Source organism: Mustela nigripes, chromosome 9 (genome assembly GCF_022355385.1).
Source record: "Mustela nigripes isolate SB6536 chromosome 9, MUSNIG.SB6536, whole genome shotgun sequence".
Classification (NCBI taxonomy): Eukaryota; Metazoa; Chordata; class Mammalia; order Carnivora; family Mustelidae; genus Mustela; species Mustela nigripes.
The window spans coordinates 88,699,608-88,842,680 of record NC_081565.1 but is presented as its reverse complement, the minus strand read 5'-3'; the positions used below and the strand labels follow the sequence as shown (position 1 = coordinate 88,842,680).

The window sequence follows — 143,073 nt, the reverse complement described above, 5'->3', positions numbered from 1 at the left end:
TCATTTTAAGTCAGTTTTCGTATACGGCGTTAGGTAAACATCCAACTTCATTTCGTTGCACGGGGCGTGCTGGTCATCATAGCACCATCTATTAAAATAATTGTTCTTTCCCCACTGGAGGCTCCTGGAATCCATCTGAGCAACGTGAGGGTCTGTTTCCAGTCTGAGCTCCTTCAGTCTGCGGGAGCCGGGCCTTTCCATCCAGCCCACACAGACCTGTAGCTCCGAGGCTGAGGCCCATTCTGATCCCCCTGGGTCTGCGGACCCCTCCCTCCCTAAGGCTGAACCTGTGTGCGCTGGTATCTCTGACCTCAGCTCAGACCTGCTCTAGGAGCCGGCCTCTGCAGCGAAGGCCCCAGCATGCCGTCTCCTGTCTGCCTTCTCCACCGCGACAGCTTCGAGGCCCTGCTGGGGTGTGGGCCTGGCAGAGGGTATGTTCCCCTAGTGTGGCTCGTGCTTCACCTCCCACCGGCTGTGCTTGGAGCCCCCGACACCGTTCACCGTCAGGCTGCTTGGACCCCAGGTACACAGGGTCACTCGACCGTTTCACTGGATGACAAACTACCCAGAGATGTGGTGACTTAAGATATCAATCATTTTATTTGCGCACAATTCTTTAGGTCAGCAGCTGGGGCTCTGTTCAGCTGGGTACTTCTGGTCCTTGTGACCTCAGGTGGGAAGTCGACTGGGGTCTGAAACCCTTGGGGCGGCACTCATCAACCTGGCCCCACCTGGGGCGCTGAAACCTGGGAGCTGCCTGGACCTTTCTCCCCACGTGGCTCTTTATAAGGAGCTCAGAGCTGCAGCGGGAGGAGGGGAGCCCAGCTGTTCCTCGGCCCCTTGGGTCCTGGCAGCCACCCTCCCCCTGCACTCTTGTGGTCAGAGCCTGTCCTCCGCCAGCCCAGATGCCAAGGGAGGGAAGGAGGAGCACAGCGACTCGGACGCTGCAGGGCCTTCTTTGGAGACCCCGCCAAACCCCTGGCCCCACGTGGCCTTCCCCTGGGGTCCCGGGACTGGACGGCTTGCTGACTCCCGCTGGTGAGTCTGGGGGTAAGGCACAAGGCTGCGCCTTACCCAGATGGAGACAGAGCAGACGTGCCTTTGGAGTCACAGATAAATGTCTGCACAAGGTTGTCCTGACCTAGCCTTTCCTTCATTTCATGGAGAAAAACGATCCTTGCTGAGGTTTTGTGCTGGTAAGCGTATGTATAGAGGCGCGTGCTCCCAAATTCACTATCAGTTCTGCTGCTGTTTACTTCTCCGTGGTGGGAGCTCGGTAGCATCCCCGTGGAGCACCTTCAAGCATTACGTGGGATGGAAAGTGTGCAGCGGGACATCTCCCCTGCACACTGGAGGCTTCTAGGGACTTGCAGGCAGAAGTACGAGGCGCTACAACATAGATGTGCCCCACGACCGCAGATTGCTCAAAGTCACACAGAAATGGGTCCTCTTGTTCTCTGTGTAAAGGGACGGAAGGCAAGTGTGACAGCTGGGCGAGCCACCCGGGTGGATCAGGGAGGGGTCTGTCCCTCGGGATGGGACGCTGGACAGACAGACACACCCACATCCCAGCCCACTGCCCCGGCTGTGGGTACAGGACAGGTTTCTGTACCAAGGAGGGAAGACAACAGGCGGAAAACCCTCCAGTGAATGCTTCGGACGGTTCCCACAAAGGAAGGGGATTCCCTTGGGATGTCTGTCCAAGTTAACGATCTAAGAGTGGTCAGCATTGGGGAACATTTTGGCCCTTTAGGGAAGGCATGCAGCCAACAACTCACTTGCAACAGGATGTATTTCTTCTTGTGTCAGTGAATTAGCTACAATAACGATGGAGTGAACGCACCTAGAGGAGCCCTATGCAGGGTGGAAGGGCCTCCATATCTTGGGTTCTGTGGTGCTCTGGGTGGGGGGGGTCTCTGGTGAGCTGGGCTTGCACCCTCGGATCGCCCAGGACATGGGTGTGCGCCTGACCCCCTGGGGTTTAGGGAGAGTGAGGCGCCAGCCAGGACACATCAGGTCTGCTGGAGGAGGCTGGTCCCTAGCCTGCCTGTTGCTCTCCCTGGACAAGGAGGCGGTACTCAGGGCTCCGAGTATTGGCTTTGGTGGGGTCCGCAGGTCAGTGTTAGGTCCGTTATTAAATGAAACGAGACTGAGACAAAATGAAAGTTATTTAAAGCTTTATTTTATGATAAGTATTAGAAGTCAGACTGATTGGCCAGGGGAACGAGACTGAGACAAGGTGAAAGCTATGCAAAGCTTTATTCTGTGCTAAGCATTAGAAGTCAGACTGACCAGCCAGGGCCGTCTCTGAAGAGAGCGACCACCCCCAGCTTATAGTATCACGAATTGACTGACTGACCGGTCAGGGCCGCCTCCGAAGAGGGCGACCCCTCCCCATCTTACAGGCTACCTTTTGTAGAGTAAAAGTCTGGCCACACATGGTGGCCAATGAGATTGTAGTCATGTTAGGTCACACTAGGTGGCCAATTGAATTACAATTTGCCCTATAGTAGCTGTTTGACCCAATCTATTACTCTGGTCAGAATGGGTGCTCAAGGTTGGCGCCCAAACGGCGGGGTTTACATTCTTTGGTGGTTAGGGGAAAAGTATGTGTGTTTCTTACTGATCGGATGTCTCCACCTGGCCTGACGCGTCCTTGTATTCTGGGCTCTGTTACCAAGAACTGGCCGACCTGGCCTTGTATTCTGGGCTCTGTTATTAGGAGCTAGCTGACCATATTTTACTGGTTTCCCAGACTTGCTTCTAAGTAAGTTTCTCTGGGGGGAGGGGGCCAGGGTCAGTTTAAGTTTTATTGCACGAACAACAAAATGGCTTTTAACCAAGATGGAGTCGCTCTGGCTAAATAGGTCCTTACAGAGCCTCCTCCAGCAAACACGGGCCTCTGAGTGACGAACACCCCAAGGCATTCTCATGGAACACCAGCCATCATAAAAAATCCCTGCATAGAAATGGAACAAAAAATTAAAACTTAGGTAGAGTTTCCATCTCTGTCAGAGTTCTACCTTCTAGTGAAGAAATAACTTTTTCTGCATAAGGATTTGCCGTCTGATTGCAACACGGCCATTTTCAGGTCTTTCCTCCGGACCCTACTCTCTGTGTTGACTTTGTTCCCTGAAAATGGGCCACTGAGGTGCGTTGATGGTGTGGCAGAGGTGGAAGGAAAGCCGAAGGGGAAGCATCTTCCTGAGGGTCCCACCTCAGGGCCCTGGCTCCCTCCGTGGGGCAGCCTCCGGGCTCCACAGGCATCAGGGAGGCCAGCCACAGGTGCCGGGGAAGCCCAGGGTCCACTGCACAGTCAGGAATCAAGGCTCAGACCTGCCCACTGACTGCGGGTCTGGCTCTAGTCTTACGGGCTCGTCCTCTCTCCCTCTTCCGCATTGTCCAGTGCATGACTGACTCACCTGAAGCTGGAGAAGTCCCTCCTGGACACAGATGGACAGACAGAGTGCCTATCCCTCTAAGAACACTTGGGGAAAAGAAGAATCTTAGGGAAAACTCTGAGAAAGCTCACTCATCCCCGTGCCCCTGGTACCTCATGCTTTGGGCGCATTCTGTGGTGTAGAAATGCCTCCTTTCTCCAAAATGAGGAAAGTCGTTGGCCTCATGTATAGGGTCCAGCTTCCCTGGCTGGACACAGAATGGACACTCAGAGTTAACTCTTTTCAGCAACAGATACGGGGAGGGACAGAGTCCCAGCAGGAGACCCAAAGTGCATCAAGACCCTAGAACAATCCCTGTGGGGGGACTGCCAAGACACCTTCCAGCAGCCTCGCAAATCCCAGGGTACCCAGAATAGCCAGCCGAGACCCAAGCTGCCAGTCTGTGCACAGGAGGACATAACCCACACCTGGAGAAAAGAAAACCTCAAAGCTTCTCTCAAAACCTCCATGTGGGGTTTTGAAAAATTGACATGGAAAACAAAAGCAAAACTAAAAAAAAAAATAAATAAAGGCCATAAAATTCTGTGGTTTTTAATTTTCAACCTCTTTCTCTCTTTCCCCCCAAATAAAATTTCTTACAGGTCATTTTAGTTTCTTAGGGCTGCTTTAACAAAGACTACTGCGGGGCGCCTGTTTGACTCAGTGGGTTAAAGCCTCTGCTTTCGGCTCAGGTCATGATCCCAGGGTCCTGGGATCCAGCCCCGCACCGGGCTCTCCGCTCAGCGGGAAGCCTGCTTCCTCCTCTCTCTGCCTGCTTGAGATCTCTTTCTGTAAAATAAATAAATAAAATCTATTAAAAAAATTTGCAATTTTGGCCTGATCAAATACAATGTGAATTTGGGAAACTTAAAATATAGATGTGTGTGTGTGTGTGTGTGTGTGTAGGCGTACTAAAGATTTTATGTGTAAGTGATCTCTGTACCCCACCTGGGGCTCGAACTCACCATCCCGCGATCAAGGGCCACGCGCTCCACTGACTGAGCCAACCCGGTGCCCCCAGAGAAATCTATTTTAAGAGTGATTTCCAAATAGCTACTACTTGGCTATTTTGAGTGTAAACTTTTCTGGTCTGTTTGGTTTAAACGAAGGCTGAGGCCTGCAGTCCCACTTCGGCTCAGGGCGCGGCGTGCAGGGCAGCCGGGGCGAGCGTCCGAGTCAGAACCGTATCCGTCCCTGTTGCCCTTGTCAGCAGGCCCCCTGAAAGCCTGCAAAACCTGCTGGGCCACCCCCGTCTTGCAAGCAATTCCCTCCTCGCCAGCCTCCAGAAATGGCAAGTCGCGGCTGGCCTCCTCCACCGGGCCAACCACCGGACCCTGTTGTGTTAAAGGTCACGCACACCGAGCTCTCCAGGACTCCACCACCAGCACGCCCCGTGCCGTCCGGCACCGACGCTCTGAGGCGCACCCCGACAGGAGCTAATTTGGGGAGTGTGACCCCTTTAGCAATCAAAGGCCCTGTTCCCCTGGAGATGATGCTTCTCTTCCTGAGTAATTGCACCGTAAAATGCTCGGTTCACTGTTCTCCCGATCGCTGTCCTCAGAGTGCTTCTTGCTGTGGCCTGTTAAGGTCGTATTTCTTGACTTAGCCAACCCATTTTCTCATGCTTTACTTCTGTCCTGAGCGGTGACCTACATCTCCAGTGCAGCTCTGGACTCGGGGGGTGCCAGGCGCAAGCCGGGGCTCGTCACCGAAAGGGTGAGGATGCCTGGCGGGCCGTTTTCCCTTTCAAAATCTAAGCCTTTCAACAGAAATAAACCTCACTGCCCGCAGGCCTGCTGTTTGGAGGAGGAAAAATTGGTTTAGCTCTGCCTTTTAAAATCAGATCCTGTGAATGGCTTCCTTACCTCCACCGCTCACTGAAGACCAACTTGGTGCCCCGCGTTGTGCCCCACATACGAGGCCGCGTGTGACTGCGGAGGTAATGAGAGCTGCCCCGGGGGCACGCGGGAGGCACAGCAGGGAGCCGTGACAGCGCTGGGCGCTGGGCGGTCTGCAGCGGGCCCCAAGCTCAGCGGCCTGGGCTGCAGGGGGTGGTGAGGGAGCAGGCCCAGAGAGAGTGTGGACACCGGGCGGAGTGGACAGTGGCCACATGGACACTTCTGTCATTTTACTTTCTCTAAGTGCAGGAACCTCATGGGCTCAATCAATCAACCGACGTTTATTGGCCACCAGAGCCAGGACAAAGGGACATCTGCCTTAATGAGCTAAGAGTGTTGCTGGCTGACAGTGCGCCTGGGAGCTGGAGGACCCTCGGGAAGGATTTAGCGAAGGCTGAGGTCGTGGAGGCCCTTCCGAGCAGCTGTGGGTCCGGGGAGGGGTCGTGGAGCCCAGAGAAAGAGGAGGCGGGAGGGAGCTGGAGGTCATGGGGCTGAGAATCCCGGGATGCTCCTTGAATCCCGGGATCGCCATCCTGAGAGACGCCCTGAGCAATGGAAAGAGAAAGAAAAGATCTGGAGTCTAATGCGTACGCGTGCAGAGTCACGCAAGTTCCAACGTCTAGGTCTGGGGTCAACGAGACGCGGGGAATCCAAAGACTCCGTAACAGCAAGTCACAAGGGAAAGCTAGAATCGTTCGCTGCTGCAGCTCAGATGCGGACTCTGCAGACGGCTGCGGCTCGGAACGGGGAGGGAGGACAGAAGGCTCCACGGCGTCTGGGCCCGGCCACACAGGTGCGGAGGCCCACGACCGTGAACCATGACCCAGCGCTCCCAGCGCCGAGAGTCGGTCGAGGAGGGGAGCCTGGTGTTTGCTCCCCATGGCTGCCTGACCACCACCCAGGGTGGCCTACGGCATCTGAGTAGCAGATGTGTTACAAGAGCCCTGTGCTCCGCCGAGCTCGGGCTGAGGCTCGGGGCAGTGGGCAAGAGGCGGTCATGGCTCGCAGGCCTGTTGTCCATCTGTGCTTGCAGAACGTGCATCGGGCAGGAACCTCCTCTCTGCATCTTGACTGCCGAATACGACGGTAGCCTCACTGCTGTCCCCCAGGGCGACCCAGGCTCACGCCCCAGAGGTCAGGTTGTACCGGGGCCGGTGAGCAACAGGGTTTGAACGGCTCTAGTCCACTGACATGCAGAGTTTTTCCCGATAAACACAGTGCAGAACTGTAAATGTAATCTCTCTTCCTGATGGTTTTCTTTTTTTAAATTTTTTTTATTTTTTAAAGATTTTATTTATTTATTTGACAGACAGATCACAAGTAGGCAGAAAGGCAGGCAGAGAGAGAGGGGGAAGCCGGCTCCCTGCTGAGCAGAGAGCCCGATGCGAGGCTCGATCCCAGGACTCTGAGATCATGACCTGAGCCGAAGGCAGAGGCTTTAACCCACTGAGCCAGCCAGGCGCCCAAGGCCATTTCATATATTCCCCTAGAAATGGAAATTTGGAACCCCTAAATATGGGTTTGCCTTTTCAGGCTGGCAGGGGGTTGGTTCTGAGCCCGGGGCGGCCTGGACCCTTGCCATTTGGTGTGGTCACCGAGTCTCACAGGAGGCAGAACCACAGGGCCTATGGGTGGGGGGGACAGCAGCATCTCACCCGGGAGCCCCTCTGCTCTACTGCCAAAGGCCTCAGACGTGGAAGCCGCAGTCCTTAGAGTGTGCAGCAGAGGCCTGCAGCCAACCAGCACGCAGCAGAAAGAGGTAGCTGCGCGGGCACGGCCGAAGTGTGCAGGTGCGCCCGGAGAAGCGTCAGACAGACAGGCAGACAGCCCGCGGCGCCTGCCGATGGAAAGGCATTTCCCACCCAGACTCAGGACAGGAACGTCCCTCTCCCTGAGTCAGTCAACAAACTTCAGGGACCCCAGTGAGGGCAGGGTAGAGGCAGGCCCTGTCTCTAGCTCCTGGCCTAAAACCCTGGGGGTCCATGGTGACAAGAGTGTCTCTTGTTTGCTAATCAGTGACACACTGGTGGAGAGCATGGGGCGGGCGCGGGGTGGACAGTAGAGGTGATGCTCTGGGACCTGTGGCTGGTGCAGAGAGCCACACAAGAACCCACGCAGCTCGGCCTCTGGGCCCTCCCCTCCTCCGTGGGCCCCCACTTGCCCTTGACACTACCGGGTCCTCAAGCTGTAGCCTCCCCTCGGGCTGCTGGGGTCTCCATACCGCAGACGTTTGGACCCAGCAGCTCAGGGGTGGGGCTTGCAACTCTGCGTGTGCGGCAGGTGGGGGACCCCACGTCCAGCTCCACATCTGCAGCAGGCGCCCGGGGGACCCCACATTAATCCCCGCGTCTCCAGGACTCCGCGTGGAGGGCTAAGGCTCCCCGCCCTCACGTGTTCGTGACGTCCACTCTCAGCTGCGGGTCTCTCCTGCCTCCTTCCCGGCCTCCAGTTTATGTAGGACACTTTTAGGGACTCGGCCATGCTACGTGTGACAACCACACGCTGGCGTTTGTTCCGTCAGGGAGAACACGCTTGGGTATGTGTACAGACGAGGGTGGGTAGGGTGTGGCTCTTGCTGATGGCAGGGCCGCGGGTGGGCACCATTTCCACGGCTTCGGGCCACGTAGATGGGCCACCTGCAGAAGCAGGACGGGAAGGAGTCTGGTGACGTCACCTGTGTCCCCCAGACTCTGTCAGGAGCAGCTGCCTTGGGCTGGTCGGCCATCAGAAGCTTTGCAGAGGAAATGTGCCCCGGGCCGGTGGGGAGGCCACAGGAGCAGAGCCAGGAGCCCAGGCGGGTCTGGGCACGTGCGCTCTCACACAGGCTGCAGGCTGGAAGGATTTACCTGCTGCCTCCTCAGGCCTCAGCTTCTGTCCCTTGAGGACTGGGAAGGTCATCCGAGTAGAGGGACTTTTCCACTGAGGAGGCTGGAAACATCAGTGTTGAGGGTGAGTCGAAAGGGAGGTGGAGGCCCTGGAGGCGGCAGAAGGGACATGGTGAGAGGCGGCATCAGTCACAACGCGGGATTCCCAGGAGGAGTTGACAGCATCCTAGCAGAGGTGACAGTGGACAGAGGGACATGGCCACACGGAAGGGGGAATGTCTCAGGGAGATGGCTTCAAGGTTTGGGACACTGTCAGGGACAATCCAGCTTCATCATGGGAGTCTGGGGGACGGGAACATGTCACCCACGTGTGCCGTTTGTCAGAGGATTGTTCTGAGCTGGAGCCACCTGAGAACGGACAGGTGCGGAAGGACGGCTGCCCTGAGCTCCTGTCTTCTGCCCGGCGCACCCGCTTCTGAGGAATGACTGCCGGGGATGCCCCTGGCGGGAAAGCCTGCAGGCGGTGACCGCGGTGAGCCGGCCCCAGGACGGGGAACATGCACGCCGGGTCCACCAGTGCCCTGTGCACACACCCCTGCGGTTGCTGCTCCTCTGCCCTGGTCCTGGTGTTCCTCTGCAGCCCCCGTTCTGCTGACCCGCAGAAGGTGGCAGGCGCCCCTCTGAGTGCGGCCGTCGCCGTCGTGAGCTGTTCGCTTCCCTTTGTTCAGCCTGACCTACAGGACCGCAGTTCAGGAACCTAAGGAGGAGCGGAAACAAGGCTTTCCTTCCCGCGCAGACAGTGGGGATGTGTTCATTCCTCACTGGACTGGGGGGCAGAAGGAAGCGGGCGCGGGAGGGAGCAGGGTGCACCAGCCCAGTCGTCCGGGGGAGGGATGCCCTACTCGTTCGCCAAGAGTCAAGGGACCTGGGGGGCGCCTGGGTGGCTCAGTCAGTTAAACGTCTGCCTTTCCCTCAGGTCGTGATCCCGGGGTCCTGGGATGGAGCCCCGGGTCCGCTTCCTGCCCAGAGGGGAGCTTGCTTCTCCCTCTCCCACTCGCCCTGCTTCTGCCCCTCTCTGGCTGTCTCTCTCTCTCTCTCTCTCTCATCTTAAAAAAAGAAAAGAAAAAGAGTCAAGGGGCCTGGAATCACGGAGGGAGGGTGGCCGCTCCGTAGCGGGTCTGGGTCCTGCCCCCCGTGGAGGCACTGCTGGGTCCCCTCCGTGGTTTGCCCAGCATGGCTGCAGACAGGAACTCGGCACAAAAGCGAAGGTTGTCTCGGTGTTACTGTGGACCTAGTTTGCCCTTGAGGTGGTCTCAGCGCTCCCCGGTGCTCAGGGGCTGTTCCGAGCACAGCCACGCACACCTTGCACACACACGTGCATACTTACACAAGTCGTGACATTTGTACACCCTCTGCTGTACTTTGTCCCCTGCCCCCCCCCCCCCCGCCCCCCCCCCCCCCCCCCCCCCCCCCCCCCGCCGACCCCTCTCTCTCACGACTGGCTTCTTTCCTTCACCACAGTGTTTTCCAGTTGGCTCGGGCTGTCGAATTTATCACGGCTCGTTCCTTTCTATCGCCAAATAATTTTCCTCGACGCATTCGGTGTTTTACCCATCCCTGCTCAGCTGACGGGTATATGCGGTTTATTCGGGGCTGGTGAGTGATGCCTGCCCGCTGAGCCCGCGGGTGCGGGTGCTCGTGTGCACCCGAGCCTTCCGCTCTCCACGTCCACAGCCGGCAGCCGCGTGGCCGGGTCGCGTGAGCGGCGCGTTTCGTCTTGGTGGGTCGAAGCCACTGCTCCGTCTTCCCCTCCCCTTCCTCTGGCGAGGCCCGAGCGTTTCTCCGCTTATTGGCCATTTTTATATCTTCTTTGGGGAAATGTCTACTAGGTTCTTTTTAATTATTGATTTCTGGGAATTCTTTTCCGACTCTGCATACAAGACCTTCCCCAGAGGTGTAACGCGCACACTTTCGCTCTTCCCTGACTTGTGCTGCGCTTCCTGGATGGCGCCCTTGGAAGCTCAAGCATTTTTCATGTTGGTAACGTCCACTTGTCTATTTTCTTTCTTTCTTTCTCTCTTTCTTCTTCTTCTTTTTTTTTTTTTTTAAGATTTTATTTATTTATTTGACAGAGAGAGAGACAGAGATCACAAGTAGGCAGAGAGGCAGGCATAGAGAGAGGAGGAAGCAGGCTCCCTGCTGAGTAGAGAACCCGATGCGGGACTCGATCCCAGCACCCTGGGATCATGACCTGAGCTGAAGGCAGAGGCTTAACCCACTGAGCCACCCAGGCGCCCTCTTTGATCTGTTTTGAGTTGATTTTTGTATAGCGTGTTGGATGAGGGTCCGAATTCATCCTTTGCACGTGGCTGTCCGGTTTCCCAGCACCATTTGTTAAGAAGACGGTTCTTTCCCCACTGAATTATCTTGGTACCTGTATGGAAATTCTACTGACTGTAATCACAAGGATTTATTTCTGGTTTCCCAATTCTGTTCTATCAATAGAATATTGATCTCTGTGTTTCCTTGTTCAAGCTTGACACTGTGCTGATCACTCTGGGTCTGTAGTAAGTTTGAGATGGTGAAGCACAAGTTCTCAATGCTGCCCTGCTTTTCCAAGATGGTTTTGGTTATTTTGGGCCCCTTGAGTTTCCTTGCAACTTTTTTTTTTTTTTTTTAGAGTTTTATTTATTTATTTGAGAGAGGGAGAGAGCCGGTTCATGGAGCAGAGGGAGAATCTCAAGCAGACTCCGAACCCAGAGCAGAGAGCAGTGCAGTGATTGAGCTCATGACCTTGAGATCGTGACCTGAGCCAAAACTAAGACTCAGAAGCTTATTTGACTTCACCACACAGGTGCCTCTCCATGCAAATTTTAGCATCAGTTTGTTAGTTTCTATGAAGAAGTCAGCAGTGATTCTGATAGGAATCGTCTTGAATCTGCAGATGAGTGCGCCAGGGAGCGGGACCCCATAGGATGGAGGAGCAGCTGGAAGGCAAGGAGGCTTTCCTGCTGGTTTAGGGGCCTCTCTAGGGAGAGCAGGGGAGCTCCCGCTTAGACCTGTGAGGCTCAAAGATGTCAAGGCCATCACCTGAAATTTTAGGCCCCACAATCAGGACGTGACCCCAGCCTAAGGCAAGGCCCTGGGGGTTTCATGTGGCAGAAAGACGGGGACGCCTCTTCCAGAAATCGGGGAGGATATGCGGTGGGAATGCGTCCTCTTCACGTTCACCGGTCAAAACTAGCAGCCGATGTGCCACCAAGCGCTCCTGGAGTCTGCCCCTGCTCACCCTGGTTTCTTTGATGTGTTATCCAACAGAGGAAGTCCCTCCGAGGGAGAGAACACCCTGCATCTTAGATGTTTTAAATAATTCCCGGGATTCTTAGTGTAGGTGAAAACCTTTTTATGTGTACGTCTACAGGCCATTTTTTCAACCGTCCGTAAACCTGGTCTAATCACATTGGGTGGTTTGTCTGTTGTTTAAAATCGACTTCAAGGAGTTGAAGTAAATACACAGTCTGATTGTAAACCCTCTGCGGACACAGGCACGTGGCCTCTCGTCCTGTTTCTCGGTTTACCGTCTTTTGTTGGCCGGAGTCTCACATCTTGATGCAGCCGCAGGGACACGGTCCTGTCCTGTTCATGCTTCGTGCCCCTCTTCAGAAGGTCTTCTGTACCCAGTTTTGTAAATTCTGCTTCTATGCACAATTCAAAGTATTTTTTCTTGTTTCTTGCACAGTGTGAGATAAGATCTGACTTTCCACTGTAGCTGTTCCAGGAATCTCTATTTTGTTCCATGGCTTCATGCGTCAGCTCGGTGCCAACATTTCAGTTGCTAGGATGTGTGTAATGTATCATGTCAAATATATATACGTACGGTTATTCATGCTTTTATATCTGGCAGGAACGTGTTCTTCTTTGTTTCTTCTTGGGAAACTTTCTTGGCTACTTCCTTATATTTTCTTTTCCTAATTAAATTTGGAATTATCTTGTCCAGTTTCATAAAATATTCTCACGAGGGTGTATTAAATTTATAAATTAAGTTACAGAGATTTGAAATTATTCATGAACCACAAATCACCAGGAAGAAAGATCTAGATGTACTTTCCCTAATTCTCCATATAATTTACAGTGTTTGTATGTTGGTCGAGTTGTAAGTCAGTAGGGAGGTCATGATAACGTAGGGGAACAAATTCAATATTTTACAACAAATGTTCTTTCTAGATTTCAGCGTATAAATATAATTTATATTTGTATGTAACAAACATCCTAACATTCCAGTAAATATAGTTTATAGATCATCCTTGAGTTTATAGGTTAGCAACCTATTTAGTCATAAATTGAGTATTACAGGGGCATTCTACTCTTACTTATTAAACATTTAAGAAGAAATGTGATTGTGTGTAAGTTTAAAATGAAGAATCTTATTTCTTTGCTCTACAATTATTTGTCAATTTTTCAGGGCCACAGGATGAAGACGCTCCTACTCTTCTTTATCTTAGTTACTAGCGAAGTATCTTAAACATCGGCCTTTAAGTCAAATCCCGGATGAGCTGATTCGTTCTCTCAAGGTTTCTCACTCAACAACCTCACCCACAGGTGACCACACATAACTTATCGTTTTAATTATCATTTTAAACAAGATGAATTTACATTTGTGGGGTTTTCTGTTTCTATGACCCTGAGTCTTACTGTTTGGGCCGTTTACTCATTTATATAGGCTGTAGGAGCCAAGGGCAGGCAGCCCCCAAATACAGCAATTTGGCTTATTGATTATTTTCAATAAAAGTTATTAAGAGACAGTCTGTGTGAGAAGACACAGACCCTTCCCTGAAATTAGGAGATGAATGTCCCATGTGAAAGGTGCCTCCCTGTACCAGGAGGGAAGGAGACATCCTGGTCACCAGATGGGGGACATCTGGAGCCCAGAAGCTTATGTAAATAATCCTGTTATTTTTACTAATTTACTATCCCAGCCCAAATGCTGTTTAGAATCCCTACTACTTGAAGCTCCTAAAGTTAAGTGCTCTTTGTTCTGTCGATTCCTCACAGAGTTATTATCTCTTTGTGTAAAAAAGTATAAAAACGTCCTGTCATGGTCATTTCTGCAAACTTCAGTTTCATTGCTGGGCCTCCGTGTGCACATAACAAAACTGGGCTATTTCTCCTGCTAATCTCCCTCATGTCAATTTGATTCTTAGTCTAGCTGGAGGACTATGAGAAGTAGGGGAAGGTTTTTTCTTCCCTTCAAGGCCTTTTGTATTTTGAGTAAACTGTAATTTATCGTGTGAATCTTGCATATTTTTTATGAGGCTCCTAGGATTTTGTAACTTGTGTCATTGTGGATGGATCCCTTTTACTCCCAAGACATTAAAAAGTGTATATAAAGATACTAATTTTTATACGTACATGTTATTATTATTATTATTTTAAAGATTTTATTTATTTATTTGTCAGAGAGAGAGAGAGAGATTACTCAGAGAGGGAGAGAGAGAGATCACAAGCAGGCAGAGAGGCAGGCAGAGAGAGAGGAGGAAGCAGGCTCCCTGCCGAGCAGAGAGCCGGACATGGGGCTCAATCCCAGGACCCCGAGACCACGACCCTAGCTGAAGGCAGAGGCCCAACCCACTAAGCCACCCAGGCACCCCCGTACATGTTATTTTGATCGTCCTGCTGAGTCGTGTTACTGCCTGTAAAGGTTTTTTGTGGGGTCCCTGTGATTTTCTAGCTGGATGATCACAGGCGGTAAACAGGTGGCTCCCTTCCTCTTTGTTGACGGCATGGATGTCATTTCTCTTCTTCTCCTGGGAGGACCTCGAATATCCTGTGGAGCAGTGACAATGACAGCGACCATCCTCGTGTCCCAGAATTTAATGAGAATTCTGGTATTTCTGTTTAAGCGATCAGAGGTGTCTGCCAGATACTTTTGTATCAAGTTTAAGGTTTTTCTAATCTAAGTTTATTAAGAGTCTTCCCCCGTCCCAAATTTCAGATGTGTTGAATTTCGTTTTTTCATTCTCAGTTAAGGTGTTCATTTCCTCTCTTTTCATCTGCTGGTTTATTACCTTCACAGATAACATCCCCTGCAGTCTTGGGATATGGTCTGCTTGGCCTCCGTATATTATTTCAGTACGCGCAGGTTTGGTCTGATAGCACAGTGAGGCCGTGGAGGAGGGTCGCTTCTCACATGCACTGACTACAACTGGGCTACGGCCACACCCACCTTCAGGAGAGCCGGGGGGCTGGGGCTGGGTATGGATGACCATTAGGAATGTCTGTCCTTCAGGTGACCTTACCATTTTTCAGCCAGAGGGGGAGCTACTCATAATTATGCCCAGATGACAGGTGTGTTGGGCTTTTAATGTACATCTTTATTAATTTTAGCCAAGGATGAATAATCACTGCCAAAATCAGGTCCACCTGGAAACTGCAGATGTCTCGTTCTCTGGAGACTGGGTCTTTGCAGACGTATCAGGCCAGAATGAGGTGGCTTGCATTAGTGGCTGGTGTCCTGATGAGCAAAGGGGTGTTTGCACATGGTCACATTCAGCAGGGAGACTGCCCGCGACGAAGCAGCAGCTCGTGCCGTCACTCTGCCTGAGCTAAGGGGCACCAACTGGGCCAGAAGCTCCCCTGGAGCTCCTGGGGGCTGCGTGGCTGCCAGACCCCAACGACGCCCTGATCTCACATTCTTGGCCTCCAGAAACACAAAACAAAACATTTCTGTCACCTTAAGCCTCCTGTTATGAGGAATGGAAGCCTGACACACTGCATACAAGATTCTCTAGACCAAAGACAGGCCCCTCACGGGGAGCTCATGGGCGTATCAGCATATATGAGGCAAGCTGGTGGGAGATTTTCTAACATCAGCAGCAGGACACTCTGCGCAGGAGGGACAAGGAACAATGATTTGCTTTATATTCTTAGAAAAGGATCAAGGCACCTATTCCCGCCCCCTCTGAGAGGGTCTCCTTGGAAACACAACAGGCCTGAGTCTTTCATTCAACACTTTGGTGTGTAAATAAGATCTTCAGGAGTCAGAGAGCCATGGGGGGGTGTGTATGTCTGTGCGTGTGTGGGTGTGTGTGTGCTGTGCTGTGTGCACGTTTGTGATGTGAGTTCATATGCATATGTGTGATGTGTGCATGTGTGTGTGATGTGTCTGTGTGGAGTATGTGTGTGTGGTATGTGCATGGGCGTGTGTGTATGTATGTGCATGCAGGGGGTGTTTGTGGTGTGTGCACACATGTGTGAGATGTGCGTGCATGTGTGTGCATGCGTGTGATGGTGATATATGTGGGGGTTGTATGTGTGGTGTTATGTGTGTATGCATATGGAACATGTGTGTGCATGTTCATGTGTGTGTATAATGTGTGTGTCTCAGTTTTAAGACTTGGAGTTCCCTCAATGCTTAGGCTCACTCTTCCTAGAAATGTCCCTACATGGGGAGGTGGCCACTCCTCTTTTTGCCCTTTGGGGGGTTTCATGTAGGGACCTAGGTTGAGCTGTAATATTTGGTTTTTGGGGGGAGACAAGGGAAGTAGTATTATGCTTCCGGATCAAGGAAATCACCAGACGGGAGGCCAGAGCTGTGATCTTCACGGTGTGTGAGCAGTCCAGGAAGCGGGGCTCTGCAGCAGTGCCCAGAAGTCCAGGCGAGTTTTACTTCCCCATGAAGTGTAACAGGGACCCTGGGAAAATGGGCCACGGTCGCCGTCCATCACAGTGCACATAAAGCTGGAAATGAACTACACACACACAGAGACGCATACACACAGGCGTGCGTGCTCGCCGAAGATTCAGGAATTTATGAAACACTCGGTAGAAGCAGGTGTCGAAGAGGAAGTAAGCTGATGTAGAAACCCTAACCTGAGAAACAATAGTAACTGCCTCCGAGTACTTTATTACGAGCAATAATAATAACCAAGAAGGATCCGGCAAACTACTTTAAAACATGCTGTCGACAAGCAAGGCACCCTTGTGAACACAAGAAAACCAGGTAGTAATGAGGAGAGAAGATTTTGGCCCCCAACACAAAACAGCGTGTCTGCAGCTCGCAACCGATGAAGAGAACTGGAGCCATTACATTAGAAACGCGAATGGTGCTCTAGAACCAGATTAAGAACAGAACCAGATGTGTACATCCATGCTGATAAATTTGAAAGCTCTTAATAAAATGAATAATTTACCAGAAAAAACAACTGACTCAGGAAGAAATGTCTGAATATACCAAAAACAATCTAAAATTGAAAGAGTTCTTTTAAAAACAAAAGCTTCCATTTCTGAATGATTTTGCAAGTGCAAATTTGAAAGTTTGAAGGAATAAATCATTTCAACATAGAAAAATATTTTAAAAACCTCCCTAGGGGCACCTGGGTGGCTCAGTGGGTTAAAGCCTCTGCCTTTGTGGGATCGCGCCTCACATCGGGCTCTCTGCTCGGCAGGGAGCCTGCTTCCTCCTCTCTCTCTCTCTCTGCCTGTCTCTCTGCCTACTTGTGATCTGTCTGTCAAATAAATTAAAAAAAAAAAAAAAAGAAAAAAAAAGAAAAGCCTCTGCCTTTGGTTCAGGTCATGATCCCAGCGTCCTCGGATCGGGCCCCACATTGGGCTCTTCGCTCAGTGGGGAGTCTGCTTCCTCCCTCTCTCTCAGCCTGCTTCTCTGCCTACTTGTGATCTCTGTCAAATAAATAAACAAAGTCTTAAAAAAAAAAAATAAATACATACATAAAAACCTCCCTAACTCATTAATGATGAATTCTGTATGTACCCAAAGTTAAATCCTCTAGTTCCCCCAACTCCAAAACTATAGATCAATTTTAGTTAAGGCCATGATCACGTTTATTGCTCTATAACAAACTAACCCCAAGTTTGTTATCCGAGGGTCTCCGCAGCTTGGGAGTCCGGGGTGGCCGGTGGGGTCCTAGGCGAGACCACCGTCAGGGTGCTGGCGGGGCTGGGGTCCTCTCAGGGCTCGAGGCTCCAGGAAGGGTGTGCCTCCCTCTGCCTCGTGCGGCATCAGCCTCGGTTCCGGCTGGCGGACAGCTCGGGGCTGGCCTCTCTGAAGGGCACGTCTCTCAGCCACGGCGTGGGCTTCCTGCAGAGGAGGGAGAGCGGACTGAGGGTGCCCACGAGGGAAGCCCAAGCCTCTTTGGAGCCTGGGGCGGGTGACACCATCACCCCGGCCTGTCTGTTCCCCAGGAGCGCGAGTCCGGCTCTGGCCCCGCGCGGCGGAGGGAGTTACACCGAGGGTGGCAGTCCCTGGGGTGTCCCAGAGGCGCCTTCCACAGACCCGCTGACTTCTGCCTCCGAGGCGCGTAAATCAAACCCACGCGACAGTACAAGAATAAGCCACCATAGCAGACAGGACTGGTGTCAGAAGTGACACAAAATGAAGACCCTCCTCACGTGGCACATACTTCATCAGGTCGACTCAAACCTGCGTGCCCACACTCAGCCCTCACCCGAGCTGCTGCAAACCGCCGCTGAGAGGTGGCCGCGTCAGGCCCACGCCTGGCTGGTGAGGGGCTGGCGACGTGTTCCTCTACCCATCGTTCCGATTTTATTCTCGGGGTTTTTAAGCGAGGCATGCCCATGGTACAGTGCCTCTCTGGTCAGGACAGTTGTGGCACAGGGGCCACGGCAGGTGAGCCCACGCAGCCCCAGGGAGGCAGTCCAGCCTCTGTGGTCCCCCCAAGGCCTCCACCACCCTTGACCCCAACAGTTCCTGATTTCAAAGGGCACCTCCTGGTCTCCCGTGTTCTCCTTAGAGCTGCCAACCCCTAATATCTGGTGTCCTTCCCCACAGAAGCCATCTTCCGGTCATGGGAGAGTTTATTCTATTTCATAAAGCGGCGACGTCTCCCAGGGCTTAGATACTGCTTTAGAGAACAAATGTTTTTAAATACTTCCTTTCATGGTGACAGAAGGAATAAACGGGGGAAAAAATGGACAAAAATAGAACAAAAATTAGTAACATTTCCCAGAAAATATGGGAAAAATCTCAACTTCCCTTGAAAATAAAATAATATAAATGTAAAAGAATGTAAAGAAAAATAAATAAAATTTAAAAGTACATAAAGATACTATTCCACATTGTTTCAATTAGTTTATTGTTTGCAAAGAAAAATAGGCCCTGTTGAATGTGAATGTGGCTGACTTCATAAAAACATGTGTTGCTTTTGGATGACCACTTTGCAAAGCAATCTGATATGTACCATGTACCGTTTGTAACGTAACACCTGGGAGTAAAAATAGCACGTAAATAATCACAGTGCTTTTCTGAGGTCGGCATTTTTACGTATCGTTTCACTGAGTTTTCACAGGGATGCTAGGAGGTGAGTACCTTTGTCCGCGTCACTTCACAGGGGAAGCTCAGAGGAGTTGTCTGGGAGCCCAAGGCCATCCACTGGGAGAGGGGAGCCAGGATTGAGCCCAGGTGGAGGACTGTGGCTCTGCTAACCACAGGTCGCTCTACCGAACTACTAAATAGTAAAACAGATAAAGAGAAGAATTGAAGTGGTTTGACCGTCCAGCCTGTTTTTTTTTTTTTTTTAAGTTTTTGTTGATTTATTTGACAGAGAGAGAGAGAGCAAAAATAGAGGAACAGCAGGGGGAGAGAGAAGCGAGAAGCAGGCTCCCTGTTGAGCAGGGAGCCTGACTGGGGCTTGATCCCAGGATGTGGGATCATGACCTGAGCCACAGACAGACGCGTAACCCACTGCCACCCAGACACCTCCAACCATTGAGCCCATTTATGGACATATGAGAGGGATGGAGAAAAGAGAGAAAGTTTAAATCACTTAATTCCACTTGGAAATATAAATGGGACAGGAAGACAACGCAGAATAAAGGACACATTTCACCAGGACTTCAGGATGGGACCGTGTTCGGAGAAGGGTCGTTACTCAGGTGGTTCCGTTAAAATGAGGCTGTCAGCGTTAGGCCTGATCCAGCAGGACTGGGGCCCTATAGGCAGAGGGCGTCCGGACACAGACAAGGACAGAGGGTCAGGTGAGGACACACAGGGAAGCCAGCCGTCCACAGGCCTAGGAAAGAGGCCTCAGGGAAACCCAGCCCTTCCCACGCCAGACCTCGGACCTCGGACTTCCCGCCTGCAGGCCTGGGAGGTGATGAGTTTCCCGATGCTGAAGCCGCGCGTGCCCCGGAGCTGCCTGACGCACCCGGCCACCATGTATCCTGGTGACAGGCAGGGCCAGCCGAGGACGGTCGGTCTCGTGTCCTCGTCCTCTCTGCGGCCCTCACCCGCCCCAGGGACCCGCCAGTGCCGGCCAGCGCTGCGGAGGTGGGGCCTCGGTGCCCTGCGGCCCGGACTCTGAAGGCACAGTATTCTGAGCAAGGGAGTGAGAGCGTGAGGCTCGGCGCTTGGTTGCGCAGTGATGTGGGCATCGGGTAAACAGGCTGTCTCCGAGGGGGCGACAGATATCTGGCCGGGGCACCTGCCTCGCCCCAGCCCTCCCTCTCCCATCTTCTGGAACCCTGCCATCGCACGGGCGGGAAACCGGCGACCAGCCCCCCCCACCCCCACTCATCTGCACTGTCTCTAAATCGATATCCTGCTGCCGGGAAACACAGGAAAGCTGCTCAGTCATCAGTCGGTAATGCAGGATGTTGTCCTCAAATGGGGTGCCCGTCTCGTTTCTACCAGGAAGAGCCATCCGCTGTCGGTTAATGGGCATCGAGGGGCCTCTGCCGCAGAGCCCAGCCCTGCCACGCGGACGGCATCCAGACGAGCCCGTTGTGGATGGCAGAGTCACTGGATGGGCGGGGAAGGGAAGCAGCCAGCCCTGGCTCGGGCCCTCCCGTCCTCCGAGCTGCGGCTGGAGAAAGCATCTGATGCCAGACCCTGTGGAAACACTAGGCAAGCAATAGTAAGGTCTTCTGTTGACATGCTCCAGCTTCGGGATCCGAATAAACACCAACGATCCACTCACTCACTCATTGAGAACACGCTTTATACCCCGGCCCTGGATCTATGCCCCAGGGCTAATGCCACGGGCCGAGGCCTACAGGCTTCCCCAGGCCCCCCGCTCACTGAGTGTCCTGCTGTGGCCGTACTGAAATTCTTTTTTTTTTTTTTTTAAAGATTTTATTTATTTATTTGACAGAGAGAAATCACAAGTAGGTAGAGAGGCAGGCAGAGAGAGAGGAGGAAGCAGGCTCCCTGCTGAGCAGAGAGCCTGATGCGGGGCTCGATCCCGGGACCCTGAGATCATGACCTGAGCCGAAGGCAGCGGCTTAACCCACTGAGCCACCCAGGCGCCCCCGTACTGAAATTCTTAATAATTTTGAATAAGGGGCCCTGCTTGTTAACCAGGTGATGGAAAAGCTCCGAAAAGCAGTGCCTCTATTCCTAAGTGAAAGAAGCCGGCGTGAGAAGCCTTCGTCCTCCGTGTTCCAGCCGCGTGGCTTTCCGGAAGACGCTGACATCGCAAAGGGGTGGGTGGGAGCTGTGCGGAGCGTGGTTGGGGCAGTGCAGCTACCTGGAGGGGGCTGTCACGGTGGGTGCGTGTTTTACTATTATTATTTTCCTAAGTAGTCTCCACACCCAAGGCGGGGCTGGAACTCTCGACTTTGAGATCCAGAGTCAGACGCTCCCCCGACGAGGCCAGCCCCATGGATGCTTGTCTCTGTGTACTTGTCAAAGAGCACCGAACGTAGAGAGAAGAGGGACCCTAACCCAGACCGTGGGTTCCGGCGGACGGCGTGTCAGTGCGGGATCGTCTGCCGCAGCAGCTGCGCCGTCGGGTGGGATGCTGATGGGGGGGCTCTGCGGAAGCCGGGGGCGTCTACGGGAAATCTCCGTACTTCCCCTCCATGTGCTGGGAACCTAACGCTGCTCTAAGGAATGGAATCCGTTAAAACACAGAGCAATGCACCAGGGAGGGTCTGCATTTGGGCATCCTAAAGTCTCAGGGACCACAGTGTAGAGGCTCCAGCTCCACACCGACTGATAAGGGGGGACCCCAGGTTCCCGGACACTCACTCCAGCTCTGCAGCCCTGGGACGATGGCAAAGTCCCCTCTGACACGGGGACCGGCAGTCCCCAGGCCGCTCGAGCGCCGTCCAGCCTCCTGGGGTCGGGGGGTGGGGCAGTGGCACCAGGCCTGAGCCCGTCCTGGGGTCCGACAGGGCGTCGTGGAGGTGTTTCTCTTTTTAATACAATTTTGACAGAGATAGACGTCGAGGGTTTCATTTGCTTCTCTACTTCTTGTGGTCACCGTCACAGACACTGGATTTGCAGGTGTTTTCGGGTATTGTCGTTTCTGGAGCAAAACTTTTATTTTCAGTTTTAAAACAAATCCAGATAGGCTGCCGTTGGAACGTACCAGTCCTTAAAAAATAAGTGATTTTTTTGATTCATCTAATGTTATTGATTAAAACTGGCCTCCAGGGCTGCCTGGGTGGCTCAGTGGTTTAAGCCTCTGCCTTCAGCTCAGGTCATGATCTCAGGGTCCTGGGATCGAGTCCTGCATCAGGCTCTCTGCTAGGCAGGGAGCCTGCTTCCTCCTCTCTCTCTCTCTCCCTCTCTGCCTCCTTGTGATCTCTCTTTCTGTCAAATAAATAAAATCTTAAAAACAAAAACAAAAACCGGCCTCCAGAATGTTTTCTTGTGAGGCACGTGTCTGGTCTCCGTTTCTGGAAGGCAGCGCTACTGTGCCGCCAGGCCGTGTGCGATGGCCTCAGCCGGTCATCTTCCCCGGGAGAGGATGCAGACTCCGGCCAAGGGCTCAGTGCGGCCGGCTTAGCTTTCAGCGAGACAGACAGCTCAAAGTGGAGAGCTCAGTTTTGGCTGGAAATGCAGAATCAGCACTAAGAAAGCAAATGTTTCCCCGAATCCCCACCAAAGAGTGAGTTTCAAATGGGTGGAGTAATGCAGTAGCCTCTGGGAAGGTAGCAAGCAAGCTTGCTTCGGGACGTAGCCGAAAGCTTATTTTCCCATCTGGGCCGTCTGTGTGGTCCATGAAGAGAGGATAAAAGGTGATTCTGGTAAATTAGGGGCACACTTTGGTGACCTGAGACGTGCAGAGGCCCCCTTGAGTGCCTCAATTGTGTGATATGGACACTTGAGGCAAACACAATCTAACCCTGACTTCTCATTACGAGGCTCTGTAACGGGTACACAGTGACGAATTACACACACATGGAAACAAGGGTCCTGGGGCATGGAAGCTCGTACAAGAGTCACTGTCTGGGGGCACCTGGGTGGCTCAGTCCTTAAGTGTCTGCCTTTGGCTCAGGTCATGATCCCAGGGTCCTGAGGTCGAGCCCCGCATCGGGCTCCCTGCTCAGCGGGAAGCCTGCTTCTCCCTCTCCCACTCCCCCTGCTTGTGTTCCCTCTCTCACAGTCTCTCTCTCCCTCTCTCTGTCAAATAAATAGATAAAATCTAAAAAAAAAAAGAGTCACTGTTTGGTGCTGGGGATGTGGGGCTGCCGCTCCCTGTTACAGTCCTCCCTGCGGGGGAGACCTGGCTGCAGGTCAGGAGGCTGCCCCTCCACCTCACTCCCACGTCTCTCTGGTCCCTGTCACCCCCTCCTGGTAGACAGTGTTTCTGGTGGGATGTGCTGGAAGGCCCGTGACAGAGGAGAAAGCCCCAGTGCTGGGCTCACATTGCGCCTTCCCTCGGAGAGGAGTGGTGCCTGCAGGCGCCTTCCGGATTCTCTAGGACGTTAGAGGCTTTGGAGCCTTCAGATCAGCACCTTGATGGCTCCTGGAGAAGCCACAGGCACTCCAGGGGCCCCGCGGGGAGTTCTCGCTGGGCTGAGGCCTCCACATCCCCTTGGACATGGTCTCCCTGCTCACTGTGTTTCTTCCAGTCCCCAGCCCACACTGCTCCAAGCTTATATGGCCTGGGTGTGTGTCTGGTGTGGGAAATCTCGAGCCTTTCCAGATCGAGCGTGGCATCAAGTGACAATCATCTGAGATGGGCAAGCTGGCAGGATCTCACGAGATGCAGGAGGGGCTGGGAGGCACAGCGGACGGAATTCAGATCTGGAGTCCAGGGAAATTCAACTCGAATGCAAATAGTCTTCTTGACCTCCCACAGGTACGGTTTCTTTGTCTGTCATTTCCCTTTCCTGCAACGTAGGAACCCTGCAAAGGTGCGGTTTGATGGGCATGGGCTCCCTTACACCACAGTGGGGGGCAGAGGTCCCCCTCCCCCACTGTGCGCTAATGGCGATCATGGCCTTGTCATCACCGAAGGGATCAGCCCGTCATTTTTTAAGATTGCATAACCTCCATACAGCAAAGAGCACAGATCTCGAGCACAAAATTCAGTGAATGTCTGTATGTGTATCTGTCCACTTAACCAGCGTCCGGACCAGGATGTAGATACATTACCGTCACCACCGCCTTCTTTCCAGCCTCTTAGGTTCTGGTACCAAGGCTTGCAAATTAAAGTAGCAAAAGACAGATGAACTGGAAAGAGAAAAAAAACAGAACTCACTTACAAGTGTGTTCTTCACTCTGCAAAGCTGGGGGTCCATCATGGACTTGGGGTCCTCTCTCACTTGGGGTGCACAACTGACATTGCTGCTATTTCCTTTCTGTGCCACCTTCCCTGGGTACCCTCTGTGATGGGCTGAGTTGTGTCCCCCCCAAGATTCATATGTTGGAGCCTTGAGGACCTTGAGACTTTACTGTGTTTGGAGGCAGGTTTCATGAAGTGATTCAGGTGAACCAGGGTCACTAGAGTAGGGTCTGATCCAGTCTGCCTGGTGTCCTATAATCCGAGGAGACCAGGACACAGACATGCCCAGAGGGATGACCCCTTGAGGACATGGTGGGGAGATGGCCAGGCTCACCAAAGACCAAGGCCTCAGAGGAAACCAGTCCTGGCTACGCCTGGATCCAGGGCTTCAAGACTCTGGAACTGTGAGGGAGTAATTTCAGTTGGTGAAGCCCCAGCCTGTGTGGTTTTGTTATGTAGCACGAGCTGACCGATACACCTTCCTAGGTTTTCCCAAGGACTTAGGGGGTCTCTGTCTTCCCTTTCCTGGCTGCTGCTGTGTTCCCCAACACTGTCAGCCTATCTCTGTGGTTGAAATGATCACACACTGTCCTGACCACTCATCGACTATGCAATTCCTCCAGAGTTGTGCCTACCTGCTTGAGGAGAATAGTTTTTCAAGAGACGCTTTGTTCACTGAGCCCCAAATATAACACCCAAGAACACATATCGACCCTTCAAGACCGTCTCACACATTTTGTTGTAAAATCTTTTCTCCCTTTTCTGGAAGCAGACCAGCCTTCATTCCTCAAGCCTGCCTCATCCCGGACTCCTGTCCGCCCGCCCCATTCAGCTCAGCAGGTGCCTACGGGAGCCAATGGCCCAGCACATTTCATAGCATAAAACCAGGACCTTACCAACAAATTTGGCATGAGGGATCTAAGGCGACCCTGAGGCCAACTGTCCATACGGAAGTTTCCGGGCTGTTCTAGGCACAGTGCAGGCAACAGGACAGTGCCTACATGTCGGGTCATTTCTCTGCATCCGCAGGACGAACATCACGCTTCACGCTCGCGGTACCCGGGGCATCTGCGCGCCCCCCGCCTCCTCATCTGCACCTGCGGCCCGAGCCTCTGGTCGTCCAGCCAGGGCTGTCTCCTTGCTGTGGGCCCCCAGGGCTTCTCCACCACCGCGCCGGCCAGAGTGCTGGGATTCCCGAATTCTCCGCACCCCACCCCCGCCCAGGCTCAGATGGGATGCAGCCCGCGGTCCCTCCTGTTGGTCTCCTGGGACCCGGGGCCCTCATGGCCCCTCCCTCCTGAGATCCGCCCACGGCATCTCTCCCCGCCAGAGGCTCTCCTCAACCCCTTCTCCTTGTTTCCAAAGGGCCACAAAACAATTCGCTGTGCCGTTCTCCCCCGAACTCACTCTGCCAGGCTCCGCCCCTGTACCCATGCAGATGGGCTCCTCGGAGCTGCCCGGGCCACCGGCCCCTCTTGACCGTCTCACACTGGACAGGTGTCTCCTCCTCTGCCTCCGGCGCTGTCCCCCTCACAGCCCCAGAAACCCTCCTGCTTGGCTCCCTTGGCTTGTCACCCGCCCGTCCGTCCATCCTGGGCCCTTTGGGACTCAGGGTCCCCTTCCTGGGGGTCCCTTCTGCTCCAGTGAGCTTGTGCCAAACCACCTCCTGGCGACCATCCACACTGTCCAGCTGGGCGCCTCTCCGCAGCCTGGTGGCATGGTGGGGGTCCCCGAGACCTCCGTCAGATGTCCAACACACGCCCAGACTTAACTGGCCGAGAAACTGGCTCACGTGTCTGCACGCCAGGGGCCTCACCGCCACCCCCGCCTGCTCCAGCAAACTCAGCAGGTGTTGGCTCCGTCTTTGCAGGGCTGCGGCCGCAGACACTGGGGTCATCTCCTTCCTGTCTCTTCTCCAGAGCCCCACCCGCCTCATTGGAGGCCCCCCGACGGCTGCGAGCTGCGCTCTGCGCACCTTGCCCCCACACTCCCCGGGACTGGCGGTGGCTGTGCGCAGCGGTCCTTATCTCCAGTCTCCGAAATGAAGTGGCTCCTTATCCTGCTTCCTCAGACCCTCCCTGGTCTGACCCCTGACCCCCCTTGACCTGGCTCTTGTCTGTCTTTCCCGTAGAGGGCGGTCCCCCAGAGCTGCGGTCCTCGCCTGTTTGTGGGCTCCCCATGCTCAGACCCATGCTCCGCACATGACTTCTTTCTTTTATTATTTTTAAAAAGATTTTATTTATTTATTTGTCAGAGAGAGCACAAGCAGGCAGAGTGTCAGGCAGAGGCAGAGAGAGAAGCAGGCTCCCTGCTGGACAAGGAGCCCGATGTGGGACGCGATCCCAGGATCCTGGGATCATGACCCGAGCCGAAGGCAGCCACTTAACTGACTGAGCCATTCAGGTGTCCCTGACTTATTCCTTTAAACGAAGAACCACATCCCGCCTCCCTCCTTCTACCTCGGGACCCCGGGACTGTGTGGTGGCAGGCGTGGTCACAAACCACGTATTCAGCACCGGACCTTTACGGACGGACGCCACCCCCTGGATACCCTGCCTCTGCATGACCTCTGGCCTCTAAGCCCGGGATGGTCCCTTCGTGCTCTTGTTGACAGCTGGCGAGCCGGCTTGCTGGCGTTTGTTGTCTGCCTCGCTCCTGCCTTCGTTCCTTCTTCTGATTAGTTTTCCTCCCCCTCTTCCTCTTATGTGCTGGGTTTGTGTCCAGAGCTCTCCACGCCCATCTTAATGCCTGGCTTCTGGTTTTGGCGGTGCATTTAGTCATGTGTGAAATGTCATCAGACGAGGCAAACCCCGTGACAGCCTTGAACAAGCCGTGGCGTTTTCTGTAACTGTGGAGGGGTGTGGTTTCCGTCAACGGTTCCCGCTCAGTCTCTTGTAACACAGCTGCTTTCTGCTCCATCCACACTTGGACGCGTGAGAGGATCCGCGGAAGCCTTTTCGGGAACTGGTCAGCTCCGGTCCTCAGCTCGGTTGTGCTGCAGCAGATCCAGGCCTTGGGAACGTGGCAGGAATCCCATCGGCTGCCTCCAGGCCCCGCTGTCACATCCAGGCCGTGCCAGGATCGCCTTCAAGAGTTTCCACGCTGACTCCAGCTGTGTTTACTGCCATACTCAGTACAGTGGCTCTTCGACCACGCCTTCCACGTTCTGTGACACTCGTCCTACCCAGCGGCGGGATCCGCGCCCCTCCCCTGAGCCCAGCAGGCTTGTAGAGTGTGAGGGACATGGGCCACCCACTATGACACAGGCCACAGTGTCCCAGGGCTCGGGATAGCCGGATCTCACGGAGCCCGCTGTGAGTAGGCAACCAGGGCCGTTCCCATCAGCCGTCGGCCCTGTGAATGCTCTGCTACCCACCAGGGCTCAAGCCCCCATGTGGCAGCTGCACCCTGGGGGCCTTCCCTGACCCCCTGCCCACAGAATCAGGAAAAAAAAGAGGACAGTGGTTCTGAGTCCCTGTGTCAAGTACTTCTTCAGCAGGGACAGCAACTGGAACAAATACAAACCAGTCTTGGGGACACATGTGCTCACAGTTCTTAGGAAGCCCTGCAAAATGTGTGAATGGGATAGAAACAAAACAAAAAGAGGAAACTTCAAATTAACAGCATTAGCTTTGTCCCCAGGGTGGCATGTTTGCCCCACGTGGGCAGGGACACGTGGGCCGGGACTCCAGAGGGGCTGGGCCACCTGGGCAGGTGCCTTCCCTTGCACACCTGAGCCCGGTGGCCGCGCGCTCCCTACACTGTGTATTCATTATCACTCATTTCCGTGAATGACCCCAAACCCACTGCCATGCGCCTGGCCTTCTCTCAGCCCGTGCGCGACCTGCACGCCCTCCCTGTCTCTGTTCTTGGGGTGTTTCCGGCGCTGGGTCACGTGGCAGCTCCCTGTAAAGACGTGCAAATGTGGCACCCACTGTCCTGACAGAACTTGGTTCCCTGGGGTCGTGAGTAATTCAACACTTGTGGGGATGCATCTTTTCCAGACATTATCCCTGACACGGTGACAGAAATCGTCAATGTTCTTCTGGAGAGCCTGGACACTCCGAGCTGATGTCCTCCCTCCTCCGGCCAGAGAAACGGAGATTTTAGGCTATGACCAGGAAGGAGGGACTTCTGGCTTGGGGACCCTTGGCACCTCTGCGGCATCCACACTAAGTCTGCGTTTGCTCAGAATTGACCTTGGGGACAAGAACTCGAGGACAGGTGGCTTGTTTGGGAGGGGCCCCGAGCACTCCTGAGGTGGGGGAGTGAGACGCGGCAAGGGAGCTGTGAAGCGCGCTCCTGCAGGGGAGACCGGGGAGAATCCTGGGGAAAGCCACCCTTCTCTCAATAGTGTCTACAACAAAGCACTTAGGGTTACAAAGAAAATCCTATGATTGAAAATCAGGGTCGGAGGATGAAGAATGAATGTGCGATGCAGTAACACAGACGATACCGCGGCCACGAGCCCCAGCCGCCGCCTAATGGGTGCGGTCACGTTAGATCGAGACGAGCTGGGACAGTGTTTCGGGCTGAGTTTGCTGTCGTGGACGAAGCATGCAGGGGCCCGACAATGTGGGGCGTGTCACCTACACTCACGGCGCAAGGATGTCTGAATGGCAGTGACAAGTCAGTGAAGACACACACGTAACCTTGCCTGTGCTCTGCCCTGGGCCGCAGAATTCCACCCACGGAGCTCAGGGCAGAGCCTCCGGCCCATGCAGAAGAGGCCGCGTTCCTGCCGGTGCCACAATCGGCCTTGCCTCCCCCTACACGGGAGCACCCCGCCGTCCCCCTGCACACAGGTGCCTCCTGGGTCCTGCTGGCCTCTCCCCACCTAGCAGGTCCGGACCCCACTTGTCTGCTTTCCTCTGGAGCCCCCAGTCTCGTGAACATACGCGGCAGGAGACAGCTGGCGGGAACCGTGTGACAAGCACCAGGGCACCGCGCGGGGCCTGACGCGCACAGACGTGTGTGTAATCCAGAATTCCGGAGCGGTGGGAATCACGGTCTTCCCAGGGAGTGGCAGAGGCCCTGGGGCCGGGGCGGGGGCTGGCGAGGGCTGCATAGACCCGGAGGACTGTGCGGCAGGAGGCGCCCCACGATCCAGCCTGAGGATGGGCCGGACACCCTGAGTGCTGGCTCAAGGCGGGACTCCCATTTCCAGCAAAGTCTGCAACAGCAGTGCCATGGAGTAATGGAGAACAGATGGAAAATCCGGGGAGACGCTGGGAGCACCAGGGGTCGGAGTTGAGGAGCATTTCTGGAAAGAGAATAAAGGGTGAGTTTCTTGTGTCTGATTTTCACATGCCTGAGCTATGTAACCAGACAAATATTTGTGGATCTCCTCCAGCGCGGCACAGCCGCCATGGGAGCCCGCAGAGGAATGTTCCCGCATACCAGTCTCCCTGCTGGCCCCAGACTGCCCTGCAGTTGACCCTAGCCATCGGGAACTCCACATTTCCCCCGAGAACCCGCGGTGTCACCCCACTGGCTGTTCACCCCCCACCACTCCGCGTCCCGGTCTGTGCTCCCGGGCTTCCTGGGGAGGGGGCGTGGGGTGTAGACACTGGCTAGGCGCCCCGTGGACCCGTGGGAGGGCATGGTGGGCGTGCTGCCCTGCCTGCGGTGCGCGCGGCATCCCAGGGGGCCTGGGAGGGGTCCCAGCCTCACACTCGCGCGCTCCCTACGGTGCCTGCAGCTGTGTAAACCTGGAAACTCGGGAGCTTGCCGCCCTGACTTGGGCCCCGCGGGTGGAGCCTGAAGTGATGGATTCCTGAAGGCTTCGGTCAGCGGGTCCCTGCGGCCTGCGTCTGGCTGGTTGCTGGCGAGGTGCCCCACCGCGCGTTCGGAGAGACACGGTTATTTCTGACCGGAAACCAGCCAGCAGGGGAAATGCAATGTCACCGCACCAGCAAAAGCTCTGTCATTGCATTGGCGGTGACACCAGTGGGCGACGAAGCCCCATTTGGGTGTCTCTGATTTTACTGGAGTCGTATCTCGGTGTAACATCGAAAGAAGGCATTTTGGGCACTTCCGCCTGCCTGGGTCTATGCGGCCCTCAGGGTGGTGCAGTTGAAGGCAGAGGGCAGAGGCACACCCCTTCTGCCTCACCCGGGTGTCACCCAACTCGGAGATGCCCTGTGCGGGGACCTGTAGGTGACCACCAGCAGCAGCAGCTCTGACAGAGATAACAAGGCTTTGGACTCTAGGAAACAGGAACTTCGGGGAAGCTGCTTTATTCTTGCAGCTTCAAAATACGCTGTCAGGTCTCGTGGTAGAAAGAGGTCCAGGGCCTGCACCTGGATGGATTCGGGGTCACATGACCCCAGCCAGGCTGCCAATGTGGACAGCAGCCAGGCCCTTGCCAGGGAGGTCACCCTGAAGACGGGTGAGTCGGACTGCCAGGACCGCGAGGCCTGGAGAGGGCCCAGCACATAGCAGGTGCTCTGCTGGCCTCCGTGAGCACCTGGAGGCCTGATAATGAGAAAGAGAATTGAAGTGTCTGAGTTTTGTGCGTTTGGTGCCAGTCTGTTGTTTTTGACCAGGATCATCCTTCCCTGTTTTAAAATTTTTTTATCTTTTCTGCCTCAGCGCTGCCTCAGTGCTGCCCCTTGCTTCGGGGCTCTGCTCTGGCTCCGTGAGGTTTGGGTGGGCCGCCCCCCACACAGCTGGGGATTCCACATAAGTAGGCCCCCCCAGTGCTCTCTCCTGAGGACGAGCGACTCCAGCCATGGGTACAATGACTCTGCACCCCGAGGACCCCGGGCCCCTGCCCGTCCCACGCCTGGACTTCAGGCCTTCCCATTCATTCTATGGGATGTCCCGGTTCCTAGGATGGGAACCCGTTTTCATCCTGTTCAGAGGATGAACAGGCCTCCGCACGTGTGAGTACGTGGTTCCTGCTCCGCTCGCTCCCAGAGACCCGCCCTCCCTTCCGCCGGGAGCGTGGTGCGAGCGAGCCCGAAGCCCTGGCTCCAGCGTGCGTTCCAGCCGTGGGTCTGTGCGGCTCCCAGTCGCGGGCCCCGTCCTCGCTCCTGGGGCCCCGGACCCTCTGGAACTGTAGGCACAACTGTGTTTGTGAGTACCGCATTGAGTAAGGTGGCCATGGTTTTGTTCAGATCCTCAGAGGCCCCCTGGCCCCCAAATGAGGCCCACTGTCGACAGAAAAGCCTCCATAGTCCTTCACACTTGCATGAGCCCTACGGTAACTTCTGCTGCCTTGGGTTTATGGAATACCTTATATTCCATAAATCCAACAACTGTGAAGCACTCACAAGTCTTAGAACACGCTGTCTACGGCCATACCACCCTGAACGCGCCGGATCTCGTCTGATCTCGGAAGCTAAGCAGGGTCGGGCCTGGTTAGTACTTGGATGGGAGAACACGCTAGGGTGTTTGATGGTTTCCTATTACTGTACCTGCAGCACCTTCTGGAATGTTCTCCCCGTATAGCTTGCTTGCCCCTTGCCAGCTGGCATCCTCTCCCTCATCCTTCAGTGCTGCCTCCAGGGATGCCTCCCTCTGCAGAGCTAATGCTCGGAGAGGACCGCCTCTCCCGGACACAGCTTCACTACTGTCCACATGGGTCTGATGCTGCCCACGTCCCGGCACTGCGGCCCCTGATTCCTCTGCATTTGGATCTCCCCGCCACACCCTGTGTTTTCTCTGTGCCCCAGCACACTGCTGGCCACATGGCGGGTGTCGACAAACACACAAGAAATACAAAAGTATTAGTACTTTTACTTTATCTTGGCTTCACCAGTCTTGTGTGATAGTTAATGGTGTGTGGTCTTTGCCGGCCTCTGCAGAGTGGAGGTCATCTAATGGGGGTGCACTGCGACTGATGTCTGATTTACAAACGGGAGAGAATTCTCGTTTCCTTTATCAGCAGCTCGTGTCCTGTACCGACCCCTGCTTAGCTGAGCATCTCCATGGTGCTGTGGTCACTGGCTTCTACAATGACCCCAATAAACCCCTCCACGCCTCTGTGGAGTCCCCTCCAACATGTGGTCAGATGGGTCCATGGGACCATTGATATAGGGTATGAGCAATGGCACATCCCTTAAGTGATTAGGTCAGAGGAGAAACTGACTTCTGACAGGTGCTGCCTGCTCCCCCCCCGCCATTGCTTGTGCTGGGGAAGCCAGCGATCACTTCATGTGCAGCTCGGCAGGGTGGCCTCCATGGGGAGGAACAGAGGCCTCAAGCCAAGGGTCGGTGGGGGGCTGATGTCTGGTGACAGTGGTGTAGACTAGAATCCTCTGGCCCTACGCAGGCCTTTGGATGAGACCGTGGCCCTGGCTGACACCTGAGCTGGGAACACCCAGGCCATTCACACCTGGGTTCTCACCCCAGAGACTGTGGGTCTTGGAGTCATGTGTCACGTAGCCGAGACCAACTAACACAGTCTGTATGAAAAGTTACAGGGCTTTGCATTATGACTGACACTTACAAGGTATCCAAACTTCCATGAAATGATTATCATGACCCTTTCCAGAGAGTGAAAATTAGGTGATTCAGGAGACTGACCTACAACTAGAAATCAGAGCTTCAAGGTTTCACACCTGGTGAATTTCTGGTCTTTTTTTGGTTTGACATGAACGAGAGGAAAAACACTTCCTTCCAATCTCCGGGCAGTCCAGGTGTGTGTGGCAGCTGCTAGTGCTCATGGAACTCTATTCCAGCACATCCTTAGAAGCCAGAACTCGGATGAGTGGGAAGCAGGCACGGAGCAGGGAGTATCTGGGACAAGGGGGTGGAGGAGTGCGGGTCCCTGGGATTGGGGCTGACCGCCAGAGCCTGGGCGCCGATGCTGACTGCGGCATCCCGCATCCACCCGAAGCATACCTCATCCAGGGCTGTGGTTTGCTGACCTTGGCCAAGCGCAGCCGTAGTTCTCCTGTAGCGAGAAGACTTGCAGCCAGAGGCGTCCAGAGCATGTCTGTTGCAACGTTCATGCTCACGGATTCGTCCGTGATGCGAAAACTCACTCCAGCTGAAACTCATAAAACTTAGCCTGGGAATGAAATTTAAAACAGAACAAAAGAGCTGCAGCCCTCCCCCCTCCCTTTACCCAGTAGGACTATATATTTTCAGAGAGACTTGATCTCTGGCTTGAATTCCAGGAAAGGACATACGGGAGATTTTGAGTATACAGGAAATGCGGATGCTGTCCCAAAGGGGTGTTTCCCCTTGATATGTTTCCCACAGTTCTGAAGGTGGAATCGTCCTAAAAGGCGATGGCTGGGGATAGAAAGCAGTGGCTCTGCCATTTGATGCTAAAAAGACAGTATAACTGAGTGTTTACCTCGGACACGCTGTATTTTCTACATGTGAACTTACTCCCAACAGTCTTATGTAGAACGAACAGGGGGCGGACTGCAAAATCCTAGTGAGGAAAGTCACAAATAACAGACATCAGCATCCATTAAGAGTGTACCAGGCATTATTCTAACCACAGACAACCCTTTATCCACTCAATTTGCATAACCATCCTGCGAAATGGCTACTCGTCCTACTACGCATGTTCACGTATACAAAAGCTGAGGCCCAGAGAGGTCTAACAACCCACCCAAGTTCACACAAGAAGCTCCTTCCTGAGCTGGGATTTGAACCCGGGGCAAGTAGCTGGAAAGTTTGTGTTCGTAGCCACTGTATTTTCACTGAAATGGAAATTCATGCCCTCTTCTTGGATGGGAAGCCTAATTATTGATTTGTACATTTGGAAATTAAAAAAAAAAATTTCAGATCAAAGTATATTTCAGGTAAGTTGACAAAAAGTTCTAAAGCTCATTCAGAAAGAATATAGAACAAGAGCTTGAAAATCCTAAAAAAGAAAAATAATAAGGATAATGTTTCTGAGCAAATTTTTCACATATACGGTGAAAATGCTAATAAATTAGTTTGATGCTACTGTTTGGGCCAGAAAGTCAGTGGAACGAATAGGGAAGTCCAGAATCCCACAGAAATACATAAATGACTCTATTAGCTTTTCCTAAACAGCCACAGTGACTTCCCCGTTAATGGTAAAGGAGTCACCCAACTGCGACTGTCACAATCAGCCAAACACCAGCCGGCCAAGACACAGAAGGCAACGGTGACAAGAAAAAAGTTAGATCCCTCTCTTGCGTCCTGCATCTAAACAAACCTGAGGTGGTCTACATACTGAAGGAGCGGCAACACACGTAAAGCTCTGAGCTCAGCGGGAAGCCAGCGCCCACAGGCTCCGCGTGCGGGAGACCCCAGGGGCCTGACGGTGCAGGCGAGAACCACAGACGGAAGGACCCCCAGGTACACCCTCGCAGAGATGCGTACCGAACGGTGTTGTAGGGAGCAGAGGGTCAAGACAGAGATGCATTTGCAACGTAAGTGACAGGTAAAGGATTAAACACCTGAATATACGTTAGCTCCCTGTCCGAGGGAGAGGCGGTACCAGCCGGGAACACTGAAGCCAGGAAGGAAGACCAAGAAGCCAACGACTGTCTGCAGAAACTGCCAGCCTCAACGGGCATCAAAGACACGGATTCTCTCTCTGTCTCTCTCTCCTGCTCTGTTCCTGCCTCTCTGTCTCTGTTGGTCTCTTTCTGTCTCCCCTCTCCGTTTGCCTCTCTCTCGCTCTGTGTGTCTCTCTCTCTCTGCCTTTCTTTGTCTCTCTCTCTGTTTCTCTCTGTGTTTCCATGTTTCTCTGTGTGTGTGTGTGTCTCTGTCTCTCTCTCTCTGTGTCTCTCCTCTCTCTGTGTGTCTCTCCCTCTCTGTGTGTCTCATTCTTGGTTGACAAAGCTTAAAGAGAATGGTAACACTCAGTTTTTGGAGGTCAGGTAGGAAAAGATCCTTAGTGTCTTTTCTGAAGATAAAAGTGATATTCACTTACTATGAAGCTCAAGGAAACATTGAAAACTGTACGGAACAGAATGGATGTTCCACGATATCTCCCATCCAAAGCTGATCTTGTCACCGTTGCCTTCTGTGTCTTGGCCGGCTGTCGCAGGCGGTGTCCTCACCGAGCCCATCTTGCCCACAACCCAGAGTGTGCTGGTCCTGGGAGGAGGGTCTTGCACACAGGTGGTGGCCCTCGGCAGCAGGAGGCACACTATCGTTGCCGCACTGTTCCTGGCCCCCTGGCCCACAGTCAGGCATCCTGTGGATGTTTGTGGAGGAGGCATGAGGCCCATACCTATGTCGATCTTTGTAAATCTTTTGATTTGTTATGCAGCAACTGGAGACTCCTATGCTAACTGGGCCAAAGCACAAGGAGATTGGAGATGACCCCTAACGCGTGGAGAAAGACAGAGAAATATCTAGTACAGTTCCCCAGGCGATATCACCATGCCCACCCAAGACAGCGCTGCCTACCTCCTTCCCAAAGATGAACAACTGGGGAAGTCTGACAGATTCCATGGGAGTTTGGTCCTGGCCAAGTCCTGTGGGCAGTGGAATGAAGCCTCTGAGTCTCAGCCCCTACCTGCAAAGGCCTTCAGGCCCAATGCCCACCCCTGTGGATGGTATTCCAGGGTGTTCTGCCCAGCCCTGTGGATGAAGCCTGAGCAACTGTGCAGTCCAATCCCGCAGCACTGAAGGCTCTGGGCAACTGGGCCCCAGGGAGGGCTGCTGACTTCCCAGCTCCCCTGCCTTCTCTTCCCCGGGGTTAGGGGTGGTCACAAGCCCCAGCCCACTGCAGAGACCCAGCCCTGCGTGAGTCATAAGCCATGCTAGTGGGTAAACCCCAGCTCTGAGCAGCTGGAACAAGCAAAGGCATTTACTTGCTCACACAGCTGGTACGTCCAGGAAGAATGGGGCTCAGGGCAGCAGGCCCAGAGCAGAGGAGTTCTCTCCCGTCTCTGCTGGGCTCTTCCTGGTCTCGCTTCTGGCTGTGACAGTGGTGGGGATGGGCTACAAGTACGTCCCGGGTCCTCTCCTCCTAACTCTGATTGCTGAGGCAAAGACCTTTCTCTCTGTTGCCACACTGAAAAAGTTCGGGCCACAAACTCCCCCAAACCAGCCGCTGCGGCCAGGGCCGTGGGTATATCTTCTACCAATGTGGCCAGAGGCTGAGTACACGAGACGATGGTTCTCCAAAGCCCCATGAGCACATCCGGGGCAGAGCTGCTCCCATACGCCAACAGCTGGCAGGAGCTCATTTCTGGTGGGTGTATCTTTCAATCCACCGCCCTCAGCTTAGCAGCGTGGGAACCAGAGGGGAGCATCTCTTGATAGAGCATGTGTTGGCTCGGGCACTGTGCACAGAACCCCAGCTTCACTGCCTTTCATGGGGCTATGCTCTGGCCCCCGGAACTTGCACCAAGCTGAGGCGGCTCCCTGCTCCCTCTTCCTGCCGCAGGAGTCCTGCCGCCTCCGACGGCCCGGCCCGAGCCCCACCCGGAGGGCCCACAGGGCCGGGTGCTTGCGCCCTCAGGGGCCCCACCTCAGGGCCACCTCCCTCCCTCCCTGTGTCTGTCACAGTCCCTGGGGTTCCCGTTCTTCCCGCAGCTTGTCCTGCTGGCTCCCTGGCACTGATGATGTGCCACGAGGCCAGGGGTGACGTAGACGCATTTAAAGTGTTTCAGTTCCAAGTAGAGTGACTTAAAAATAAAACGCCAGCAGAGTCCGACATCCTCTTGTGGGCCTCAATAGCTGGGTGAATGGGAATCTGAGAAACACTTTCCAGCAAAATCCCCTGGAGAGAAGACACCCAGCAAAGCTGCTGATGCAGAACACGGTTTAAATAACGAACCGCATCCATCTACAGACGCTGTGCTGGGCTCTGTCAGCAACAAGTGTTTTCGAGTCCCATTGAGGTCAAATGAGTCAGCCTACACTTTAGGGTCCAGGCAGTAGAAAAACCCGACATATACGTAAACATCAGAGTATTTACTGCAGCATTGTTCTACAAACACCGCGTGGTAAAACCCCTGAAGACAAATTGCCCATCAGTTGGGCAGTGCTTGCAGAAATTGTGGGAACCACATTCCGTGGAACACTACTCAGTCTTCGGAAGGAGTGTGTGAGGTCTACACCATGCGTGTTGAGGTATTTCAGAACTCCCAGTGAGAAAAGCAAGATACAGGAAAGTGTGCCAAAATGTTAATCCTTTCTGGAAAAATTTTTAAAAATAGGAACCCTTAACAATGTCTACATAAAAACGTTTTAATATTTTAGCACGCAATTCCACGTATATGTAGAGAGAACTGGGTCACGTGTGAGGAGTGGAGTGAGCATGGGAAGCTCAAGGAAGGGCAGTTAAAGGAGACGTGAGGGTGACCGTCGGCGACGAGGATGGGATCCCGTTTTTGCTCGAGTCGTACAGAGATCTACTTGCAAGTCTGGAAATCAACATGCTTATGTGGTGACTTCAGTTGGGTGGGATTTGGGTGTTTTTCTTATGCTTTATAAAACTGAAAATGCTGGATGGGCCCCCATGAGCTGTGTAATCAGAGAAAGCCCTGAGCTGACCTGTGGAGGCTGCCCCGTGCCGCTGGGGAGGCCGTATGGAGCCTGGGACGAGGATCCTGCTGCTGCCTGCCTTTCCGTGGGTGTGTGAAGGGGACTATCCACTCCCTCTCGGCCAGCCTGTCCCGCAGCTGGACCCCACCGCGTGGCCCGTCCAGCTGGAGGGAGGATTGTGCCGCTGAGTCCTGCCCCCGAGCCGGACCCCCAAAGCCATGCTGAGATGAACCCACAGCTCTTCCAGATCAGTTGGTTGCCCAGAGCCCTGCGTGAGGTGGGCGCGGTGGCTGCGGGCCCTTCCCCAGGCTGCACACGGCGCTCTCTGCGCCCCACGGACTCACCATGTCACCATCCCAGCCCCACGCTCTTCTCACCCCTCTCTCAAGGCCCTCTGGTGCCCCTGACACTATGCAGTCGTCACCAAACGGGTTTGGCGTCTGTGGCGCTTGTGGTGGTTTTAAGGCTTCCAAACGTGTGTGCAGATGCTTTGACATGCCTCCCAAAAGTTTTAGATACGTTATATCTTGAAATAAGTATAGATTCACAGGATATTGCAAAAATCACACAGAGAGGCTTGGGCACACTTTACACTGGTTTCCCCCGGTGGTGACATTTGGTAAATCTGTGGTACACCATGAAAATGAGGAAGCTGGCGATGGTGGAATGCACGCGTGTGGTTCTGGGTCACCTCAGCACATGCAGGATCCTGTGGCTCCACCAGCAAGACACCAGCTGCATCATCCCCACAGAGACACCCCCCACGTGGCCCCTTGTGCTGCCCCAACCCTCTGTCCCGGCCAGCCCTCGCCTCCTCGCCTGTACCACGAATGTGTTCAGCAGCTCTAAGATAATGCTGTTTGGGAATGTTCTGTAGCGGGATCATATGTATGTGACATTTTGAGATTGGCTTTTCCCAGTCAGCATAGGATCCCTGGGATCCCTCCAAGCAGCGGGGCGCACGATAGCGGATTCCCCGTGTGGCCGAGCCGCGTTGCTGGGTCTGCATGAGCCGAAGCGGGCTGAACGGCTCACCTACCGAGGGACATTCCTATTTTGTCGTTCAGGCTATCGCAAGGGAAGTTAGCGTGACAGTCATATGCAGGTTTTTGCAGACCTAAATTTTCATTTTTCTGTGTTAAGTGCTCAGGAACGCAGCTGCTGGGTGGCCCGGTGGCTGAGCGCTGAGTCTTTCAGAGAGTGCCACGGTGTGTCCGCGATGGGCAGGATCAGCGAGCCTTCCACCAGCTGCGTGCGAGGGTCTGTGCTCATCCGCTCCAGCCTGAGGTCCTGGCAGTATTTTTTACGTTAGCTGCTCTGGCAGGTGTCTGTCGCTATCTAGTGATAGCTGTCTGTGGTTTTAATTTCCCTGGTGGTTAGTGATGCTGAACATCTTTTCATGTGCCTCATTTGTCACCCACACATCCTCTCCAGTGAGATTTCTCTTCACATCTTTTGCCCATTTTCTAATTAGATCCTTTATATTCTTACTGTTGACTTTGAGAGTTCTTTGTGTATTCTAGATAGCAGTCCTTTGTCACTAAATACGGTTGATCGTCATTATTCATGAATTCGTACTTGGGATTCACCTACTCACTAAAATTTACTTGTAACCCTAAAACAATGCACACAGTGCTTGCGTGGTCATTGGCAAGCATGCCCTGAGTGGTGAAAAATTTCAGTTGCTGAATGCCCACGCTCCCAGCTGATGTTGAACAAAGCAATGCTCTGCCTTCGTGTAAACAAATGTGTCTTTCACGTTCCATGCGGTGCCACCCTGTCCACATTTCTGTGCTTTTCGTTGGTGGTTTTGCTGTTTAAAATGGTCTCAGGCATAGTGTGGACATAGCGTCCTGTGTTTCTCACACAAGGAAGCGGTGACGTGGTGCTACTGGCCCCGAGTTCCATGTTAGTGAATCAACAATACAGGATATCCTGGAACAGGAGCAGGAAATCCCCACACTGTTCGTGAGGCTGCTCTGGAAGGTGCTAACGTAACCCCTCCACTGCGTGAAGAAACTCTGTAAGAGGTAGAAAAGCAGCGAAATTTGTGGATTCGTGAGATGACCATCAGCAATGCGAGGTGGATAGTGTGGCTGTGAAGAAAGCCAAAGCAGCTGGCAGTCACATAACCCAGGGTCCGGAAGATGTTAAACTCTTCTCAGCAGAGCTGGCTCACACATTTTAAAAAGTGATAAAAATGTTAAAAATAAAAACGTTAAACTCGCAGGTGGACAAGTTGTACATATTGGGATGCCAGGGAAGACATTTAAACACACGCTAAATGTTAAGAAAAGCATTCTTTTATTAAAAAGTTCACTAAACAGGGACGCCTGGGTGGCTCAGTGGGTTAAGCGTCTGCCTTCAGCTCAGGTCATGATCTCAGGGTCCTGGGATCGAGCCCCGCATCGGGCTCTTCTGCTTGGCAGGGGGCCTGGTTCCCTCTCTCTCTCTCCGCCTGCCTCTCTGTCTACTTGTGATCTCTCTCTGTCAAATAAATAAATAAATATTAAAAAAAATTTTTTTAAAGTTCATTAAACATTTGTTTGATGAAAATATTGTGAGTGGAGGCTCACAGGAACCCGACCCTGCATTTCCCCTCGAGAAATGGAGCAGCGTTTGCAAACTCAGTGTTCACGGCTGCTTTAGAGGATACAACTCCTGCAAATACGAGTCTCCATTCCGTTTGCCTTTCATTTCCTTTCCTGCCTTGTGTTCTGGGTACAGCTTCCAGGGCTGTGTGGAATACGAGTGTTGATTGTGGGCACCCTGGTCCCGGGCCCAGTCATAGGGGAAGACATCCCAGCTTCACTGTCCATCTTCATGGATGCTAGCTCTGGGCTTTTTCAGGCAGGTTCAAGTTGAGGAGTTTCCTCCCCATGCCTTATTTTCTGGAGGAAGTTTTTTTTTGTTTGTTTTGTTTTTTTTTTAAATCATGAATTGATACTGAGGTTTTCAAATGCTTTTTTGCATTGATATGATCATGTGAACTTTTGTCTTTAGCCTGTTGGTATGGTGGATTACATTGACTGACTTTCGAATATTGAACTAATTTGCATCCCTGGCATAAACCCTGTTCAGTTATGGTATATAATTCTTTTTACATATTGCTGAATCCTATTTGCTAATAGAGTCAGGGGATTTTTGCATCTCTGTTCAGGGGGGATATTGGTGTGTAGTTTCCCTTTTTTGTACTATTTTGGTTTTGGGGTCAGTGTAGGACTGTTCTCATAAAATGAAATGGGAAAATGCTCTCTTGTGTTTTCTGGAAGAGATTGTGCATTATTGGTACTGATTCTTTAAACATTGGGTAGAATTCTCCAGTGAAACATCTGTCCTGGAGACTTCTTTTTCAAAGAAAAACTTAGTTTTTTTTTTTTTTAAGTGAAAGTATATCTGCACATACTTTACGAAGATTGTCATGAGGAATAACAGTCCCCCATTTTGTGCTCTCACAGAGCAACTCTGGCAACTCTCTTAGCTAATTCTTTTGATACCCACCTCCATAGCTCAAACATTTGTATGTTGCTGCTTCTTTATTTTTTAGGTTTTTTTTTAAGATTTTATTTATTTATTTGACAGGCAGAGATCACAAGTAGGCAGAGAGGCAGGCAGAGAGAGAAGAAGGGAAGCAGGCTCCCTGCTGAGCAGAGAGCCCGATGCGGGACTCGATCCCAGGACCCTGAGACCATGACCTGAGCCAAAGGCAGCGGCTTAACCCACTGAGTCACCCAGGCGCCCTATTTTTTAGTTTTAAGAAGTATCTAAGACCTCCCCAAGTGGGAGATGATGGTTTTCTTCTTCCTCTTCACTGACCCCCCCCACCATGTCTGTCCTCTCTTTCTTCCAATCTGGTCGAGTAGAAGCTTTAAAAAAATCTCAGAGTTCAGTGCTTCTATTCCTGTCACACCCTTCCCAGCTGAGCTACCAGCTTTAACACGATGATTACGGTGGTGCTGGTGGTAACAGTGGTGGTCGTTACCACTCAACGCAGTGTTTTCTCTGGGCTGGGCATACTTCTAAGGATGTTTTCACAAATCTCTTCCAAGACTGTTATAACCACCCTGATTTTACACAGGGATGCCAAGTGACTTGCTCAAGGTAAGTTAGCCTTTATATGGAAGAATTTGAACCCCAAACATTCTGGATCTATATTCTGCACTCTCAACCACTACCCTGCAAACCCTAACAACCTTGTGGTTTTTTTCTGAATTACCAACAGTCTCTGATTGTTTATTTTAAAAATATATTTACCGCTTTTAGTTCCAAGTTCTACTCCATTTGTGAAGAGCTGCTCTTGGTGTGTTCAAATACATCAGCACAATATCATCCTCCTGAATATACGTCCTGAGCTCTGACCTCTTGTTGGGCTGGGTATCCTGCAGATGTGCTTCCGGCTGGTATCCTCCATCTTCTGTCTGTATCATCCTGGGGTTCTGTTCAGCACTCTCTTATTAGGAACCTACTGTTTCCACAATGTTAGATCACATTCTTTCTAGTTTTATTTCCCCATTTTGACCAAGAACATCCTCTCAGCTTCCTGAGACAGGGAATGAGAAGTAAAATTTTTGAGCCCCTTACATCTAAAGATGTCTTTAACCATCTCCATATTTGATACTTCAGCTGGGTATAAAAAAGTAAGATGGCAGGGGCGCCTGGGTGGCTCAGTGGGTTAAAGCCTCTGCTTTCGGCTCAGGTCATGGTCTCAGGGTCCTGGGATCGAGCCCCGCATCGGGCTCTCTGCTCAGCGGGGAGCCTGCTTCCTCCACTCTCTCTCTCTGCCTGCCTCTCTGCCTACTTGTGATCTCTCTCTCTGTCAAATAAATAAATAAAATCTTTAAAAAAAAAAAAGTAAAATGGCATTGAATCTGAATACCTGAACATCTGAGTATCGAAGACATTCCTCCATTGTCTTTTAGCTTCCACTGTTGCTGTTCAGAATTTCAAAGCTAGTCTGACTCCCATTCTTTGTATTTGACCTACTTCTTCTCTATGGAAACTTATAAAATCATCTTTTTGTTCCCAGGGTTCTAGAAATCAGTAATGATGTGCTTTGATGGGGGATTATTATCATTTAATGTGACCCAAACTTGGGTGTATCTTTTCAATTTGGCAACTCAAATCTTCAGTTATAAGATTATTTTCTTAAAATATTTAATTCTTACTCCCACCACCATTTCTCAATTCACTGACTCAGTGAATTTTATTTGAAATTGGCCCTTCTGAAGTTGGTCCCGTAGGTTCTTTTTGTTTGTTTTTTATCTTTCTCCCCATTTTCAATCATGGTCATTGTTTTGTACTTCCTGAGAGTGTGCCATATCTTCATCTTCCACCTTTCTAGGATGTTTTTATAAAGTAACTTTATATTAAACATAACAAAAGGCACAGATCAAAAGTGCTCAGCTGTGTGAATTTTCACAAAGTGAAAACACTCATGTAGCCAACACTCAGGTCTAGAAGAGAACATTACCAGATGTCGTCACTGTGCCTTCCTCAGGCACTACCATTCCTTTGGGAAACAACTGTCCCTTTTTCTAACATTATGAATTATCTTTACCTGGTTTTAAACTTCATACACATGGAATCACACAGAATTATATTTCTTTGTTTCTGGCTTTTTTCACTCAACGTTATGTTTATGAAATTCATTTATCTTGTGTACATTCTCATTTCTGTATGGTATTTTATTGTATGAATATATCACAGTTTATTTGTCCATTCTGCTGTTGATAGATAAATGTGATCATTCTCGGCTGGTGTCTTTTGGTAAACATATGTGTGTATTTCAGTTGGGTATATGCCTAGGAGTAGAATTATTGAGTATATTCAACATTAGTAGATGTTGCCAGTTGGTTTTCCAAAGCAGTTTTAGCAACTGACACTCCTGCAGCAGTGTGTGAGCATTCTGATTGCTTTACATTCCCACCAATACTTGGGATATGAGTATGTTTGTTTCTCACTGTAGCTGCTCTGATAGGTAGTATATCATGGTGGTCTTAAGTGGTTTCTTCCTGGACTTGCGTTCCTTTTTGTACCCATTTGAATATTCTCTTTTATAAAGTGACTGTCCAGACCTTTGCCCAATTTTTTATTGTTTTTAAAATTTTTTTTTCTTATTTATAGATGTTCTCTATATGTTCTGGATACAAGTATTTCTTTGGGGATAAGATTTAAAATATTTTCTGCTATTCTGTGGCTTGCCTTTTGCTCCTGTGATGATGTGCTTTCGTGAACACACGTCCTTAATGTTAGCATTGTCAAATACATCCATCCAGTGTGACTTTTCTGATATCCTATTTTAAATTTATGGTTCTCCAGCTATTCTTTGGCTAGTGCTTTCCCCTAAAGTATAATATTTCCTCTCGTCCTCTGAGGATACTAATGACTTTTTAGTTTTCTTCCCATGTGTAACCTCTGCACCTTCCAGGTGCCCCTTCCTGTCTGCTCCCATCCCTGTCAGTCACCTAGTGGGCTTGTTTCAGTATCTGTGACTCTTAGCTGTCTGCTGATGTGTGAATCCAGTGGGTTTCACTGTGCTACGATGGGGGATGAGCTGTCTGGGGTGGGAAAGTCCCTGTTTCTAATGTATTGAGACCCTTTCTCTTGGCTTGGTTCAGATTCACCAAAGACACACTTCCAGTCTTGTTCCTGGAGACTGAGTCCTGGGGCCACATTGGGGAAGAAGAGCAAGCGTCCCAAGTCAGCCAGTTGGGGGTCCCCCTACGTGGACATGTTTTGCTTGGCCTCTCCATAGAACAAATCTCCAGCTTTCCATTAGACAGGGTGAGGAGGAGGCCCCCCTACGAGGAACAATGGGTAGGATGAGCGTCCCCTGCTTCTTAAACAGATTTTAAACCATCTTCTAATTCCTAGCCCACTTTCCTTTCCTTCCGAGGGCCAGGAGCTTCCCAATTTCTGAGACTTTGGGGATTTTGCACTGTCTTTTCTCTTGGACTTCCCCACTGCTCTCTTATGATTTGGCTTTCCATGTTCTGCTAAGTCAGTTTCTACTCAACGCTGCTTTCTAGCATCTGCAAATGTGTTGTTGTGTCTTTTTCTCTTCTCTTTGTAGTTTTGTGTCTTCAAAAATCCCTTCACATGTTTTTACTGAGGTTTCTGGAAAGGACAAGTGTAAACGGAGGTGCTTGATTTACTATCTTTTTTTTTTTTTTTTTTAAAGATTTATTTATTTATTTGACAGAGAGAGATTACAAGTAGGCAGAGAGGCAGGCAGAGAGAGAGAGGAGGAAGCAGGCTCCCTGCTGAGCAGAGAGCCCGATGCGGGACTCGATCCCAGGACCCTGAGATCACGACCTGAGCCGAAGGCAGCGGCTTAACCCACTGAGCCACCCAGGCGCCCCTTGATTTACTATCTTTAACTGAGAGTCACTACATTTAATTTGCTAGTTTATCCAGAATTTATATTTGTGCGTGTGTGTGTGTGTGTGGTGTGCCCTAGGAATATAAGATTATATATATTTTCCAAAGAGATATTTGTTTGTTCCAAAACCACTTATTGGATTGTTCATTCTCTCTGCACTGATTTGAAACATTACTTCATTATACTTGGACAATTTTCATACTTCCTCAATTGTGCCAAGTGGTGTCCCACATGGGGCTACACCACAGCTGGTCCCACGCCTGGAGTGCTCTGTTCCCAAATGTCCTCCCAGTGTGCTCTCTCTTTTCCTTAAAGCCTTTGTGCAATGTCTCCTGACTAAGGAGTGCTCTGCACACCACCCTTGAGTCTTGGTATTTGGAAATCTCATGGCGAGGTGGCTAAGGGTATAGCTGTTTCAGTCTGAAGACCTATGTCAATTTCTTTTTAATTCATTATTTTTACCCTCCATTGTTACGATTTTTATTACAGGACTGCTACCACATGGATGTGGGAAACTGTGATAGTATTGGTGATTTTTGGCCATTAGATTTTCATCTTCTGGTCTTTAGTTGAACAGTGACATTCCCACTCTGCATACCTGATGGCTGAGACTGAGGAGGTCAGGTTGGAGGACAGGTGAAGGAGGAGTCTGAGAGGTTCTGAGATAAAAAGTCTTTTACTCTCCTTGTAACCTGTCTCATTGTTTGACCTTGCAAAAAAATTTTAATTTTCTTCTAATATTTTGCATATCATCTCACAGAACTTGTGTTCTGCAGTATACAGATTTTTAAAACTGGCCCAGTCTAATATTTATGATAGGTTCTCAAATGCTTTTAAAGAACAAATGATTTCCCCCTTGTCAATTTGTGAACCTCCTTGAGAGAGGTAATAATTTAAACTAGTTTTGGTCACTTGTACTCCAGGATGAATAAAGTAGTTAATGAGCCTGGACTAAGCATCTCAGCATAAGGAAGTCTATGAAATGGGAAGCTAGCCAAGGACACAGCCTCATCCAGAAACATTATCCTGTGATCATGGGAATTTCTCTTAAGCAAGCAGAATGTATTGTGTTCATATGTAGACTTCCAAGCCTGTTTTCAGAATTGAAGCTTAAAGAAAACCAGTGGCGGCTGTGTGAGATATAACTTCCAGGTGCCAGGGCAGGACGGCAGGCCTGAGCTGAGAGGCACTCTGTCATGGTCATGGTCATGTTCTCTCTGAAAGAAGAAAGCATTTTGTCTTTCAGATACCACAGTTTATTATTATTCCCAAACTGAAAGAAACCCACATTTGCTCCAGGGGACATTAGACTTCCTCCCTAAATTGGCTTTCAGTTTTCTTATTTCAAATAAAAAAATTTGATTCTTTAAAGTAATGGTAAAACCTCAGGTTTTAAATTTTTATTCTTATTGTAACCAGATGGGAGTTACAGATCTCTCTTGTACACATCAGAGACTGAAGAGGGAGTATCTGGTTAATCTCTTAGGTAGATCTCATAAATCCTCTGGCTTTTCCCTTAAGTGAAGAAAGTAATGAAATAGATTAGACCCAGTTACATGCTGTAATATAAGAACTTTTACCTTAAGCTAGATCTAAAATTTATGGGTATTTTTAATAGATAAAATTCATGTCTTCAGAAATTGAAGCTTCAGGATCAGAAAACGACTAGATAAAAACATAAACAAAAAACCCCCTCTATGTGTCGTTGGCAAGTGATTTTGCCTTGATTTACTTCACTGAGGAATCAATTGTTGTCACAAAGATGAGGTGGATGCAGCCCCCACTGATCCAGTGACATTTGGTGCCCTATGACATGGCCGCCATATTGGGCGAACTTGCCTTCAAGGATATTGACCAGAATTTATTGATCACGTTTAAGTGCCATAAAATTACTTCTTCAAAATTTCATCATCATGTAGGAGTAGAAACATTTCGGAACAATTCCAATTATTGTTAATGGGGGTTGGGGTTATGGAGGACAGTAATGTGATTCATTTAATTTTTTTTTAACAGTGCTTGTATTGATGTGTTCTCCCAGGACCCTCTAAGCAGATCATGATGGAAGGAAGGTTTTCACAAAGCGTGCATGATTTTGTAAGAAAAGTACCAAATTTGCCACAACTTTTCCAAAGTGATTGGCAATACTAAGACAGAGTTCTGATTATGTTTAAAAACACACACACACACACACACACAACAATTAAAAAAAATTGTTAGCATCCAGACTATCTCTGAAGTAACCATGTCAAGATACCAGAATATTTATGTTTTAGGGACTTTCCAAATGGCAGGGACTCTAGGCTAAGAAGCAAGCCTGAAGCCTGGAGCGATCACACCAGGAGCCCGATGGGGTATCTTGAGGGACCTCTAGTTTCCCTCCTCTGGCCACACAGTACGGGAGTGACCTCAGGGCTACTGCATCCTCCTTCCCCACGGCCAGTCCTACTGTGTCCTTTAGCGGGCCTTGGGGCATGACTGACCATTTCTCTTTGTCTCAAGTACTTTAATAATGTCATACCTGGTTTTAGATAATAAGTTATTAAATATTTATCTAACAAGAAAGCGAAGTTAATGACTATCGTATCAACTTTAGTCACCTCTTTTTTGTTCCAGAGGAAGAAACTGGGGCCCAGAGGGTTGCCAGGGCTTCCCACCAGAGCCTCTTTTCCAAATTGAACCCCATCTTGTCCTCATAAATGGATCAGTGAAGACTTCTTCCGTTGGTCCTGGAATCACTGGTGCTTTCTCCTGACTGAATCAAAGGAATCTCTGGTGAGTTTATCATAATATCCTGTTTTCCTATATTTCTAACTCCCTAACATTCCTAAAAAGCCTTACTCTAAATTGTTTTTCTTTTTTTTTAAGATTTTATTTATTTATTTGACAGACAGAGACCACAAGTAGGCAGAGAGGCAGGCAGAGAGAGAGGAGGAAGCAGGCTCCCTGCTGAGCAGAGAGTCCGATGCGGGGCTCGATCCCAGGACCCTGAGATCATGACCTGAGCCGAAGGCAGAGGCTTTAACCCACTGAGCCATGCAGGCACCCCAAGCCTTACTCTAAATTGTATGAGCTGTCACTTCTTGGCCTTTTGGCTAAGGTCAAATGCAGCATCTGTTCTTATCAGTTTATATCTGATTTTTTTTTTTTTTTTTACCTCTCACTTTATGGGGTGTGGTGATGCATGATGTATTAAAGGGAAGTTGCACCAAGAAGATACTTAAAATTGCATTTTGAGTTTTTTAAAAAAAGATAACATCTTTTTTGGTAATGTTTCATTTCCATGTGATGAGAGTGCTGGTTACTGTATGGTGGATGATTTTCTCTCTCAAATCTGCACAAGTCACTCTTGGTTTCATAATGACGTCCTTCCACTCAACTAGGTATTTCTGGATATTTAATCATAAAGATGGATTAGAGGTTAAAATAATTACTATCGTGCCCACACTTGCAATGTTGTGATCCTATTGCTAAAAATAGGCCAGCTCTTCACACCTGTCAGAATGGGCAGGTGCGGACACTGACAACACCGAACCCGGGACAGCACGTGGAGCCCCAGGAGCTCGCCGTCGCTGATGGTGGGCACGCAGGCCGGTGCCGCCGCGGTGGAAGAGAGTCTGTTTCTTACAAAACTAAGCATCCACTTACCATAGCATCCGGCAGTCATACTCCTGGGTAGTTAGTCAACAGAGCTGAAACTTTATATCCACACAGAAGCCTGCATATGAGTGTCAATAGCAGCTTTGTTCATAATTGCCAAGGTTTGGACGCGACCGAGTCCTCCTCAGCAGGTGGAAGAGTAAATGAACCATGGTGCCTCCAGACAAGGGACTGTCACTCAGCACTCTGAAGAAATGGGCTCTCGAGCTGTGAGAAGACATAAGGACACTTTAGTGCATGTCACTAAGTGATAGAGTCTGAAAAGGACATGTACTGTATGGCTTTAGCTATAAGACATGCTGGAAAAGGCAAAGCTATGGCGGCAGTAAAGAGATCAGGACAGGGGTCCTTTCCAGGGGTGAGCACAGAGGATTTTGGGGAGTGAAGCCACTATGACACTAGAATGGTGGATACGCGTCATGACGCGCTTGTCCAGACACACGGAGCGTCCGCCACCGTGCGTGACCCTGACGCGCGCCCTGGACCTGGGTGATATGATGTGTCCGTGCGGGTCTGTCCAGTGTGACAAACGCACCATCTGCTGGCGATGGTGGGGGTGGGGGTGGGAGCGGACTGGGGTGCGGGGGAGACCTCTGTACTTTCTGCTGTGAGTCTAACCCTGAATCTCCACAAATTAAAGACTTTTTTAAAGAATACTATTCTTTACTCCAATTATTGCTGATATTTTAGCTTCAGAATACACGCAAGTCCCCCATTTCCTTCAAAATATGTCTTCTTCCCTCTGATTGTTTTTCTCCTTTCTTCTCCATTCTGGTCTTTCCTTCCAACACTTCGCACGTTTACTAAACTTGGAATCTGCCCAGTTAAGTGCTAAGTGGCCCCGTGTTCCTTGGCTGCAGCTTTAATTTAGGTCTTATTCTGGGGCACCTGGGTGGCTCAGTGGGTTAAGCCGCTGCCTTCGGCTCAGGTCATGGTCCCAGGGTCCTGGGATCGAGTCCCGCATCGGGCTCTCTGCTCAGCAGGGAGCCTGCTTCCTCCTCTCTCTCTGCCTGCCTCTCTGCCTACTTGTAATCTCTGTCAAATAAATAAATAAATCTTAAAAAAAAAATTAGGTCTTAATCTGCAAAACCCGCAGGAGAAAGGAGGTGTGTTAAACGTTGAGAGCGATAAGGAGGAAGCAGACAAGCAGTGGAAGCTCTGTGAGGACTGCGGGATAACATTTTCTGTGTAGAAATGTCTGCCAGAATCGGCCGCGTGACCGCTCTCCGGCCCACGAGTCCCCCGCGGGCGCCCCCAGTTAGCACCTGTGCCCTTGAGCACAGCCCCTGGGCTGCACACCCCTGCGCTTACAGCCGCCCCCTCAGGCTTTCTCCAGACCTAGCCCCCATCTCCCTGTTCACTGTCCCCCTGTCTTCCCTGAACCCCATCCTTTCTGGACCAGGAGCTTCTCTTCTGCGGGGCCCCCGTTCCCTTCTGGTCTCCAGGCTGCAGTCCCAGAGGTTCTTCCAGTGCCTGAATCAGAGGGTTTGTTCCTCATGCCTCTCTTGCTCCTACTGCCTCAGGGTCCCTGCAGTCTGGCCAGCCCTTCCTGACCGGGGCCCCACGCAGAGCTGGGACTAGAAATCCCTAAGACCTTCTGCAGGTCTGAGACCAGACAGTGTAAGCGAATGGAGTCACAGGCTTGAGGGTGGAGAGCCCCAGGTTAGTCTAGACATCCTCTCAGGGATGGTCTGAGGGCGGAAAGCACTAGGTTAGTCTAGACATCCTCTGAAGGACGGTCTGAGGCCAGAGAGCCCCAGGTTGGTGTAGGCATCCTCCGACAGATGGTCTGAGGGCGGAGAGCCAAGGTTGGCATAGACATCCTCCGAGGGATGGTCTGAGGGCGGCGGGCCTGAGGTTGGTGGTACAGATGTCGCCGGAGGGTCTGGCAGCTCTGTCGACTGCCGTACTGATGGCATCGTGGACAGGGCTAGTCTGGTTTGGTTTGTCGGGATTGCCCTGATCCTGCTCAGTGTCCTGGATCCGGGCTTCCATTGGGGGAATTCCTCTCCTCCTCAGGGTATGTCCTGGTGCGACTGCACATCTCAATGCTGTGCTCTCCCACGTGAGAAGCCATTGGGTCCTTGCAGCAGAATGATCAGCGGTAGGCATGAGCCATGACAGGGACCAGTCTGACCCACCCCTGGGATTCTGCGCCCAGGGGACTAGTGCAAACAGAGGAAGAGGGTTGGGGTCCACCTGGTCCAGAAGCACGTGGTTCCTGCCCTGGCTCCCACGACGTTTCTGCTCCCAGTTCCCCGGGCTTCTGTGGAGTGTCCCACATGCTCCCGTGATTCCCCTACTCCCAGCTCGGCTGACAGGGGTCCTGTGCTTGTAAGGGGCAACAGTAGCACAGTCTGTGTGCTCCCAGGCTGGGGGCCACGTACCATGTGGACATTCTCTCCCTCATGGATCCAGTGGCCCATTTCAGTGCAGTGTGGTCCAGGGACCTCATCTCGCGTCTACTCACTACAAACACAGAAAAGGCAAAAGAGAAACCAAACTGGTTGTTTTCATGGGTTGTGATTAATGAAATCTGTGAACTTTCCTGGGCACCCTGGTTACAAGAGCACAGGTTTTGTCAGACACACCCTGTGGTCGCGTGGGTTGCAGGCTGTAGTACACTCCTTTCTGGCTGAAATCCTCATTAACAGGCTGTGGCTGTCACCCTGTGGGGTGGAGGGGGGACCAGGGACTGTGCCTGACAGGCCTCTATGGACGGCTGCCTGAGTCCCACCTCACGCCGACCCCTCTGGGTGCTCTCTGTCCACACACAGAGCCCACTTCCAAGCACCTCACAGAGCTGTTGCCTTCCATCTGTCGGCATGGTCCGTGCTCGGACAGCGTCCCAGCCAGGGCCTTGGGGAAACAGCCTCAGAAGAGAACAACTTGGAGGAAGCAGACTATCTTATTATCATTATTATTATTATTTCATGATTCATTGTTTACGTATAACACCCAGTGCTCCATGCAATAGGTGCCCTCCTTAATACCCATCACTGGGCCAACCCATCCCCCCACCCCTCTCCCCTCTAAAACCCTCAGTTTGTTTCCCGGAGTCCATAGTTTCTCATGGTTCGTCTCCCCCTCGAATTCCCTCCCTTCACTTTCCCCTTCCTTCTCCAAATGTCCTCCACGTTATTCCTTATGCTCCACAAATAAGTGAAACCAGATGATAATTGACTCTCTCTGCTTGACCTTCTTCACTCAGCATAATCTCCATCCATGTTGAGGCAAAAGTTGGGTACTCATCCTTTCTGATGGCTGAGTGATGATATTCCATTGTGTATATGGACCACATCCATTTGTCTGTTGAAGGGCATCTTGGTTCTTTCCACAGTTTGGCTATTGTGGCCATTGCTGCTATGAACATTGGGGTGCCCTTCTTTTCACTACATCTGTATCTTTGGGGTAAATATGCAGTAGTGTGATTGCTGGGTCATAGGGTGGTTCTAGTTTTAACTTTTTGAGGAACCTCCACACTATTTTCCAAAGTGGCTGTACTACCTCGCATTCCCACCAACAGTGTAAGAGGGTTCCCCTTTCTCCACATCCTCTCCAACACATGTTGTTTCTTGCCTTGTCAGTTGTTGCCATTGTAACTGGTGTAAGGTGATATCTCAATGTGGTTTTGATTTGAATCTCTCCGATGACTAATGATGATAAACTCTTTTTTCATGTGTCTGTTGGCCATTTGTATGTCTTCTTTGGCAAACTATCTGTTCATATCTTCTGCCTATTTTTTTACTTCATTATTTGTTTTTTGGGTGTTGAGTCTGAGAAGTTCTTTATAGATCTTGGATATCAGCCCTTTATCTGTAGCATCATTTGTGAATATCTTCTCCCATCCCGTGGGTTGCCTCTTTGTTTTGTTGACTGTTTCCTTTGCTGTGCAGAAGCTTTTGATCTTGATGAAGTCGCAAAAGTTCATTTTCGCTTTTTTCCCCCTTGCCTTTGGAGACATGTCTTGAAAGAAGTTGCTGTGGCCAATGTCAAAGAGATTACTGCCTATGTTCTCCTCAAGAATTTTGGTGGATTCCTGTCTCACGTTGAGGTCTTTTATCCATTTTGAGTTTATCTTTGTGTGTGGTGTAAGTGAATGGTTGAGTTTCATTCTTCTACATATAGCTGTCCAATTTTCTCAGCACCATTTATTGAAGAGACTATCTTTTTTCTGCTGGATATTTTTTCCTGCTTTGTCAAAGATTATTTGACCATAGAGTTGAGGGTCCTTATCTGGGTTCTCTATTCTGTTCCATTGGTCTATGTGTCTGTTTTTGTGTCAATACCATGCTGTCTTGGTGATCACAGCTTGGTTTTTTGTTTTTGTTTTTTTAAGATTTTATTTATTTATTTGACAGAGAGATCACAAGCAGGCAGAGAGAGAGAGAGGGGGAGGTAGGCTCCCTGCTGAGCAGAGAGCCTGATGTGGGGCTCGATCCCAGGACCCTGAGATCAGGACCTGAGCCAAAGGCAGAGGCTTAACCCACTGAGCCACCCAGGAGTCCCGATCACAGTTTTGTGATATAGCTTGAAATCAGGCAATGTGATGCCCCCAGCTTTGTTTTTCTTTTTCAACATTTCTTTCGTGATTTAGGGTCTTTTCTGGCTCCATACAAATTTTAGGATTGTTTGTCCCAGCATTTTGGAAAATGCCATTGGTATTTTGATCAGGATGGCGTTGAAAATATAGATTGTTCTGGGCAGTATAGACATTTTAACAATATTTATTCTTCCGGTCCATGAGCATGGAATGTTTTTCCATCTTTTTGTCTTCTTCAGTTTCTTTCATGAGTGTTCAGCAGTTTCTAGAGTATAGATCCTTCACCTGTTTGGTTAGGTTTATTCCAAGATATCTTATGGTTTTTGGTGCTATTGTAAATAGAACCAATTCCCTAATTTTTCTTTCTACAGTTACGGTGTTAGTGTTTAAGAAAGCAACTGATTTCTGCATTGATTTTGTATCCTGCCACATTACTGAATTGCTGTATGAGTTCTAGTAGTTTCGGGGTGGAGTCTTTTGGCTTTTCCACATAAGTTACCATGTCATCTGCAAAGAGAGAGAGTTTGACTTCTTTGCCAATTTGAATACATTTTATTTCTTTTTGTTGTCTGGTCGCTGTTGCTAGGACTCCTAGTACTATGTTGAACAATAGTGGCGAGAGTGGGCATCCTTGTCATGTTCTTGATCTTATAGGAAAGGCTCCCAGTTTTCCCCCATTGAGAATGGTATTCCCTGTGAGCTTATGAAATTGAGGAATGTTACCTCTATCCCTACACTCTGAAGAGTTTTAATCAGGAACGGATGCTGTATTTTGTCAAATGCTTTTTCCGCATCAATTGAGAGGACCATATGGTTCTTTTCTCTCCTCTTATTCATGTGTTCCATCACATTGATTTGCGAATGTTGAACCACCCTTGCATCCCAGGGATAAAACCCACCTGGTCATTATGGATAATCCTTTTCATGTACTGTTGGATCCTGCTAGCTAGGATCTTATTGAGAATCTTGGCATCCATATTCATCAGGGATATTGGTCTGAAATTCTCCTTTTTGATGGGGTCTCTCCCTGGTTTGGGGATCAAAGAAACGCTGGCCTCATAGAAAGAGTCTGGAAGCTTTCCTTCTGTCTCTGTTTTTGGAAATATCTTCAGGAGAAGAGGTATTATTTCCTCTCTGACTATTCCCCAGGGACTCCATCGGGCCCTAGACTCTTGTTTTCTGGGAGGTTTTAGATCACTGCTTCGGTCTCGTTACTGGGCATTGGTCTACTCAGGTTGTCAGTTTCTTCCTGTTTCAGTTTCCAGGAAGGCACCCATTTTTTCCAGGTTGCTTAACTTATTGGCGTACTACTGTTGATAATAATTTCTGATGAGTGTTGCTATGTTTTTTTTTTATGTTTTTTCTTGGTGTTAGTCATGACCTCTTTCCTTTCATTCATAATTTTATTAATTTTGGTCTTTTCTGTATTCTTTTGGGTAAGTGTGGCCAGTGATTTATCGATCATATTAATTCTTTCAAAGAACCAGCTTCTAGTTTCATTAATCTGCTCTACTATATTTCTGGTTTCTAATTCATTGATTCTATTTCTCTTCTCCTGCATAGCTTTGGCTTCATTTGTTGTTTTTTTCTCCGGTTCTTTAAGGTGTGATGTTAGTTGGTGAATTCAGGATTTTTCCATTTTTTGGGGTGAGGCTTGGAAGGCTATGTATTTCCCCCCGTAGGACTGCCTTTGTAGTATGCCATAGGTTTTGGACCAATATGTTTTCATTCTCATTGGTTTCCATGAATTGTTCTTGAACTTGTTCAGAAAGTTCTTCTTTGATTTCCTGGTTGACCCAAACATTCTTCAGAAGGATGGTTTTAACTTCCAAGTGTTTGAATTTCTTCCAGATTTTTTCTTGTGATTGAGTTCCAGTTTCAAAGCATTGTGGTCTGAGACTGTGAAGGGAATAATCTCAGACTTTTGATACTAGTTAAGACCCGATTTGTGACCCTGGGAAGCAGACTTTCTTCTCGGCTCTGTCCTAGGAGCTACTAGGCAAAGTGGTCTCTGCCTCAGCTGGCTGCTATCAGTCAGAGCGTGTCCGTGTCCTTTGGGAGAGTATTTGGGTTCACGACTGTGTCTGGCTCAGAGGGGGCTCGGTCTCATCACTGTGCCCCGCCCCTGCTCCCCCTTCTCTGCCATTGCCAGCTCTGGCCTCCTGATGTGAGCTTCAGTATGCTGCTGTGTGTGTTCGTGTGTGTGTGTGTGTGTATGTATATATATGTGTGTGGTGTGTGTACTGGGAATAAGCCCACATGATTTCAACTCTGGGCAGGACCCAGAGCAAGCCAGCGGAGGCCCTGAGAGTGAGGTGAGGGCTGCTGCTCCCTCCGGGGGCCCCCGGAGGGAGCCTGTGCAGCCCTCAGGCCTGGGGTCACCACAGCCAGTCCTGTGCTGGGCTGAGCTGTGGCAGCTCCTTGACTTGCAAATCATCTCCCCTCCTCAGACCTGAGCTTCTTACCCATGCGATGAGGAAACAGGCTTCCAGTCCCTCTGAGGAGCAGGCTGGCTAGGGTGGACCGGCCACCCTCTTTCCTTGGCACACATCAGCCGTCTTCAGCCCAGCCACCCTGGCGATACCCGACAGGGAACAAGGTGGTCGGCCTACAGAGACAATTTCTCCTGAAGTAGCTTCCTCCTCCCAGGTTCTGTGAGTGTCTCTTAGCAGATAGAGTGAGGGCACAGGGCCATGGCTAATCCTTGGACTCGGAATGACTCTGCTCCATCAGGGGCCCTTCCTGGAGGGGCACGGCTGGTCCCCAAGGAGCTGAGTTGATGCCAGGGCAGAGCACGCAATGGGCAGGAACAAACAGGCTCTCGGAAAGGAACAGACTCATTTTCTAAACCAGACAGACACGGCAGTTAGGAGATTTTGTGCCATAGACGTACTGATCCCAGACAGGACGGAACGAGGGATTAAGCCCTCAGTGACTGGCTGGGAGTTTTGGCTCCAGACCAGCCCCTTCTGGAGAAAGGTGTGAAGCCAGGGGAGAAAGGCCCGGGGCCCCACCCTGCCGCGGAGAGGGTGGGTGAGAAGTGCCTTCAGCTCGGGCGAAAACAGACAGAAGACACAGCGTCCTGTAAACACCCCAGTTCGTTCAGGGTTTCTTCTGGCTTTGCCCACGTCGGCCGTCACAGCAACACCTCGGGCTGAGCTTGTATGGCTGGTCCCCAGGCGCGCGCAGGTCTGCTCTGTGTCCATCTGTGATTCAGGCCCGGAGTTCATCTTTCAGATCCTTGGTTTCTGTGTTTAAAGACACTTCCATAGCTTTCAGTGTGCCTAAGCAGACTTCCCTATCACTAAGTCAAGTGTTCGGTGATGATGGTCTCAGGCGGTTGCCGAGAAGGGCATTCCTTTGTTATCATGTCATAGTAACTTTAAAAAACATCACCTGCGATTGCCATATCTATTGGAGAGCTTTGGAGGACGTGAGAAATATTTGTCTACAGCACGTTCTACAGTGGTAGAATCTGTAAGAAAACACAATTTTCAGAAAACCACCCCTTTCTGCCCAGACACTTGGGGATCCGTTGGCCATCAGCATTCAGGAAGTTACTGTTCACTGATTTTAACTCACGTCAGCCATAGGATACATCAGGTTTTTTAATTTCTTAAGTTTTAAGTTTCCTTTTGACTTGTTCAGGGTGTGTAGTTCTGTTACAGGTAAACACCAGCGCAATCAGGACACAGAATCTAGTTCTGTGATTTTGTGTCCTATACGTGAATAAGAGGCTTGTCTGGTGTGTGACCTCGTGAGATGGGCTTCTTTCATCCAGCAAGACACCTCAGAAGTTCCCTGGTGTCTTTACGTGGATTGAAGTTCATTCTTACCTAATGCTGAGTTACATTCTGTCTTGTGGGTCCTTTCTGGTTTATCTGTTCACCTGCTGAAGGACGTTTGGGTTGTTTCCGGTTCTTGATGGTAATAAAAACGGCTCCTGTGATGGTGTGTGTAAAAGATTTTGCGTGAACACACTTTTTCGTCTCTCCTGGGTAATTTCCCAGGACTGGGGTTGATGCTAACTGTTTATCTTCCTAAGACACGCCGGTGGGAGTGGCTGCGCCGTCCAGCCTTCCTCTCTGTGGGCAGCTTTGCATTTTCCCTTCTCTCTTCCATGGGCGACAAAGGATCTGCTTTCTTTTCGTTGTGGTTTTTCTCCCCGCCAGGTACTTTCGAAGATTCTTCTCTGTATTCTGTTGCTGGAGTTTGGAGTTTGAGTGTGATGGATCTGGTTGGGAACTTACTATTACTGTCATTACTCATCTAGCCTTAGGTGTCATTTTTAAATCTGTGGACTCTTGACCTTTGGTCTTGGAAAATCCCAGCTTTCGTTTCTTCCATTATATCCTCTTTAGCTTTCACTTTCGTGATGTTGATTCCATGTATCAGCGTGACGGGTGGGGTTGGGGAGCCTGGCTGACACCTGGCGTGTTTCTGGGTGTGTCTGTGGGGATGCAGTGGGCAGCGGGAGGAACATTCGAATCAGGGGACTCTGGGAAGGGGTTGATCTCCCCAGGGTGGGCCTCATCCAAACTGTTGAAGGCTTGAAGAGGAGAAGAGGTGGAGGAGAAGGAATGTGCCTGTTTTCTCTGCCTCACTGCTGGAGCTGGGACCCCGTGGTCTCCTGCCCCCACATGGGATGTACACCATCAGCTCCCCTGGTTCTCAGGCCTTCGGACCCCGACTCGCAGCACTGTTCTCCTGGTTTTGCAGCACAGAAGTCAGGCATGGGACTTCCTGGCTCCATCATTGTGTGGACCAACTCCTACGATAAATTTCCTCTATGTCCGCATCGATCTGCCTGTCTAGTCTGTCTGTCCATCCATCTTCCACTAGTTCTGTTTGTCTGGAGAACCCTAATACAACTTGATTCTTTCCTTCAGACATTTCTTTAAATATATATCAGATCTCCTTTTTTTTTTTTTTTTTTTTTTGATTTTTTTTTTCTTCATCTCTGCTCTGTTTTGGGAGATTTTCTCAGTTTTTTGTTTTGTTTTCCTAATACTAAATCTCTCTGTTGCTGGATATATTCTCTATTTATTCCATATTCAGAGACCTTTAGTTATTAAGATGACTGAGTTTTTCCATACTCCTCAACTCTTTTGCCTGTGTTTTTTGGGGGGTTTTGTTTGTTTGTTTTTTAAGATTTTATTTGTTTATTTGACAGAGAGAGCACATATAGGGGAAGCAGCAGGCAGAGGGGGAAGCAGGCTCCCCACTGAGCAAGGAGCCCTATGCAGGGCCCAAGCCCAGGACCCTGGGATCATGACCCAAGTCAAAGGCAGCTGCCCAACCGACTCAGCCACCCAGGTGCCCCAACTCTTTTGCCCGTGTTTTTATTTTGAATGTTCTTTTTTTTTTTTTTTTTTTTAAAGATTTTATTTATTTATTTATTTGACAGAGAGAGAGATCACAAGCAGGCAGAGAGGCAGGCGGGGGGGAGGGGGAGCAGGCTCCCTACCGAGCAGAGAGCCTGACGCGGGACTCAGTCCCAGGACCCTGAGATCATGGCCTGAGCCGAAGGCAGAGGCTTAACCCACTGAGCCACCCAGGCACCCCATTTATTTTGAATGTTCTTGTCCATGGATGCCGTGTTCTCTACTATCACTGCGATAATTTAATATCTTTTTCAGGTGGCTCTAGATTCCTCTCTAGGTTTCCACATCCTGACCGTGGCTGATGGGAATGCCATGCAGCCCGTGAACTGTATGCAGCAGACCCGGGTCATCTGACTGTTTCATCACGCTGAACTTTCTGATATGTTTCTTAATTCTTGTGTGTGAGTTTATTTCCTGTGGGACTTTTATTTTTTGGGTGCCCTGCCCTGAGTCATGGTTGTCTCCCTGAGAAGCAGTTTCACCTGGACCTAGGGGTCTGTAGCTCCCGACCAGACCGTGGGTTAATGCCCTGGCTCTGGGCTCTTGTGCACGATGAGTCAGCCGTGCTCAGGCACAGCCCGCTCCACCCGTGACCCTGGTGCCGAGCAGTTCCACTGGGCCAACTCTGAGCCCGAGTATATGACTCTCCCAGCCTCAGCTGCTGTTTCTTTGTGATGCTGGGCTCTACCCCTTCTCTTGCTTCAACCTCCAAAGGGGGAATTTTTTTTTTTATTAACATATAATGTATTATTTGCCCCAGGGGTACAGGTCTGGGAATCGTCAGGCTTACACCCTTCACAGCACTCACCCTAGCACATACCCTCCCCAATGTCCATACAAAGGGGAATTTTTTAAGGGTATAGAAACAATGGGGGAGAAACGAACTCATAGATTCCAGCCCCATGTTTGCTAAAGATATCCTTTTTTTGAAAATGTACATCCTGGGACGCCTGGGTGGCTCAGTCAGTTAAGCGTCTCCCTTGGGCTCAGGTCATGATCCTGGGGTCATGGGATCGAGCCCTGTGTCAGGCTCCCTACTCAGTGGGGAGCCTGCTGTTCCCTCTCCCTCTGCCCCTCCCCCTTCTCATGCATGGGCTCTCTCACTTTCAAAAATAAGTAGGTAATACCTTTTTTAAAAAATAAAATACTGAATTAATATCTTGTCAGAGGAGTAGGCGGTGCTTAAAATTAGGTTCTCACCATTGCATTATGAAGTAACACACTTAGGAAAATATATCCTTTGCAACTTAACTGTGAAACAACTTGAGGATTGTTCAATCTAAAGGTGACTGGGTTTGGGGTCATGAAGTCCCCATCCCCCTACGTGAGACCCAGGCACACAGTGAAACAGAATCCCCCTAAGATCAGACATCAGTGAGCAGGAAGGGAAATACACAGCATTTTCCAGAGATTCTAAGAAGCAAGAGGACAGATGGCCTGACTTTTTGCCATGCTTCTTAGGATGATGGTCTCTCAGACAAGTACCTTTGAGTTTTAGAAGCTCAGAAAAAAAGCGCGGGAAATTGGAAACGCTCCAGTTCCTCATGCCGCCCTTTGGTCCGAGCCCCCAGGAAGGCACCGTGGACCTCTAAGAAGTCGCTAGAATCCGGAGGCTTGAACAAACCGTGGGTAAAACTCCGTGAAGGTCACAGCCGCCAAAAGGTCCGTCAGTCGCTTCCTTCCACCGCCCTGATGCCGCGGCCATCGACTGCGGAGTCTCCCCCTTGAACACGCCTCAGACAGCGCGTTTCAGACCTCCCGCCTCAGAGCCGCCTCGCAGCAGGCAAACTCTCTTTAGACTACTTCCTCTTGATTTTGTCCCCATGGTGGAAACTCTTGCTGATACCTCTTCATGCACCGCAGAGGCAAACTTTTCCTTCGTCATAGGTTCTTACTTTTAATACTAAGACTGATGCTGTTGTCCGAACCATCCGTGGAGGAAAAGGCAGGGAGATCGAATAAATGATTACATAGGATCCGTAGGAATCAAGATTTTCAAGCTGAAGGGAAGGAAGACAGCTTTATAATCCGACTTAAGTAAAAGTACTACAGTTCTACATTTGTTTTGTAAAAACGAGTATAATCTCCCAACATGATCTTTTAGAAAAAACCACACACAGAGAAGGAACCTAGAATCAAGGACAAAGCGGTCCTGATGAGCACGCACAGCACTCCCCACCTCCAGTCCCGACTACTGTCTCCAAAAGCAACTTTTTACTGAAGGGAACCGGGGCTCTTGGAGGAATGGCTGTTCTGGGGCAGGCACAGTACCAGATGATCCTGAGACATTGGTGTTGTGGCCAAAAATAAGGACATTGCCAAGACCAAGGGGCTGTGTCTAGGAGTCACAGAGGAGCCCCACGGGGAAGACGGAGGACTGATGCACAGCTGACAACGAACAGCTGTATTTGGAACAAAGCAGGTGCATGAAGCCCCGTGTGTGGAATGACAGTAAAACAGAAGAACGTCTTACTGGTCTCCTTGTACGTTCCCAATTACTCTGAAAATTTCTAGAGAGAAGGCATCATGTATATTTCACATACACAACTTTCAAATACACTTGCCTCTACAAACTCTTTCAGTTTAGTAAACAGTTACACAGAGAAATTCTAGCTCATCGAGGCAGAACAAACAGTCAAAACAGAAAACCCCCATCTGCAGCCAGTAATGAAGACATGAGTGTGGGCAGGAAATGAACGTCAAAGCCAAGAGACTGCCCGGGAATTCTGGTGGGTGGGTCCGGCGGACCACACCTCACCCTGCCTCCATCACTATCAGACCCACGAGACTGGGGTGACCAGACATCAGGGGTGTGGGAGGCATCAGGGTGCCAGCACCGCTTCTGAATATTCATGCTGAAAAATTCAAACCCAAGTCTAAACAAGCCTCTGGACCCAAACACCAGTTTATAGAAACTTGGGGGTCGAAGGAATGTGTTCGTTACACTTTAAAAATCAAACACAAATGGCAACCAGACGTGAAGTTTTCCTGAGCAGACAGAACCGGTTTAGTCATATAAGCCAAACTCAATTTAGCTTATCTAGCAGAACAAGTGAGGCTCAGTTGCCTGGGTCACTTCTTGCTGGTGCCCCTGAAAAATCATAAGTGGAACTTAAGTTGTCCCCCAAACTGATATGAGGTAATGACTGACCAATCCCCTTTATTCAAGAACATTCTAGCATTATAAGTCCCTGGTGGGAATGCAGAGTCGCTGCCTTCTTGGCATATGAGTTGCTTTACGACCGCGCTCCCCTGAGCCTCATGCCTTGCTTGGTCTGGTGCTCCCGGTTTTGGGTGTGTGCACAATAAACTTTTACTAATTGCTACTTTGGTGATTTCACTGGTTTTACTTCTGTTATTTCTGAATGTTTGACAACTGGGCGGATGCAATTCGGCAAGATCTAGACTGTGGGGTGTGGAGCCGGCCAGACATCTGGCCCGGGGACAGAAATGTCACACGTTGAAAGAGGTTCAGAGACTTGTCAGCCAAACGTGCCGTGGCGACCTTGAGTGGAGCCTGCCTGAACAAAACAACAGTAAGAGAGGTATTTTTTGAGAAATTTTGAAACAAACTACGTATTAGGTGATGTTGAGGGATTGTTGTTAACTTAGAGAAGTATGACAATGTATTTTGGATAGGGTTTTAAAAAATGCTTACTTTTTAGAGACAAAAATGCCCCATTTAAGACTGAAATTGTGGGATTTGCTTTGAAACTCTCCAGGAAAACATGGGTGGCAGTGGGAACAGGAGTGGGAAACAGAGACTAACAAAACTGGCTCAAGGTCACGCCCAAGGCCAGTGATAGAGCCTTGCGGATTTGTTGCGTGCTTGCTGTAACCTTTGTGTGTGTTTGGAAAGTTTGAAGAAAGAACACACCATTGAATCTGACCCTCTCAGCCAAAGAGAAAGCTAGGAAGAAAGAAGAGAAGCAAAGAAAGGGAGAGGAGAGACAGTGTCTGAGTGTGCCCAAGGCGACGCCAGAGGGCCAGCCTCTCCCTCGGGCAGACTCGGCCAGACGCCAGACGCGGGCGGCAGAGGCGGCGGGAAAGCCAGCGGCTGACACAGTCTTTCCCTCCGCCGCCTGCGTCCCATCACCCCATCTGCAGCTCGTAGCTCAGGACTGGCTCCTTGCCTCTGGCTGTGTGACTGAGGTGTGTTTCTCACGGCTGATGTCCAGCCGGACAAACGGCATCTTGGAGAGATTTGTGCCCTTCGGGAGCCCTCACCGCTGGGTGACACCCTTTGCAAAGACTTAGAGTAAATTCTAGGGTTGCTGGGGGAAGCAAGGACCCGTTGCAAGAGGCGGAATGTGCAGCGTGTGCCTGCGGTTTGTGGGGTTTCCTTGGGCTGATCCTGTTGGGTGCCCGCGCCACCACCAGCCTGTGCTTCAGGGCCTGGCTGCGGACGCTCACGGTTCTGGGGACGGTCATCAACACGAAGTCACTTCCGTGCCAGGACAAGGCCTGCACAGCATGACCGATGAAGCCCAGGAAGGCCTGACTTTGCCTTGCGTGCTCTCACTTCCTCTCCTTTCCTGGAGATGCAGGATATTTGGGGGAGGGGCGATGGGGCTGGGAGTATCCACATACAGGGAGTGGGATGTCCTGCAGTCCATCTGCACGGGGTACTGTAACCCTAGAGACCTCTGGGACCCACGGGACTCTCGGAGAGCCTTTGTCCCCAGCCGTGGCCCCAGGAGCTCTCCTGTTCTCAATGTCAGTGGGAAACATGTGGTCTCTGAAGGCATATACTAACCCAAGAAGATTCTCCACTAGTTTACTTTTATTAGTAATTTTTATGAGAACTTTTAAGATCTACTCTCTTGGCAACTTTCAAATATAAACATGCTGTATACTATTCGCCCAGGATTTATCTGTGAAGTTTGTACATTAGACAACTCCCCCTTCCCACCTGCACCTGTTTCTCTGTGTCTACAGATCTGGTTTTTTGTTTTGTCGTGGCTGATGTTTTAGGTTCCACACGTGAGTGAGCACATACGGCGCTTGTCTTTCTCTGTCTGATGTATCCCCCTTAGGGTGGTGCCCTCAAGGTCCCTCCGTAGTGTCACAAATAACAAGATTTCTTTCTTTTTGGTGGCTGAATAACATTCTTCTGGGTGTATCTAACATGGGTTAGATAAAAACTATTACTACAAAAGCGCAGATGTAAACTTTACGTCAGCTATTATAAATATATTCAAGGACTAAAGGAAACTATGTCTGAAGAGTAACAGATTGAGTATAGTGTGTCACCAAATAGAGAATATAAAGAATTTAAAATGCTGAGAAAAAAAAAATAAAATTTCCAAAGCCGAAGAGTATAATAAATGAAATGAAAACTGGCCACAACAGCCCAGTACTTGATTTGAGCAGCTGGAAGAATCAGTGATCTTAAAAACAGTGCAATTGAGATTATTTAGTGTGAGAAATAGAAAAAAATAAAGAAAAGAAGAGCCTGAGAAACCAAAAGCCTGTGGGACACCATCAGCCATACCGACGTCTACATAATGGTGGTCCCAGAAGAAGAGGAGGAGGAAAAGAAAGGGGGAGAAGGAATAGTTGAAGAAAAATGGCCAAGGCTTCCTGAACTGGGTGGAAAACATACTGATCAACATATTTAAGAAATTAAAAAACTTCACAGAAGGTAAACTCAGAGAGGCACATTTAGAAACATCATAATGAAACTGTCAGGAGACAAAGAGAACCTTCAGAACATCAAGGGATGCAATTAATCGTGTGCAAGCTGTCCTCAAGAAGATGAACCGATTTCTCACACAAAGCCACGGGGATCAGACAGTCAGTGGATGATATATTCAAAATGCTGCAAGCCGCTCGCCTTCAGAAACTAGCAAAAGAATAACGAACTAAAACCCAAGTCAAGCACAAGAAAAGAAATGATGAGGGGCGCCTGGGTGGCCCAGTGCGTTAAAGCCTCTGCCTTCGGCTCAGGTCATGATCCTGGGGTCCTGGGATCGAGTCCCGCATCGGGCTCTCTGCTCAGCGGGGAGCCTGCTTCCTCCTCTCTCTCTGCCTGCCTCTGCCTACTTGTGATCTCTGTCTGTCAAATAAATAAAAATATATATTTTTTAAAAAAAAGAAATGATGAACACTAGAAGCAGAAAGAAATGAAATGGGAATAGAAAAGCGATAGAGAAAGTCAAGGAAACTGAAACTGGTTCTTTAAAAAGTTTGACAAAGTAGATAATGACTTACAAAGAAAAACAGAATAGATTTAACTTACTTAAATCAGGAAAGAATAAGAGGACATTACTACTTATAGTACAAAAATAAAGACTTGTATGAATACCATATGCCAGTTACGGCGAGAACAGTGGCTCCCTCTCTCCCCAGAGATGTCTATCCTCAATCCTCACAATCTGTGAATATGTGACCATCTACGGCAAAAGTGAATTTTCACATGTGATTGAGGGTAAGGACCTGGAAGTGGAGAAATTATTCTGGATGATGCGGGTGAGCAAACCTAATCATTTATGTCTTTAAAGGTGGAAAATTTTTCCAGGCTATGGTCAAAGGACCACATAAGACCCAGTGAGAAGGACCTGACCTTTTTATGGCTTTGAAGATGAAGGAAGGGGAATTTGACTCAAGAAATACAGAAGATCTCTGGAAGCTAGGAAAGGAAGCTAGATGCTTCGCAGAGCTCCCTAAAAGGAACGGCCCTGCCAACACCTTAATTTTAGCCCAAGGAGATCTGTCTGACCTATAAAACTATAAGATGATATATTTAATATACTTCTGTTTAAAGTCACGAATTAATGGTAATTTGTTTTGGCAACAATAGCAAACTAACACAGTAATAAACTGGATAACCTGGATGAGATAGGCAAATTCCTAGAAAAGCACCAACTACCAAAACCCGAGAAGAAATAGAAAATTTGAATGACCCACAACAAGTAAAGAGATCCAATTAATAGTCAAAACTTTCCTACAAAAATGTAAAAGCCCAGCCTCGAGGACTTCTTTAATGAATTCTATCAAAGGTCTAAAGTACTGCTGCAGTACTTTAGTACTACTCCTTCATAAGCTCTTCAAAACATGGCAGGTTGTGGAACACTTCCCAGTTCATTCTATGACCCAGTAGTACTTTGGTCCCAAAGCTAGAGAGGACATCACAAGAAAAGATAACTATATCCTGATGTCCCTTATGAAGACAGGTGTAGACAGCCTCAGTGAAATATTAGCAACGTAGGAACATTCCTAGAACCTAGGAATATTTAAAACAGATTCTCTGCCATGATCAAATGGGATTTATCCCAGGGGTGTATGGTTGGTCCAACATGTAAAAGTCAATCAGATGTAAAGGAAAACACCCAGAATAGTGAACACTATGCTGAAGAAAGACATAGTCAAAGGACTGACTTTACCCAACTCTACCCAGCAAGTCCTCTCTTAGGTAAAGACCAAAGAGAATTGAAAATATATGTCCACACAACAACTTACACAGAAATGTTGAAAACAGGATTACTCATAGTAGTCATAAAAGTGGTAACAATTCAAATGTTCCAGAAGTAATGAACAGATAAACAAAATGTGATAGAACCATATGGTGGAATATCGTTGATTCTTAAAAAGCAGTGAAATACTGGTACATGATACTAAAGGGTTGAATCCTGAAAACATTATGCTAAGTTAAGAAACCAGACACAAAAGGTATACACTGTATGATTCTGTTTACATAGAATGTCCAAAAAGGGCAAATCATAAAGACAAAAAACCAATAGTGGATTCCAGGGGTCAGGGTGTGCGTGTATGAGGAGTAAGTGCTTGTGGGTATGGGGTTTCTTTCCAGGTTGATGAAAACATTCTGAATTATATTGTGATGATGGCCGAACTCTCTCATCACACTGAAACCGCTGAACTGCATCCTTTAAAATGGTGAGTAGTATGATCTGGGGCTTATATCTCAATTTTATTTTTATTTCTTTTTAAAGATTTTATTTATTTATTTGATAGAGAGATAGATCACAAGTAGGCAGAGCAGCAGGCAGAGGGGGAGAGGGAAGCAGGCTCCCTGCTGAGCAGAGAGCCTGATGCGAGGCTCGATCCCAGGACCCGAGCGGGAAGGCAGAGGCTTTAACCCACTGAGCCACCCAGGCGCCCCATTATATCTCAGTTTTAAAAAACAAATGAGACCTAAGAGGAGTAAGATTGTCTCCAAGCCTTACACAAGTGATAAGTGGTAGACACAGGAACAGATCCCAGATGTCTAGGACTCCAAAATCTGCACATTCTCCATATGTACCAGTCAGTGCTTCTCACTACAATGCTGTGTAAAAATCATCCTGAATCATAGTGGTTTACAGATGCAAGTATTTTTTTTAAAGATTTTATTTATTTATTTGACAGAGAGAGAGAGTGAGAGAGGGAACACAAGCCAGGGAAGAGGGGGAAGCGGGCTGAACAGGGAACACAGTGGGATGCGGGGCTCGATCCCAGGACCCTGAGGTCAAGACCCAAGCCGAAGGCAGATGCTCAATGACTGAGCCACCCAGACACTCCAAGTTTTGTTTTGTTTTGTTTTTTCATTTTTTCCCCCCAAGTTTTTTTTTTTTTTTTCCTTGATTATGATTCTGTGATTCTATAGGTTGGCTCTTCTTCCAGCTTCAGGGCCAATTGGTCTTGACCTCAGTTGGCTTCAGTTCTCTCTACTTCCCTTGGTTCAGTCGATCTCTGGGGCGTGTTTTTGTCCTGGGAGACCTGGAGCATAACCTGATCGCACGAGAACGTTGAAACCTCTGCGTGCGTTGCCTCTGCTGCTCTTCATTCCATTCGCCAAAGCAAGTCCCCTGGCAAAGCACGGTTTGGCTCGGGGCACGGAGAGGTTGCACCGCAGAGGGAGGGAGGAGAGAATTGAGAACCCCAGTCTGGCGCACGGCCTCACCCCGCCACAGATGCCGGTGTCACAGCTCTCACAGAGGGGTTCACCGTGGGAGCCCTCTGCGACGGGATGCCAAGACGTAGCTTCAGTTAGTTTGGAGAAAATGACCCCCAAACTTTGTATGTTTGCTTATTTGTATGCATGTGTTTGTTTTTTGTTTTGGTCTTACAGAGAAACAAGGGGAAACACTAATTTTGTTCTGAACAGTCTCCGTGCTGCCCAAGTGTTTTGTTTTCTTGGGTGACCCTTCGGGCAGTTTGCTGCTCGCTGAATTCCCACAGTCCCAGCGCATCAGACCTTACTGGGTGGTGGTGGGGGGGTCCTCCGTCTATATGGGTGGACTATTTGGGCCCTCGTGTGTCGTGCGTCTGTGTCTGCTCTATCTTCAGGAGCTTTTGTCAGGCAGTTCTTCAAACTCTCAGTACTGGCAGACTGCAGAGTGGGTCCACCGGGTCTTTCACTCAAGAGTCTCCCCTTTCTACAGACCTTCTGCTACGAGAGACAAGGACTCAGGTCTCCAGCTGTGCCCTGCTCTCCCCCCCATCTCCCAGGAGGACAGACATCTTCTTGGTGCTTCCTCAATTGTAGCCATATAAATACTCTTCTCCCTGCGTCATGTGCAGTCTCCCTGCACTGTGCATTCAGTCTCTTTATTACATACATTTTTGGTTGTAGTTAATGATTGCCACATCCTTGACATTTCCTAGCTTTTCTTCATCTGTATCTCTATCTGACCTTCGGGGCAGCCTCTTCCGGGCGGTTACTCTGCTCAGTTACCAGGTTACACATGGGCTCCCCTGTTTCCTCCCCCGGAAGCTCCGACTTCTGGAGTGTGCAGCTGCTCTCCTGGGGCCTCGCGTTAGCACCATCCGGGGGCTGCTCCCCACCTCTCCCTGGGTGGGTCCCTGGTTCTGAATCCCGCGTCCCCGCGTCATTCTCTTCCGTGGCTTCCTCTCTGACTTGTACAAAAGACCTCTCCTAGCAGTTTTCCTGGAACATGGTGCCTGGGGGATGAATTCTTAAGCCCTCACATCTCTAGAAATAGCCTTCTTTTACTCTCATACTTGTTTCCTAATTTGACTCAGTACGAAATCTGGGTTGAATATCCTTTTTCTTCAGAATTTGAGGGCATACCTCAGTTTTTCTTCTATTTTTGATTGAGAAATCTGCTAACATCTCATCCCCTCTTTTGTAAAGTACACCCCCTCCCTCAGAATGTTTTGGGATCTGCGTTACCACTCATGTTAATGGTGTGTGCATTTTTTTTTTCATTCATTTTGGTGGGCCTTGGTGGCCCTCTCGGTTTGGAAAGCCCAATCCTTCCCTGCTGGGGAAAGCCACGTGTAAGATGCTGTGATGAGACCCCTAGCTGCCTTCCCTGCTCTCCTGTTCTCAAGTGCCCGCCAGCCAATCTCAGACTGATTCCCTCATTTTCTTCTCTTCCCAAGCATCCATCCGTTTTTGTTTTACCTTCTCGAAGACTGCGTTAACATTATTTTCCGATGCTTCTATTGAAATTTTAATGTTCACTAGGATTCTTTAATTTCCTAGCTTTCTACCTAGCATTTGATTTTTTTTTTTTTCCCACAGCATCTGGTCCTTGATTTGTAGGTTCACTCTTTTCTCTTACATCCCTGAACATATTAATGACATGATCTTTTGAAGTTGATTCTCACTGTCCACACTGCTGACATTTATTTTGTCTACTTTTTTCCTTCATGTATTTGTTGCTTTTCATGTTATAGCTCTTTTCAGATTTCTGGTTATCCTTGTGAAGGGGATCAGAATAGACCATCCCAAAATAGGTCACCTTGGCATAAGAATTATTTTGCATGGAAAGCAATGGAGAAACAGCAGATTCAGGAAAAGCTCTCTATCCTCTTTTCTGTCTAAATGCAGGGTCTACATTCCCCTTTGTAAGATGTTCCCCGCTCCTCACTCCTCTCTGGTGCTGGAAGAGACCATTATCACGACAAATGACCATATCACTGGAGACAGACGTCGGCACCAAGTTGGGCCTGTACAAGCAAAGCTTACTGAAACGTCCTCCATCGTCCATTAACTTCTCCAGATACTTCCCCATCCACAATTGCCACCCCTTGAAGTCCACACTCTTTTTCTTTTGTCTTGTCCCTTCTCCACAATTTATTGCCCTCTGTTAGGATGGTACATAAGCCCCAAACTCACCACCGAGTTCTCCCATGTGTATGCATGTTGCATGTATAAATAAACTTTGGGGTTTTTTTTTCTCCTGTTAATCTTTTACCAACTTGATTTATAAGCCTCAACCACTGAGTATAAGAAGGTAGAGGAAGAATATCTCCTCCTCCACATTTGGATGCTCTGTAATATTTGGGAGTAATGCGCCTAAAAGCTGCTTGAATTTTATGCATGGTGATGGGGCGGTGGTATGTGACAGGGCAGAAATCTGGATTTTCTACTGTCCGTGACTTTTCCTGCTATAAGTGGAAGATGCACTAAGGTCTGGTAATAAACTCTCTCACTGGGAGCAGACTGACGTGGTTCTCCCACGTCATGTCCCTGTTCAGGGTTCTCTGGGCTCCCCGGGTTCCTGCAGAGACTGTTCTGTTCTCCTTCCTGGCAGATAAGCACCCAGATGCAGGGGCTTTCCATTCGTGTCACGGCTGGGAAACAGGCAGAGGTGTGCCCCTCTCGTGAATCCCCCCTCACCAGGTCCGGTCTCACCCCTACCCACTACTCCACCTGATAACCCTGCATCAGGAGACCTCCTTGTTCAAGTTCTAGTTTCCCAGGGAGGTGACCCTGGCAACTTTTGCCGCATTAAAAACAGAAGAAGAAAGAAAAGAAAAACCACCACCACAAAACACAATGGTTTTAAAGAAACACGGCTATTAATTTAGCCTAAGATCCCGTGGGTCAGCAATCTAGGACAGGCTCTTCTGGGCAATTTGTCCAGCTAATTCGTGAATCTGTCGTTGGAGCTTGTTTGTTGGGATAGCTGGTGGGCTGCAGTGGGGCGGGGGCACCCTCCGTCGCTCTCATCCGGGGCGCAGCCCAGTGGGGTTCCCAGAGGGTGAGGGAGTAGACACTAAAGGAAACCTCAGGCCCTGAGCCCAGACTTGGCACCACGTCGTGTCTTCCACATTCGACCGGTTAAAGCAAGTCTCCAGGCCAAGCCTGGCTTGGGAAGTGATTTTAGTCTTTTGAGAAGTAACCTACCAGCAAAGGGAAGTCCCATGGCTTCCCTCTGGCACAAAGGCAGGTCAGAGGATCCTGACAACTTTTCACACGGACTTTTCTGCTTTCCAGTCTGCACCTTACTCAGGCCTTCAACGTCCCAGACCTTCCATCTGCAAGCAACCCTGAGCTCCGCCGAGGTGCACCCTTGGGTGTCATTCTGATACAGGGTCGCCGGTTCTTGTCTCACGGGCCGAGGAATGAACCTCGCTGCCATGGAAGGGTGAAATGAAGTGGAAGTGTATTAAGTGAAGGTGAGAACAGAGAGGAAAGGCTCTCTAGAATGGGCGGGGTGGCCCTGCAGGTCTGTCACTGGCCGTCTTTATGAAGGCCCGGCCAGGAAGCTGGTGGCCTTGGGATTCCGGTGCCATCTGCACTTGGGCACAGACTATTGGTAACACCTTTACTGGCTTACTCTCTGAGGTCTGGTCATTGTCCTTGATGACCGTGTAGCGCCAGGACCAGGTGGCCTGTTTGCTCCCTTGTCTCTGGCGCTGCACGCCTCAACATCGCCCCGCACCTGGGATCGCCGGGGCTGGTCCAGCTGCCCTCTGCGCCCGCCCGGTGGCGGGTCGGCGGCCTCCTACTGCTCCCCGCCTCCACGTGAGCCCTTCGTCACTCGCTCGCACACACCGCCGGCTCCGTACCCGGCTCCGTACTCGGCTGTGGCCCTGCGGTGGCCCGCCTGCGGCTGAGCGTCTGCGACGGTCTGTGGTCCTGCTGCCGGCCGTCCCGCTCTGCGGCTCACGGACGGGATCGAGGCAGAGGCCATTCCCGGGACGACAGTGCGACCGAGGCGTCCGAGAGGGGACACGGTCCGCGCAGCGGAGGACGGCGGCCAGCTGGCTCTGGGGGCAGCCCGCCGGCCGCCCTCCGCCGGCTCCGGCTCTCTGTCCGCGCAGGTCATAAAGTCACCCCAGCGACCGCTCGCGACCTCTCAGCGTTGTCGGACCCTGCGCCCTCAGACCACACATTCGGGACACGTCCCGCCTTCACCAACCCCATGGGGCTCCGTGGGGTCCCGGGGGCCAGCGCGCAGTGGCCCTGTGACCCTCAGCGCCCAGTCACCCACAGCGGGCCACCCTGGCTCTCCAGGAGTCCAGGGGCGCCGGCGCGGAGCGTGAGGGACCTCGCCTCGGACACGGACACGGACACGGGGCGCGAACGGAGCCCGAGCCCGGGCGCATTCCAGCCGCCCCCACTCCGGCCCCGGCTGCGCCCGCCGCCCTCGCCGGCTCTGGGCCCCACGTGCCCCGCTCTGCGCGCAGGTCCCTGCTCAAGCCCGTCCGTCGCGGGTCCGACCCTGAACCCTGACCCAGCCTCGCGCCTGCGCACCGCAGCCGCCCGCAGAAGCCCCAGCTCCCCGCTGTCCGCGCGCGGCCCTACGTGCTCTACGTGCCCTACGTGCTCTACGTGCCCTACGTGCCGGGCAGCCCGGCACGTTCAGCCCACGCATGCGCTCTTGGACACCCGGCGGCCGCCTTGACCTCCCGCGCTCCGCTGAGGCTCGGCCTCTCGTGCGTGGCCCTCAGAGACTCTCTTCGGCGACCCTCACGCTCCCGCTCCGCGCCTCGCACATTCTGTCCTCCCGGACCCCTTCTGGCCTCTCCTCCCCGACCCTGCTTGACCCCCCGGATTCTCCACAGCGAGCCTCGGGCGCCGCAGACGCCGGCCCCGGCTCTGACGTCACGGGAGCAGTTCCAGCTCGTGTCCTGGAGGATGACGTAATGCGACTCACCGTCCCCAGTCTTAGGGCGCTCGCGCACCCCGCTGCCCCCGCTCCGCACGCCCCGTCCCTGTGTCCCCCGCCGCCCTCCACGCGCGCCGCCGCAGCTGCCCCCGCGCGCTTCCGTCCGTGGACCGCACTGGAGCTCGCAGCGTTTTCGCGGCACAGGTCCCGGCCGCGTGTCGTGTCCCTGCGGGGCCGGCAGTGGTGCCGCGCGTCCTCGGGGGCTCCGTGCGCGGCTCTGTGCGCGGCCCGCGTGCTCCCCGCGTGCCCCCCGCAGCCCTCGGCTCCGTCCTGAGCCCAGGACCTCCCGCCTCCACCCGACGCCCGAGGCCCCGCGCCGGGGCCGCTGTCCCTGGGCCGCCTGGCCGGTGGGCAGGGCTTCCCCGGGCCGCAGGCCTCTCCCTCCGCAGACCGCCCGCGCTGCCTCCGGGACACCCCGCGGTCGCCAGTCTGCGCGCGGAGCAGGCCCTCTGGGCGTCCCGGGATCCCTGCCCGGGGCGATTCCCACGTGTCCCTCCGCCGCGGCCCCGGGCCGGCCCCGCAGCCTGGCCTCGTCGCGCGGCCGTGCAGCCTCGGAGGCCGCGCACTTCTCCGGGGAGTCGCCTCCGCGTCGCCGCGGCCTCCCGCAGACCTCGCTCGGGCACTGCTGCGCGCGCGCCCCGGGCCGCAGCATCCCGGCCGCTGTGCCCCAAGGCCGAGGGACGTCCGGTGTTGAACTTTAAGACGCGCGGGTCTTGCGAAGCGCTCGCTTCATTAGCTGAGACGAGAGCGTGGGAGATCACAGCTGTCCCCCTCTCGCTCCCGTGAGTGTCGCCTTCCCTGCGGCCTTGCTCGTTTCTGTCCCCAGAGTAGCGGCCGCGGGGCACCTGTGCTCCCCGGCCAGGCGCTCTCCCGACTCTCCCCTGCTTGCTATTGTTAGGGAGGTGGGGGCCGTAGGTCGCTTGTTCTTTATCCGTGGGCAAGGGTCTCTGTGTGGCTCACGCACAGTGCCATTTTTATGACTTCTACTGCCTTCTGGAAGCATCTTAGGATATTTTACCACTTTTTTTTTTTTTTTTTTAAGCCAAAAGTTCTGCACAACTGTTTTAGACTCTGGGAGGAACAAAAAGTAACAACTGAAAATGGTGGTAGAAGTGTCATCCGGTGCCAGGGACCTCAAGCCTCAGCTCCGCGGAGACAGCCCTGCTCTCTCTGCCGCTGCGGCTGTGCTTCCAGGACTGGGCTCTGTGCTCAGCAGGGCGTCTGCTTGGGGATCCCTCCCTCTGCCTCTGCCCACCCCTCCCTGCCCACTTGTGTGTTCTCTCTTTCCAAAATGACAATAGTAGGGGCGCCTGGGTGGTTTGGCGGATTGAGCCTCTGCCTTCGGCTCCAGTCATGACCTCAGGGTCCTGGGATTGAGCCGGCACTGGGCTCTCTGCTGGGGGGGGGGGGGGCTGCTTCTCCCTCCCCCCCTGCCTGCCTCTCTGCCTACTTGTGATCTCTGTCAAATCAATAAACAAAATCTTAAAAAAAAAACAACAGTAATGTCAGATGGAGTCACATTCGAACCCAGTTATTTTCCGTATTGGTAATCAGTTAAAAAGACTATTACATTGATTTTTTAAAAATCATTAAGTGTGAATTTAAAGGAATCTTAATTGGAAAAACTAATACTAGATCAGTTAGATCTTTTTAAATGCAAATGTCTCAGCAGAGCCTGTGTTGTGTCTTTAAGACCTCACTTTGCTTTTCTCAACAGAATCAACAGCACTTCTTAAGGTCTCACCAGGGCAGGCTTTTAAGAACATCAGTCACATGTCTGCTAAGTGTTAGGTCCATTATTGAATGAAACGAGACTGAGACAAAATGAAAGTTATTTAAAGCTTTATTTTATGACAAGTATTAGAAGTCAGACTGATTGGCCAGGGGAACGAGACTGAGACAAGGTGAGAGCTATGCGAAGCTTTATTCTGTGCTAAGCATTAGAAGTCAGACTGACCAGCCAGGGCCCTCTCCGAAGAGAGCGACCACCCCCAGCTTACAGGTTCACGAATTGACTGACTGACCGGTCAGGGCCGCCTCCGAAGAGAGCGACCCTCCCCATCTTACAGATTACCTTTTATAGAGCAAAAGTCTGGCCACACATGGTGGCCAATGAGATTGTAGTCATGGTAGGTCACACTAGGTGGCCAATTGAATTACAGTTTACCCTATAGTAGCTGTTTGACCCAACCTATTACTCTGGTCAGAATTGCTGCTCAAGGTTGGCGCCCAAACTGTGGGGTTTACATTCTTTGGTGGTTAGGGGAAAAGTATGTGTGTTTCTTACTGATTGGATGTCTCCACCTGGCCTGACGCGTCCTTGTATTCTGGGCTCTGTTATCAAGAACTGGCCGACCTGGCCTTGTATTCTGGGCTCTGTTATTAGGAGCTAGCTGACCATATTTTACTGGTTTCCCAGACTTGCTTCTAAGTAAGTTCCTCTGGGGGGAGGGGGACAGGGTCAGTTTAAGTTTTATTGCACGAACAACAAAAGGGCTTTTAACTAAGATGGAGTCGCTCTGGCTAAATAGGTCCTTAAACTAAGTAGCCCAAAAAGGAGGTTTTTCAATGATCAAAAAATTACAGTTTTAGAAAGTCAATATAGGAGTCTCCATGTTTTAACATGTACCTTAGGCACTTAAAACAAGGGACCAGAATGTGCCCTGATATATTTCTTTCTTTTAATTGTAGGTTTATATATATTTATCTTTAAAGTATTTAGAACAACATTAATACATATTTATATATTATATATGCAAAAAGAAGTGAAAAAGATAAATGGAAAATGAAATAAGCACTGTTTTTAAATATTTTCATCTTATTTAATGATACAAAAATATTTAACTTTTACCAGAAAAATAATAGAGCAGTGTGATAGAATGTGCATCATTATTTAAATTTGGTTTGCAGCTTTTGATGCAGACATGTGAGGTTTGGCTCTAGATTACATTTATTTTGACGCTTGATTTTCATCTCTGTCATTGGTGAAAAGGATTCTCTGCAATATGCACAATCCCAGGAGGAAGATATGGGGCCCTGGCTGCCGTCCTTGGGTTGTACTTCCAGTAATTCAGGCATTTCCACTCATTCTGGAGAGATTTTAAGGAAGTCAGTTTTATCTTTCCTGATGGAGGTCAGGAGGTCTTGCATATTAATCAGATATTTTACTTTTTCTATTTTTATCAAGTGGGTTCTTCTTTTGGAAGATTTCAAAACAAGTTAAAAAAAACTCCATTCCTCAATTTTTAAGTGTGCTGTAAGATTCTCACAACAACACAATTATGGCAGCAAAAAGTGCTCTCATCCCAACATCTTTCTTTGGAAAAGGAGATTATCTTTATCCTAGTGTTAAGTCCTGAAATTTACCAGGAAGGAGTAGATGATGCCTGATCATTTTGGAAGGTATCTTGTAGGTGACAGACTGCTCAGGGACACTTCTAGGCATTGAAAAATTTAGCAACATTTTCAACTTTTGTTGTAATGTCCAAGCTAAAAACCTCATTTAAATATTTTTTATTATGATTTCTTCTCTCTAAGATAAATAATTTTTTAAAAGGGGGGCGGTGCCTGGGCAGCTCAGTTGATTGAGCACCCACCTCTTGGTTTCAGCTCAGGTCATGAGCTCAGGGTCCTGGGATCTAGCCGATCCCTCACTTGGGCTCTGTTCACTGCTGGGGGATTCTCTCCCTCTGCCCCTGCCCCTGCCCCCGCCCCCACTCATATTCTCTTTCTTGGTCTCTCTCTCTCTCTCTTTCAAATAAGTAAATTCTTAAAAAAATAAATATTATGAGATCATCTGAAAATTACCATAAATGACCTTAGACTTTCCTGGTTATTCTCCATATCATCACAGTAAAGTAGGCTCCCCATTTAATACTAGAACCCATATATTTACTACTTGGATGTGGGCAAACTTGAATGTGCTATGGTAACCTAAAAGTGAGTGAGTAGAGCAGGAGCAATGAATGCTCTCTTTATGGAGTCTCTGTTTATTTTTCAGACATGCCCATTGTCTTACCATGACAGAGATGCACATGAACAGTCATCCCAATGGGGAGGTCTGGTGTTCACACATGACTTCGGAGACCAATGGGCTAGACAACCAGTTAGGGTAGAGGTCCCCAAAATTTCAGCTGCTTTGCTTTTCATCATCTTTCCTCCTTTTAAGGTTTTAGTCATATAGATTTTTATTTCTTTTTTTTTTTTAAGATTTTATTTATTTATTTGACAGACAGAGATCACAAGTAGGCAGAGAGGCAGGCAGAGAGAGAGAGGAGGAAGCAGGCTCTCCGCTGAGCAGAGAGCCTGATGTGGGGCTCGATCCCAGGACCCTGGGATCATGACCTGAGCCGAAGGCAGAGGCCTTAACCCACTGAGCCACCCAGGCACCCTGATCTTTATTTCTTGGTAAGCACATTTCTAGGTATTTCTAATTAGGTTTTTATAATTGATGGGACATTTTCAGAAGTGGGTATTGTTGGCAAATACAGACACCAGCAATTCTGTGTTTTAGCTCCATCACTTAGTAGCTGTGGGCAAATTATTAACTTCTCTGTGCTGCAGTTTCCTCTTCTGTAAAGCTGGGATTTATTCCAGTATCTACTTCATAGAATTGTTATGAGAACGAAACAAGTTCCTATATAAGAAATACTCCAGTGCCTCGCACACAGTTAACCCCTGTGATGACCAGATTGAACCATCTTGCTTTTTCCTTATAATAAAATGTGTATTCTTTTAGGTTTTCCAGGCATCTAATCCTATTATCTATAAATAATGATATTTTTCCTTCTTTCCTATAATTACATTTTATTTCTTTCTTTTGTCTAATAATTATTAATAATAGTTTAATAATAATATTGTATAATGGAGATAGTACGTACCACATGTGTCTGATTCTAATGTTATATTTCACCATTAAGTGCTATATATTCACACATTTATCTTATTGAGTACTTAATATATTCTTTCGTTCCTATTGCATTTATGACGTCAGTCAAGAATGAATTTTGAGGGGCGCCTGGGTGGCTCAGTGGGTTAAGCCTCTGCCTTTGGTCATGAACCCAGGGTCCTGGGATCGAACCCCATATCGGGCTCTCTGCTCAGTGGGGAGTCTGCTTCCCTTTCTCTCTCTCTCTCTGCCTACTTGTGATCTCTGTCTGTCAAATGAATAAATAAAAATCTTTAAAAAAATGAATTTTGAAATGATCATATAGTTTTTCTTTGACTTAAAATGATTATTTATACTGGTAGATTTCCTGATATTGAACCATCCTTGAATGAATGAGTTGATCCTTTACTTGGCTGTGGTTTATGACTTTATAATGTACCGAAGAACTTTGTTAACTAATACTATGACTTTTACATGAATATTTATAAGTGGAATCAGTCTGTAGTTCGCTTGATCATGTTCAACACCTTCCTCTACTCTATTTCCTGTGGATAAGTAGTAGGATCTAGGGACTTAATCGTATTCTGGCTTATTTGGGCAGGCATGTCTCACAGGGGCTGTGCTTCTCCACTGGAAGGCCTGTTATCTCTGGTGATCTCTCTTTTTACAGTGTCAGCAGCCACCAATGCCCACTGCTTAGATCCTTTAATTCATTAGGGATTGCAGAATAGTGGTATTCTGTCAGCCTATATCTTCATTTATTAGCTGGAATATCAGCTTCGCATCTACTACAGTTTTTAAAGAAAAGGTGAGATAAAAGCTTGAGAGCCCGATTTTATTTTTTTTCCCCTTCAGCATCTTCCAGTATTTCTTCTCTCTTTTTGGGGTGTGGGCTGGTGTTGGGTGTGTTTAGTAATAGGATTTTTATGAACCAATGTACTTAAATGGATTTGGCATGCTTCGGCCCACTGTGTTATTGATGACCAGATCGCCCCCTTCTTGGCCAGTGAGGGCTTCCTCAGGTTAGCTTCTGAGTCCTTCTGACACGCCCTCATTTCTTTGCTATTTGGTGTGACAAGATGTTCTGACACGTCCGCACTTCTTTGCTATTTGGTGTGACAAGATGTTTCAGGTTATCCTGCCCTTGACCAGGACCCTGCCCTCTGCAAGGAGCCCTGGTTCATCGAAGTGAGAAATAGTGATAGTGACACACCCTGGGGGCTAGGGAATCTGCACACTTCTGGGTTGGTCTCTGCTTCCACATTTATCAGTGGACAGATCTAGGAGATAAGTTTAGTTGTTCTTGTTTCTTAAAAAATATAAATCACAGGTTTCTATTTATAATTCAAATTTGGGGCAATAAGATTCTCATTTAACTGCTATCTTAAAAATCTGTATCTCTCATCCTCCATCCTGAAAATTCTTTCATCTTCGAATACTCCAGAACAATGCTGAAATATGGTGAACATCCTTGTTTTCTTTCTACCTTATTAACAAGCTGTCAGTATTTCTCCATTGACTATGTTATTGGACTATGGATTGGATTAGGTCAGTTCTTCTTTCCATATTTTATTATAGGGTTTTAAGAAATAGACTTTGAAATTTTATCAAATCTCATTCCAACATCTATGAGATGATCAGGTTTTTTCAATTTTATCCATGCATTCAATTAATTTTGTTAATAGGTTTTCCAATATTGAGTCATCAGTGGGTTCCAGTTATGAAAATAGCTGATCATGATATCAAGTGCTGCTGGATTCCATTTGCTAGTGTTTTACTTTGGATTTCTGCTTTAGTAATTGAATTTGAGATCACCTGTGATAGTTCTAAGTGCCACCCACCACAGGTTTTGGTGTCTGCAGTATGTTGACTACGCAAAAACATTATTAATGTTACCTTCCCATCCCCCATGCTTGGGGAACCACTTACGTACCTTTGGTTTATTTGTTCTTAGGTCTGTAGACCACACTTGGGTACTGTCTGTGTCTTTTCCTCCCCATGGAAGAGCCATTTGAAACCATGCTCTCTCTCATTATCTATTGATGTTCGAATAGTTCATAGATTTCTTTTTTTTTTTTTAAGATTTTTATCTATTTATTTGACAGAGATCACAAGTAGGCAGAGAGGCAGGCAGAGAGAGAGAGGGAAGCAGCCTCCCTGCTGAGCAGAGAGTCCGACACAGGGCTCGATCCCAGGACCCTGGAATCGTGCCCTGAGCCGAAGGCAGAGGCTTTAACCCACTGAGACACCCAGGAGCCCCAGTTCATAGATTTCTAAATAGTTTCTGTTTTTTGTTTTTTGGGTTTTTTTTTCCCTCTAGGAAACTGAAGGATAATGGAAAATATATACTGGTCTCTGTCCCTGGTTGCTGGCCCAGAATTCCTAAAGCCTTGTAACTTCGTAAGTGATACGAATAGTAGTAGCATCTCCTTTTTTTTTTTTTTTTTAAGATTTAATTTATTTATTTGACAGAAAGAGATCACAAATAGGCTAAGAGTCAGGGAGAGAGAGAGGAGGAAGCAAGCTCCCTGCTGAGCAGAGAGCCCGATGTGCGCTCGATCCCGGGACCCTGGGATCATGACCTGAGCTGAAGGCAGAGGCTTTAACCCACTGAGCCACCCAGGTGCCCCAGCATCTTCTCTTCTAATGTTTGGTCTTTGACTCAGGTTCCCTGAGGCAGGGTGCCTGAAATGCTTGCAGTTTCCTGGGTGGTAGGAAGATCTTTGGTTCTAATGAGACGACTTTGGGTGGGCTCCTGGGTGTCTCCTGGGTTGGTCACCATGATCAGAGGCTTGGGATTTTCCGCCCTCCCCTCCATTCTCTTGAGAAGGGAAAAGGGCTGAAAATGAGGTTATGATCCATCATGCCTGTGTCAGGAAGCCTCCATAAGGTCCCAGTGGAACGGAATTCAGAGAGCTTCCGGGCTGGCGAGCATGACACAGGCGCCCGTGCTCGGGGCCCTCCCAGACCTAGAGCCCTGTGCTCTCTTCATCTGGCTGTTCATGTGTATTCGTTATCATAGCCTTTAAAAACCCAGCGGATGGAGATGTTTCCCTGAGTTCTGTGATCTCTTTTAGCAAATGAATGGAACTCAAGGAGAGGGTCGTTGGAACCTCTGAATTATATCCTGTTGGTCTGATGCTCAGGTGACACCTAGGACCTGCTCTGACCTTGGAAGTGGGGGAGGGGTGCCTGGTGGGACTGAGCCCTTAGCCTGCGGGATCTGATGCTGCCTCCAGGTAGACAGTGACAGAACTGAGTTGAGCTGCAGGACACCCACCACATCTGGTCACTGGCCGTGAAAGAAGTTAAGTGTTCTGTGTGAGAATCAGGAGGTCCTTGGGCAGAAAATATGAACAGACATTTCTCTAAAGAAGACATCCAGATGGCCAACAGACACATGAAAAGATGCTCAACAGATGCCCAGGACCCAGAACAGAGGTTTTTTCCCTACAGCAAAAGGGAAAGATGGGGCTTTTCATTTTTAGGAATAATCGATTTTACTTACTTAGTATTCTTTTATATAACTTAGCTGATTTATTAGTTTTATCATTTTTCTCTTTTCTATATGTGTTGATTTATTCCTTCTAGTTTCTCTAGTTTTTTTGTTTTGATTTTTTAAAAAGACTTTATTTTGGGCACCTGGGTGGCTCAGTCGGTTAAGCATCTGCCTTTGACTCAGGTCATGATCCCAGGGCCCTGGGATGGAGTCCCACATCGGGTTTCTTGCTCGGTGGGGAGCCTGCTTCTCCCTCTGCCTGCTGCTCCCCCTGCTTGGGCTCTCTCTCTCTTTCTGACAAATAAATAAATAAAATATTTTTTTAAAAAAAAGGTCTTTATTTTTCAGTAATCTCTATACCCAATGTGGGGTTTGAATTCACAGCCCTGAGATGGAGTCACACATTCCACCAAAGCCAGCCAGGCACCCCCTAGTTTCTTTAGTTTGAAAATATTGTTCTTTTTCTAATATCTAGAGTTGAATGCTTAAACTATTTTTTATGCTTATTAAAAATAATACTTGACTATGAATCTTTCTAAGCAATGTTTTAGCTTTAGTATTGATGCTATTGCTCTCAGCTATCAAATTTTTTCTTTGACCCAAATGTATTAAGAGATTTTAGAAAATGATTTAGGTAACAGGTTTTTTCCCTAATTTTTATAATTAATTCTAATTGTTCTGACCTGAGATCAGATAAAGTCACGTGTAGCTTTTGTCTTTACCCTGAGGCAGTCTTTGTGTTCAATGCAGAACTGTTCACAGAAGGATGCAAAAGATATGTTCTCGGGAACTAACAAGAAAGAAACAAGAAATAAGAAAAAACACAAAACTTCTGTATTTACTTAAAAAAATTTTTTTTTTAAAGATTGTATTCATTTGAGAAAGAGTAGAGCTTGAGTTGATGGAGCGGGGCGTGGGTGGCGGGGGAGGTTCAGAGGGAGAAACAGACTACCTGCTAGCTGGCAGCCGGAGCATGACCTAAGCCAGAGGCAGACGTTTTTCTGACTGAGCCACCCAGGAGCCCCACTTTAAATTTTTTTTTAAGATTTTATTTATTTATTTGTCAGAGAGAGAGAGAAAGAGAGAGCACGCACAAGCAGGCAGAGCAGCAGGCAGAGGCAGAGAGAGAAGCAGGCTCCCTGCTGAGCAAGGAGCCCGATGTGGGCCTCGATCCCAGGACCCTGGGATCATGACCTGAGCCGGAAGGCAGCAGCTTAACCCACTGAGCCACCCGGGCACGCCAATCTCATTCTTTTTTATGGCTGAGTAATACTACCTTGTATGTATATGTATATGTGTGTGTGTGTGTGTGTGTGTGTGTGTGTAATATATATATATAATATATATGTGTGTATATATTATATATAATATATATGAATGGATAAAGAAGATGTGGTGTACATACATATATAACCACAACTTCTTTATCCATTCATCTGTCAATGGACAGCTGGGCTCTTTCCATAATTTGGCTATTGTGGATAATGATGCTACAAATAGTGGTGCCTAGGTGGCTCAGAGGATTAAGTCTCTGCCTTTAGCTCAGGTCCTGGGATCAAGACCCACATCAGGCTCTCTGCTCAGCAGGGTGCCTGCTTCCCCTTCTCTCTCTCTGCCTGCCTCTCTGCCTACTTGTGATCTCTGTCTGTCAAATAAATAAATAAAATATTTTTTAAAAATGATGCTGTAAACATTGGGGTACGTATATCCCTTTGAATTAGTATTTTTATATTCTTCTGTTAAATACCAAGTGGTGCAATTACTGGATCATATGGTAATTCTATTTTTAATTTTTTGTGGAACTGCCATACTGTTTCCCACAGTGGCTGCACCAGTTTGCATCCCCACCAACACTGTAAGAGGGTTCCCCTTCCTCCACATCCTCACCAACATCTATCTGTTGTTTCTTATGTTGCTAATTTTAGCCATTCTGACAGGTGTGAGATAGTAGCTCATTGTAGTTTGGGTTTGCATTTCCCTGATGAGGAGTGACGTTGAGCATCTTTTCATGTGTCTGTTGGCCATCTGGATGTCTTCTTTAGAGAAATGTCTGTTCATATTTTCTGCCCATTCTATAACTGGATTATTTGTTTTGGGGTATTGAGTTGTATCAGTTGTTTATAGACTTTGGATACTAGCCCTTTATCACATACGTCATTTACAAATAGATTCTCCCATTCCGTAGGTTGCCTTTTAGTTTTGTTGATTGTTTCCTCCACAGTGCAGAGCTTTTTATCTTGATGAAGTCCCACTAGTTCATTTTTGCTTTTGTTTCCTTTGCCTCAGGAGCCGTGTCTAGCAAGAAGTTGGTACAGCCAGTGACAAACAGGTTACTTGCCTGTGTTCTCCTCTAGGACTTTGATGGTTTCCTGTGTCACATGTAAGTCTTTAATCCATTTTCAATTTTTTTGGTATATGATGTAAGAAAGTGGTCCGGTTTCATTCTTCTGCACATAGCTGTCCAGTTTTCCCAACACCATTTGTTGAAGAGACTGTCTTTTTCCCATGGCATATTCTTTTCTATTTTGTTAAAGATAATTGACTATAAAGCTGTAGTGATCTAAACAGTATGATCCTGGGGCGCCTGGGTGGCTCAGTGGGTTAAAGCCTCTGCCTTCGGCTCAGGTCATGATCTCAGGGTCCTGGGATCGAGCCCCACATCGGGCTCTCTGCTTGGTGGGGAGCCTGCTTCCTCCTCTTTCTCTCTATTCATACTTGTGATCTCTGTCTGTCAAATAAATAAATTAAAAAAAAAAACCAACAGTATGATCCTGGCACAAAAATAGACCTACAGATCAACAGAACAGAAAACCCAAAAATGAACCACCTCCACCATTTCTCAGGCATTGCGGTGGTGGTAAGTACATTCAGTGTCGTGTCACCCGTCTTCAGAACTCTTCATCTTACAAAGCTGAAACTCTGTCCCCACTAAACGGTAACTCTGTACCCTTCCCCAAGCTCCCAGTATTCATTCTTCTACTTTCTGGCTCTATGAAGAGTACTTGACCTTCTACTTCTGACTGTTCTGAGTACGTCATCTAGGTGAAGTCATTTAGTATTTAACTTTTTGTGACTGGTCTTATTTCACTTAGCAGAATGTTCCTAAGTTTCATCCATTGTGTAGTATGTGTCAGAATTCCATCCCTTTTCATGGCCGAGTGAGAGTGCCCTGTGTGTGTCAGTCATTGTGTTTATCCATTCCTCCACTCGCGGATCCTGCGGCTGCTTCCACCTTTTTGCTGCTAAACACTTGGGTATACAATACCCCTTCAAGTATCTGTTTCTAATTTGTGGGGTATATATCCAAAAATGGAATTGTTGGATCATAGAGAGATGCCGTGTTTACTGTTTTGGGGAACCACCGTACTGGCTTCCACAGCAGCTGCACTCTTTCTGTTCCCATTCACAGTGCACAGGGTCTTGATGTCTCCGTACCTCACCAGTACTGGGTACTTTGTGGTTTGTTAATGGTAGCCCTCTTAATGGGCGTAAGGTGGCATCTCACTGTGCTTTCGGTTTGTTTCTAGTAGTCAGTGATGTTGAATTGCAGGTCCTGCCCTCTGTCAGGGGAGGGGATTATACAAAGGTGTGGATGCCAGGGGTGGAGATTATTGGGGATCGTCTTACCACCATGACTGCATTTCAAAAATAAGTAGAACAGAACTCTATGGAAGACATTAGAATGCATCATATGTGGGGCGCCTGGGTGGCTCAGTGGGTTAAGGCCTCTGCTTTCGGCTCGGGTCGTGGTCTCGGGGTTCTGGGATTGAGCCCCACATTGGGCTTTCTGCTCAGCGGGGAGTCTGCTTCCTCCTCTCTCTCTCTCTGCCTGCCTCTCTGCCTACTTGTGATCTCTCTCTGTCAAATAAATAAATAAAATCTTAAAAAAAAAAAAAAGAATGCACCATGTGTAGTAAGAGGATGTATTTTTAAGTGAAGGTCTGTCCAGGAATACAAACATATCTGCCTGTGTACGTGTGATAGAAATGTGTTTCTTACTGGTGGTCCAGAAAAAACAGGTTGAAAGGCACTGACCTGAGAGATCTTCCTGCAGACACTGAAGAGAAGACTGTCATTGATCTGCGTGTGAGCCCAGGCCCCGCGGCTTGTTCTCTGCTGGTTGTGCTCCCATGGCAACCGTTTTTCTTCATGTCTGCTCTCACACACAGTAGCCATCACAGCACTTGCATTTTCAAAGAACTTGCGTCAGTCTGTTTCCTCCAAGGTTTTCTCATCAAATACTCTGAAACTTAACAAGCCTTGCTGGTGACATAACTGTGGGGAGCGCCTGCTTGTTCTGACCCGTTTTCCTGCTCTCCCAGCTACGTGTGGGGTCTGCCTGGGGGTGTTCTCATGGTGTCTGAGCTCCCCCTGCCTCTGTCGAGGTTTGGCGTTAGAGTTCTATGTTATATGTCTTATGGGATTTGCACTTTCTGTTCCTAATTTCCCCACTATTTTTCTAAAGGTTAAGAGAAAAAGAAAGGTCTGAGAAGCCCCAACTTTGCCATCTTGAAGTCTTGCTTTCCTGCGGCAGCCCTAATCTCTGAAATGGGGCCCAGTGTTCTCCCACCAGGGAGCATGGCCACCTCTGTGTCTTGCCTTCCTGGGCTGTGGCCTGGGAACCTGGGGCAGCTGGCTGGGCTGAAACTGAATGCCGGGCTTGGGAGGGCTGGCGCCCTCCACCTGCGTGGGGAGCCCTCACTTCCACCTGCCCTGGCTCCTGGGGCTCACTCCCTCCAGGGCTGGGGCTGACCCTCATCCCTCCCAGGGCGCGTCTCTTCCCCCCTCTCGCCTTCTTCCGGGAGCGGAGAATTTGGGGGTTTTTTCCTCCTCCTTTCCATTAAGTGTCTATTTATTCATGAGAAATCACGGGCTTTTTGCCTTTTCTCTACTTTCTTCCCAGCTTGAAGAAACACACACATTGAGCCCGGAGGCGCCACGTTCCCCTTCCTGCCCTCCCCCTGCAGCCGGAATGAGGGGCTTCTCCCCCCCCATCTTTCATTCTTCCCCCCCTCGCCCCCGTTCTCCACAGCACATGATGGGGGCGGCACTTAAGAGGGCGCTCAGGATTTGTTCCCACTGCTTTCCCCTTATTTAGGGGAGTGCTCTGAGGGCAGACACTTCTCCAAGCCAGGCCTGGCTTCTGTTTCTTTCTCTGACCATCGCTTTTCAGAAATGATGGCTTCCAGGGTCCCTTTAGCCTCGCTATGTGCCCGATGCCCGTTTCTGTCCTTGCGTTTCTCACTCTTGCCATTGGAGGTGACGTAGAACCTTCCCTGCAAGTTCTTAAAATTATTTTCTATATAATACGGTCAGGGGGTTACTCCCTTTTCCAGAAGTGCCATGGTCGCATTCTAGCCCGCGGAGGAGGCTCGCACACGCACAACTCAAAACAAGCCCTGTCCTGGGAAGGACCCGCTCTCATGCCCAGAGTGAGAAAGATGCGACATCGTGTGATTTCTTCCCCTCTGCTCCTGTTCTCCCTTCTTCCTTACGCTTCCTCAAGGGAAAATAGAGAAAGCTCCGTTATGCAAAGAAACGCGACACAGAAGGAGACTGCGGGCAGACTGGGCTAGCATTGCCTCAGGGGTAGTATAAAACCATGCCAGGGGAGAACCTCCAGGAGGAGAATGCACTGTGGTCACCCCTCCCCTCAACATAGAAGCAAAGGAATTGCCTGGGTGATGTTTGTGAGTGTCTTGCTGTATACATGGGGTCGGGTTTTGTTTGTCTCTTTAGGTAACTTGATCACTTTAAAAATCGCAACGTGGTGACCCATGGGGATAGGCATAGCTTTGGGTCACCTTGCTGTGGGTCTTATCAAGGAAGACCCTGATTCTCTTCTCACAAACTATCTTTCCAAGGAAGAAAATAAAACACAAACAAGTCTGTGTGTAGAGCTGTGACAACAGAATGACGAGCACGCAGCCACGGTTCCTCTGGAGCCGGGCCTCACGCTCCTCCCGGGGCCGTGGTGAGGAGCTGGGCAGTGAGCAAGCATCCGCCGGTAGGAACCAGTGCGCAGGGCTCCTGACGGCAAGGAGATCACATAAGTGCTGATAATTACGCTAAGCTTTTTTTCAGTGTGTACAAAATTAGGAAAAATTACAGGCATACCTTGGAGATACTGTGGGTTTGGTTCCAGATCACAGCAATAAAGCGAATATTGCAGTGAAGTGAGTCGAAGAAGCACTTTGGGTTCCCAGTGCACATGAAAGTGATGTTCACAGGGTACTGTGGCCTGCGGAGTGTGCAGCTGGTGTGTCTGAAAACAATGTTCATACTGCAATTAGAAAATACTCTGTTTTTGAAAAATGCTTACCATCATCTGAGCTTTCAGGAGCCATAATCTTTTTGCTGGTGGAGGGTCTCGTCTGCTGTTTAAGGCTGCACCACCATCGGGGTGGCAGCAGCTGTGGCCGTTTCTGAAAGTAAGACAACCCTGGAGTTTGCCGCATGGACTGACTCTTCTTCCAGGAGCAGTTTCTCCGTAGCCCGTGATGCTGTAGCACTTCTTCCACAGCAGAAATTCTTTCAAAACTGCAGTCCATCCTCTCCAGTTCTGCTGCTGCCTTATGGCTACTTTCGCGTGATATTCTGAATCCTTTGTTGCAGAGTTGAAGGTTCTTGACTCACATGGTCAGAGAATGAATCTCGTGGACACGGGGCGGAGTGAAGTGCAAGTTTATTAAGCGACTAGGAGCAGAAAGGAAAGAGAAAGCTCTCTAGAGTGAGAGGGGTCCGGAATGGGTGCCCCTGAGGGGTTTCAGGGCCAGTCTTTGACGGACAACTTGACCAGGAAGCTTGCAGTCTTGAGATTCTTGTGCCATCTTGGTCTGAGCGAGGACTGTTGATAACCCCCTCAGGGGCTCACTTCTTTGAGTACTGGCTCACTTCTTTGTCATTCTTTGAGAATGGCTTGCTTCTTTGTCATTTTCTGTCATTACTATGTAGCCACCAAAGAAAAACACTCCCTAACACCCAGGGCAGGGTGGCCTGGCTGCTTCCCTTATCTTTTGCTCACTTTGACTTAGGCTTTTGCCTGCCAGGAATAGTTTCAGAGCCCAGCCAGGGACACCGCCCCCACCATACCTTAACCCTTTCCTTACTCTGCTGTCAGTTCAGCAGTCTTCACGGCATCTTCACCGGGTGTAGATTCCATCTCAAGAAACCACTTTCTTTGCTCATCCGTAAGAAGCAAGTCCTCGTCTGTTCAAGGTTGATCATGGGATTCTAGCAGTTCAGTCCCGTCTTCAGGCCGCACTTCTGATCCCGCTTCTGCTGTCTCCCCCACATCTGCAGTCGGATCACACACAACATTTACTGAGTAGGTTTGCTCTCTTATGTGTGCCTACTTTGTGATGCCTCCAAAACAATTCCAGTGATGACATCAAAGATCACTGGTCACAGGTCATCGTAACAAATATAACAATAATAAAAACTTGGGAATGTTGTGAGAATTACCAAAATGTGACACAGGGACATGAAGTGAGCAGATGCTGTTGGAAAAAGTGGTGCCAGCAGACTTGCTCGATGCAGGCTTGCCACAAAGGCTCCATTAGTAAAAAGCACACGCTCTGTAAAGCACAGTAAGGCAAAGCAGTAAAAGGAGGTGTGTTTGAATAAGCACGGAGCGTCCTCCGGACGTGAGGCTGAAAAAGAAGAGTGGGTCTGCTCTGTGGCAAATCTGTATTTTGTGAGTTTGGGGATTTCAGGAACATAAGGTGGTGCTCCAGGACACTCAGCAGTCACTTTCGGAAATAAGATTCTAATGACTATTTTTAGTAGTGCCAGTTCTTTCTTCATTCTGCAAATATTTTTTGGAGTGTAATACATAAGTCAGCGCTTAACTGACAGATAACTATGCAAATGACAGGGGACCATATGGTGGTTACAAGGCAGAACTTAACATTTTAAAGGACAAAACACTCATCTTCATGGACAGCAATTAACTACAGGACCAACAACCACCTGTTGGGACTCACTTGTCCTCCCAGATGCATATACAATCCTCAGTTTCACCTTGGTTTTTCTTGGCCGCGTATTCCAAGGAGAGGAGTATCTTTTCCATAATTTTCTCATTATGTGTTAATGTCGCCATAATGTTCTTGCCGCATCGCTGTATTTCCAGATTTGGCTCCAAGATCGTGTGGTGGGTGTCTATGTATCGCAGCCTCTTTTCGGAGTTTCTTCCCCTCTGTGTTAGTTTCTCTGTCCCGGCACGCAGCCAGGGTTTTCCCCCGTGTATTTTCTAGGCTTGCTCCTCTTGGGAGGAGGCGGGGGCGGCCGAAGAGCTCCGTCTTGTTAGGCACAGCTCTCCTCACACACAGGGCACAGAGCAGGTGTGGAGAGAGATGCTGAAATGGGTGTCCTTGCCCAGCGCTTCCTGGGCAAGTTGGAATGAGCCCGTTTCTCTTCTGAGAGCAGGTCTCAAATCCCAGGCATTTATCTCTTGAGTTTTAATCTCCTGATGCATTTTTTCCCGTCAGAGGGAGACTTTGAGGTTAAAAACACTAAGTCAAAGGCAAAAGGCGTGTGGGAGGGAGTTCAGCAATTACCAGCACGTCTGTGCCACACAGGAGACTGTCCCTCTGGGTCGCTGAGGGAGGGGAGGTGTTCACATCGTTGTCACCCAAGTAACTGTGGGTTTCTGCTTCATTTTAGCTGCACGGATTCAATAAAAATGTTCTAAGGCACCACCTTCCTGTGATCTTGTAACAAATCACAACTGATAGACTTCCATTTATATCTAAAGAAAGGGTTTGAGCTGATTTACGTGTCAGACCACAGACACGAAATGTCTGGGACCTCTCTGTTTCAGGGTAATTCCAGACCATTGTCTCTTTCCCGCTGACCAGCGGCTGTCTAGCTCATGCTCTGTCCTTGACGTGTGGCCGGAGGTGTGGCTGCTTTCTGCTACAGCAGCAGGGCAGAACTGTCCTGACTTGTGACTGGTGGTTCGTGCAGGGCCACACAGCTAAGGCACCTCCTATTTAACCTCTTTCGGAAGGAGTTTTCTGCTGCTGCCTTTAAGGGATCAGCTGAGAAATATAAAATTCCATTCCTTTCCTACTGTGCTCAAAATATGAAAGATTCAATTCTCTTATCCTTGTTTGCAGTTAAAGAAGCTAAAGTTTGGAGGGACTTTCATGAGGTTCCCCCCAAATGATTTTACCTTCTTTTTATGCAGCTTCAGGCCTGTAAGACAGCCTGTCCAGTGAAATTCAGGGCAACATTTCCACCGATGCCTTAGGCCTGGTCATGTGTCATCAGTGGGAGAGCTAAGTTATGTCTCAACATAGTAAGACTTTGCCTCTGAGTGTTGGGTCCACTGTAGCATGCAGTGGCTTCCTCCTCCAGAGACACAATGACCACTAATGCCTACCCCTCCCTGCCTTCATTTGGATATCTTACTATTTCTAATCGATCCGATGTTATTAATATTTTTTTTCAAAATTTTAGATGCTCATGAGAATTAATTTCATTAAGTGGAGCCTGGATATTTCTGTAGCGTGTGCACGCGTGCACACACACGCACACACACACACACACACACACACTTTTAAATTAATATTATTCCTTAGGGCAGTTTTAGGTCTACTGAAAAAATCGACAGAGTACAGAGAGTTCTTATGTATCCCTTTACCCCTGCCCTCAGCTCCCTGCAGTTAGTGTCTTGCACTAGTGTGGTAGGTTTGTTTCAGTCGCTGAGCTGATGCTGATTGTCGTCATTAGCAGAAGCCTATGTTCACCTTAGCGTTTACTCTTTGTATGGTGCGGTTCCTTGGGTTTTGTGAAATGCATGATGTCACCATTATGTAGGACAGAATCGTGTCACTGCTCTAAAAATCCTCTGTGTTCTCCGTACTCCTCACCACCCCGCACCCCCAGCAACCACTGATCCTTTCGCTGTTGCCATAGCTTTGGCTCTTCCAGACTGTCGGACACCTGGGGTCCTGCCGTTGGTTGCTTTTTAAGAGTGGCTTCTTTCACTTAGTGGTGTGCGGGTGAGGTTCCTCTGTGTCCTCTTAACAGGATCTTTCACAGATCAGAAGGTTTTGCTTTTTTTAAAAAAGATTTTATTTATTTATCTCTTTGACAGAGACAGAGAGAGCACTAAGGGGAGATGAGCAGAGGGAGAGGGAGAAGCAGGCTCCCTGCTGAGCTGAGAGCCCAACGTGGGGCTCAGTCTCAGGCGCTTGGGATCATGACCCAAGAAAAAGGCAGATGCTTAACCAACTTAGCCGCCCGGGGGCCCTCTCTTTTTCTTGATGGAGTCCCTCTTACCAGTTTTTTCCTTCATGAATCATGCTTTTGATATCTTAAAGCTTATCACCAAATTCATGGTCCCCTAGATTTTCTCCCACGGTTTGTGTTCCAAGTGTTAGAGTTCTGTGTTTTACATTTAGATTTACAAGCCATTTTGAGTCAGTTTTTGTGAGGAGGGTAAGACTTGTGTCTAGATTTACTGCGCCGCGCGCGGATGCCGCCTGTCCCGGTGCCATCTGTTGAAACGACTGTTCATCCCTTTTCTCTACTGAATCGCCCTGTCCGGGGTCAGCGGATTATGTCTGTGTGGGTCTGCTTCTAGGCTCTCTGTTCTGTTCCATTGATCCATGTGCCTGTCCTGTCACAAACACCACACTGTCTTGATTACCACTGCTTTACAGTAAGACTTGAAGTTGGAGTGAAGTCAGCCCTCTAACTTTGTTTTTCTTCTTTAATATTGTTTTGGCTATTTTGGGTCTTTTTGCCTCTCTATATAAACTCTACAATCAGTTTATAGGCGACTATAAAGTAACTTGCTGGAATTTTTATTGAGAATGCCTTGAATCTGTAGATTTAAGTTGGGAGAAACTGACATCAATACTGAATTTTCCTATCCATGAATATGGATTCTCTTTCCATATATTTAGATGTCCTTTTCTTTTGTTTTTGTTTTTTATTTTTTTAAGGTTTTATTTATTGTTTTGTTTTGTTTTGTTTTGTTTTTTCAGTGTTCCAAGATTCATTGTTTATGGGGCGCATGGGTGGCTCAGTGGGTTAAAACCTCTGCCTTCAGCTTGGGTCATGATCCCAGGGTCCTGGGATCGAGCCCCGCATCGGGCTCTCTGCTCAGCAGGGAGCCTGCTTCCCCCTCTCTCTCTCTGCCTGCCTCTCTGCCTCCTTGTGATCTCTGTCTGTCAAATAAATAAATACAATCTTTAAAAAAAAAATTCATTGGTTATGCCCCACACCCAGTGCTCCATGCAATCCGTGCCCTCTTTAATACCCAGCACCAGGCTCCCCCAACCTCCCGCCCTCCTTCCCTCCAAAACCCTCAGTTTGTTCCTCAGAGTCCACAGTCTCTTCATTTGACAGAGAGAGACCCAGCGAGGGAGGGAACACAAGCAGGGGGAGCGAGAGAGGGAGAAGCAGGCTTCCTGCCAAGCAGGGAGCCTGATACAGGGCTGGGTCCCAGGAGCCCGGGACCGTGACCCGAGCGGAAGGCCGCCGCGCGCTGTCTGAGCCCCGCGGGCGCGCCCGGATCTCCTTGGACGTTTCCACCAGAGATCCGCAGTTCCCTCACATAGGCCTTGTGCAAACTTTGTTACACTTAAATCTAAATCTCTCTCTTTTTTGATGCTAATGTTAATGGCGATGTGATACCCCCTCCAGCTTTATTGAGGTTAATAATAGATAAAAATTGTATACATTTAAGATATACAACCTGATGTTTGACATGTTCATATTATGAAATAATCACCACAGTCGAGCTAAATAATCTATCCGTCACTCACATAATCGCCATTTTCTTTCCTTATTAAAAAATGGTTAAAAAGTTCAAGTTTCGATTGTTCACTGTTGTTAGATAGGAAACCCATCGACTCTTACATGTATCATCCTTGTATCCTACAACTGTGCAGCCTTGTTTAATCACCCCTCTGTTCCAGAAGTTTGTAGTTTTTGTCAATTCTTTGGACCTTTTACATAGACAACCATGTCATCTATGAACAGAGACATTTTTATTCCTTCCTTCTCGATCTGTGTGCCTTTTATTGCCTTTTCTTGTCTTATTGTCAACAATATATTTTCAGAGCAGCCTATAACAACAGATAGGGTTATAGCTAACCAAGTGAATCTTTTTTGGCAAGGTTTATGCTGTTTGAGTCTAAGTTCTAAATGTGTCTTCTACACATGAATTAAAATTCTTCAAAGCAGGGAATTTCTTTGAATTTATATATCCCTACAGCCTGCCACAGAGTCTGTTAATGGTACGCACTCAGTGACTGTTCAGTGGGAATTAATGTAAGGAATTAATATCTGTATCCAGGATCCCAGCAGAAAATAGAATTTACATCGGATGGTTTCGTTCCGGAGGTTGAAGACAGCAGCTCTCGACCATGGCTGTCCATTAGAGTCACGTGGGAGCTTTCATTCTCCCCCTGCTTGAGGATGGGACCAGGCTTTACAGTCAATTCCAATGGCCAGAGAAGGTTGAAAATCAGTAGAGTAATGAAAAGACTACTTGTGGAAATGTAAGCAGGCTGAGGAAACCAAAACAGGATGCTGAGACACTGATTTATTTGATAGGTGAAGATGCAGAAGTGTGGTAAGTCACTAGCTTTAGTAATGGAGGTGGTAAGTGCTCAAATGGGGAGCCACCACCAGCGATGTCATATTCTCTGCTCCAGATAAAAAGATATTCTGCCTTCTAAAATGAGTTTTTCTCCGAATCAAAATGACACATTTGACCAAGGCTGAAGTTAAAAACACCTTCAAAGTAAGCACAAGATGCTCCTCCTCTTAAAACCAGACCAAATGGATTAAGGTCAGAGTTCTCTTTGACTCAGAGTCTCAGAGTCTCAAATGACTTATGGCCTGAAATAAAACCTGTCTAGTTTCTGTGAATAATATAAGACATATGATGCTTTCTCCTCTCCTCCCCATTTTGCAGATACAATCGTGTCTGGACTTTTCTGGAAATAAATTAAATGGAAACCAGAATGACAGACACTAAATCTGCTGGCAGGTGCTCTGGGGGAGAGGGTCAGGGAGATGGAAGAAGATGCTGACCTTTGATTAGAGTAAAAAGCTAGAGACATGGATTTGCAGAGCTTGGTTTCTCCCAGCATTGCTGAAGATAATAGATGCACCCTAGCTTTTCCTTGTAGCAAAGAACTTAAGGCAGATATATTTTTAATTCATCTGCTACTCCTTGTTGACAAGACTATGTATTGTCTAAATCTTCTGAGACCATCATATGCCTCTTAAAGTAAAGTGGCCTTGCCGTTTGGTGTAATAGTGATAGCGTTTGCCTTTAAAATCTTTTCCACTTGTCATAATTCCCTCCCAACTCCTGAAGTCATTCAGTTTTATGCCCGTTGTGTGTCCTGTACTGTTCATGCCGGGGTCTTTTCCCACTGCAGAAGGTGTGATACAACTGGTAAGGATTTTTGGGAGCAGCGTGTGCCTTGCAGCTCCCCACAGTCCCCATCCCTGCCTGCTAATGCTTGGTGGAGTTGGGTTGTCTGTCTAGATGCTGGAGGCTTCTGAATGTGCACCTCCTGTCCTGCCTCAGCCAGCTCCCAAGGACAGAGAAGAGGGGCAGCAGATGTGTGTGTGTGCGCACACGTGTATTTTGTTTGGGGTTTTATTATTTTGTTTCCATGCAGAATACTTTCTAAAAATGACTTTGGATATTTGGACTTCTATGAGCATGGACTTATAACCCAGTCCTTATCCTCTAGATTATGTAAACACTATATTCATAATCCTAAATGAAATTCAAGTATGACACTTTATATGGAAAGTTCCAAAATGTACCTCAATTAGACGAATTGAGACAGTTCAGTATTTGAGAAGTATCATGCAATTATGTAGATTAAAAACTACATCAGAGATATTAAAAAATGTTTGTTTTACTTTGATCAATAAATGAACCAAAATCAAGTGGTTTATAATTATAAACATTATAATTATAAACATTAAAACAGCCTCCATGTTGGTGGTAAGAGAAACTGACTTTTTTCCAGTACCACTTAATTGGCGAAGGAGTCAAGTTAAATATATGCCTTCACTGCCTCAAATTATTTGTTAAGAACCAATATCTAGGTACTAACCTATTTTCTGTTATGCATGGGTTTAAACTGAATAAAATTTAGGGTTCAACTTGTAGAGAAATGACTATGATATAAAAGCACTAAAGAGCTGTGTGGAGACAAAAAGAAGGAAGGAAGGAAGGGTGGGTGAGATGAGCGTTTAAATCAACAGACAAAACTCCCCCATGTGGGTGGGCCTCACCTAATCGTTGAAGACCTGAACCGAACAGAAAGACCAGTCTCTGCCGAGTAAGAGGGAATTTTCCGGCAGATGGCCTTCATGTCACCGGCTCCACCAGCTCTCCTGGCTCTCCATTCTGCCAAGCCCCAGTGCGGGTTTGGACTGGTCAGACCTCATAACCCATGAGCCGGGTCCTTGTAATGACTACACACACACACACACACACACATCCTGTTAGTCCTGTTTCTCTTGAAGACCCTGACTAATCACACACCCCTTCATTCTCCGTTGTTAACACACACACACAAAGTCGTCCCGAGTACTGTAAAACAGTACTTTTACAAAACAGAAGAGTCTCGTCCCAGATACAAGCCTTTATCCGCAAGAGAGGCCAGTGGTAAAAACCAAATCATGGTGTAAATACCTTGCTCATGAAGAACTCCGAGGCATGAAGCTGTCAGAATGCCTGCCCTGGCCACTGTCTGCACCCACGGTCCATGCCACTGCCCCGAAGGCTTTGCAGAGCGCCCAGAAGACCTCTGTGACCCTCACACACACTGGATCTCTCCGACAGAACACCCAAGCCAGAAGGCCGGTGATGCTGTGAGCGCGCCCGTCTCCGCGAGTATGGAATGGGCCCCTCCGCCGGCCTGGTGCCTGGTGCCACCTTCCACCAGGACTCCTTGCTGGTCCAGGCTCGGAGGCAGACAGGAGGTGGGGGCCAGTCCTACAGCCAGGAAGCACTTGCTTCTTACAGAGCTAGCAGGTCCTACAGACTCTCAGTTGTGTCCAAAATCTAGCGTTCCTCCTTTCCGGTTTGTTTTTGGTTTTGTTTTAACCAATTTTTTAGAGCTGTTCTGGGTTCACACAGCCTTCATTACAGCGCCCTCTGCTGCCGCCTCCAGCCACTGCGTTCTCTCCTTCCTGCTGGACACGTATTGCCTACGGCCACCGGCGCTGTGCCCTGCCCTTGAACGTCTGTTAAGAGAGTACATCTCATATTAAGTGTTCTTAAAAAAAAAAAAAAAAAATATATATATATATATATATACATATATATATATATATATATATAAAATAAATTTGATTCTGTAAATAATAAAAAGAAAAAGAAAATGGAAGCAAGAGCTCAGCCATGACAAAGTAACCCACAAGGGTAGGGAAGAATTGCTGACAGGGCCCCAGGCCTGTGGAAGCCCCAGGCCCTGGCCACACTAGCCCCCCAGAGCGCTTCGCCAGGTGATCACCAGTGGGGTCGTCTTGGGGACGTGTGCTGGGCCTCAGGACCAGCAGGGCTCTCTTGCCCCCTCCAGCAGGAGCCCTGAGAAGATGTCCTTGTCTCCCTGGGAGCCCAGCAGAGCTGCATTCCAGCAGAGAAAGCAAAGGCCAGCTCCCAGGGAGGTGGCCAGGAGGCTGGGGAGCCCGTGCTCAGGGAGGCCACCTCCCCTGAATGGGTCCCTGCTCAGTGGATTGAGGCTTCTGTCACTTGTGACCAGGAGATTTCTAAGGGATTCATTTTAATAAAAATAGTATTTAAGATAGATAAAACTTGAGGGCATCTGTCGTATTTGTTGATAAATTACTAAACATTTAAAAAATTTATTTATTTATTTATTTGACAGATCACAAGCAGGCAGAGAGGCAGGCAGAGAGAGGGGGGGAAGCAGGCTCCCTGCTGAGCAGAGATCCCGCTCTATCCCAGGACTCTGGGATCATGACCTGAGCTGAAAGCAGAGGCTTTAACCCACTGAGCCACCCAGGTGCCCCACTGATCATAATTTTTAAAATCAGCAATTATACGAGATGAAACAGTTAAGTTTCCTCATTCAGTTTGTATCTTTTCTATCCAGGGTCTTGTGACCCGATTCTACCACGACAAACTAAATTCCACTCTGCAGTGTGGGTAGATTACTTAGCAGGCACAGGATGTTACCTGTGAAGTGACCCAACCCATGTGGTGTTCCTCAGGCGCCTCTGGAGGGAAAAAACTAGAAATCAATAAAAACCTTTGAGTCCACAGATGGAAGACATTTTCAGTGATGTTTCCACTGGTCTGAAGCAAATAATAATAATAATAAATAAAAAGTCAAATTCTCGGGGTGCCTGAGTGGCTTCAGTGGGTTAAGCCTCTGCCTTCGGCTCAGGTCATGATCTCAGGGTCCTGGGATCGAGTCCCGCATCGGGCTCTCTGCTCAGCGGGGAGCCTGCATCCCCCTCTCTCTAGCTGCCTGCCTCTCTCCCTACTTGTGATCTCTGTCAAGTAAATAAATAAAATCTTCAGAAAAAAAGTTAGATTCTCATTTTTTCTATATTCTTAACCAAAGGAAACATTTCTTGTAAACTGGGAAAAACAGTGAAGTGAGCATGTGCCACTGTTCCAAGCTCTTGGCCTATGGATGGGTAGAGAACCAGGGCCAAACCTCCTGCCACCTCAGCACATTTGTCACCGTGCACCCATAAAACCTTATGGTCCCCCAGAGTTCAAGTTAAAATTCACAAAGAAATGTACGAATTAAAAATCCGTGCAGTTTTGTAAGGTCAAAACACCAATTTCTTTCTTGGTCGTGTAAGAATAAGGTTTTTACTGGGAAATTATACCCCACACTTTACTGGTCCTGCATATGCCCCAGTGTACAGTCACCTTAGTGCCCCCCAGTTCCAAGCCTCTGAGCTTTGAGTCTGTGTCCCCATCAGACAAATAGACACCAAGGTAAGCTCATTCACACAACAGTGCCAACCAGTTTCTCAGACGTTCCTTAAACCGTCGCCACAGCATTCCGCAGCCCGAGAGAACCAGCTTTCCTCTTCGTTATGGAATAAAAGCTAGGAAAATGCCATTATTCACAGTAACGGGAGTCTATATACTTTAAAAACTAGTGTTATTTAATGTGAACTTTTTGGGGGGAAATCAGTTATATTTTCCTGAAGTACCTTCCCAGCGGTCTGTAAATGACAATGCAGGTGACTGCTGAGCACTGCTTAGGTGACAATCTGCATTACACAGCAGCTGAGGACGGAGGGGGGCCAGATGCTGGGTGACAGACGAGCACCTGCTCTTCCAGGCAGGCGAGTGGTGGCCAGAGCCCGGGCATGCCTACCCTTGCATCCTCTAGAAACAGGCGGGATAACAAGGTAGCTTCTAGAAATCCCTACGCCTCCAAGAGAGTATAATTTTTCATAATATTCCTAGCTTAAAAAACGAAACAAAACCAAGAAGTCACTGTTCTGACATTGGAAAAACCAAATCCAAATTCACATGTTTTGGAGTCTGTCGATGGAAAGGTGATACAGAAGCTTTCCAGTCTTTGGAGAGGTTAAAGACTGGTTTCAATGATTTCAGTAAGAAAACCCACCAATGTGTTCAAATTAAAATCTAGAGAAAAAATGATTCTTTTTTTTTTTTTTTTTTCATCAAAAACAAGCCAAAGGGGCAGCTGGGTGGCTCAGTGGGTAAAGGCCTCTGCCTTCGGCTCAGGTCATGATCCCAGGGTCCTGGGATCGAGTCCCACATCAGACTCTCTGCTCAGCGGGGAGCCTGTTTCCTCCTCTCACTCTCTCTGCCTACTTGCGATCTCTGTCAAATAAATAAATAAAATCTTAAAAAAGAAAAAGCCAAATTAAGTAAGAAAATACTGTAATGAGAAACTTTCTTCCCAGAGGATCTATTTTGAAGAGCCACAGAATCAGAAGAAAGCAGGCCATTATCTTTGGAACCAGTACTGAAATCGTCCGCACTCATTACATCTGTTGATCTTTCTTTGATTCTATTAACTGACACTCAAGTTTTCCGATAAAAAGTATAATTTATCTTCTTTCACTGCTGTGGTATGAGGCCCCCAGTCTTTGAAAGCCTGTATCTGAGAGCTATCTGGATCATATTATACGTTGATTTGCTCTTGGCTTTGAAAACAGTTTGAGTTCTGTTGCAGCCCTGTTTAAGAGTATCTATTGAAACACTCTGGTACAATCCATGTGCCTGGCTTTTGACACCTGCTCCAGCAATAGAAATGCCATTTGCGTAATGCGCATGTCAGCCTATGGTGCACAGCAGTGTAATCCCAGGCTTGAGCAGGAAATCAGTAGTTGTAGCCCCTGAAATATTGTAAAGAGATGAAGAAAATAGGAATTTTTAATTATTTTTAATGTCTTGGCTATTTAAACTCACTGGACTTTTAAAATGGATTTCCCTAACAGGACTCAGGGATCCTGCGGCTACCAGTTTGCTTGGTGACGTGAAGGTGAGTTTTCAGCCTCCTTGTGGCCCTTCCAGGGGATGCCCCAGCTGATGGGGTAAGTCCCCAGAGCCAGGCCCATACGTTAGCCTGTGGCAGGTGCCCTTTATAAAGGGAGGCTCCCTGAGGCATGTAACACAAGTCTTCACAGCGAGACGGCGTGAAAAGGGTTAGTCCTATCCAAAGATTTTTGCTCTGTAGTTCAGGAGTAAAAGAGCTGAAGGCACTTATGTGGCAATTAAGTATGAATGTGCTCATTTCCTGCCAGGCCAGCGATGACTCTCACCCGGGGAAACCTTCCACCGAGTCTGCACTGTGCAGACGATGCAATCAGAGCTTCTGTGGGGGTGACGTGCGGCAGCGGCTCCAGACAGAAAGTAAGATCACGTTGTGCGCTTGATGAGTAAGCGTTTCTGTGGGGGATAAAGGACACGGACAGCCATGGCCCACCCCAGCTGTCCGTGCCATCGTCGTCATGGTTATCCTTAGAAAAATTAGGAGGTTTCCAGTTCATAGAAATGCTGAGGAAGTGTAAAGTTTGCTGGGTGCAAGGAGCTGAGCCTCAGTTTCCTCCGTTAGTCTGGTTTCTACCTTCTGACCTTGGTTTCTACCTACCTGCACCTTGGCAGCCAGCAGGCCCCGTTTGGGGAAGTGTGGCTGCTGGGCAGGCCCTCTCCGCTCCCTGGATCCTGTTTGGGAAGCGGGGCCCCCGTTTCTGAGGCTCCCCGTTTGTGAAGGTCCTCATCAGCACGGCACATGGGGAAGGATGACAGGGATGCTTCCCTCTCTGTGCACGTATCACCAGAACGCCGTCCGCATGCTTGCTGGCTTCCTTCTGTGCCCGTGGGAACCCACGACAGGAGCCTTCCGTGCCTGTGGGAGCACAAGAAGCCGGTGGTAGATGCAGGGGACCCAGCAAGCAAGCGTGCGGTGCCCTGGCTGGAGCTGCCCGTCCTGGCTGCAGAGTCTCCGGGGGCCACCGCAGGACCTTCTGCCCTTCGCTCTTTAACGGCGCGGGTGTCGGATGAATCGCTCCAGTGCATGAGTCACGTGTGTTTGCCTGAAATCACATACAGCAAGCTATCCTGTGAGGAGTCTGGCTGGCAGCATGGCTCGAGTCCTCTCCGTGTCACGGGTTCCCAGTGCGTCAGGGCTGGATGCCTGCGCGAGTCCTGCCGATGTGCAGGGGCGTGCGGTGCCTCCCAGGCGGGGCCACCTCCCTTCGGTGTCGCATCAGCCACAGCGCCGGCGCCGGCGGTGACTGCAAGGAGCGTGAACACTGAAGCCTGGGCCCAGACACAGCCTCATACCTTTTTGGGGAGGGGGGGGGGGGGGCACATTGTGATTTCAAAGAAGATATAAATAGTTTTAACATGTAAAATTTGAGAATGTTGACATTAAAAACGTCTAGATTCTGGCTTCTCCAGAAAAATCAGTAGCTCCAAGCCTCCAGCATGGCAGGAGCCGCCTGGGCTGAGAAACGATGACTTTACAGGATGGTCCTGAGCTCTGTGTGTGCCCAGGCCCTTCCAGATCCATCCACTCACCACTTGGCTCCTGGAGGCAGGCAGAAGGTCACCTGCTTTGGAGAAATGAAGGCGACCTTGTCCTCAGAACAATGCCAGAGCCTCAGGGTGAACCTGGAGCACCCCCGGCCCCAGGGTTCTGCTCCCACTCCTCCATGATTCCTCTAGCTTCATAGGTAGAGCCTTTGACTCACTATTATTTTTTTGTTTGACAAGGTCGCTGTAGGAATTTCCCCTAAAGGCAAGCCCAGCCCAGGTGCCAGCATCAGACTGCCGAGGCCGCGTGGCAGCAAGAGAGGGGATGGGGGTCCTGGGACATGGGACACAACAAGTTTGGATCCATGCTGTCTGGGCTAACGGGTGCCAGGTTCTAAAAAGTTCTCCCGTAAGTTTTCAATGGGGCATGCACATTTAGAGAAAATACATTGTTTACTGGCACCATTTCACCTAAGCATTAGGAAAAAAATAAGAAAGGTAGAGCTTCTCATAAAATATTGTTTCATTGAGTAAGTGACTTGAATATTTCAAGAATTCAGGATTAAAGTTATTCCTCATGTGCAAAGGGGTATAAATGATGACCATTAAAAAAGACATTAGAGGCATGGATTAAATTATGTTGTTTTATAGGGTTTATTCAGCACATTAATGTGTTTAATGACCAATATATTTTTGCTATTGACATAGAGAGAGAAGACAGATGCTAACAGCAATTCACTTTTTGAACCGAATCTGTTTCATTCTTAATTTCTTTTTTTTTAAATTTCTTATTTTTTATAAACATATATTTTTATCCCCAGGGGTACACGTCTGTGAATCGCCAGGTTTACACACTTCACAGCACTCACCAAAGCACACACCCTCCCCAATGTCCATAACCCCACCCTGTTTCATTCTTAATTAAGATTTTTTTTCCCTTCATGACACCAAAAGCAAAGCAAAAATTTTTTTTAAATGGGACTATAGTGGCGTGCCTAGTGGGTTAAGTGGTCCAACTCTTAATTTATAGCTCAGGGTCGTGAGATCAAGCCCCTCGCCAGGCTCCGTGCTTGGGTGTGGCATCTGCTTCAGATTCTCTTTTTCCCTCTCCCTCTGCCCCTCCTCCTCCTTCTCTGCAAATAATGGAAAATAATGAATGAATGAATGAGTGAATGAATGAATAAAAAGTGGGACTATAGCAAACTACAGAGCTCCTGCACAGCAACGGAAACCATCGGTAAAATGACACATTAACCTGTGGAATGGGAGAAAATATTTGCAAGTCATCTAAGGAGTTTATATACAAAATACATGAAGAACTCATACAACCCAGTAGAAAAAAATCCATTAAAAAACGAGCAGAGGGCCTGAGTAAAGATTCTTCCCAGTAAGACATATAGAGGGTCAGCAGGTGCATGAAAAGATGCTCCACATCACTCATCATCAGGGAAATGCAGATCAAACCCCAGTGAGATCCCACCTCACACCTGTCAGCGTGGCCATTAACGAAAAGACAAGAAATAAGTGTCGGCAAGGATGTGGGGAAACCCTCGTGCACGGCTGGAGGGGATGCAAGCTGGCGCGGACGCTGTGGAGAACAGGATGGAGGTTCCTCAAAAACACTAAAAGTATAACCACCCTATGACCCAGCAATTCTGTTCCGGGGAATACACCGGGAGGAAACGAAGCAGTGTCTCAAAGAGAGGTGTGCGGCCGCGTTCACTGCAGGATTATTCACGGTGGCCAGGACAGAGAGGTACAGTACCCACCCGTGGGTGAAGGGAAAAAGAAGGTGCGGTCCCCGTGTGTGAGGGAATGTTACGGAGCCGTGAGAACGAAGGAAATCCTGCTGCTGCAACAGCGGGCGGGCTCGGACGATGAAATGCGTCAGACAGAAAGATAAATTCTGCCTGCTGTCACTTATGCATGGAATCTTAAAAAAAAAGTTCAAACTTGCAGAAACAGAGAATAGAATGGGTTTGTCTGAGGGCTGGGAGCAGAGGGAGAGTTTGTTAAAAGGGTAGATACTTCAGCTATAGGATGAATAAGGTTTGAGGGGCGCCTGGGTGGCTCCGTGGGTTAAGCCGCTGCCTTCGGCTCAGGTCATGATCTCAGGGTCCTGGGATCGAGTCCCGCATCGGGCTCTCTGCTCAGCAGGGACCTGCTTCCCTTCCTCTCTCTCTCTCTGCCTCTCTGCCTGCTTGTGATCTCTGTCTGTCGAATAAATAAACAAATCTTTAAAAAAAAAAAAAAAAGAATTAGATTTGAGAATCTAAGGTAAAATGTAGTGACTTTAGTTGCTAATACTGTATTGTGCCCTTGAAATTGACTACAGTAGGACTTAAATGTGCTCAAAAAAAAAAAAAAAAAAGATGTGAGGCGACACATGTGTTTAACTAGATGGAGCGGATCCTGTCCCCACACGGAGACCAGACCGTGATGTACGCGCTAAATAGCTTACACCTTGTCAGTTGTTCCTCAAGAAAGCTGAAATTTAAAACTTTTTCCTTCAAAAAAAAACCCCTCTGAGAACCAGAAAACCCCAAAAAGCATTTAGGACGTAATCAAGCAGTCGCTGAGACCCCCTCTCAGTGAGGTCGCAGCGGCGCACTCTGTGGGAGTCCCGCGGTCTCCCTGGCAGACACGGCTTCGGGCCGTCACTCGTTGGGTCGGAAGCATCTGGCCCAGGGAAACACGGGCACTCGGGCCTCCCGGAGCGCGGCAGGGAGAGGTGGCAGCACACTGCTGACGTCGCGGCCGCTTAGTCTGGACGCAGCCCGACCATGAGTAAGGCTGCCATTTCTAGAACGTGCGAGAGGACCTGTTCGGGTGGTTTTGAGATCGTGCGAGAGGACCTGTTCGGGGGAATCAGGGTAAGCGTCGGGTGCAGTTCAGAAGACGCCCTCCGGCAGGGGGTCGGGGGTCATGGAAATGTGGTGGTGACGACAAACGCTTCTCAAGTCCTCACCAGCCAGACACTGGAGCCCCACCGGGACCTCCTGGTCTTGGCGGACTACCCACTTTCCCTTTCTTCTTGTTAGGATCCAGAGTGAAGAAGAGGAGAAAATAAGCGGTTGAGTAACGGCTCTGATGGTGGGGCGCCGGGATGGCTCAGGTCACAGTCTCAGGCTCATGAGATTGAGCCCCACGTGGGGCCTGGACTTGGATAGAGTCTGCTTACGATTCTCTCTCTCCCTCTGCCCCCCGCCCCCCGCCCAAGTGATAATAAATTAAAATAAAATAACTGCTTTGGTGGATGCTGGTGTACTCCTGGATCTCCCCCGCACCTGGCTCTCCGAGACTCCAGGAGTTCGAGGCCCAACTGACTAAGCCACCCCGGTGCCTAGAAGCCCTTTTAAAAGTCATTTAGTCACTGCAATCGCTTGGTAACTGTTAACAGCACCAAAACTATTCGTGATAATTATTGACCATAATCGTTGACAATTTATAGCAGGAGGTAGCAGATTAGGCCCACAGTCCCCTTTTGGGCAGCCTTCGAGCTAAGAATAGTTTTCACATTTTTAAATGGTGGGGGGGGGGGGGGAGAAAAGAAGACCACTATTTAGTGACATGTGAAAGTTATAGGAAATGCAAGTTGTGTCTGTAACACATGTCCAAAATAAAGTTTTATTGGAACACAGCCACGCTCTCCCATTTACAGACGGTCTGTGGCTGCTTTCCTGTTCCCGTAGGAGACTGAGGAGCTGGGACAGAGGCTTGCAAACCACACATGTTTACCAGCTGGCCCTCCATGGAAGGTGTGCCGGCCTGTGACAGAACAAAGTATTCATTTCTTCCTTAGGTCACCCCTTGCCTGTTACCATAATATTGTAGATGGCCGGCTATGAAGATATGTATAAGTTTATCAAAGGTATTTGGAAAAGAGGGAAAAATCAGAACCACATGAAATGGACAGTTGTGAAATTAGATGGAAGGGCACCTTCCCAAGATGGATTTGAATTTCACAGTCTGTAAAGACTGGAGATTCTTAGACAAGCTCTGGGATTTGGAGGTTGGGCTCATATCCACCGTGTGCGTGAAAACACAACACTGCACAGGAGGGTCAAAACCCCAATTAAAGTGGAAAGGTTTGGAAAATGCTCTGTGGAAGAGACACCTGCACCCGTGTGTTCACCACAGCATTATTTACAGCAGTGCGGCTGTGGGAGCAGCGTCCTGGCCCATCCGTAGAGGAATGGGTAAAGAAGGCGTGGCATACACGAACGTGGAATATTACTCAGCCATAAAGAAGGAAATCCTGTCATTTGCATCAACATGGATGGACCTGGAGGGCATGATGCCAAGTGAAATAAGCCAGTCAGTGAGAAACAAATACTGTATGATCTCATCTGTATGTGGAATTTGAAGAAAAAGAAAGAAAGAAAGAAAGAAAACACCCAATGTCATAGAAAAAGAGATCAGATTTGTGGTTCCCAGATGCAGGGACAGTGCGGGGAGAAGGGATTGGAGAAAAAGTGGTCAAAAGGTACAAGCTTCCCGTGAGAAGACAGGAGCGAGGGTGTGAGACGCACGTGGACCGGAGCCACCACAGCCACACGGTGCACGGGGAGGTTGTTGGTACAGGGAGCAGCTCCAAAGGGAAGAGATCTCCTGGGAATCTGATTGAAATGGTGGGTGCCCACCAAACTGACAGTGGGGAGCATTTCACAATATTTTAAGTCAAGTCGCTGTGCTGTACGCCAGTTGTACCTTAATAAAATGGGGACAAAGTCTTTTAGAATGGACAGGTTTCAGTTTGCACGACATTGACACTGTTGGCATTGTCCCTTGGCTGATGGCTAAGCAATGTTTTCTTGGGAACGGGGCGAGGTCCAGAGTGACAGCAGCTAGTGGAGGATGTGGACATTATAACGGGCGTCCTCAAGACACGAGAGGAGGACACGAGATGCTGATAATCGTGGCAGGGACGTGCGCCACAGACCGGATATAACCTGCCCCTGCCCCCACCGTGGGTGCCTGGTGTGCCCCGCCCAGAGGGCTGAGTTGGAATTACTGACTCACATTCCTATTACTCTGCTGCTCAGATTGTTTCTTGGATTTTTTTTTTTTTTGAGTGGTTGGTTTTTTTGCTTTTTAGAATGTTTGCTACATTCGACAACCAAAGAATCGACGTGACATGGTAACACCTGAATGCATAGAGTTTAAGAGACTATCGGCATCACTGGGCTGAGAGCGTTCCTCCTAGCGCACCCCGCACCAAGGTGCAGAGAAGCCCCCAGATTCTCACCCACTGCCACCTTTCGGGTTTAAAAATATAGTTTTAAAATAGAGACCTGATTTCCATCCTTGACCATGGGTCAGGTTGCTTACATCCATAAGGCACAAAGAACCCAAGCAGCGAGAAGATCCTTAAAATAGAAATATATCGTTAGCCTCAAGGGCCTGGGTCAGCACTACAGGACTTCAAGGGCCTATGAAACCATCTGAGACTTGAAAAAAGGAAGAAAAAAATGTACATTTCAAAACTAATCTCTGTTTAATTAACTGTTTACAAAATATAGCATTGGATCAGCAGTTGGACTCGGTTTTCTGCGATAGAGTTGTTCGCCCGGCGGTCACAGGAACCACACCCTACTCTCTGTCCTGGCCTTCCCCGCATTTTCACATAAGGAGAATAGACGAAGAATGACAAACATGAAGTCCGGTAAGACCAGAGCGTGAACAGAAATCCCGCCGGGTGGGAGGAGCCACAGGGCAGGCAGAGGTGACCTCGGGCAAAAAGCTGTGTGAGGAGGGGCCGCCCCGCATCCAGGGGAAGGGGAACAGATCACACTCGCATTTCTAGATTTTCTGGTTACTACATTATTAAATTAAAAAGGAACAGGGGAGCTTAATTTTAATACCATATTCTATTTAACTTAATATACCAAAATATAATTTTGACATGTAATTGAAATCAGCACTTTTAGTGAGATTTTTGCTGAGTGGACGTGATTAAAGCTGCTTGAAGTGGAGAGCAGTGTAGCGTTCATCTAGGTGAAGCAGCTTTTATAGGTGCTTTTGGCCAGACGGGACTTCAGGAAACTGTTCATCTTTTTGAGAATCTTTTTGAGAATCTTTTCCTAATGCATGGGGCAGAAGGATCCCTGATTAGGATACTTGGGAACATCTCACATGAATTATTTTAGAATTGCTTTCTTGGGTACCTCGCAATTTCTAGTGTCAACAAAGCCTGTTACATCCCTTCCCCCAAAGAACTTGTGCTCACAAAACGTGTGTGAGCTGGTAAGGAAGTAGGAAGCAGAAAGTGAGATTGCGCGAAACGAACAGGCCAAGGACAAGTAAGTACACACGTGTCCCCTGTTCTGTGAATGCTCGTCAGTAGTTCAACCGGACATGCTCAGAGACAGTGGGGGCGGACTTGGGGCTGGAGGCCTCTAACCCCAGACACAGAGGACCCCCGCAGGAGCTAAAGGGCTCCAAGCCACACCCTGGCTGGAGGCCAGCTCACACAGCTCACTGGGAATCCAACCTGTGACAGAGGAACAATAGAAGCAGTTGTTTCCCAAACTTCGGACCGGATTAAGAATGACCCGCATACTCACTAAGAATGCAGATTTGAGGCCCAAAGCAAGAAACTCTTGCTTGAGCAGCCCCTGTGAATGGAAGTGGAAGTGTCAGTACCACAGAGGAAGGAAGGAACCTGGGGTTCTAAGCGCTGCTGCCCTCCCCGACACACACATCCCTCTGCACCGCCTCCGGCTCCCAGCTGCCTCCTTGTCCATTTACAGCAGGGAGGACATGGGCTCACCTTGGTCAGGGCAGATGTTTCTTCTGTTTGTTGGCTACAAGGGATCCTGAACTTAGGTTTCAGAGTCCACCTGCTGTTGGCAAAGAACCCTACTTTTCTTTCAGGGTGTGTGTCTGTGATTATTAAAGGGAGTGCACTGGGACACTGTGAAATCCTTAAACAGGAACCATGGCTTTTAGTCTTTGAGATGATCATCCCTGTAGCAGGCTCTCTGCCAGCCAGGACCTGCTGCACTCCTCTGTCCTGTGTTTTAAAATATGGTGTAATTAGAACATAGAGCAGACATGTCCTGAGGATGAGAACAAGACCTCAGATAAGCCCAGGAGAAGATGCCTAACTCCATTAGTCGTGAGGCAAGTGCAAATTAAAACCATGGGGGGGGTATCACTACAGACCTAACAGAAGGGCTGAAATACAAAATACTGACAATATCAAATGCTGGCAAAGATGCGGAGAAACCGAATCACTCCTGCATACTGGAGGGAATGTGAGTTTGTGTAGTCACTCTGGAAAACAGTGTGGCAGTTTTTACAGAACTAAACACACAATCACTGTACGACCAAGAAAGAAAAACTTGGACATTTATCCTTCAGTAATGGAAGCTAATGTTCACACAGAAACCTATATGCAGACGTTCAGCGCAGCTTTATTTGTAGTAGCCAAAAACTATAAACACCCCAGATGTCCTCCTGTGGGTGAATGGTCACATAGACTCTGGTATCTCCACACCATGGAATTCTACTCAGCAAGCAAAATAACTATTTATTTATGCAACAGATTACAAGGGCGTTCTAAAAAGTAAAAAATTCAATTCCAAAAGATTACTGTTAAAAAGCAATTCACCTGAGTAAATATTTTTAAATCCTTTTTTAAAAAAGATTTTATTTATTTATTTGACAGACCGAGATCACAAGTAGGCAGAGAGGCAGGCAGAGAGAGAGGAGGAAGCAGGCTCCCCACTGAGCAGAGAGCCCGAGGTGGGTCTTGATCCCAGAATCCTGAGATCATGACCTGAGCTGAAGGCAGAGGCCCCACCTGCTGAGCTGCCCAGGCGCCCTGTCACCTGAGTGAATTTTCAGGATGTTACCGGCTTCATTCAGTGATCTGTGAATTGGGTAGCATCCTATCTAGCAGATTAGGAAGGAGACCTATTTCACACATGGTACAAAACAGAAGACTTTTACAGGCAGAGGGGGCAGGACAAAGATGTTACCAGCAAAGAGTGGGTTGTTTTAGGCCAGGCCACCTTCTTTTGGGGGAAGGCCAAAGGTCCGTCAGGCAGATGGCCTCCCTAGTGCTGACCAGGTAATCCCAGACTGACGGGTTAAGATTACAGTCCTGGGAGAGGCTGAAACCACAATTAGGTTAGATATTAACTCTTGGTATGCTGACATGAACTTATCTCAAATGACTCCATTTTGGCTGTTTTATCTTTCTCTTTTTTAAAGTAATCTCTATGTGCAGTCTCTATGGGGCTCGAACTCATGACCCTGAAATCAAGAATCATCTGCTTTACTGACTTGAGACAGCCAAGTGCCCCTTGTTTTTCTCTTTTTAACAATACCACACGATTCCATTTATATGTCATTCTTGAAATGTTAAAATTCTGGAGATGGAAACCAGACTAGTGAAGAGGAATGCCTGGTTACCTGGTTACCCAGGTTAGGGATGGCATGGGGGGACAGAGGTCACCTGAGGGGGTCTTGTGGTGATGGAAGTTCTGTGTCTTGACTATGTCAGTGTCCTGGTTGTGACATCATCTTGTAGTTTTGGAAGACATTACCCTCTGGGGAAGTTGGGTGTTGGGTGCTTATGATGTCTCTGTATTCTTTCCTACAACCATATGTCAATGTGCAGTTTTCTCTAGATGAAAGTTTAATTTAGTAAGATGTAGTATAACTGTAGATGTCTTATACACCCCAGCCCGCCCACACACAAGCATACTGTCCCCTTACCCTCACTGGCATTTGAATTTCTGAACTCTTCTAAATGGCAACTAAAAGGCCCAAATGATTAATTCGCCATTTGAAAGTGGTTATTAGCTGCTGTTTGTCAAAAGAATCTATCATTTTTATCCATTTCATGTCACTGAATCATCTCCCCTTATCCATATCTCTGAAGGCACACAGCCAAAAGTTCTGTATAAGCTTTTTTAGTTCTATCAAAGCAACATTTGTGATTGGAGATGGGGATGCTGAGCTGGTTTTGCTAAGCTGCGTATGACAGAATGGGTAAATAGAAGTGAGTGGTGCCAGGGGCAGTGAGATTCGGAGGACGGGAGACCACGGCCCATAAAGCAGGGACGGTAAGTGAGATATTTCAAGTAGGCAAGATTGCTTCGGTGACAATACTTACAATCTGCAAGCAAGTGCAACCGGGGACTCAAGGATTGCACAGGCCATGGGCTCGTACATGTGGGAGAGAAAGTCTGCAAGCAAGGAGAGCCACCGCTCTAAGGCCGTCCTCCTCTTCCTCTTTACCAGAAACACAGAAAACCCACGTCAAAAATAAATGCACTGAGCAAGCTGGCTCCATCGCTGAACATCGTAGGTGCTCCTGGGAGTAACAAATGAATAACGGAGCACTTGAAAGGCGAAGACATTTGTATAATCATGGAGTCTGCTGAGGGAGGACCAGCCGTAATGAAAGCCACAGGGAAAGCGCAGGACAGAGCATCCTGGCTAAGCCTCTAATTGCACTTTTCAACGGGAGTAAAGCCCTTTCAGGCATGTACCTTTCATTCCCCTAGAAACTCATCACTGAATTTCCAAAGAACAAAATTAATCCAATGAATAGTCCTTAGAATTCTTCTTTACTCATTTGGAAGGACAAATGAAGCGTAAATATTCCAGAAAAAAAATCAATTTCTATAGTTTTCCATAAAGCACTCTTTTCTTTGTCCTGAACTCAGCTTTCTGATCTAGAAACCTGTATGAACGTCCTTCCCAAGGCAGACTAGGCCCAGTGGCCTCCAGCCCCCACCGCTCTGGGGTTGTCCCACCCACAGTTGCTCCAAGGCCATCATTTCTACTCATCTCTAGCTGGGTGGAGGTACTCCGTTCACAGCTTTGGATAATGCTCTAGTCCTGTGCCATGCAAATGCAAAACACAGAAGAGCTCCTGGTTTCTCACATTCCTTCTTGATGGTCCACGGAAACAATTTTAGCGGAAAGAGACAGCATCGCAAACCTACACCATCTTCTCTGTGAGGTTCCCCAATGCCTGTGTCATCCTTCTCCTTGTCCTAGTTCTGGATTGCTGCAAAAATTAGTATTATAAAACAACATCGACTTTATTATGCCCTTTGGATTCTGCAGTCAGGAATTTAGACAGAGCCCCAAGAGCATGGCTTATCTGCTCCACAGAGTCCGGAACCCCAGCTAAGAGGACCAAAAGACGACCAGGGGCTTCTTTCCTCACTCATCCAGCGAAGCTCATCCAGGCCTGAGCTCCTATACATGGCTTTCTGTGAGGCTTGGGCTTCCTCCCAGCATGTCTGCTTCAGGCCAGGTAGGCTTCGTACATGCGGGCCCTCCCATTCAGTGGTATGGTCTATGTACCCCACTTTCTATCTGGGCAGGCTTCTGACTCTTTGACCAACAGAATAGAGTGGAGGGGACCCTGTGTGACATGAGGCCATCTGCATCAGCTGACTTCCACACTACCCTCTAACTGACCATAGATATAGGGACCAACCAAGCTGGCCCCAACTGGACGGCCAGCCCAGATGACTCAGTAACCAGATGTACAATGATCAGGTGGTTGTGGTTTGAAGCCACCATCCGCTGGCAGAAGCTAATGGATATGCATGTATTTGGGTCAGTACGTTATGATGTCAGTAGCTTCACCAGAGTTCCTGCTCCATGAAGAAAGGCTCCAGGTGCACTCTACTCACCATCTCATTGCTGGTGTTTAAAACAGCACCTGGCACAGGGAGACTCAGTAATGATTTATTGTTGAGTGAATTACGTGAATAGTCCTGAGTCTCCACTGGGCCTATTCCCACGCTGTCATAATCATGTCTATGTGCCGTGTATCGACCCGACTTCAGATGAAACCAGAAAATTCATATATGGCCGGGGAACCAGACTCAATGACATTAACTTTGACGATATAGAGTAAGAGCTCGCTGGGTGTTGGGAATGTCCTGAAACTGAGCTGGGGGAGCTCACCCAGCACTAGACTTATAAACATCAATGAGTTGTGGTCTGACAGCGGGGGAGTGTTACAGTTATGTAAACCATACCAACTGTTAAAAATGAAAAAAAAAAATCACTGAAAAAATAAATGCGTATCTAGCTGGAAGAATGTGGGTGCATAAAGTGGGGGGAAAGATAGAAGGAGGGGCAGGGTTTGGAAACGCACCTGTGGCAACAGTTACTCCCATCTAAAGCAACTCAGCAAGAAATTCACATTCAAGCATACCATTTAAAGCTACATCGTGAACCCACAGGAGAGCTGGCTACAATAATGTATCCACAGCAATCTAGGGGAAAGAGAGAATACAACTCAGCCAAACCTTCATTTTTCCTAGTGGAAAATCATCACAAAACAAATTAAGGTTTAAAGATGGAAAAACTCATTAAGTATATTACTTATTTATAATTTGGAGTTTTGGAAATAACTAACGTGGAAACTCAAACAGTAATGGTTAAATTCCTGCCTTTAGGAAATTTGCCACACATGCCTAGATTAAGTCATGGTTGGTATTTTTGTGGCAGAAAAGATGTTGAAAATGATGTATCATGTTCTTACTGCCCACGTGTGTCCATGTGTGTGTTTGATGTTTTAAGAGATTCGTAACATCAAAAGGGAAACTAACCTCAATGAAAAATTCCAAAGAATCCCCTCATATATTTATAGTGAACAGTGACATGAAACATTCTTTCTTTCCTTTTTATTTTTAAAGAATTTATTTATTTGACACAGAGAGAGAGATCACAAGTAGGCAGAGAGGCCGGCAGAGAGAGAGGAGGAAGCAGGCTCCCTGCTGAGCAAAGAGCCCGATGTGGGACTCGATCCCAGGACCCTGAGATCATGACCTGAGCTGAAGGCAGAGGCTTAACCCACTGAGCCACCCAGGTGCCCCCAGGGGCCCTCTTTCTTTCTTTCTTTCTTTCTTTTTTTTTTTTTTTTTTAAGATTTTTATTTATTTGACAGAGATCACAAGTAGGCAGAGAGTCAGGCAGAGAGAGAGAGAGCAGGAAGCAGGCTCCCTGCAGAGCAGAGAGCCCGATGTGAGGCTTGATCCCAGGACCCTGGGATCATGACCCGAGCTGAAGGCAGAGGCTTTAACCCACTGAGCCACCCAGGCGCCCCCAGGTGCCCTCTTTCATTTTTAAAAGAAATATTTAAGATTTTATTATATGGAATGGTTTACATTTAGCAAACTAGTGGATCCAGATTATATTACGCTATTGTATTTCAAGTATCTTTCTAAATTTCTATGACTTTTATTTTGTTGAATCTGCTGCTAAAGGTCTTGATCAAATTCCATTTAAAGGTGCATCTGGTGGATCAGTTGGTTAAGTGTCTGCCGTAGGTCATGATCCCAGGGTCCTGGAATCAAGTCCCATGTCAGGCCCCTTGCTCAGTGGGAGTCTGCTTCTCCCTCTGCCTGGCGCTCCCCCTTTGTGCGTGCACTCGCTCTCACTCTCTGACAAATGAATAAAATCTTAAAAACCGTAAAATCTTAAATCTTAAAAAAATCTTTAAAAAATTACATTTAAGACTTTTAAATGTGACTTTAAAAATGGTCACTAATCAAGTCATGTCTAAGTATATCCAGTAAAATGCAATATCCATAGCTGCTTTGATGATCACCCAAAGGGCCTTCCTTTGGTGCACTGAATCGTCTTGTTTCTATTACCTTGGATATTTCTGAAATTAAGACGAGAATGTCACTGAAATTGCCCAAAGTCTTATCAGTGTATCATTGCTCTCGGCCGAAGTGACCGTCCCGTGTGACACTGGCCGGTCTGTATTTGTTTGCATTGTTCCGTCCTCGCTTCCTGTCCCGGGGGAACGGGGTCCGGCCTACAGAGAAGCGACTCTGTGTCTTAGCCTGTAGTTTCAAGATGGGCTTTGAAGTCCCAGCCGAGGTAACTGTTTAGAAGAAAAAACACTTGAATCTCAAAGCGTTCATTCTCAGCACCAAAATTTGAAACTGTCATAAACAAGTTGTCACAAGCAAGTTTTTCTAGCAGGAAGACAGAGGGCTCTTTCCAGGAAGTGAGTTACCAGAGGAGGGCCACGAAAGCCCCAGGGGCGTACGGCCAGCCACACATACAGAATCGCTTACAGCCTTCTCAGTGTGCCAGCAGTAAGAAGGAGGCCAGGAGTGAGGATGTGCTCAAGAAAAAAATATCAAATTTTCCATTTGTCTAGAAATCTGAAAACCTTCCGTCTGACTAACAAATATCTAGTCTCATGGCGAACGAGAACCCATGTTGCCGCACTGTTTAAAATGCATCCCACTCAGCCTGAATGTCTGTTGTCCTCGAAATGTTACTGAGACCAGACAGGATGGTAGAACATCTGGTGAGATAGGATAGATTGTTTTAATTTCATTCTACGTATGGGGAAGCTCCAAGGGCTCCTGTAGGAAAGAAAGCGGTGGTGTTACAAAATCTCATAGATGGTTTGTTTCTAGGAAATGTGCAAAAATGTGAATCGTGCCAAAGATTCAGCTCTCTGGAAGAACAGATGCCCTGGAGATCTCTTCTGGAGCAGAGACAGTCCTTCTGTAGCACAGTGGCCCCAGGTAGTGTAATTCATTCCTCCCTTGGTCACACCTTAAACTCAAATTTTGGGGCCTTTTTTTTTTTTTTTTAAAGATTTTATTTATTTATTTGACAGAGAGGGATCACAAGCAGGCAGAGAGGCAGGCAGAGAGAGAGGAGGAAGCAGGCTCCCTGCTGAGCAGAGAGCCCGACATGGGCTCGATTCCAGGACCCTGGGACCATGACCTGAGCCGAAGGCAGAGGCCTCAACCCACTGAGCCACCCAGACGCCCCTTTCTGGGTCTTTTTAAATCAACTTTATGTTAATTAGCTGGGAACTAATATTTCAAGTGCATTTGAGTATATATAAATGCATTGTGTTGTATGTGTGTGTGGAGGGGCAATAAATATGACCAATTAAAAAAAAAAATCTGCTGCCTCTTGCCCAGAATCTAAGAGAAACAGAGGAATGGAGCTCCAGACCCAGAAGCAAGCACTCAGCTACCCCAGAGTCCATCCATATTTTCCTCTTGGGTTCAAACCTCTCCTCTCCTTTGCCTGCTCATGGTGTTGGATGGGTTACATGGCCTCTCTGCCCTTCACCTTCCCTGTCTGTAAAGAGGAATAACACCCCTCCTTGCAGGGGTGAGGAGGAAGAACGAGCTATGGCACAGTGCCAGGTTCACAGGACCCTCCCCCAGCAGAGCTATGGTAATGGAAGCAGCAGCTCCTAGGCCCAAAGTTCTCACCCCTCATACCAGATACCCTCCGTGCAGCACGAAGGAGTGAGGTCATCCAGAGTGTTTACCAATGCCCTGGAGAAGGTCCCAACATCAGCTTCTCACGCTGGGGTTCCACAGGCTTGCTCCCCGTGTAGAACTGTGCCGATAAGCAGCCCCTGGATTTTCCCGGCTGCTCCTTTTGAAAGATCACACTTTGTTTCTTCCCTCAGTGGCCTTGATCATTTATTTTCATTGTAAGGCGTGTGATGGTTAAGTTTATGTGTCATCTCCACTAGTGTGTCTGGATACTTGGTTAACTATGATTCTGGGTGTTTTCTGCACGAGATAAACATTTAAACCAGCAGACTGAGTAAGGGAGACGGCTTCATCCGTTTGTGCCTGAGTAGAGCACAAAGCCAAGAAGGGAGACATCCCTCTGCCTGACTGTCGCTGAGCTGGGGCACGGCCTTCTGCTGCCTCAGGAGCCGACGCAGACAGAATCCATGCCACCAGCTCCCAGGTCTCCAGCATGCCCACAGCAGGTCAGGGACTTCCCGGACTCCAGTCACGTGAGTCAACTCCTTATAATAAATCTCTGTATGTCCTGTCAACTCTGTTTCTCTAGAGAACCCTGATACAGAGGAGTAATCCACATTCATTTTAAATACTTAGCGTATCAAAAAAAAGCTATGAAAAAATCACCTATAATCTCAATTCTCAAAAATCACTAGGGACAATAGCACAATGTCATGATATGCAGCTTTGTAATCTACTTTCTTCCACATTGTCACATTTTTTTTGAGAATATGCTTTTTAAAACATTATTTTCATACAATAAATAATTCTTATTTTTTAAAAAAGTGATACAGAAAAAAAAAAACCATGAATGTACATACAATCCTGACTCCAGTCAGCTCAAAGCAACACAAGGCAGCACCCAGAGAATAACTTTCAATGCATGCCTAATTGTAGACAGAAGAATAGGAAAAAAAATTACAAACTTGGGATTATAATATGTATGCAATTTTTAAATAAAATCGTCAAATTTAATTTTCTGGAATTTCTTAATAGAAGGAAATGGAATAGTCAATTTCAGGAGTTTCTCTATGTCAAATAAACTTCCTTCATAAGAGAAATTCATTTCCAAATATCACTCTGAAGACAGAAAAACATGTGTTGTTGTGGCCACAGGAAGCAGAAGTCAGGATTCTATTTTGCAAATCTCAGGAAACAACTGGCTGCCCAAAGTAGAAAGAGACATTTTTCTTTCTTTCTTTTTTTTTTTTTTTAAAGATTGTATTTATTTATTTGATAGAGATCACAATTAGGTAGAGAGACAGGCAGAGTGGGAGGGGGAAGCAGGCTCCCTGCTGAGCAGAGAGCGGGATACGGAGCTCGATCCCAGGCCCCTGGGACCATGACCTGAGCCGAAGGCAGATGCTTTAACCCACTGAGCCACCCAGGCGCCCCAAAAGAGACATTTTTCTAAAGAGAACTGGTAGCTCACCAACTCTCAGTTTCTTCTCTGTTGTTAAGAGTCTCTTATGGTTTGCTTTTTTCTCTTTTTTTAATCTTACTTTATTTTTCCCTCTTCCCCTATGTTCATCTGTTTTGTTTCCTAAATTCCACATCTGAGTGAGACCATGTGATGATTGTCTTTCTCTGACTGACTCATTTCACTTAGCGTAACATCCTCCAGTTCCAACCATGTTGTTGCAAAAAGATTTAATTCTTTTTGATGGCTGCATAATAGTCCAGTGTTTGTGTCCGTGCACGGTGTAACACATCTTCTTTATCCATTCATCTTTCGATGGACATCTGGGCTCTTTCCATAATTGGCTATTGGACATCGCTGCTATAAACACTGGGGTGCACATGCCCCCTCTGAATCACTATGTTTGTATCCTTTGGATAAACACCCAGTAGCACAGTGGCTGGATCACAGAGCAGCTCTATTTTTAACTTTTTGAGGAAACTCCGTACTGTTTTCCAGAGTGGCTGCACCAGCTTGCCATTCTGATCATCTGAGGTGGTATCTCATGGTGATTTTGATTTGTATCTCCCTGAGGATGAGTGATGTTGAGCACCTTTTCATGTGTCTGTTGGCCATCTAGGTGTGTTCTTTGGAAAAGTGTCTCTCCACATCTTCTGCCCATTTCTTATAAGTTCCTTTAAGATATGAATACCCCCTACATTGTCTGACCATGAGAACCACATGAGGTGATGTGAAGCCCCAACACATCGCGTTCCTGATGCCCTCGAGGACTGGGAACAATGGGTTGAGTTTTGCCCCTCAAAGTCCTTATGTCGAAGCCTCGATTCTAGGACCTCAGCATGTGACCATGCTTGGAGATGGAGTCTTTACAGAGGTGGCTGAGTTAAAATGAAGTCTCAGGCTGGGCCCTAATCCAGTACAACGGGTGTCCCTATGAGCAGAGGAGATCAGAACATGGGTATGCATAGAGGGAGGACCACGTGAGGACATAGGGAAGACGATGCATCCATGCCCAGGACAGAGGTCATGCTCAATTAACCTGCACCTGCAGCCCTGGGTGCTGGACAGTGAGTGGTTCCACAACAGACCACTGGGAAGCTGAAATAGAGAAGTTTATTACTCACAGAACGTGGAGGAGGTACTGCCTCAAGAGGCCCCGCAGGGAGGTTGAGGCAGGTGCAGGCAGAGAGCAGCAAGATCCAGGGCCCCCGCCTTTACTGGGGCTGTCCTGGCCTCCAGCTTGCCGAGTGCAATCTTGGTACCGCTCAGCTTCTGTAACTGGGTGAGTCAGCTCCTCTAATAAATCTATTTTTGTTTTTTTTTGTTTTTTAAAGATTTTATTTATTTATTTGACAGAGAGAGATCACAAGTAGGCAGAGAGGCAGACAGAGAGAGAGGGGGAAGCAGGCTCCTTGCTGAGCAGAGAGCCCAATGCAGGGCTCGATCCCAGGACCCTGAGACCATGACCTGAGCCAAAGGCAGAGGCTTAACCCACTGAGCCACCCAGGCGCCCCAATAAATCTCTTTCTGTAAATAAATTCTCCTGGTTCTGTTTCTCTGGACAACCCAGACTAACACTAGCATTTTCTCTAGATAACTGATCATTGTAAATTCTTTCTCTGCCCCTGTGAGACATATATAAATCTTTTTTAAAACCTCTTGTCAGTGTCACATCACAGGAATGTTCTTCTTCTTTTTTTTTTTTTTTAAGATTTTGTTTATTTATTTGACAGAGAGAGATCACAAGTAGGCAGAGAGGCAGACAGAGAGAGGAGGAAGCAGGCTCCCCACTGAGCAGAGAGCCCGATGCGGGACTCGATCCCAGGACCCTGAGATCATGACCTGAGCTGAAGGCAGCGGCTTAACCACTGAGCCACCCAGGCACCCCAGGAATGTTCTTCTTGTGGACCTGGGAGCCAACTCTCTGAATGAAGTGCCGTGGAAGGTAGCATGTCATTTCCCAGTCTGTGAGGGTGGGCGCTCAGCTTCCATGCTGGACAGCTCCTGGCCGTCGCCAAGAGAAGTCCGCTTTTCCTTTGGGCAAAGTTAGCTCGAGCACAGGCAGTCTTGGGCCGCCATGAACCAGCACTTGAAGAACCCCATCCTTTGTCTCAGAGGAGCGGAGTCCAGATTGGGTTTTGGCCTCTCTTCCCCACTGCAGTAGGTCTGCAGAGTCATTCCTTCCTGTGTCCCCTCGTCCCCTTGTTTTGGCTCCGGCAGTGCCCACGCCTGTGCTCACACGGGCTGCTCTGGGCTGTGTCTGCTCCTCGCCAGGCCGCACACACTCAGACCCAGATTGAGAAGGCGGGTAGCACAGCCCCCCCCACACAGTGGGTGTGCAGCGACATGCTCGGCAGCCCCGTGCATCAGGGCCCTGGGTCCTGGCTTCCGCGTCCCCCCATATCTGTCCTCAGACCCAGAAACAGGTGCAGCTACGTCCTGAGGCACCTGGACTCAGTTGCTCCCCAAAATCAAATTTCTATACAAAGTAAGTTTCTAAGGAGATGCACGTGTTTGTTTCCATCAGGTCGAGGGTGAGATGACCTCACGCACAGGATGTGGGCCCACTTCTCCGACTTTTCCTGCTCGGTTATCTTTCTTCCTATGTCCTAAAACAGGAAAAGTCTAACATGTACCCCAACTTCCCGTTTACACAGCTGGCTTCTGCTAGCAAATGCCTGCTTGTAGAGGGGGAAACCCCAAACCTCTCCTGAATTTTGAGCACAGCCCTGAGCACAGCCCTGAGCCTTTCATGGAACCCGGAGAAGGCACGGGTGTGATGGGGCCTGAGCTGGACATGTGAGGCCTCATCCTCTCCCCGTCATCAGGATTCAGAAGACAAGGGAAGGCCTGGCCTGGGGCTCCAGCCACAGCGAGGAGGCGTCGGGGAGGGGCACGGAACGCCCCCAGAACTGCGGGCACTCGACAGGTTGGTGCCCTCTTGTTTTTGCTGTTTCGGAGCAGCCTGTCAGGCCGTTGGGTGGGCCTCTCTGGTAGCAGAGAAGAGGCCGGTCTTGCCAGTGTCTGGTCCTCTCGGTCCCCAGCAAGTGGCCTCGGCCCCTTGGCAACCCCCCAGGGAGAGGCCCCTGCCCCTCAGGGAAGCTCTGGGAGCCTGCGGGAGAGCCCGCGGCCGCCCTCATCCCCCCGCTGAACCGCGTGCTTTGTTCCTCTCAAGTGCTTCTTCTAATCGAGCCGCCTCGAGATGGTTTTGTCAAAGGAGCTACAAATAGCCTCTTAGAGCCCCCGGCTTCCCGGTGAGAGAAGCCCGAGAGACTGCACGTGTGCACTCGCCGGCGCGCCCGGCGCTCACGCTCGCCCCGCTTCCGGAGGCTTCTCTCTCAAGGACCCTGAAAGGACCACTTTAGAATCCTTGAGGGGACTCCCCGTAAACCTTTGGCTTTGGGCTCCTTTGCTAAGCTGTGTGCCTTTTGTGGTAGCCAGACGTCAGCCGTCTCGCAAGCGCCGAGTGGTGACCACTTACAGGCTGGGTGCGAAGAAAACACCGTCGAAGTTCCCGGAAAGGTTTGCGGCAGTCATCATGTGAAGGAGGGGCCGACCTCCAGGACGCTAGAAGCGGGCGCCCGTTGTGTTCTGGCCGGAAACTTGCCTTTGTCGGGGTCTCCACGTTGTGACGCAGAATGAGGCGATGCAGTGCCACCTAGGATGGAAGAAAACAGGGCTGTTCGTGTAACACGACCATGTCCAGAAGTGCTGGTTAGGGAACCGGCCATGGCTAACACATCCTTTGGGGGTGAAAGGGTAAGGAAGCTCCTAGGCGTCTGGCAGCACTCTGCCTCCCAGGAGGCTGGCTCCGGGCCGTCTCTGTTCAGCAAGGTGCACACGGCGTGAACCTGGAAGCCCTACGGGGTGGCCCCGGCCCTCCGCACCTCCCGCTCTTCCTTCAGCAGCTTCCCACCTGTGGTCAGAACGACCTCGCGCTGCCGGCCTCGTGCTGCGGGCGCCTGCCTGCCTGCCCGGTGTTCCTGGCTTCCCCCGTGCCCCTCTCCTCCAGTGCTGCGGGCCGCACAGCCCTGCGCGGGCCTCCTCCCCTCCCAGGCCCGCTCCCAGGGCGCTGCCGCGGACACGGGGCCGCAGGCCACCATATTTGGTCGGGCATCATTCCGGGGATTTCTGCGAAGGTATTCGGTAAATGAGATTAACGTTCAAATTAGCAGACGTTCAAGTGGATGACCCCCGTAATGTCAGTCCGTTTAGGTCTTCAGACTACAGTTCCCCCGAGGGAGAGGGAGATCCGCCTCCAGACAGCCTTCGGACTCAGGACGGCAGCACGAAGTCTTCCCGGGGTCTCCAGCCCCCGGCCCACCCTGCAGATTTTAGACCAGCCTCCCCAGTCGCGTGAGCCACTTCCTCGAATAAATCTCTCCCGCCCAGGCTCTCCCTGCTTTCCTCCCTCTCTCGTTTTGTGTCCAGACACGCACACACAGTGTTGGTTCTTTCCTCTGGAGAAGCCCAATACGGCTTTCCATTGTCACGTCATCTGAAGACAGCAGCCCGCACAGAGGACTTCACCGGTGTCCTTCTTGGGCAGTTCTGCTGCCTGGGTCTCGGCATACACGAACCCTGGACTGGCTCGAGGCCTGAGCTCTGGGTAGGAGCAGGGAGGGGTCTGTGAGGAGGGGTCCTGGGGTCGGGGGCGTGCACAGCTCAGCCCCCAGTGCAGGCACAGAGCAGCTGCCAAACTGATGGTGGATGATGGGGGCGCTGTGCCTTTTAACCACATCCACGGTGGCATCATATGATTTTAGAGCATAATATTTGGAAGTTAATTCCCACATTTCTCTTTTGGGGAACTTGAGCAGGGGATCATGGTAGCTGGGATTAGGGGCTATCTCATGAGTCACCGAAGCTCCTCTGATCGGTCTTTAATAATTATGACCCAAAACCCTCGCAAACCAGTGGAGTCACTCCCTGGTATCAAGCCCTATCAAGGCCTTCCCTGCTTTCTGTCCTGTTTGTCACCTTTACTCGCTGGCTGCTCTCCCGCCTCCGGCAGCACCTGCACTTGGGCCTTGCTCGGGCCGGCCCCCTGCCCCGCATCTGGAGCCACATCGGGGCTGTCCGCGTGTTTGTCTAAGTGCTGAATCCCAGGGCAGAAATCAGCACATGGCGGTCGTGCTGGCCTTGTCAGAAGCGGTCTTCATAAACCCGAGCGATGTCTCGTCCCGGAGCGAGCACGGAGTGCCCATGTCATGAGGGCGGCGTCTCCCTGTTTGGCACCAGGGCTGAAACCCCAGCCGCTCCTGGAATGGTCTTTCACGAATACAATTCCAGTCGCTGTTTTGTTTTGTTTGAATATTTTGTTTATTTATTTAAGAGAGAGAGAGAGGGAGAGGGAGAGCAAGTGTGGGGGGCAGAGGGAGAAGCGGGGTGTCTGCTGAGCAAGCAGCCTGACACGGGGCTCGATCCCTGAGCCCTGGGACCATGACCTGAGCCGAAGGCTGACGCTTCACCGTCTGAGCCCCCCAGCCCCAAACCGCATTACTGTTAAGGCCACACACGCAGCCCCAGCCTGAACTGTCCAGACCACACGTCACTGTCCCAGTTCAAGCCTGATAAAAAAAACGTGAACAATCTGTATCTTGACTGCAATATGCCTTTTTCGTAAGCATAAAACTCCGTTTTCTTGTACTGAATCCTTGGCCAGATTCTGCTCAAGGAAAAGAAAACCCAGTGTTAACTTCCATCATCACCAGGTGCCACAATTTTCTGTCTGTGTTCGGATGTGCCGCCAGCAAGAGCAGAGCCATTTACCTCCGTTTCTCTAACACATTTGCCAAATATTATACGACCATCGTAGGCTCTCAGCTGACACACACCCTGGGTCACTAATTCAAGCAGTCCTGGTTGGTAGTTACTGTGCATCATGAACAATAGGGTACAGCACCTGCTGTGCCCTTCATAGGAAAGGATTGGCCTTTCAACCATCAGTAGCTCTAAACAGCTCAGATTCCAAATCCCAAAATCAAAGCTAGAGCTCGTTCCCCAACAATTTTTAAGAACGGCGTTCTGTTTTCTTTGCGTTTAATGTGACCTATTTGGTGTGTACATGTGGAGGCATGAACCTGATGCACAGGAGGACGAGGATTTGAGGGTCCTACGAATGCACTGATGAACTTGGGGGGCTGAGTGCTGGTCAGAGTGTGCACGATCTGGCTCCTTTCCAGTGAGCCACAAGCCATAAACAAATACATAGCAGCCCATGCAGCTTTCATCGGGGCATTTTAAAATAATCCCTGACAGAAGTAAGGAGCCACTGATGAAAAAGAAAAAAGAGGGAGAAGACAGACGAGAAACGAGCAGGGACGGGGACCCGGGGAGACAGATGGCATCGTCCGAGCCACTACCCATCCTGGAAACAAGCTTTCGCGGCCAGTAACTGGGATGTCTCTGCCTTTCAGAACTCCACAAATACACATGGTGGCCCCGTTCCCGGACCTTCTGGCCCCACGCCCACATGGAGGCCAGGACGGACCAGTGCAGCCCTGGGTGTCGGCTCATCCAAGGGCTTTGTCCCTCCGTAATGATGAATGTCGCATCGACGTAGAGATGGTGAGTGTATAATGCTTGTAGCCGTTCCCATAGTCAATACGTGTGTTATTTCATTTTGACACGACGATCTGGGAGAGGGTTATGTGCCCAACATTCCCGCTCTCTTTGGAGAACCTGGGGGCCTGAGGAAGGCTGCTCTGGAGCGGGCCCAGGGGGAGAAAACGGTGATGCTTTCGGAGAAAAATGCAAATGTCAGAACAGTTGTGTTTTTTTTTTTTTAAAGATTTATTTATTTGACAGAGATCACAAGCAGGCAGAGAGGCAGGCAGAGAGAGAGGAGGAAGCAGGCTCCCTGCTGAGCAGAGAGCCCGACGCGGGGCTCGACCCTGTCGGCTCGACCCGAGCCGAAGGCAGAGGCTTAACCCACTGAGCCACCCAGGCACCCCGTCAGACCAAATTTTGACGCAGTGTCAGGGAGCACAAGGGCAGAGATGAGGAGGAGCTGACCGCAGTCCCTCTTGGCACTGCTGCTCGGAGCACCGCCCTTCTTCCCAGTCGTATCTACATTTCAAATGCCTTGTGACAGACACAAAATCCGGCCACATTCTGGGTGTCTGCCTGGCTCGGGTACGCTAGCACCCAGATGCATAAAAGCAAGTGTGCAGAACAGAGTCACTGGTTATAAGAGGAGCAGAGAGAGATAAAAGTGAAGGGAATCTAATGAAAAAAGGTTGGGGTTCATCACGGAAAGAGCCAGAACAGGGATTCTGACCTAGACAGATCTCTACCAGTGGCTCCCAGACTTTGACCTGTGCCAGAATCGTGCGGAGTGAGAGCTGCCAGGGAAAAGGCAGAACACCAGTCAGGTGTGAGTTTCAGACGAATAGTGAATCCTATTCTAGTATGTCTCATGCAAAAAACTGGAGCATGCTTATACTAAAATATGATTCACTGTTTCTCTACAATTCAAATTAAATGGTGTGTCCTGTATTGTATCTACTCTATGTGGCAACCTTACCCAGCGAGCCTGTTCAAACGCTGGTTCCTGGGTTGGCTAGATCTGGGCAGGGCCCAAGAACCTGCATTTCCAGCCCATTCCCTGGTGAAGCTGATGCTGCCTGCCCAGGCTGCACTTTGAGAATCGCTGTCCCCCAAGCCTTCCCGGGGTGAGGACGGTTCTGCATCTCCGGCGGTCTGGTCACGGGAGGGATGCTCTGGGGACGTCAGCTGTGCACCCTCTGCTACCTCGTCTCCTGCCTCTCCGGGGCGCGTGCAGCCCTCTGTGGTCCAGCGGAAGCGCCATGTGCTCCCGTGAGCTGAGGATCGAGGCTCATTTTCTCACGTGGGCCCAGGCCGGTCCACACCCGCTCTGTCTAAAAGGCTCAGTTGGGAAGCACGAGGCAGGTAGGGGACTTGATGGAGTTGTAGCCACTTAGACACGGTTCTGCGTGTGCCGCGTGCGAGAGCATTCTCCCGCTGCCCGGCAGGGTCCGCTGCCTACCAGCCAGCGGCTCCCATGCTCGGGAAGCACAATCTGCTTTTCAACGAGAAGCATTAGTGCCCTGTCAACACGGAACTCAGTTCTTGCTAAGCGTGTTAACTTTAGCAACATCTTGCTCACTGGAAGTAGAACGCCTACCACCGCACTCCCATTACCCTCGTTAGCCAAGGCACCCCCACGCGTACTTTGTCACGGGTGGACTCTGTCCCCCTCGGTTGCCAGACGCTGCTGGTGCAGTTGCCGAGCCACAGACTCATTCCTGACAAAAGGCTTCCGCAGGTTCCTCGGGTCCGGAAGCCGCGTGTGTACAGCCGCTGTGGCTGCCGTCACACTCTGCCCTCCCAAGTTCGTGTGGTCACCTTCTAACACCTGGGGCCTCAGAATGGAGCTGTATATGGACCGAGGACTTTGCGTCTGAAAGTGAAATGAGCTCATTAGGGTGTCCCCTCACCCAATGGAACTCACGTCCTTATAAACAAAAAAGAGGACACAGACACTCCCAGAGGGGCGACCGCGGGAGGACACAGGGGAAGACAGTGTCTACCCGCCAGAATAGAGGCCTCAGAAAGACCCAACTGGGCTGACACGCTGATCTCAGACTTCCAGCTGTTGTGTTTGCTGTGACCACCTAAGCTGACTGATGCACCGCAGGGGCCCCGGGTGATCCTTTACCAGAAGTATGGGCAGCCCATACACCCCAGATGTGATGATTAAAATGTAGGATTCCATTTAAAATTCACTTTGAATTAACCTGTGATTAAGGATCTCACATGCCCCTCCCAGCAGATTTTACCGTCTTAGCCCTCAACCCCTCTGTGCTCCCCAAACAGAGCCTACAGAACAGCACACTTCAGAGCTGAGGCCCAGGCCCTGGGGCACTTAGCAGGCAGATTAATTCACCTCCTGCTGCTGCTTCAGGCTCTAAATGTGCCGAGGATCATCTGTAAAGATGACCTGCTTCCTTACTATTTTTCTTCCCCATCACCACATACAAATCTTTGCCTTGATAAAAGGCAATATTCTTTGCTAATCTAAAGTTTAAGGAAACATATAGAAAAAGAGAAAAGATTTCTGGCAGATACCCTCTGTTAATCAAGTGTTCAGAAATCTGCTTGTGCTAAAATAACTTGACATTCCTCTAATACAGTTTGGGTTTTTTCCCTCCACAAAGGTGCATTCTTGATAATTGCCTTCTCACATCCCTCGGAAAACACTAGGAATCATAGACCCGATTCACAGTGTAATTATATAGCTTGCCATGAACATTTCAGATGCTTGGACACAAAGCCACAGGGTTTGCACACAACCAGCTTAAGCTCAAACTTTCTGAGCACTTAGGTCTTGTAATCCCCCTACACTTCAACATCTTATTTACTACGCTGAGAAACACATCTGTTAATAAAGTGAGATTATTTTTTCTACAAAAACATTTATTTATTCATGACCTGTGCTCCCAATCGTCACCCTGACCCGCACCACTCGAAATGACAATTCATGACATGACTTCTAACCTACACATAATTAGTTGCATGTTTAATTAGCTTCCCTTCGCCTCCCGTACTAATAACCCCTTCCTCTGGTTAACATCTGAGTCCTATAAACCCTTACGATTATCTCGCCGTCCGTGACAGGCACAGTTTAAACAGGAAGAGTTAACACTGCGGCAGGAGTTAGGTTCGAGGGCAGCAGATGGTTAGGAAATTAATTTCACAAGTAAATGGATCCTATTGACTCCGACAAACAAAATGTAAGAACAAACAAGTCAAAGCCGAAGGAAGACCCTTTGTTCTTCTCAGCTCTATTTTGCATCTGCTGATTGCACGGGTGTGAAAAAGTCCTGTACTGAAAAAGACTTACGGTTCCTTCCTGTTTTATTCATTACCCGTCTGTGTCATTTAGAATTTTACTACTTTTGAGATCTGAAATGCCACAGCTAAAGCTGGGTCACAGCAGTTAGGGCAGAAATCCTCCCAAGGGGTGAGGAGATCCACAGGCTGTAGGGAGGGTCCCTAGTGCCCAGGTGCCTCACCACCCCCCAACCCCGTCCCCGACCAGCAGGGCCCACCCCCACCCCCAACCCCGTCCCCGACCAGCAGGGCCCTTGTCCCGGGGCACTCCCGCTGCGCCACCTGGTGGGCCATGTCTGGAATGGGTGAGTGAGTACCCCCCTCCCCGCCGGGGGTGGGGGGAGTTGGGAGACTTGTCAGAAACACAAAACCTCAGGCCCCACGTGACCCCTGGGGTCAGACACTCGGGGGTGGAGCCAGTGATCAGTTCTGATGCAGCGTCTGGGTGATTCTGACGACTCTTGATGTACTAAACATGGGACAGAAATTGACTCCAGGCACAACGAATGCATATAGAGTCACAACATCCAAACTACCCATAAGGGAAAGCATGCTGGTCTTTTTAAGGGAAAAACACATCCCGAACACAGGTCTCAAAGCAGATCTTGGGAGCACGGGACCTATGCTGAGAAATGGAGTGGGTGCCACACTGGTGTGGGCGGACATGAGGCCGCAAGAGGACCCTAATCCAGCGCGACTGTGTCCTCCTAAGAAGAGAGGAGGACACAGACACACAGAGGGACGCCGGGAGGCGGCAGCCATCCCCAGGCCCAGGAGGGAGGTTTCAAACCAGCCCTGCCCTCACCCAGATCTCAGGCTTCCAAATGTCCCTTATGTCCGTGGTCCTTTGCCACGGCAGCCCGAGCAGACTCATACTGAAAGACCCCCTCTCCCCTTGCTAAAGGCTTGTTTAAGTAACCTGATGTCCCCACAGCACCCCCTCTCCCCTTGCTGAAGGCTTGATTGTTCCCATAGCCGAATGACAACATATATCCTGCACAAGCAGGATGTCTGTGATCACCCGGTCTGTCAAAAGAAAAGACAAATGAAAAGTAAAATGTAACTGGGACTTTCCAGAGTGCTGACCCAAGGAACCACCAGAACGCCCTGACCCCAACGCCCAATCATGCCTGAATTAAATTAATCAATTAGACTCCTGTAACCATGCATATCTGCTTCTGTAGGATCGCTTCCCACCACCGCCTCCCGCCACAACAAACCATTATGTCCTTGCCTTGAACACAGAGCCTGACAATGCTTGATTTAAGTTAACCAATCAGATCCCTGTAACCATGCATCTGCTTCTGTAAGCTTGCTTCCCGCCACCCCAACCCTGCCCTATATAATCTGCTCCCCAACTTAGCCCGGCGCGCTCAGCCCACAAAGGCTGATGCGTCCGCAGGCGCCTGTGTAACCGATAAACCTCTTGCAGCCTGCATCCAGTGGAGGCTTGGTGTCTGCTTCTTGGGTGCGGATCGGGGGTCTTTCAATACGTACACTCGTGAACAAGCCTCAGCAAATGAAATAGCGACTTTAAATAAGAGTTCATTATTCTACCCTCACATCCAGTAGGCCACAGTATCTGTGCAAACACTGATGTGTGCGGTCGTGGGCGGGGGCGCCGGCGGCAAACAGGTGGTCTCTGCAAGTCTGTCTATCCGTTCAGACCTCTCAGTTCCAAGAGTGCACACAGGTCAAGTCAGAACTCGGGCAAGAGAGAAGGACCCCTTCTTCAGGTCACAGAGCGATGGTACCACTGCCGGTGGCAAGCACAGAGGAGCTTGCAGTACTCTCTCCAGATGGGCTGTGATTGTGGCGCGTCCTTGTGGGGCGGCGAGGCTTCCACTGACGTTGACACATGACCCCAGGTGGAAGAGCCAATGGAGAAAGCCCCGGCATTTAGGTTTAATTGCACAGTAGGTAGGTAAAGGATATGAGATTGTAAATGTGACCATGAGCTATGGACACAGCAGCAGCAGCCACCTGGGGGTCGGGGGTTTGCAGGTCTCTGAAGGACGGCCCATCAGGTGCATGGCCAGCTCCCGCCACCCCCCACTGCCAGGACTGGCTTCTCCCCAGCTGCCAGGTGTACTGCCTGCTAATGGCTCAGAGCGGAGCAGAGCCCTCGCGGGCACTGCCCTCCGCCAACATCTGTCCCTTCCCTGGAGGCAGCCTGACTCTGACGACTGTCGATGCAGGGTGCAAAGGGGGTGGTTCTGGGGCACCACACCAGCCTCAGACATCCCTGTGGGATCAGATGAAGCCTCTGTAGTAACTTGCCTTCTCCACTCGGTCCTGCTTCCCTCCTGCATGTGGCTCCTTTGAGAACTTCCTGAGAACCACCTGCAGGCAAATCTCACTCAGAATCCCTTTCCAGAAGAGCATGGTCTAGACAGCCAGCTATGAAGAGGGGCACACCGGGTTGGGGAACACTGGCTGTCCTTGAAGGATGCTGCGTGAGAAGTGCCCAGTGGCGCTGGCTACCTCCAGGATTTGGGGGGTAGCCACGCGTTAAGAGATCCTGTAGTGTGTGTCCTCCTGCCCTGCAGCTCTGTTTTCATAGTATCTCACAGGTCATGTGCATTCTTCTTGGGAAATGGAGAAAAAGATGCACAATTTGTTCAACTGACATGTATGTGTTTCCGTCATGAGCTAACAGGTGCCAGACCGAGTGTAGGAAAGCAAGAGAATCTTTTCTTTTTTTCCCTAAGATTTATTTATTTATTTATTTATTTATAGGACAGAAAGAGAGAGAGAGAGATCACAAGTAGGCAGAGAGGCAGAGAGAGAGAGAGGAGGAAGCAGGCTCCCTGCTGAGCAGAGAGCCCTATGTGGGGCTCGATCCCAGGACCCTGAGATCATGACCTGAGCCAAAGGCACAGGCTTAACCCGTTGAGCCGACCAGGCACCTGAAAGCAAGAGAATCTTAATTTTCTTTCTCTTTGAATGTGAATTAATTCAAATTAGATCTTCCAGTGAAAGCCTCTCTGTTAGGTGATTTCCCATTTCCCATTTATGTGTTTTTTCCCATATAAAGGGGTCTAGCAACAACTGGTGTTCGGTCTTTCAAGGAGAAGGAAGACAATTCACAGGACGATGAAAGGAGTGAATGTCTGATAAACAACTTAGACACCACGGGACACGGAGGAACTTCAGCAAGCAGACCTCGCGGGGTGCCCCCCTGTCCAGCACAGCAAGTTCCTGCTCCGCTGGGTTGACCGATGGCCACAGCTGTCTCCTGGAGCAGGTTCTCTAGCTACGTTCTTTACACACTTAGAGGGGAGGCCAAGGTTCTTCCTGAGCTTCTGTTTCTTAAAAATAAGCAGCCCAGAACACCCACATCCCAGAGAGACACATTGTAGGGTGGCAGTTTGCTCCCCTGCAGCTCTACCCCGCGACGGAGAACAGACCCTTCCCTGTCCCCAGGCGGCTGACCTCCCACCGCACACGTGGCTGCACGTCTCCGTACTCCTCCCATATCGCTACTGACACTTGCTTGGAAGCTCAGACACATGGAAGGCTCCTTCCAGGAAAGTGACCAGCAGGAGAGGCAGAGCACACTCATCTGCATCCGAAGCAGACGCCCACACGCACCAGCTCCTACCCAAGCTTCGGGTCACCCTTACTGCCTCAGTCTTGCACTTGAATGAATGATTGAGGATCGGCAAGTATTTGAAAGAAGGCTGTAACATGAAAGACAGAGAGACCAACATTAATGGGGGGAAAAGTGCAAAGAGCAGGGACATCGTGGGAAAGCCGTGTGGTCAGGTGTCGCCTGCTTCAGTTCTGGGAAAGCTGCACTTCAGGCTCACCAGATGGCCTGCGGGGCAGTCGGGGTTTGCTGCTTTCCCTGCGGGTCTCACGTGAACCCGACAGCCTATTCCCTGGAGTTTGGCGGCACTTTCCAGCGAGGTTGAAGAGAGTCCTTCTGGAAGCATCTTTTCCAACAGACGGAATCTCCAGGTTGCAAGATGTGACGCAGGTCATGTCCCCCGGGAGTACAGTGTGGAAAGGTCGCTCTGCCAGACCGTCATTTTTTAAATACAAGCAGCTAGGCCTTGAGAGCAGTGAAGTGGATCCCCCTTTATCAGCTGTGGGTCAGAGGAGGCCATGCGGGCCGGATGTCCGGGGACTCTCTGGGAGGGTGAGTCCGGGAGTTCCCAAGACCATGGATCTGAGACTTAGAAGGATCCACGGCAGTGCTTTCGGCCACGGTGTGCGGAGGGTCTCACAGATGTTCCCAGCGGAGACTCTGTGACACGGTCAGTGAGTGTGACGAGCTCCGAGCACCAAGGATGGTGGACACAGGGCAAGTGTCATAGCGCCCGCCGACAACGCAGATCTGCCGAAGCTCCTGCCCAATAAAAGGGGTTCCCTGATGCGGGGACATTGGAGAGGGGTCCCCAGGTAGGGATTCTCTTTCTCACGGAATTTTAGCCACACGAGAAGCAGTGGGCTGTCTACAAGGGAACGTTTCGGTCCGGTGACCAAACATACAGACCACAACGGAAATGTCTGTCTGTCCCTGACATAGGGAGGCTGCAGGGGATCCCCTTGGCAAACTGGAGTGGCCCAGCCGGTGCTCCAGAGTCTGGGAGCAGAGCAGTTTCCCCCGAACGGGGCTCGGAACGGGTGGGACAAGCAAAGTAGGCACTTTCTGTGGCCCTGTCAGCTCTTCCCTCCCCAGTACTGGTTCGTGAATGCTGTTACGGTGTCAGGAGATCAGTGGTTTAAGCATGTACAGTGGTAAGTACTGGGAATTTTGGAACTTCTGGTGGACAGATTGTTATGTGGCCCAAACCAGAGTTCTCCCTTTTAATCAAACCAACAATTATTAGATTCCCAATACTGTTTTTCCTTTTCTGGGGCCAATGTTTGAGGTCTCTGTTCAATTTTTCCAAATTATCATTTGGGAAAACTTCCCTTTGGACTTGACAGAGGTCTGGCTATTGGCCTCCTTGAGAGAGGCATTTGGGGCAGAAATGTCAGTGAGGTGGTTTCCTTTGGCCTCCAGGGAGACACATCTGGAATAGCCAGGAAACTTGGTAATGGCCTGGGCAGCTGCAAAAGTGTGGCATGTAATAAATTTTGAACATGGGAGCCAGTTTTTGTTTTATCTTCACCGGAGATAAATTTTGCTGTTTCCATAATATTCCGAAGTCATGAGCTACTAGAAGATGTATCAGCCATCTGTATAAATGTTTACGATTTTCCTTTGGCCAAAATATGAGGATGGTTAGAAGGAACCCTTCCTTGACTAAGAGGGCAGCTGCAGGAGTGGCTGTGAGGCGAGGGGGGTGACACCCAAGCCACAGTCAGGGTCTGGTTGTTGGCTGTAATGAATGCCCTACAGGGCGACGATGGTCCCCGGTGGGGTGAGCGCTCCAAGGGCATTCCTTCCCTCTTACAGACAAAGAGGAGAAAGGGAAGTTGATGGTTAAGATGTCCAAAGGCAGGGGCCTTATTGGGCTTTTCCTTGAAGTTGCAAATGCTCTGTTATCCTGATCTTTTCCAGGACAAGATGGTGGAGAAGTAGGAGGTGCTGTTTCAACCTGTCCCCTAAAGTGCGCTGATTACCTACCAAAGAACTCTGATCACCCATGAAATCAGCCTGAGATCAGAATTATACACGTCTGGATCTCTACGGGGGCAGAAGACGCCAGTGGACAGGTAAAGCGGAGTGGGAACATCAGACTAATATCGAAAGATAAACAAAAGGGGGAGGGAGCCACCAGAAGCGACCGATTGGAAAGTAATACCCCAGTATGAGAGTGCCCTGTGGTTGTTGGGAGTCTGGTTGAAAGCACACATCCTGATCTTTCCAAATGATGGGAAAGATTTTCAGTAAAGCAACAGAGGTTGAGCTGTAGGAGAAAGTTTGGGATCCAGTGTCGACGGCGGTCAGCTAGTCCAAGAAAACCTCGTCATTGGGGTTCAGTTTTAGGTTTAGGCATGTTCAGGATGCCTTGAGGTCTCCCTGGATCCAAATCTAGTCCTGGTCCCGAGATCAGGGGCCCTGAGTATCCAACCTGGGTTTGAACACACTGCAGTTTTTTCTTCGGAGGTTTTATGTCCCTTTAAAGGCAAAAGTTTTAACAGATGAACATTCCCTTCCTGTGAAGAGTCTGAGAAGCAGAGCAGAAGAGCTGATCATTTCCATACTGGAACAAAGTAGAGCCTGCAGAAAACCTTCTGTCGTCCGAATCAGCTTTTAAGGTTTGTGAAAAGTAAGGACTTCCTGCGTGTATCACTTCCAAACTCATGGGGTGGGAAGACGGAACGTTGAGGAAAAGTCGGACCATACAAAGGAAGGCAGAAAAAGGGAAGGAGAGGGGACATCAGAGTCACCAGGAAGCACGAAATGCAGCAGCAGAAATAGATCTGGAATGTCCCCGGGAGGCCTGAAGACGGTGCAGCTGTGTGTTGTCTGGAGAAATGGCTGCAGCACACAGAGAAGGAAAAGTGGAGGCTGGGCAGGCACAGCGGCCAGAGCCGGCCCCGCCATGCTCGTCAGCCACGCATCGGTTCTGAGACCGAAAATACTGGTAGTGGGTAAAGGTCCCAACTACCAGGGAATATAACAATTTTAGAAGGTATGTGTCCAATAGTACATAAAATCTCAAAAAATATAAAGCAGAAACTCATAGAAATCCCAGGAGAAACTAAAAATTCTATAGTCGTGGTAAGATGTTTCTCAGTGATTTGCCATTTAAGTCACGGCAACTGGGAAATATCTGATCAGCAGGTCTGATCCCTCTGGAGAAGCAGGCAGAACACCGCACCCTTCAGTTAGGAAATGCACATCATTTCGCAAACGTTTAAGGGAAAACATGCAAACATTGTCCATACCCTAGACCGTAAAGCTAGTTTCAACGAATTTCACAGAACTGGTACCCACCTAGGCTACATTTTCTGACCATAACTTAATTAAAACATAAAACAGTAATGAAAGAGATAGTATTACGAAAACAATGACTACAGGCTTAGAAACTAATCAGTCAGTGATTCTACGTAACTGGTGGATTAAGGAAGAAATCGTAATGGAAACTGGAAAAGTCGGACGCTGAATCGCCTTGTCCACTACAGCTCCGCGCTGGGAACTGGGAGCGCTCCGTGCGCTCCAACAGCCAACAAAGGAGTGTATTGGCTCAAAAAGCAGAAAGCAGAAAATTAATAAAAATAATAGCAGAAATGGATTAAAAAGGAAACAAAATATACCTGGAGGGGCTCCCCAAAAGTCTAAAATTGGTTATTTAGGGGAGACCCAAGGGTAAGTACAACCAAGCAGCCGGCCTCTGGCACGACTGCTCACCAGGAAGGGAAGACTCTGTTCTCCGGCCGGAGTTGGGGAGGAGCCGAAGGCAAAGTCGCTACAGCAGATTCTTTGATCGTCCTGCGACAGTTAGCACGGAGTGCTTTCCACGCAGCGGATACTGTTCCCGATGCTTTGTGAAGGATGGCCCACGGCAGCCCAGCACTGTCCTTGTACTTCAGACGGAAACTAAAGCACAGAAGGTCGTTGACTCGCGGAAATTCAAGCATCATCTCAATGAACCAAGCTAAATGTAAGAAGCAGCTTGCTCCTAGACCCCGGTCACCACCCCACAGGGCTGTGTGATGGCCACAGTCGCTGGACAGATGTCTGTCTGTTCTGTGGAGAGAAGCTCTGGGCTGAGGGCTGACCCGACCGCGGAGCAGGACACGATCGCCCCACAGTGACCGGCAGGGTCAACAAGCCACACCCACTTAGGACTTCGGGAAGCCCTTCCACTGCTTATCTTCAACCGAGCAGACAACCGTGGATTACCCTCGGAGATGGAAAATAAGACCGAAACAAGAAGAAAGAAGGACTCAGCTTGGAGGAACAGAAGCCTGTAAAGAAAAGAAAAACTTCAAAATTTGCATTATACCCACAAACATAGGATCTCTGAGGATATTATACGTATATTATGCATCTTTAGAGGAAATAGGAGCGTGGATGTGGATGCCACCAAAAGGAACATGTAGAACCGAAGAAAGCAGGAGGTGAGTGATTAAAAACCCGATAGGATAAGGTTGGAAGAAAAATCTGAGGAAATCTCACAAAGGAAAATAATGGTGCACAGAAAAGGAGAACAGAGAAAAAGTTGAGGGGCGCCTGGGTGGCTCAGTGGGTTAAAGCCTCTGCCTTCGGCTTGGGTCATGATCTCGGGGTCCTGGGATCGAGCCCCGCATCGGGCTCTCTGCTCAGCGGGGAGCCTGCTTCCCTTCCTCTCTCTCTCTGCCTGCCTCTCTGCCTACTTGTGATCTCCGTCTGTCAAATAAATAAATAAAATCTTAAAAAAAAAAAAAGTCAAGGAAATCAGAAGTTAATTTCCACAATCCCAGTGTCAAACACGAGGATTTCCAGAGAGCCCCGGAGCTAAGTGTTGAGAAGAAGGTGGGCGATGTAGTGCGGTCCTGGGAAGACGTTCTTGGGGTTGCTGACCTGACAGTAGCAATAATGCTTTTCCCCAGTGATATGCAAACTCCAAAGTCCTTCTAAGATGGGGCAAGCGGGGTGTGCCCAAACACCTGCCCGGGGTGCTTGCCTCCATCGAGACCCACTGCCGCAAGGACGGCACCATTTTTAGCTCTTCAGCGTCGGAGACCGCATGCAAGCCGTCAGCGACCCCGCGCACGCCAAGCCCTTCGGACAGGCAGAGCAACGCTTAGGGCCTCAGGGGCCGAGGGACATCGTGGTGACCCCCCCACCGCTCTGGCCGCCCATGCCAGGTCCTGCCCCCGCAGATGTCCAGGGGTGAGGAGGGATCACGGGAACCGACACCCCAGGACTCTTCGTCTTTCCTCGGAAAGAAGAGTCGAGGGTGAGGAGAGGAGAAAAGAAAAACCCCGCGCTCCTTGGAAGATAGATAAACGCGAGAAGGTGGACAAAAATGTAAAAAGACAAGGGAGGAGCCTGCAGCTGATTGTCCGCAGTCCCACCCGACGGAGAGACTTGGACGCCCGGGCGGGTGGGAGATGCCCCAGCAGCTGAGGTGTGGTGGGACTGGGGGAACCGTCATGCGGAGCGCCTTCTTGTGCTCTGGGCTTAGCAGACGGAGGAACCTGGGATCGGCCTCTGGGAAAACAGCGTGAAGATGGAAAGTGCTCCTGTCATTGGGATGAGTGCCGTCTCCCTGCGCCTGTCCGTCCGCTGATGGCTACACGCAGGCAGTACGGCCCTGGCGCTCCCGGCCCCATGGAAAGCCACAGCCTCTCCCTAGAGTGCCAGTCCCAGCGCTTCCCCACATGCTGTCTGTCCTCTGCGAGGCGGGCAGGGCAGTTGCCAGGCTCAAGGCCAATGTTGTGCCCGAGTTTTCGCGTCTGAGAGACCACCCAGGAGCCAACACTGATGTAATCACACGAGGGTTTATTCGACAAGCTTAAGCTTGGGCCCAAGTGTACCCGACGCAGCGGAGTGGGGACTTGGACCCTGAGCCAGATTACAGTCAGAGTTTTTTAAAGGCAGAGTCGGGGTGGACTCGGCGGTGGGCGAGGACAAAGGGGGTGTTCAGAAGGGCTATCGGGGTAAAGAAGACTGTCAGGATATTGGTGGCCGGGTTACTATCAAACCAAGGCCGTTTTTCCCTCTAACGAGACACTAACATGAAGACAGTTGGGAGTTTCCTGGAATGTCACATTCCTCCTATCAAGCCTCCTTGTTAGTGGGATTTAGCACTGGGACGTTTGTAAACCGAGGGAGACTCCTGTCTGGCAGGATTGTGATTTTTACAAGTTAACTATTTGTTCCCACATACTACCGAGGGGAGGGGGCGGGTGGAGAGGGGGTGCCAGGCGCCAGCTTCTGCTTTGTCAGGACGGCTGTTCCTCTGTCAGGGCTAGACTCGAGGTGGGTACAGCCCTGTTCTTCTTGGCCTCCAGAGCCAAGATGCAAGCCCAGGCTTCAGACAGAGATGGGGCTGGGCTGACCCCTGTCAGCCACCATCTACACTCCCCAGAACGCCCGCAGGCACCGCACCGAGTGTGGGGGGCCACTGGTCACCTGCTGTCCCCCTCCCAGTCTCTCCTCTCGGAACCAGACCGTGTGGGGAGATGAGCACGGGCCCTCCGCCACCCCTGCGTCTGCTTCTCATGCCCCTCACACCCACCGTCCAGGAAGCCGCCCGCCGGGGAGTGCTCGCTGCTGAGAGGCTGCGGAGGTAAGGGAGACCTCCTAGAAGTCAAATGCCTTCCGGGGACTGACACGTGTTTGGGGGCCTGGATGGGGAAGGATCCCTTGGTCTCCATGTTCAATCCACCGAACCCAAGGAAAGAATTTCTCAGCAAACATCTTTGCTCCTCTCTGCCCCGGAACCCGGAGCTCAGATGGACAGATTCCACTCCTGGGTCCCCACGTCTACCCAACCACCCCGAGACTGGGCCTGACCCGGACCAGGACCAGGACCAGGACCAGGAGCATTTCAGAAGTTTCAAGTGATTCATCTGAATGGTGCTGGAATGCCTTTAAGGCATTTATAATTACCTGGAGAGATTTAATAAAAAGGACAAGGAAAGAGGTTGAGTCTGGCTAATTATCTGCTCAGAATATTTCCTGTAAGGTAGAGGATTTAATTAGCTGAATGGCTCTCGCCCAGATGTTGGAAATAAGACTATGTGTCATTAAATATTCATTTAGGACATTGTTTGAAATGGGTGCATAATAGTTCATGTTCTAGAAGATCCGTATAATTAACCATTCTATGTTCCTTAAGCTTGGCAAATGTCTCCCAATTTTTACTCTTATAAACGAAGCTTTTATGCATATCCTTAAATATTGTACTGTGTGATACCTGTTTTCATTTTCAATCCAATATAATAGGCAAAAAATGGCTTGGCATTATTTTAAGTTGCCTTGCTTTTTAAATTTTGAAATGATTTTTAAAATATGTTTATTGCCCATTTCATTGTAATTTCATTTCGGGGTATGCTTTTTTTTTTTTTTTTAAGATTTCTTTTTCAGAGAGAGCAAGAGCAAGGAATGCACACGCAGGAGCCCGGGAGGGGCAGGGAGAGGGAGCCGCAGACTCCCTGCTGAGCAAGGAGCCCACAGGCGGCTGCATCCCAGGACCCCGAGATCACCACCAGAGCGCAGTGCAGAGGCTTTACCGGGCGTCCCTGGGAGGTGCAATTCATCGTTATCTGAACTTGTTAGTTTCTCTGCTATTATAAATGCTTATTTTGCCCCACTTTGTCATATGGAGAGTTTTGTCCGCAGTAACTCTCTCTCCCCAACTAATTGCAGAGCCCCCTTTTTTCTCTTATGTTTGTTTATGCTGGGAACCACTGTCTTAGCCCAAATGAGCACTCCAGTGCTGCCCTGTAATTAAGGAAACTAGGTTGTAAGAGAAGAAATACTGTCCAGACCCCATAGCTAGGAGAGTTGGGGCAGACCTGAACCCGCTCCCACTGCGGCTCCTCCCCTGCTCCTCAGACTCCCCCGGCCAGCTGCCTGGGGGACGGGGACGGGCAGCTGAGGACAGGGAGCCGGCTGCTGACCCAGGAGTTGCCGTCCGAGAAGACGTGGGGCCTCCACGAGCCTGGATCCCTGGTGTGTGTCCCGGACCATCTCCGACCACATACCAGTCCCGGGAAGGCCTTCCTCCCGTGAAGACAGATTTCTGGCTGAGACAAAGAAGCCTCTCCTGTGCATTCTCTGGCAGCAACAGGAAGCTCGGAGATGCCAGCCGCTCACTTCAGAGAAAGAACACGGCCCAGTGAGCGTCTCAGCGCAGGCAACGCCGCACCCCGGGCGGTTCATACACGGACAGCAGGGATCTTCTCTCTGGTCCCCACCACAGCCTGGCACGTGGTGAAGGCCACTGCTGGTTGATCCGGTCCAGTGCGGACTCCCGTGTTCAAGGTGTTGCGATGAAGACAGGGAGTCAGAACGCTCTGACGTCAGCGGTCGGCCAGGCCCGCCCCATATTGCATCTGAACAGGACAGTCCCCACGTCCCCTGCCACACAGCTCTGCTCCTGCCGCTCCTAGCCCCGGCCTGGGAAATCCAAACAGAACAGACATGCAGGGCAGGTTCCTGACAGAGACCGCCTCGCAGCCGGCACCCGGCCTGCACACCCCTTCGGCGGGGGCTGTCACCTGGGACAGGAGAACAGGGGCTGGGGGGTCACAGGGGCCACAGGCCAGGAGGGTACGTGCCGATCCACACACCTGAGTGGGCTTCAGTGGAGATGGACGTCCGACACGGGGACAAGCAGGGGGACCTGGGGGCCAAGAGGCCAACGCACGCTCACAGAAGTCCTGCAGTTCTGCCAACGCGCCTTCCCTCCCTCTCATTTCCCAGAATGGTCAGGCCGCTGCCAGGTGACGTGTGTGACCGTCCGCGGGTGCTCGGCTCCTGCGTTCCCGAGGACCGCGGGGCAACAGTCTCCTGCGCCCGTCTCCGACCAGCCCTTGGCCCTTGCCTGGAAAGTGAGTGCAGCTCATTGTTTACTTCTCTGTAACCGGTTTGGTTCCCTGTGACCAAGAGGGGCCTTCATTTCTCCAATCATGAGGGACCATGGCCCCTGCTGAGCACACGCTCTGGCTCGCTCCCAACCCCCCAACCCCCCCTTCTTGGTACAAGGGAGTGTTGGGAGGTCCCGGGCTATGCTGTGGACTGGTCGTCATCACGTCTCGACTCACACCCATCTCTTCCCCACCACAGCTTGCAGAAGCCACCCACCGCCGGCCACGGGGAGAGGCGGGGAGAACGGAGAGCAGCCCCGAGACGGCCATGCCGAGGCAGCAGCACGGAGCACACGGAGAAGTGGGCGATCTGTTCCAGGTGCACAGACATAGCCAGACTGAGTCCCCATCCTTTATTGTCAGACCCACGCCACCCCAAGGCCCTTCTCGTGTTTACAGGACATTGTAAGTGCTCCACGTTTACCAATTAATAGGAGGCAGGACGGACAGGGTTTAAAAATCCCTTTTTCTCCCACATAAGGATCCCCTGGGGGTTCTCTGCACCTTATGACAGACCCCAGCTGCCGGAGGCTAGTCTGGGACACCTCTCCGGAGTAAGGACACAAATCGTTGCACTTTTCTAATTCTGCCTCAAGTGTACAGAGGATCATTGCTGATTTACTCTCCTATCCGCCAGAGAATTAAGTCATTTCAACATCTTGCTCAGGGAGCATCTTCAGGGGCTGTCCCACAACTGTGGGGGTGAGGGCTGGGGTGCCCCGGGGCCCTTCGCCAGCATCCTGTCTCTGAGGGAGGTGGGAAAACCACTCCAGACGCCAGCAAGCTCCTCCATGGGTGAGGGCTGCGGCCACTGCTCCCAGGGTGGAGGGGACGGCGGTGGCTGCTCCCAGGCCCCCAAATGCTGGGGTAGCAGCTGCTGGGGCGCCATCTCGGACTCCAGCGTGGGAGAAGGCTGCCAGCCCCACCACGGCTGCTGTTCCGAGGGAGGAGGCTGCTCCCAGCCCTGCAGGGTGCAGTCCCTGTAGGACAGGAGCTGTCCTGGGTCCCCCTGCTGAGCGCCGCGGAAGCCAGCTTCCTGCTGGAAGAGGGGCTGTAGGGGAGCCCGAAGTGAACACAGAGCTTCAGGGCTGAAGGTCAAGGGAGAGTAATGGAAATTTCTGGAAGGCTCGCCCAGCACACTGACTGAAGTCTCCACATCAGGCAAGGCCACATTCTCATTCAGGTCATCAGCATGCCCCGAGGGAAGGGCTGGAGCAGCAGCAGCCCCGGACTCCCCAGAGGAGTGTCCAGCCTCGCTCGGGGCCCCCACAAGGTTTTGCTGACACGGGCAGTCTGGGGCGCAGCTGCCACGCTGAACGGGCCCTGGAAGTTGGGCGTCCGCCTCCACACCTGGCCGCCTCTGGCTGCTCTTCGGGATTCGGGCTCTCCGGTTCTGAAACCAGACCTGGAGGACAAGGATGGCGCGAGAAGGGGAGAGAAAGAAGAGGCACTTGAGAATGAAGCCCCGTCTGGGAAATCATCACCAAGTAGCTGAGGGTAATTATCAAGTGAAACTTCGAGTTTAGAGTAAAAGCCAACTCCTTGGCTCGGTTGATCCAGACCATCCCCAGCACAGCCCAGCCGCCTTCCAGCAAATCTCCCTGAAGCACCCACCTGGTCCCCACCTGTTTGTGGTTGTGCACACGCACGGAACACACCTGTGGGCACAGCACTGCACGGAAGCTGCCAGGGCGAAACCCCACGCTCCCCTGTGTGGGCAGCCACCAGAGCCCAGCAGAGGGGGAGCTGTGGCCCTCTAGCAGGGCAAAGTTGGGACCTATCCTGGCGGCCACAGGAAGCCAGATCAAACCAGACTGGCACCCGATAAAGGCCAGAGACCCCATTCCAGTGACGGAGAAAAAGGCACGAAAACCTGCTCCCCACAAAATCCCCTTCCCAAGTAAGAGAGACCCTGCTCCCTAGTTAACCACTGTCCATGAGAGATGGAGACCCAGGCCTTGCCGGAAGTCCTCCTGAGCCCGCCGGTGCTGGCTTTACTACACTTTCCTTCTCGAACCGCTCAACTTCTGCGTCTGGTGCTTCCTCATCTTGGGCCAAGACCAGAGCCTGCAGTGACGGGCTGGACGGTGGCCCCAGGGCCCAGCCCAGTCCAGCGAGCCACACTGGTGCTCTGGGGCTCCCGCACCTTCTCTCCCTGCCAAGTGCAACTGACCCTCTGTTATTGGGTCACCTGCCAGGTAGGCGTCCCCTGGGTAGGGGCATGCGGGGTGCTGGGCAGAGGGCACACACTTCCAGGCTCAAGATTCACACCGGCTCAGGTAGAGCTCGGTGACTGTGGCTACTAATTCTGTCTCATATACTTGAACGTCGCCGAGAAGAGCAGGTTCTAAATGTTCTCCCCGCAAAGCGATGGTAACCAGTACCTTCAGACAGAATTTTTTAAAGCTCTGAGGACCTTTGCCCTCTTTTTCACACACACATTCATTGTTCATTAAACACGTATTCAAAATAGTGAGATGTTTTTTAAATGTACTGGGAAACAGTGAGGGCTGAACCTGCAGACAGATGGGGCCAGAGTACCTACCGCCCCAGACCCCTGACCCACAGCCTCTGCGGCTCCAACAGTCGGGACCCCCGTCACCTGCTCTCAAACTCAGGACCAGATGCCCCATCTGCTCCCCGGACTGGTACACGAGACGCCGCCTCGGGCCAACTGCCCTGGCGTCCCGGTGCCCGCAGCCTCCCTCGGAGCCCGCCCAAACCCGCAGTGCCCGCCTGCCTTCCAGGCTTCCCTGAACCCAGCGACAGGGCTGCACCGTGCCGCGTCCTCCAGCCGCCTTATCTGGGCGGTGTCCTTTCCACCGTACTGGTGGTGAGACGGACCCCTGAGTAAAGCCCTTTCCGCGCAGGTTCAGCGTCCGCTCCTTTACGGGCCACCGGAGCCGGGAGTCCTCGGCGCAGCCCAGCGCGGGTCGAGGCTCCTTCGCCTTTGCCTCGCCTTTGCCCCTCCTCTTCTTTCCCCATTTCGGAGCAAGGAGCAGAATCACCAGACCCGCACGCCCCCCGGCCCCCACACTGTGTAGCTTGAGAGGTCGGTTCAGTGCCTGCAGGGCCACCCCGTCCCCGCGGGGCTCCCAAGTGGCGCTCAACCAGGCCTCCCTTCGTTCCTCCAGAACAGAACAGTGACCTCTTTATAGGTCCCGCCTCCAAGCAGAGCCTGAAGATCCCACAGAACAATGGGACACACACAGGCAAACACCTCCCAGCATTCTCTCCGGGCAGGGAAGAAACAAAGATCTGGGAACTGCGAGATAAAGCTGGGCCATTCCCAGAACTGCAACCTGCACCCTTCCCCGCACACACCCTGGCCCCAGGGTAGGCCCAGGTGCTGGTGCTGCCGGTGTGAGCCCAGCCAGCCTTCCTCCCCAACCCTGTCTGCAGACCCTACTCAGACCTGCAGCCCCCAACTCTGTCCCCAAGGACTCACACTGGCAGCCAGGGAGGCAGGCCCAACCAACGTCAGGGTTTCTTCCTGGCTCTAGGGGCTCCCTGAGCTCAAACCCAGAACCCACCCATCCCACCGCAAGTACTGAAGTGTCTGTGGCCAATTCTCCCATCCGTCGTGCTCGCTTCGGCAGCACATATACCAATTCTCCCATCCGTGAAAGGTCCCACCTGGCACGTAGGGTTTCAAGGAGACCATCCCCGGCAAGCCCTTGGGAATGGGATGGAGGCCTGAAGGCAGGGCTGCCGCCCCCTCCGAGCGAGGTTCCAGGCGGCTGATAAAAGGCCACTACATCAAACCACGGAGAGGCCTCTCTGAATCAAGCATCACAGGCATAGGCCTTTCACCGAGCTTTTCTGTGTCCTGGTTCTCTTTGTAGGGTTTGCAACAGCAGGGGGTCTTCTAGTACAGATATGGGAATTCATTTAGAAAAATTTGGTTTTTATTTCGTTTCTAGAAACAGTTAAGCCCCAGGGCCCTCACCACCGGGATTCATCTCAGATGAGCCCACCAGGGTGTTTCTGGTAAACTTCTCCTTTCTGGGCTGATTTTCTTCAGCAAACCTCAAGGGATGTTCTTTCCCAGGCAGCAGCCTCTTGATTCGTGCCTCCACTGTGATCAAGCACCTCTCAAGGGGGCCCCCGGGAGCCGGGTGGGGTGACTCCGACTCAGCTGCGCCCGAGAACCGCCCGGGGAGATTTCTGAACTCCCAGGACCAGCTGGAACCCAGACTCTGCGGACAAGAGACCCCCCCCGGGGGTGATGGCGGTGGGCAGGGGTTTGAAAGCTTCTGCACATCGGGGGCCACTCCCAGAGACCCTGATGGTCTTGGACTGAAAAGCGTCAGTCCAGGACAGACATTTCAGTGCTGGCTACACAGCAGAATCACCCGAGGGATGCTTTCCAAACCACCTTCCACGTCAGGGCTCCTCTCTCAAATCCCGGCCTCGCCCGTGCTCATCACGGCAGACTTCCTGGAGGTGGGACCCAGTGCCCCGAACGCTGAGTCCCAGAGGATTCAATGATCCCGGACCCCCAGGATCCCTGACACCCTTTTGGGATCCTTGTGAAGTTAAAATCCAGATGCAATCTGCCTCTGCCACACTCCCTCTCCGTTTTCCAGAGCGCAACCGCACCCCTGCGCTCCCGCACCCCTGCGCTCCGCCCCTTCTCTCTCATCCTCTCTGAGGCGATTTCCGGCTGTGAGAACGCGTGCGCTCGTCCTGGTGAGCAGTTTCA

The 143,073-nt window shown here is 49.7% G+C and overlaps 2 long non-coding RNA genes and 1 pseudogene across 6 annotated transcripts; 2 read left to right on the top strand and 1 right to left on the bottom strand.

Moving 5' to 3' along the window:
* Nucleotides 1–25,920: 25,920 nt before the first annotated feature.
* On the top strand, nt 25,921–113,968 carry LOC132024893 (uncharacterized). 5 transcript variants are annotated; one of them, XR_009406348.1, is made up of 9 exons: nt 25,921–28,935; nt 47,092–47,250; nt 65,873–65,958; nt 82,604–82,697; nt 98,774–98,817; nt 99,080–99,188; nt 105,836–105,978; nt 113,738–113,848; nt 113,944–113,968. It is a non-coding gene; the product is annotated as an uncharacterized LOC132024893 (long non-coding RNA). The 5 variants fall into 5 exon arrangements; XR_009406350.1 differs by lacking the exon at nt 65,873–65,958; XR_009406351.1 differs by lacking the exon at nt 105,836–105,978.
* LOC132025280 (U2 spliceosomal RNA) lies at nt 47,551–47,726 on the top strand (annotated as a pseudogene).
* On the bottom strand, nt 81,975–95,392 carry LOC132024894 (uncharacterized). Its single transcript, XR_009406352.1, has 4 exons — nt 95,004–95,392; nt 86,435–86,582; nt 84,353–84,566; nt 81,975–83,045 (listed from the first exon to the last, which is right to left on the bottom strand). It is a non-coding gene; the product is annotated as an uncharacterized LOC132024894 (long non-coding RNA).
* Nucleotides 113,969–143,073: the final 29,105 nt, after the last annotated feature.